Genomic DNA, 142054 nt, shown 5'->3' on the forward strand with positions numbered 1-142054 from the left:
GGAACATTCGGTGGACATCCTGTACTGGAAGTTTGCTTCCTTTCCCTGTGAACAAAGTTCTGAATTTAGCAAAGCAGATATCGAAAATGAAAGATAAGTTTTAGCAAAAGAGAGCTGTCTTTTGTTCACTAGTTTAGAGAAGGAGATCTATTGGATATGTTTGATGTGCAGGATAGGTATACTGGAGGAGGACCTTTGTGAATTTGTTCAGTTAAAATCATCAAACAAGAGGATGTCTTATAAAAAGTAAATCAAAGAAGGAAGGCTATCTATCTTATTCTAATGGTAGCATGAAGCATCATGACTGGTGTCATAGTTATAGATTAGATGAGTTCATACAATGCTTACGTAGTACAATGTTTGAAGGTCCACGGCAATTATTTCATCGCTAACGATAGAGAAGTCGCCGCAGTTAAAGCAAGGCAAAAAGGACGAGGGGAAGGGGCGATAGAGAAGAGCGCGGCTGTAGCGTCGATGGCGAGCTGCTCCGACTATGATGAGGTTGACGGAGCGACTGCGAGCCGGCGCCAATAATCCTCCCTCTGCCTCCAAAGCCGCCTTTCTTCGAGTACTTACTCGATTTCACAGTATCGAACTGCATGTTTTCCCTTCCGGAATCACCATCACCAGACAGCCTCACAGTCGCATTCAGGCCTGCAAATAAGTCACGGTATGAAGAACCCAGGTTGCGCGGGTAAGAGGGATTCTAACACATGCTTACCTCGAACTGGTTGGTGTCGTCGGAGTTGTGGCGGCTGCTGAACTCGGTCCTCTGCAGCATGGCTGGCACTGGTGGCTAAGCTCCACTTGGCTCGGAGGAAACAAAGGAGGAGAAAATATAAGAGGAGATTAGGCTTCATCGCGGTAGTTGATCGGACGGAAACGATCATGTGGGAAGATGAAGGGGAAGCTGAGGGGAATTTAAGGACTAACCTCTGAGAACCAAGTTACGTGCTCGCAGGCTGCTTGCCAACCCAATCCGAGGACCAGCACTCACAAAAGAAGGGAATTGGGTTCATTGCGTCAGACCAAGCATGTAGATGGCATGGCCCTCATGGCGTAAAAAAAGGGCTCGGTATAAAGTGGGGGCAAACAATGCACAAGCTAAACATTTTGATTTATGCCTGCTTCATTCATAGTAAGAAAGAACGTACCAATCTTGTAATGGATATTCTAAAACTCGTTCACAAGCAACAGCGTCAGAATTGATCTCTTTCCCTGGGAGTCAAAAAAAGAGTCGGTGAAGCATGAACTCTGAAACAGAAATAAGTTGGTCGGCAGCTCAATTGCGTCAACAGAAAGGAAAGAACACCGGAAAATGAAAGCCTGTCGCTGGTCCTTCTGCATGTCGGTGGACAGTCAATCGGCCATCACGGTTAGAATTCTTCACATGGGTGCCACGTTGTAGACTTGATTTGTGTTGATTCGAGCGGTTGGTGCAATCACATAACACTAGACTTGATTTGTATGTCTCGACTTCCTCGGATCGATACTTATCTGGACACATGCATCAAAGTATCCTTTTTATTCTCTGTTTAATATAACCCCTTACAATCAACATAATGCAAAATATTCATCATCATAGTGGTCCTTGTGACTCGGACAAAACCAACAAACCTTACTGCCGAAATTTGCCTAAAGGTTCCTTGGAATTGTTCGATCACACCGAAAGGTATGGCATTGCTCTTACATCTTAGCTGCAATAGTAGGTACTGGTTCATAGCCACACGCTGCATGAAAAGTAGGTTCCACCATGTGATGGATGACTACAGGATAAAACAAGTAAGATGGAAAGAAATTTCATTACTATAAGGAAGAGATACGTATTAAGCATAAATTTATCATCACATTAGAAAAAATGATCTTTTGAGAACAGATCCAGCTATTAGAAAATGATGATAACAGAAACAATTCAGTAAGATTGTATGATCTGTCCAAAGTAATGACTAGTTATCAGGTAAGAGTTATCAAAATCCAGGTCAGGGTAAGTAAGCTAATAATAGTACTTTAATGCTAAGGTTGATGATTAAAGGCTCTTGGTACCATCTAAAACATAAGCTCCTCACAAAGAATCAGGCATTTGATTACAACTACTAAGAAAACACTAAAGAAGCAATGACTAATTGTGGATATTAGAAAGGAAGTTATGTCAAGCATAGATTTCCTCGCCGAGTCATCATTGTCTGGCTTGTACCGGTCTGAGCGAGGACCATGCTGCATCTGACTGCTATGTACCAGTTATTCTCAAGTATCTCCCAAGCAACCAGTATACAGTTATCCTTGATCTCGAGATGCCATAGCACAAATTAAATCCTCCACAAGGTGACAGATAAAAGATAATTGACAGAACAACAAATGTTTATCTGATCGTAATGCAGGTTATATAGAGCAAACAAGAAATCAGGACTGATGATGAGCAAAGAAATCACAGGCAAATTTCCTTCTGGTAGTTTCCCTGAAATTAATACTGCAGACTTGTAGGAAAAGCACCAATGCCAAAAAGAACTAATGCACCTTATCCATGCTTTAAAAAGTTGTGATCACCATTCTGCTTTCAAATGCAAAGATCTTTAGTAACTAAATTTGGAATCAACAGTACAACCAATTTGTCAGCCGCACATGTAAGATAGGATGTCCACATCCAGCTTCCCTTGGCTGGCAAGTGGAGAGAGTATCTTTGCCAGTTCCCCAACAACACGTTCCATATAAAGCGTGTATAACCCATTCCTAGACTCCAAGAGTTCTGAAACCTTGCGCGCTTGTATAACCGATCTCACCCACTCTTCGAGAAGCCCTGCATAACATAATCATCATGACTTTTAAAATATGAAGTACAAACTACATGGACCATTTTTAGCTCAAAAAAGGATATTATTAACCAACCACAATTAAAGGCACTTATCAACTAAGGATGTTCTCATGATAGTCATAAAACATGACAGAATGAGTGGAACAATTATTATACTGGTCTTGCTCAACATATAAGGTGTGCATTCTAGTGCATCCTAGATCCTGATCCACCTGGCAACTAAATTACTAAGCAATACTCACACTTAGAGAATAGAGTGGCCTTCTTCCCAAGCAAAACATGTATCATCTTCTTGACCAATTTTGAATATCAAATATTTAAAAAGGACAGAAAAATGAATGCATATCGAATGGGACTAGTGGGCGCAATTAATGATATAAAGATTGTGACCAAAATGGTGCAATATATAATAAAGATTTAGAATTAGCGTAATATGAACCAAGCACAATATGAGATAAGAATTTGCATAAGCAATCGTATGAAAGAGAGAGACAAACCCAGTGCATGAGGTCCTCAACAAAAATTTGCATAAGCAATTTCTGCTGGAAAAGAAAATTACAAGCTTACTGAATGTCTTATTCGATATTCCACATGTAGTACCAAAATATTTAGACAAAGTAATTGATCTAAAAAAATTATACTAGAAAAATGATGTCATGTGTCTAATCAGCCAATATTTTATCGAAATCACCTACTTGCGTCAAAATCTTCAATGCTTATCCAGCTTCTGACATAATCTGATATCAGAAACTCCATAAGTTCAATCCTGATGTTGTGAGGAAAAAAACATGTTAGAAATATTATCACCCAAATCTCAAAGCACAATGGAGAGATGCGTAGGAGAGATGCATATATGTATTCCACTCATTTGAAACCTCAAGATTTTCAAATAGAAATGATACATATCCCAAAAAAATAGAAAACAGGTGAAGCCAGTGTAGCATACAAGAACATTCAATTGTTCGTGACCTGTAATACTTTCAAAAATGTGCACCCAAAAGTGAAACAAGTATGATTTCACCATAACTGAATGATCATAAATGGTAAAAGAAAGAGGACATTATACTCAATGGAAGATGAAAAGCTATTGTAAGTGCCGTCTTTCATCATCTAATATCTTGTAAAGTTGCATTAAGAATCACTAGGTTAAAACATACATCATAAACATGTTTCCATGAAGGCAAGGAAATGAATCATCAAACGGATCCATGAGAAGTAAGCTATCAATCACTACTGAAGTCTTCTGGGAGACTGAAAGGAGAATTCTTTGACCAACAAATGGCTCATTTCCTAGCTTGCGAATTAGGTGTTGAACACAAAATTGAGGATCTGAATCAGAATTCACTGAGCCTGATACTGCAGAAAAAAAAGGAAATTATGAAATTAACCAAGAACAAGGAAAAACTAACAAAGCCAAAGGCAATGTAAATGGTTACATATTTAAGGCAAAAGGCCAGACAATCTTGAGGTCCAAATGAGTTGATATATGCTGAGATTATCTACATATTTCTAATCAAGAGATAAACAAGGAAAAATATAGAAGTACTTTAGCATACATGAGATTAACTCATCCCAAAATGTAGAAGTAATGCCACAAACGATCCCTCCAGCATAACCATATAGTCAAAATGGTCCTCTGTAAAATTTTTGATAAACCTGAACATTATGTTTTGTGCCACCATTAGTCCCTCTCCTATTAGGGTTGTTGATGTGGCTAACAATTCGGTTTGTGGCATTAAAAAATCATTATCACTTTGCTTTTGCCTTAACAACAATGAGGAAACGCCGTATTTGCCATGTCAATCATCATCTAAAATATTCAGCCTCCTATCAACTCCCCAATCCCCAACACCTCTTCCTCTTCCTCCTACTCAGCCTCCAACTCCTAAACTCCCCAAAGTGGAGGAAAAGGACACAAATTGTTAGGTAGTGCAGGAAGAGGAAGAAAGGTTTGAGGTTTTTAATTTATAATGTAATCTTTACTTAGATATCATATTCTTATGTTAAATTTTTAATATGAATAGCATGAGTAAAGATGATATTATTCTAAAAACTAATGTAATCACTTCTAAGCATTCAACAGAACCCTGTGAAAAAATAAGCAAAAGGTGGCTAGGATTTCCAAGTTATAGGAGTTAACTTGAGCTGTGAGAATATCAAGGAAAAAATATAAAATAATTTGACATTATAGACATTAATGTTTCATTTACAAAAGACCAAAACCGAAAAGGACAAATATCATAAGCAGATGCTACAAAGAAAGAAAAAATACCATCATTTTCAGGGATGGCACACATTCTTCTGATTAGACGCATAATCAACCCATTGACAATATCTTCAATGAGCTCGATATCCTTTTGTGATGATAGTAAATTCTTTAATGAGGCTTCAAAGAAAGATCATTGAGCAATTGCCAACACCATTAAACACTTCTTGCAAACAAATTAATAGAGACAAAAAAACAATGTCATGCAAAGGATTACAAGTATTGGCAGGATAAGTGTCTTCCTGTACAAGCTAGCACATGCACATGCAATCAATGGTCACCTTCATATTTATAAACAGAGAGCAGAGAAAAAGAAAGAGAACCCTAATTTCAGTAGGTTAGATAGTTACACAATCAAAATCAATCCCATAAAAATAAAATAGTTATGGACAATTAAGTTCCCTGAGCATTGTTTAGATAATCTTGCGACTTACATGACAAAAAATTATAGTCTTCCTTATCTCACTTTGGTTTTAAAAAGTAATAGAAGATTTAATAATATTATTTAATTCATTCTCAATTTCTTGCCTGATGGCAAGTAGATCAACAGTATCATTATGAAACGTCTTTTTCTAGTTTTCTTTTCTTTGTAATGTTGTATTTATAACAACACAAAATTAATAAACAACAAGTACATGTTCCTTGTGCAAAATTTCTTAAACCTCCATTTTATTTAGAATATTCCTAGTTCATGTATGCTTATAGGGAGAGAACGGAAAAGGTGATTTCACTATATTTTTGACTGGGAACAGGACCTAATGGTGGACACTACAGATTTATATTTGTGCATGCATCCTTTTCATTGTCACAGCATATAAATGTAACAGGTTGACATAGGTACAATATCTGAAATGGAATGCATAATACTCATGCACCACAGGTTGTATGACAGCATCAGAAGTTTAGTGCCATCAGTGGCTAGACAGTAGTATCCGAGTATTGGTGGAAACGAAAGTCATTCCTAGAAGGTGAGCATGACATTACATGCATAAAAAATAAGAATAATACTTGAGAAGATTTGTACCCAAATGTCATCTATCATAGGGTTGTGATTGCAGAGATGAGTTATAAACAGCAAAAGAACGGGTGTCAAAATACAAAACAAAAGAGGTTTAGTAGTAGTTCTCACCTAAAATGAAATCTATAGCTTGATGAGAAAAAGTAGCAAAAGAAGGGCCAATTTCCCCCTACACAGACGATGAGGAACTTAAAACAACTGAAATACAAAAGGCAAGGAATAATAATGTAACTAAATAAGTATATCCAAGTAGAATCGTCTTGCTTTCACTAGGATATTATCTGTAAACTCCACCAAGAAATCTACTGATGTACCCAGCTGCTCTATCTCATTTTCACTGCCAAATGCTGCATTTAGAAAGAGCAACATAGAATTATGAGGGTAACTCTTGAGGAAAATAAAGTGCTATTAGTAAACAAATCCTTGAGATTTGGTACTGTTCATATCCTTGAACTTTCATCCTACACAAATTCAGAGCAAAAATGGAAGTACAGATAATATGTAGATTTTACAGAAATAAACAACTGCTTATCTTGCAAACTACCAAACTGGTCATAATGAAGAAAATGTCTACTACACTCAGGTAGATCTTTGGAGGTTCCATTGAAGCTACATTGTGTTCTTACACCACTAACATTCAAATGAGCCACCAAATACCACCTACATAGGAAATGCTTTTGATTCAGAGGTCGGTCCACTTTCTTCCTCCTTTCCTTCCAGCGAACTGTCACATGGGCAAGATTTCAGCCTCAAACATTTCCACTCACGGACCAGAAAGAAACTGAAAGCAGAATCAATCAACTCCATTAAAATTTCACAGGAAAGCATCGTTTACCCAGCCTCAGGAATCTCCTCCTCAGGACCTCATCGATCCAATGACCTCCATCACCGCGTCCCGAACCATCTCCTCCCAACTCACCGATCCCATCAAAGAAATGGCACCGGCATGATGCAATTGGTAGATCGGCTTCACACGTTCTCCCATCTTACACATCCAGACTTCTTTTACAGACAACTCATCCAAGAAACCAGAAACAAAGAGATCATCAGAGGGAAGCGGTAAAGTGAGGATACCCTCAAGTTGCTTGAGCTCTTCCCGGAGCCCAAGGATCTCGAGCTTCCTGTCCTTGGCCTGAAGCAATCGTGGGGTGGTATAGCCGAAGATTAGTTTAGGGTTCCAGATCGCCTCTCTTTAAGAGAAGGAGGGTGGGAGAGCGGATTCATACCTTCCGCTTCCAGCGCTGGGCGTCGGAGGAGGAGGAGGGAGAAGGACGGTGAATCTTGTTGAAGCGGATGAGAGCGAGGGCAAGGCCAATCTTGAAGGAAGGGGAGTCGCAGCGAACGCTCGGAGTCGGAGGCATGGCGAGAAGAAGGCGGAGGTAGTGACGGTAGAACAGAGTGCGAGAACTATCAAGAAGAGGAACGTGGGGAAGGCGCCCGCTTCCTTTTATATGGCAATCGAAGGGTCAGGACGCCTTCTAATGGGAATCCGCTCCTGATCCAACGGTCCATAGTGCAAGACCTGCGCATCGATGGATAACGTTCATCCTCTCATAGGCCAAAGGTCGCGACTTGTGACACGAAACCAAATGAAAACATACTGTAAACGAGTAAGTGTCATCAATAATAAAATTTTAAATTTCAATTATCTAAGATCAATTATATGAATCTTTTACCATTATTAAAATTTATAATATATATATTTAATTACATTCAAAATATTTAAATTTTTATTTACAATTTTATATTAAGATATCTTCTCTTTTTGTTTTTCGTACTATTTCCTTATTTTTTTCTTTATTCATGAAAAAAAATATTTTTATTATCTTTCTTAAAAATATCACGACAATACAAGTTTTTCATCTCAATATGCTCATCATTGATCTCCCGACTGTCAAATAGTTAGCCCAACAGTCGGAAGTGCTATTACATGTGATACTCTCACAACTTAAAACAAAATTACACATCATTTGTCCTTTACTAAAGATTTAACATAATCCAGCAACAATGCACAAGTCAGGCTTAATTTTGCTGCTCACAAATCCCCTTAGAACAATTGTATTATATGTTCCTCATCTCATACAAAAGAACATGGAACAGAATTAAAAGTGGGAAAGGGAAAAGAAAGGTACCAAACAACTTATTCTATTAGAGGTACAGAATGTGAAAGAAAATAACCTTAGCAGAAGCCATTATGACATCCTCAATTTACCAGCTTCTCACAGGCCTTGATTTCTGCTGCTTGTGTTCCCAACACTGCCTCACCATTTGGACCTGATTTGATGACTCTCATCACAGCATCAAATACTGCTGACTGGAAACTGGCTTCCTCTACCTTCTTGAGGATTTCCTCCACCACCTTGAAATCAACACCGCCGATGAGAACCAGTTTGCCAACCACTTCACCGAAGTAAGTCGGTGCTTTCGGCAAATCGATGCTGATGTCATCCAGCATGGCCCCATAAAGCAAACAACCTGTCCCCAAATCCCTTGGAGTGAAAACCTTCTTGACCAGCAAATACTCCAAAAGATTCACTAGAGGTTCCAGGCATGAGACACCCTTGTCGAGAGCTATATTGATGGCTTCCTTGACCACCTCAGGATGATACTCAGGGCTCTTCAGTTCTTCTACACATTGAAGTGCTTCATCTAGAATGCGGATGTGAAAATACTCCTCCAGAAGAGCGACAGTCTTCTTGTGTAGCTCATTAGGATTAAATTTGGGTTTTGCCACTAACTTCTCTGGAATTGCTGGTGGTGGCATTTGAGCAGCAGGCCTCAGGGGCACGAGGTTTTGAGATGGGGAGTCTCCCATGCCTGTAGCAAGAGTCGAACGAGATGGCGGACCACTGCCTTGCAGCAATGCACTAGTTCTGCCAGCAATAAGGCTACCACTACCTTGAGGTAAAAGCTTTGGATTAATGGCTGGTGACTTGGCAACCAAAGAACTATGAGCACGATTAGCTTCACCCCTGGGCATAGATTTGCTCCGTGGAACTTCCCAGAAGTCTCCATCTAATCCCGACATTCCAGGCATTTTCCTTGCCCCGGGCATTCCAGGCATCATACCACCAGTTCCAGGCCTGTTGTTAGGAAATCCAGTAGGGCTAAGTCCCCCTAAAGAACCACCATCACGGCTATTTCTCATGCTTGCAGTTGCACCAGGGCGCAGCCCAAGATTCTTTTCTGCCTCGCTATGGATTTCACTAATGGTTTTGGCTTTTACCTGCCAAAGAAGAAACCATCAATTCTTGAGAAAATTATATCAAGTTTTCTCAGTTTCTTTAGCAGAACTCAGTCTAGTTAATCTATCAACTTAATTTAAATTTCAAAAGAATAAAGTCTGAAATCCATGATAGGAACCAGGTTACAGCTTACTTCTTCACGACGAGGGACCCAGTTGTTTGAACGCAGGTCAAGCACATTACGAACCATAAATCTTAGACGTGGTGCAAGTTGAGGATTGGAAGTTAGTTCCTTCAGCCGGCTAAAATAGACATCATTAAAACGACGAGACTTGGGGCTCTCATCCAACTGCTTTCCTATGGTGTTGAATAATTGGCAGATGGCCTCAACATTTTCCTCAGCAGGACAAGTTTTGCCATCATGCCCCAACAACTTCTGCTCAGAGCAATTATGTCAGTAAGATTCTTAAAAGAAAATAAACGTATCGAAGAAACCTCTGTTAACAGCAACTATATCAGAAAGTCGCTTAAAAGAGAACATCTCATAAAAGATAGAAAGACTACGATTAGCATAAAAAATGGTTACCTGAGCGATATGATGAACTATTTTCTCTGGCACCATTTTCTGCTTCAAAAGCTCACCTATGAGGCGAATGTTGCCAAGGGTACGGAGTTTCACCATTCTCTCTTTATCCCTACGTTCCATTTCTTGGTCTGGAGCAGTCAGCTTTCGCACTTCAGCCTCCAGGTTGTCAGCACCTTCAAATGCCTCCTGGCAATTATTCAAGAGCACACGCTTGAAAGTAATCTCCTTCTCGCCTTCTTGTTCAGGGGGAAATACAGGAAGTTTTTCATTGAGATCAGAACACAGTTGAGCATACATGGGACAGAATGTTGGCTCAAAGACAGCTTTGTCGAATATGAGAGTAATGACATCCTGCAGCATTGGTGTATTTTTCAAATTAATTTTTTATAAATTAGAGGTTAACATCTCAAAAAACAATATAGTATAAATCCATGAAAATATCAAAACCTTTAGAATATCAGGCGTTGTGATCCCAGCATCGATTAGTTGGCCTTTGAGAATATCAAATTTTTCTGGCGTCAACTTGTTCAATATACTGCAATGAAAAACATCACCAAAAACTGAGAACATTTTCCAGAGAATCCCAACTGATACACCTTATGTCTTTTTCAAGGAGAATGGATTGATTCCAAGGATCAGGATGAGAACATGTAGTGTAAAACTAGAACCATAAATCCCAAACCAGACTAACCAGTAAGTGGTGTGTAACTACCATAACATGCATGCAGGCTCACTTAACAGCTAGAACAACAGTGGCTATGCAAATTGTTAACTTTTTTTCTGCTAGACTATCAAGAGTCAGTTAATTACCCTTTTACTGTTTTCAGAACTCTATCCTTGTCAGTGAGATTGCCTCTTCGAGCAGACCATGGCACTTCAGCCTTGATTAGAGCAGGAGTAGGTCCTACCTAATATATTGCAGTCAAAGTTAATTAATGTCAAAACACAGCCAAGAAATGATATCTAAATGCAAAGAAAAAGGAAGAATATCTAAACGTCAAAAGAACAACAGGGATAAATGTTCCACAAAGAACCAATCAAAGAATAACTAGAAGGTGACAAAGATGGACATCAATTTTAAGTATGTCGGGTAATAATGAAAGAAAGATCCCTTTGCAAATCAAAGAATACCTAGAAAGATTCTTTATCTCTCCTCCCATCACTAATACAACTCTAAACCTATTTCCAGAATACAGCTCAAGAACAACACATTTGGAGCAAGTTAATGTTAGTAGAGGACTCTTGGGGCAATCATTTTATCAATGTTAGTAGAGGTCAGCAGATAAGAAGACTGTAAGTGATGTACATTAAAAGTAAGATGAAGGGTACATAAAATATAAGATTAGGGCAAAAATGAGCGGGATCAACTTAACTGCATACACATATATAAGACTATGTATTCCATAATCTGTATGTGGGGAATGTGTGGTGCAGAAAATAGCACCTCGACAAGAAGCAAATTTATGATATGTATAAATGTAATAAGCATATTAATTACTGAATAATCTGGAAGTGTGAGCACATAGAAATATAGGTGAAAATATTGGCAACTGTAAAAGATGTAAACAGAAGTAATATGATTCTAACATACTAGAAAAGGGTGTTGATCAATTTGAGGGAATAAAGCCTCCAAACCTAAGAGAAACCCAATAGGATGGAAAGAAGCAATAGGCAAAAATAAAAAACAGTCTATAAGACCAGTCGCAAAGGAAACAAACTTACTCGCTCAATAATGAATACTTGTTGCTCTTAGAAGGATCTGAACTATATTTTTGCTACCGGAGCAACACATTCCTAAGATGAGAAAACTGACACTGGCATACAATTTGGAATTGGACCAATCTACTACTGCAACGCAATAAAATGGATAAAGCTGCAGATACTGCAACGCAATAAAATGGAATTCAATAAACTTTTAAAAGTCAAGAAGATGCCATAAAATCTGTATACAGGACATTTGTGAAGGAACACCAAAAAGACCATGGCTTTAGATGCTAAGTTGAATGATAAAGTCTCATATACAACAAAAAGAAAGAATATAATCACCAAGATAGTGACAAGACTTACGAAACTTAAGTTAACAAGAAAAGAAGCAGGTGAACAAATGGCTTGAAATACACAAAGAAACTGAAAAATAACACTCCTTAGTTCATCTAATAAATGACCACCTGGGTTGAAGAAACTTGAGTACTTGAAGGAAACTGGGACCCCTGCTTATTTGACTGCTTTATTTCTTGATAACCTGAGATCGAGATATTTGATTCTTTATTATCATGGATTGAATCCCAAGACCTCTCATTTCCAAATGAGGTAGGTTGTCCTGACCGGCCACGCCAATCACGACCGTCTGGTTCAAAATAACGACTCTGTGACTGACTTGCCAACTGAAAAACACACAAACATCATTTGGTAATTCCAGAAAACTTGAATCAATTAACGCATATAGACAACTGAACCATGAAAAAAGAGTAACAAGAAAAAAAGAAGCCTGACCAAACTACTATGCAATTTAAGCTTGTGACACTTAGCAATAAATTAAGACCAGACTTAGTCCATAATCCCAGTGGTGGAACAAGAACTTTGCATGGAAATTTAATTTCACTTCTTCCCCTCTAACTCTTTGATGTAGATCTTAACTGGTCTCCCTGTATACTGTTTATATAAGACACACAATGAGAAAATAAACAACAGAGGAAGAGGAGACGTTCTCTCTCAATTACCAACAAGAACGACAAAATTTTCTTGGTATTCTTTATATGGGATCTTATATTCATGACACAAATGGAGGAAAGTATACCATATATTGGGATAGCAAATTTGGGGAAGCCCCACATATTGGAGAATTCAGGTAATTTGGAAAGGTTGGGGATTGTGGCCCCCCAGGCAGTTCCCCTTGGTTCCACCACTGCATACTTCCACATTATAAACTGGAATTTGTGGTTTGGTAAGTGGGGGAAGACCCACATGATTTAGAAAATAGTTCAAGACACCAACACTTAGTAACCTCTTTCACATGTAGAAGCAGGAGAACATACATTAGAGTCACTCCGACCCCAAGTTTGATCTTCAGGAAATAATTCGGCCTCAATCTCCTGTTTAATTTTCACAATGTCTTCTGGTGTCTGAACAGCCTGCCAAGAAAAAAAAAAAGTAGATCAACAGTTATGGAGGATCTGATTACAAAGTTTAATAGATTAAACAAGTATATCTACTGAATTACCGATCACTGATATAGTTTTTAAGAATCTGTAGTGATGATAAATATATCACTTCAATTTCCACAAGCAAAAGAAATAAAAGGGGTCACCTAGCGCCTCTTTACCAGAATAAAATAGCATTTACTAATATCTTGAGAATACAAAATGTCAGATGGGGGAACATTTACTTACAATGTAACAAATTCATAAAAAAATGATGAACCCATACAAGACTCCCACCAATGGAGGTCGAGGTAAAGTCAAATTTAAGCACCGGATGATTTTTGTGACTTGAACCTTGGTCACTTACATCGTAAAGAGCAACCTTACCATTGTACCAAGGCTTGGTATGAAAAAGAATAGGAAAAACTACAAATAAAGAATATTTAAAAGAAGAATTCCACAAAACAATAAGTTGGATCAATTCTCATCAAAGAATGATAAACTAGTGCAGAACACCCGCTGAAAACAATTAGATGTGTTAACATCATCATCAGAGTGATAAACTGTAGTGTATTACTCATAAAAACAATGACTTCAATCAACTCTCATCGAAGATCGACAAACTTTAGTGTATTAATCAACTAGATTTGGACATGTTTAACAAAAACACACTTGTCTTAACAAAGCTAAAATCTAATAAAATCAAATCAAGATTTAACTAAACCCTGTAAGACACTGATAAGGCATCAAAATAATAATCAATCCCACCATATTTAACAGCAACAACAAGAATCATAATGTGATGATAAAATGAATTTTTTCAGCAAATGAAAATTATAACATACCTCACGAACTTGAAGAAGTTGGTCCCTTGTGTAACGGATATGTTCACGACTCTCAAACCTTGAGTCTCCAATCTGACAAAATATTCATACAATGCCTTTCAATACTCAAATTGCTAATCTCACAGGTATTTGAAAGGAAATACATAAAGTAAGTATGCATATTCAAAAATTAACATTTACAAAGACTTGAACAAATGGCACAATGAAAACAAGTGCCAAAGTGTATATGACATTGGGAATTAAAATAAACACAGATGTTGGTTGGTATATGGTCAGTCTCGGGCACTCAAGAAACTGGTGCTTTCATCTGTCCATAAGCATGTTAAAAGTTTGTTACCAGGAAAATAGAGTGTACAAGATATTAGCCATATCAAGGAAATTTGGACAAGGAGATCGACCAATAAATACCAGCATTAAGGCAGCATCAATCAAAAAATGTCGTGAAGAAAACAAATCTGAAGACCAATTTTTCTTGCTTTCAACTACAAATCATGAACTTAGAAGACAAGTTATAATCAGAAACAATCGAGATTCAATCTAATTATGACCACCATCAGCAATGAAACAACGACAATATCAGGACCACATTTTAGAACAAGCAATTTGAAAATCTGTCAGAAATCTAAAGCTAATTTCCAACATAAAATTAATAAGAAAACACGATTCCAGGATTAGGCAATATTAGATTCCACCAAGACCACGACTCTTCCATCAAGCTCCCTATGCTTTAGGAAAAGGAGAGCAGATCAAACATAAGCGGATCTCAAAAAACAACCAATCAATCGACCAAAAAAATAAAAAAAAATCCATCTTGAACATCAGATCGGACCGTTTAAAGACACATACTTTGATCAAACAAAGAAAGCAATAGATCGATTCAAAGCGTTTGCACCAACCTTGAAAGGGAGGGCGGTGCCGGCGCCGCCATGGGGACGGAGGGCGGGGAGATCAGAAGCGCCGCCGGCAGAAGCTGCGGAGTCGAACCGGGGGCCAAGGATTCTGCCGCCTCGGTTTCCGCCACCAGGCCTCAAACTGATTTCCGTCCGATCTGACTGCATAACTCGATGGATCCCCCTCACTTTCTCAAGCTCTCTCTGGTCGGTGGTGCGACGACGCCGGATACGCGATCGGCAGCGCGGCAGGAAAAGGAGGAGGAGGGAGGAGGCGATAGAAGAGCCCTTGGCGAAGCCCTCTTCGCTCTTGGGGTAGCGAAGAGAAGGGCGACAGAAAAGGAGGCGAGACGTGGTGGCGGAAGCCCTTATAATGTCCGAAGCTATAAAGCTATGCCCTGGTAATTTCGTAATTAAAGACTCTCCCCAAGGGCGAAGTTTCGGATCGTAAAGGTTCGTAACGTTGTCGTAGTCGTATATTAGGTTTCCCATATTACAATATCTTTTCTCTACCCACCATTCATAACTCTAAATTTCTACCAGCTATGCTATTGGGAAAACGAGTGGGGATCAAGTAATTTTCGTAGCCCACACAAGAGAGGTAAAAGTGTGAGTGCGAACTGATTGGCTTACAAGTAAAACTGTAGTTTAAACATTGTTGTAATCCTTTTAGGAGATGGTTTGTGTCCAAAATAGACCAAATTAACCTCATGGTTTCGCAGAATGTCGGATGGGTGCCATTGTCACGTGCTGCGCTCGTGACTCGTTTCATAATCATAGAGTTCAAATTATAATCCAAGTCAATTAATTATAATGACCGCATGAGCCGAGCCGAGCCGAGTCGAGTCGAGTCTAATAAATAGGTCAAGTTAAATTCGATTTCAATATAGTTTTAACCTAATATTTGATTCCAATTTGACACATATATATGCATATATTGTTTATAAGATTTGAACGCAATACAATAAAAAAAAAAACTTCAATATGTTTAATGTAATTATTTATTGATTTGGGTTAACTCGGATCGACTCGATTAAACTCCTAAACTCAAACATAACTCTAATCCAAACCCATTAATCTCACGTCAAAATTAACACCATTATCCATTGTAGGAAAATCATAGATTTATAATATAGGATTCAATAATTGCAACCAAGTTCAGTTTTAATAGTCATAGTTTTTTTTTCTTATTTTTATAATTTTATTTTGACTTTTATATTGAGTCATTAAAAATCTTTGACAAGTAGAAGTACTTTTGATTGAAAATTTTTGTTTTTGCATATGCAACAATCTATATTGTAATGTATTCAATCAAAGTCAAATGTTAACCCCAAATGTTCATATGTGTACATGTAATCTTTCATTTTAGTCTTATTGGTAGTTTTAAGCTTCTCAGTCCAAATAAATCATTATTCTCCCTCATAACTTTACACCCATGAATAAAAGTTTTGTCATGGTCAGCTGCATTATATTAATAAGCTAAGAACATAGAAAAGTACAAGTTGATTATGACATCAAAATCTTCATTGGTTTTCATTTGCTAAGGTTCTAAAACACATAAGTGTAGGATGATTGGCAGTCTTTTTCGTCACAAAGTTTAAGCCAAATCATCAATTAGAGTCCTTTTCTAAGTGATCTATCAGTTTTTTTTGTATGCTTTTTTTTTAACCTCTCTCTTGTTGATTCTACTTGAACAAAGTTTATATGATTTAATCATTTTAATATGTAGGGACTTTTATAGTGAATGTGTCATCCACCACCAAATATCTAGTGGAAGAAAGCTAATTTATTTATAATCAATTTCTTCCTTTTTTATATTTTGTCCTTTAATATTTTATTATTCAATAATGATGTCTATGTCCCAATATATTATATACAAGATATAATTGTTTTTTGGCTAATGTGCCTATGACTAAGCATGAAGATGACAAAGTATGACTTCACCAAGCTAAAAACACACTTCAAATGAAGACACACTATACATCTCCAAAACAAAATGGAATACACAACCAACCAATGGAGACTTCTATTGCATTCTTTAAAGACATGATATACTTTTGATTTCAGAAAAAAAAAATATATTAATATTCGAGACCAAGCAGATTAGAGTTATAAAGGAGGGTTTTATCTGTCTCTCTTTGTTCGAGATTTCTAACATCAGATTCAACAATAATCCTTCAAATGTCTTCCATCCAAACAGCTTCAAGACCCTCCCTGGTAACATGCAGTCATCATCAACATTGCTTGTTCTGATGATAAAACCATCACCTTTTTTTACTGTTCTAGCTTACACCATCTCTCTTCAGGCTTCTTTCGGTACTAGAATAACATATCTCCTTTTTATTTCCTTCTGACAAGTTCAAACCTGCTATTTATGATCCAGTAGTCTTCATTTCCGTTCCCATTGTAATCATCATAGTTGACTTATGCAAAATTTTATCTTCAAATGCTCCATGCCCTTCACCATCATCCGTAGCACCTGCGTCAACTATGTGATTCTCAATGTTGTCGGTAAGGTCACAAGGATCACCAGCATCTGATTTGATTTTTTGCTTGTTACCATTATCTTGGACAGACTGTTGAAACACATGATCAGTAAGGCAGAATAAAAATCTAAAACAACATCAAGAGATACATTTCTTTCATAGCAATGCTAAGTGCATGGCATTTAGTATACTATTTTGCATTTACCATGTGAAATATCATAAGCTGCAGAAAAAGATAAACCACAGATAGGGCAAAAATTTGTACCTACACATGTGAAGTCAAAACCCATATATTACATCTCTCTTCCTTCTTGTCGGAGATCATTCATATGGACACAGGTATATATACATTGGAAAATCCCTATTACAAATTGTGTACCTAAGATATGGAATGGAGTGTCTGGAGGAGTCGTCCTCATATATATATAGTGTACCTTGGCGTCTATTAGCTTCCAAGTCTCAATGGTCAGTGTTGGAGGTTAATGGATCCTCAAGCATCACTGATTTGATTTAACCACCATCTGGATGAGCATCTTTGATATTATATTACCTTTTGCACTATAATGATAACCTAGAGTTCATTATGTGCACACTGTTTTTCGTGAGATCTTGTTGACATAAGTACTGAGTTCATCATTTAGATGATTGCCTATTGTTAATTTGTTGTCATGTTGCAACTATTCCACACATTTGAAAGTGTGGGCCTAAAATCATAAAATTTTTAAAATAGAAATCCATCTCCATATTCCTTCTGCAAAACCTAAATGGTCCCCAACCATGTTACTAGAAGGCATAATAGTGGTGGTCATCTCTTGATGGACTGAGGGTAACCACATCTTTGACACAAATATGACCAAAATGTGTTAGCAGAGACAGATCATTCATATGTAGCCATATTAATGCAGCCCAAAATGCCTAACACTAAATTGTTTGTACTATATCAATCCAGTTTTACACTATTTTACTTTATTAACTGTGATTAAGGTGCATTACTTCTAGAAAGCTATATTGCAAAACCCCTATCATTAGGCATTTAAATCATGATGCGCACTCCAAGAATGATCAACAGATTTCATATCAGAATCAATATCGGCCAAGTATGGTTGGAATTGATAAGGACTGGTTGAAGATTGATGGGTTCAAACTTGGTCGAGAAATTAATCTAATGATAAAAATACAAAAGTCATATAGAATTAATAAAACACTAGTAAAAACATAAAAACCAATGATATTATGCTAAAATGTTATTGCCCTTAACTCTTTCTGAAATTCTCCATTTGCCAGATTTGCTACTTAGTTTATTTATATCATAGGTGCTAATCCTTGCTTGACCTTGAAAAGGTCTATATTTGGAATGGGTATTAAAACATGAGAGGAACAGAGCAACAAAATGAATTGAAAATATGCAACTAGCATTAAAAGCAAATTAAACCAAGCATTCCAAGAACGAAGATCAGCATTTGTTTTCCGTAACATCAATGAGAGAGCCGATAGAAAACCATTATACGCTCCTACCTCCCAGTGTGTTAAAAGAAAAGGTGGAACGGGTTCGATACAGCTCCTGGTCATGTAGTTTAAAACAAAAAGATTCTAAAGAATAATGTCAGTTATTTCTTGAAATACAACTGGCTATTTGCAATCGCCAGTACATTGAAGACACTGAACTGGATGCTGATACAAATAAGAGAAAGTCATCGGTGTATTGATCATATGAGGTCATGTCCATTTTCTTGTTAAGAGTGATAAGTTTCATCCGTGCCTGGCTCCACGCAATGAAACTTTCATTCGTGATTGTAGGATGTATCTTGTGATCTTAATTAAGTTGTCCAAAGATTTCAACATCCAGAACCTTCGGACAATTATTTTTTGGCTTTTTTCTATACATATAAATAAGTTAATATGCTCTTTCTTTATGTATGCTAGACTGTTCTTATTGTTGCAACTTTGACACTGTGTTGATTACTTTGTTTAATTTAATGAAAAATGTGTGTTCTAGACCTGAAGTCTATTACAAAATTATTCGATTAGTGCTGATGCCTCTTTGTCAATGCAGAACGTTCGTTCTAGACATTTGACACTTAAAAGTCTCAACAATTTATGGAGTGGTTGGGACTATAAAGTTGCTTGCAGGTACTTCTTGTTATCAATTACTTAATCCAGGTGTGTTATCAAGTTTAGCAGCAATATCCAATTTCATGTTGCATCGAGGTTTGATATTACCCACATATATCGGTGAAAGTATAAGATAGCAGCTTTTTTAGTGTCCATTAGATTTAAAGGAATAGGGGTTAACGGTGCTCGATATTTTCAGCAAACTATGGGAATCAACAAGTTACAGAATGCGGCAACAAAAAATGATCTTCGAAAGGGAAATAGAATCAAACTATAATGGGAATCAACAAGTTGCAGAATGCGGCTATCAAACTATAATGTCAAATGATACGCGCCCATTATTTGAGCGAAATCACATAATAACTAACACAAATACATAGATGGATAAATGGAAGGATTATTCTCACATAATCGAAGAAATACAGAAGTCGAGAGACAAACCCCGGGATGCGCGTTGGAGCCATACTAAGCAAGGGGCTGGTAGTAGCCCCGACGGTAGGGCTCGGGATCGACGGCCACGAGCACGTAGATGGCGTAGATGATCCCCGGGACGTACCCCAAAACCGTCAGCAGCAAACAGATGCAGAATTCCAGCTTCGGATCAAAGAAACAAACAAAGAGCATCGACATCAGCTGAACAATAAGAAGGGTAAACAGGGAACAAAGCCGAGAGATTGTGATCGGAATTTGTACGCTGCAGCAGCCGTAGTGGAGGAAGACGCCCACGGGAGGCAGCGCGATCGAGATGAGGATCTCGAGGAACAAGCAGCACCGATCCAACGCCATTCCTCCCTCTCTCAATTCTCCTCTTATCGTGGCAATCAAGAACGCGGCGGAAACATGCAACCCGAGCCCCACCCGAACAACCTACCTGTCTGGGTTTAGCTCAGTCCCACCAATTATACCAATAGCAATCGCGGTAGGCAAGTAGGTAAAAAATTGCTCAGCTAAAAATAGCGATAGCGTGCACTAGATCCGGATCGTGTGTCGGTAAAGACACGAAGCAGAGAAAGGAGTATCTTCATAGGTTGTCACTGGTGGGCCCCAAATAATAATTTATCCACAGCTGTGATAAAGAGGTATAATAATAATAATAATGTCAATATCTGAACTAATCACACTTTTTTTCAATTGAAATAAATTTTTATATTAATTGACAGACACATATGACATTCGATTGTATAAATATGCTCCTTTTGCAAGACTGTGTGAGCCTTCGATAACTCAAATATATTTTAATAAATTAATATTATAAAAAATTAACATGTTGTAAAATATAATCATGTCGAAACAAAAGAACATAAATTAATATTGAGATTATAAACTCTTAATAGATCAATTTAATTTATGTGGTTAGACATGACTTAATCGAACGATTAACAAAACTAAAATAAATGTTAATTACTATTAATTTTTTATATTTTTCAGGTCAATCAAGATAGATTTGGAAGGCACCAAAGAAGGATGACTCAGTTGTTGTGTTGATCCTCTGAAATGAGAAAATAATAATAATAAATAAATAAATCCATCAATGATTTGATTAAGCCAACTATTCCATGGTAATTAAACTAATCCCAAGTGTCACACATGTGAGAGTGCCAAGTTTGTACTTTAAATATTCTTTTGATCATTCAACCAATGTCACATAGATTAAGGGGCATTGTTATTTCCCATACTTTAATCTCCTCACATGCAAAGTTTGAATTGCTATGAATAAGAAAGAATTGGGATATAATAATTTTAATTTTTAGCATATAAAGTGGGTGAAGGCAAAATTATGTCTGTATATATTATATATATAATTAGGTATAAGTTATATAATGGTGACTAATATTGGATAGATGTTAATATTAAATTTCATGGGGATAAATACATCATTTTTTAAACTGTGAAAAGGATAGATATGTGAAGACCCTAACAAATAAATAACATATTTATTCTTTGACTAAGAATGGCCATCCTTTGGCTAAGTTGTGCATCCACCACCAAGCATTGGTGATTTATTTCAACATAGCTTTTGATTACTCCATGGCATGTCCCACTCCAAAGCAGACAATTTGATGGAGATCCACAACAATCAAGAAGGAAGAGATAAAAGAAGTACTATTACAAACAAATAAAGACAAACCAAAAGGTGAGGCTAGAAAAAGGATTTATTGCACATTTGTAATTATTGTAGACAAGTTTTAAGTTGCATATGAGTTAAAGAAAACATGTGTCATGCATTGAAAACATTTTAAAAAATATATAAGTATTGAATGAAGTAAAAAAAATAAAATAAAAATGATATTGTAAATTATTTTTTTAAATCAGTTATTTAATATGATTTAATATTTCAAATAATAGATTATTATTATTATTATTAAGAAGAGTTCTATATATGTATATAAAATATAAATAATAAAAAATATCTGAAAGATATTTGATTTAATTAAATAATGGAAAAAAGATGCGAGTAGATATAATTTTCAAATATTAAATCCATATCCAATCTTTTTTTCACTTTTATAAATAGTTCAAAATAGTAACAAAGCAACAATAATGTTAAAGGAATGACTCAAATTGTCTCACACACACACACACACATTTAATAAGCAATCTTTGGATTTTTGCTTTTTTTTTAATGTATTTAGTTTAATTATACATAAAACAAATACAATGAGTTGGAGGAGTAATATTTAAAAACCCCTCAACTTCTATAGTATCCAAAGTTTGGAAATAGCATATTTGCCCCTATAAATATAAATATCACATATATGTACCATTAAAGCTAATAATGATTAATGATAATAAATATAACATGGATATAAAGTAAAGCATTATAATGGTTAAGAATTAATTATATATTATCCTATATATTTGGACTCTATTATTTACTTATGATTTTATCAATACTAGGACAAATGATGTTATTTATTTTACTTTTATAACTATAAAAAATTTTAATATAAATTTTTTAAATATAAAAATTATAATGCTGATAGGGTAATTAGTTTAATGATTAAGTATAAATATAATATAGATTTTCTAAGTATAAGGGATAATAGGTAATTAGTTTAATGATTAATTAACGATTATATTTATAGGGGTACATATGTAAATAAATAATTGTAAGGGGATATATTTATTTATGTGATTTTTTTGGTTAAAAATAAGCACACAAAAAAATAGAAAGGAAAAAGAAGCGATCAGTGGGATCTTTTCAGAGAGCCAAAGGACGCCGGCTCTGCAATCCATTCTACCAGGGGTCTCTTCCCGACCTCCGCCTGCCTCCATCTCGATCCCGTCGACTCTTCCTGCCGAGAGGTTTTCTGGTTCCCTGATTTATTGCTGAAATCTTTTGATTCGGCGCTTGTTTTCGCTCGAACCCTTGAATCTTTTTTCAAGATTGGATCTTTGGATACAAGTTTCCGTCTTTTTACTGCAAACGCCGTTCAGTGTGCCTGTTCTTGCTTGAATCGGCTTGAACTTGTTAGGAATTTCATGTACGAACGTTTCCATGTCCTTGTTCAGATTTCTTTTTTCTCTTGAATTTGGTCGTGCAGTTGTTCTTTCTTGTAGGAATGAGATGGACTTGTTTCCCAGGGTTGTTTTGTGAGCGGAGAATAAACGAGGATTATCCGGATATGGGAAATTTTGGTTCTTGGTGTGGCATGACTCCCAGCTGATTGTTTCCCTGTATTATTGTTTCTTTAATGTCACTGTTTTGTTGCTGAATTTTGTGAATGAAGACATATTAGATCGAACATAGGATCCTTACGTAGTAAATCATGCTTTGACGACACCTTGGTTGTGATAGATTTTTGAAGTCCCTTGATGTGACAGTTTGTAAGTCCCTTGGTCTGCGCCTATGGTCATGTACTATGTTCTCTGTAGATTGTTCTGTTGGAGGAGAATTATGAATGTATTATTCTCTTTGAACTTCAGAGGACATTATTTAGGGTTGGCGGCTTCAGGACCAGTGGTGTGGGATATGAAGAGTAAATGAACGGGTTGTTTCTGGACTAATGTAATGTAATGGTGAGACTGATCATTAATTTTAGAAATTATTAGCTGTTCTCTATCGACAACTATAAAATGAGGAACGGTCGATGGTCTTAGGGATGAGCTGTCTCTCAACTCCATGCTAAAAATGTGGATCCTTCATGGTATTGCGTCTAGCAGATCTGAACTTGCACTTTCTTTTGGCCAGGAGATCATTGTAGTCCACCTTTTCTTTTCTAAATGTTATGAGTATACATTTTTCCTTATCAGAAGAAGGGAAATTGCAATTCACTGAATATGATCTGTTGTCATGGGTTTGACAGGACTTAGTATTAATTTTTTCTAATCTTGTACAACATTATCTGTAGTACTGATAATAAAATATGGTTACTGAATTGGTGTATGCTCTTCTGTGTCTTTTCAGTCATTTTTTCAAAATCAAACCTCTTTCCTGAAACATGAACTTCATGCCGTTGCTTCATTTATGTTACTTTAACAAATGTTTATTGGTTTCTTTCTTGCCTCTTCATATAACCTACTTTATCTTTTACCTCAAAAAATACACTAGAATTATACCTGAGCCAGATAATTAGTAGAAGATGGCTCTACAGTTGTGAGGGCTATCTTACTCAGTGTAGCACATAAATGAATAGTGGTGAATATTAAAATCTTCATGTCTTAAAATTGCAACCGGATTTTTCTTTTAGCTGGCTTGAATTTCTCGATGATCGACTTCTCAAGATATGAAGTTAGGAACCCATAGCTTCTTGGGTATGATAGAATAAAGATTTTCAAACTAAATACAGTAGTTGCATCGACCAAATGTAATGTCTACTATACTTATATGTATAAGCACATATGTGCATACATAATTAAGCATGTGTACATAGATACAAACTCAAAAGTCGTTTGAAGTAATATCAGCTTACTTATGTCTGATCATGTCTAAGTATATATCGGCTATGTTTATATGTAGGGAGTGAATGGATGTTCATGAATATGTGTATGTTTGTAGCTAGGTAGGTAAATGTATACGCATTAGTAGATGTGTAATATGTGTGCTTACGCATGAACATCTATGGATTGACAATAGGTCTTTCATTCCCTTTCAACAAAGTGTCACCTTGTAGAAAGGCTACCTTATTTATTATCATTCATTTGTTAGTATGAATGTGCCAGTGTGTGTTAACACTTAATATGATATTATTGCATTTTTTATGGATAAATAGATACATATAATTTCATATTTGTAAAATGTCATCTTGTGGAAAGGCCATTTCATAAATGTCATATATGCATTAGCCATCATTTGTTCATGGTGCAGGCTGGAAGATGTTCAACTTTTGTGCCTGAAGAAATAAGAGAGATTGGTACATGCTGGCTTGCACTATCAGTAGCTACTTTGCTGAGCTAAATCTCAGGTTGGTAGAATCTGCTAATGACCAACTTTGTATTGTTCTCTTTCTCTGTGAAACAAAACAAATGTCAACACTACCATTCATATGTTTCCTTTATTGGATTAGATGATCTACTCATTCGCTTTTTCTAATTGCATTGTCTAGAACCATATGCACTGGACTACCTTTAGTACTAGGATAAGAAATAAGGATATCTGTCGATTATGAATGAGCAATTTGTGATGTTACTAAAATGTTTTTCATGGCCTTTTGCAAGTTCAATATGATATTCATGCTAACAAAGTGTCCTTGTTACTATGTAACTGCATTTGAGTGTCTTATATGTAACTGAAGCTTTTGAAGGGTAGTGAGAGCAAAAATAGAAGACATTCTTTAAATTATAAGTTAGCTTTGAAGTTATCTATGGTAGCATTAAGCCATTAAGCCACTAAGAACGGATGTTGTCTATATTAGGCTGATGATTAATTTTGTAGGGATGCTTAGCAGTTAGCTCATTGATGATGGCTGAGAATTTCATTTATAACAAAATTGATATGGTAGTCTCTGAGACTAGATGTGTCATTCATATGAATAACAGAATAAGTCAATATGAAATATGGCCAAGCTTTGTAGTCAGTGACCTCAGACGAAATGTTCTGTGGTAGGTGGAATTCATACACTAATTTTTTATGCTAAACCTTGACCAGATATATATTTGGAAGTTTGATCATTCTGTAATAATACCTTTTTGCCCCAGTGAACTCATTGTTAATTTCTTTAAAATGCATATATGTGATGAGGACTTCTTGTTTGTTTAAGTGAACTGTCTAAAGTCTATTGCATCATCCATGATCTAGAGATCTAGATTATTTTACTCGTGAACTTGTGTTAGCCGATGATAATTGTGTTGAGGCTGACCTGTTGGTATTCTTTTGAGATTGCAAATTTTGAATTCTTAGTCTTGACTGTTTTGCTTTGACTTACTTTACAATACATATTAATTTGACACTTCTGTGCTAGCAGAAATGTATAAAATGAGCTATTTTGTCTGTGGATGTAGTATAGTCAATAGAGATTTGTTGTGTCTAGGTGGCAAACATGCACAGTTGTATATCTGGCTATTGATTTCCTAAAATAAAGGTTTGTGAGGGATAATCTTTATGATTTAGTCAACAAGTAGTTTTACACTTTTCTTCCTTATCTCTATAAAGCTGCTAGACCTTTTGTAACTTTGTATATTTTCTTAGTGGAAAATGAATTTGCAGGTTTCTTTGGACCGCCTTATTTACCATATTTTGCAGTTAGAGAGTTCACCTCTCAGACTCGAGTAGTTTGTGTCGACTGTCAAGTGTATTTCCCTTGTTCTGAAGCAAAATTTAAAGGTGTTTTTTCTTTTGTGCAGCATTCATATTCTTTTGTCAATAATTTCCTTACTGTTAAATGAAGTTGGTTTTGTTTAAAATTTATCTCCTTGCATTTCCACCTCACAGAAATGGGGATATATCTCAGCACTCCCAAAACTGAGAAATTTTCCGAAGATGGTGAGAATGATAGACTAAGGTTTGGCCTTTCATCTATGCAAGGATGGCGTGCAACTATGGAAGATGCAGTAAGTTCTTTTTTTTTTTCTTCATCTATTCATGCTCTCATGATTCTAATTGATTGTAGATTCCAAAAGTGCTTCTAAAACCTTTAAGTACTTTTGTATTAGTTCACATTCTGGTTAATGGGTTAGACCAGAAACTATGTTTTTTTTTATATCTTTGGGTGCCTAATTGGAATTCTTAATGACAAATTAGATAATGTTGAACCAATGTGCTTGACTACGTCTTTACATTTTGAGATTCAAATACAATTGTTTATGGGTTTGCTTTCTTCTATCTTTGTTGGCAAGTATCTGGAAGTTATGATTAGGACTTGCAACAGGTGGTGGTTCCAGTGGGAAACCCCAATGAAGTCGCACGAGGTTGAGAATGACCAATTGTTGCCAATCTAATGCCAAACCAAATTTGTCTATCATGAGATATTATGCTTATCATATAATTTATCAAGATTATGTGATAAAATTAGTATAATATTTTGCTTTGATACTGTAAGATAATTTTGCTTTAAATTTATGATTTATTACTGAGATCTGCAAAGGTCCAAGAGAAACTCACAGTTGTTCTTGTAACAGCTCTATTGAGCTTTTGAACTTTTGGAATCAAGCAAAAACATTTTTAAGAAATAAACCAACAGATGGTTGTTGTCTGATCATGTCAAGAAACTCAGGCAGCGCTTTTGTCATTTGTTGATATGGATTTAAATTTTGGTTGGACTACTATGTACCTACCAATATTTATTGGTTCAACGAAGTACTGGTATTGGACCGTATAGCCCCATACTGGTATATTTTCTTTTTTGTTTTAGTCAACCAGGCTGTGCAGATTGGTACACCGCCTGGTATACTAGTACCTTACTGGTTTGGTACCTTACCAAACTGGTATATGGCAGGAATGTAAATCCTTGTCAATAGGTATATCGTTTTTTGGTTGGTTCTTACCATGGTTTGTCTTACCAGTTCGTACCGGTATATCGATCGGCTATCGATACGATACGTACCAAAGCATACTGATATATCGACACATGATACAATGAGGCATACCAACAAATCAGTATGTACCATCAGTATTAGTCATCTGTCGACCAGTATTTATTGTCTATACTGGGCGGTATGCCGTGGTACGGTGAACCTTGGTTCTTATTATGTCATAGAAAAAAATGATTGATTGCTCAATACAAACAATTTTTTTTGTGCTATTTTAATCGAATTTCACTTTTTCTGTTTTATGATGGTTTTATTGGATCTATATTTTACTTGTCTGTTCATTTGCCTTGGCATACTCCTATACTGGTCAACTGGACAACATATATTCTGGAATGACTTGCTGATCTGTGCTATAGCAAGAATGCTGGTGACCGAAGGTTGCAACGATGGGGATTGAGTAAATAAGTACAGGGTACACAACTTCAGCTTTGGGATAAGTGTAGACTAATATCACACTTAAGAAAAAGATTGAAAAACAAAGAAAGCAATTAGGTGTTAGAATCCTTGCAGATTCTAAACTTGGGGTTGATCTCTTTAGGGGATCGGCCTCCTTGGAACTCTATAGGGGTTCCTCCCTCCAAGTTGCTGCTCAAAGGCTGCATAAAAGATTCATCTATTGCTTGAGAAAAGAGGAGGAATACATGGCTATTTATAGGGCTGCTAAACCCTAACTCCTAATAGGACTCCTACTTAAGACTCTTACTTCTAACCAACTCCTAATAGGACTCCTACTCAAGACTCCTATTCCCTTACAACTCCTAATTCTTCTCTAAGAAAAAACCTCCTACATGAATGTCCCTCTCAATTATGACTCTCCTAACTAGAGTCCTAACAGAATGTCCCTCTCAATTAGGACTCTCCTAGCTAGAGTCCTAACAGAATGTCCCTTTCAATTAGGACTCTCCTAGCTAAAGTCCTAACAGTTTTACATGAATGTCCCTCTCAATTAGGACTCTCCTAGCTAGAGTCCTAACAAACCCGCCCTCTTCAAATCAGCCTTGTCCTCGAGGCTGACGATTCATGAATTTTGGGAATTTGATCTTCAAGTCATCATAGTTCTCCAAAGTGGCATCTTCTGTTAGTTGGTTTGCCCACTGTATTAGCAATTCAGTAGTGGATCGTCGTCGTCGAGTCATAATCCGTCGATCAATAATGGCACTTGGCTGAGTCTGAAGTCCTCCTTGGGTAGTCATATTTGGTGGGTGGCTTTGGGCTATCTCCAAGCACCTATTTACAACTTCTGTCTGGCCGTCGGTTTGTGAGTGATATGCCATACTCCTTTTCAATTTAGTACTCTTATAGTGTAATTCTTTTGAGTCCCAATTGTAATGAGCTACGGAGCTTGGTGCTTCCTCTAATTTTTTTATAATCTTACTAGTCTCTGAATCTTCCTGCCATTCCATCTTAATATCCTCAAGGAAGTCGCTGGTCGGAAGTGAAATGGCCAAAACTTCAGCTTGCTCGGGTAGCTGCGAAAGCGCATCTGCAAGAACATTCTCTTTCCCCTTTTTGTAAGTTATTTCATAATCAAATCCAAGAAGTTTTGTTACCCAGTTTTGCTGCTCAGGGGATGATATCTTTCGCTCTAAAAAGTACTTGAGGCTTTTATGGTCGGTTTTAATTTGAAATCGTCGACCAATCAAGTAGGGTCTCCACCTCGTTGCTGCGCGCACAATGGCGAGCATCTCCTTATCATATGTTGACTTATTTTGATGGGAGGGAGATAATGCCTTGCTAGTGTATGCGAGTGGTCGACCATCTTGCATGAGAATTGCTCCAATTCCGACTCTAGATGCGTCGGCCTCAATAATGAAGGGTCGGTTGAAATCTGGTAGTGTTAGCACCGGCGTCGTCGTCATGGCTGCCTTAAGTTTGTCGAAGGCAACGGAGGCTCTGTCCGACCATTGGAAGACATCTTTTTTCAAAAAGGAAGTAAGTGGTGCACTGATCTCTCCATAGTTTTTCACGAACTTGCAGTAGTAGCCTGTTAAACCCAGAAAGCCATGTAGCAATTTTATGTTCCTCGGGGTCAGCCAATTTTGCATTGCTCCAATTTTGAAGGGGTCTACTGCCACACCTTCCTTTGATATGATATGCTCAAGATATTCCACCTTCTTTTGAAGAAAGCAAAAATTCATAGTGGTTATTGTGTGTTCAAAAGGTGGTTTTCGGTATGTCTTCTTCGCATACTCGTATTTGATGATACCCGGATCGAAGGTCCAGCTTTGTGAAGATTTGTGCTCCCTTTCATCTTGCAACTCATCTACTACTGGAATAGGGTATTTATCCTTGATGGTTATGCCATTGAGAGTTCGGTAATCAACACATAATCGCCATATTCCATCCTTCTTTCGTATGAGGAGCACCGGTGAAGAGTAGGGGCTACAACATGGCCGAATAACTCCTGTTTCAAGCATCTCTTTTATAATCCATTCTATTTCATCCTTCTGGAGATGTGGATACTGATATGGCTGAGCATTTGCTGGAGGTTTGCCTGGAAGAATCGTTATATAATAATCATGCCGGCGGGTAAGAGGTAGGTTGCGCGGTTCGTCAAATATATCTAAAAATTCAGCAAGCAAAGGAAGTAGATTTGGATCTTCAAATTCTGTTGACTCTCCCTTAGTTTGCTGCTCAAGTTGTACCAAAAATCCACTGCATGCTTTATGCAAAACCTTCTTCATTTGTTGTGTGCAAATCATCGTTACGTCGCCCCCACGTTTCCCGTGCAGTATCACCTGTTTCTCCTTACTGTAAAATTTCATAGTTAGTTTCATAAAATTCCAAGAAAAATCACCTAATGTTGTCAACCATTTAATTCTGAGCATGGCCTCATGATCATCAAGAGGAAGAAGGAAGAAATCTGCAATTATCTCTTGGCCCTGCAACAATAGTTTCTCCTGCGGGCGCCTACGATCACACTTCAAAATCTGTCTGTCGGTGACCTTAACATCAAACCTGCAGCGATTCTCGATAGGTAATGCCATTCGGATAGCAACCTTACTGTTTAGGATATTATTAGTGCTGCCCGTGTCGATGAAAACAGTGATCGGTTGTTGTTTGAGAAGGCCTCCAACTTTCATCGTTTGCGGGTTTGAGTAGCTGGCTAGTGCATGTACCGTAACTTCGGTCGGTTGTGGCTCTTCTTCTGTATCTTCATCTGCATCTTCTTCTTTATGTTCAATGCTCTCTTCTGGATATTCAATGACCTTTACTTCTACTGGTTCAATGATAAAAAGTATCCCTTTACTACAACGATGCTCATGACTCCACGGCTCGTCGCAATGCCAATATAACCCCTTCGCAGATCGCTCCTGAAGCTCTTCTCTTGTCAACCTTTTTGGTGCAAGGACTCGGTCAACAGTAGGGGGGGCTAAGGGCTTCAATATTGCTGGTTGAGGAGTGACCCTAGTCCTTCGAGCTTCATGGTTCAATTTCTCCTCTTGATGTCGTGCGAAAGAGATGGCTGCCATAAGCGTGTACGGTTGTCGCGCTTTAACTTCTCCTCGGATCTCCGGCTTCAAGCCCTCAATGAAGGTCCTTAATAGCTGTTTTTGAGACCAATCACAAGTTTGATTAGATAACCTTTCAAACCTGGTTTGGTACTCCTGAATGGTGGAGGTTTGTCGGATCTTTGCTAGTTGTTCGTCAATATTCTCGTAATCGGTTGGTCTGAAGCGAATCAGCAGTCCTTCTTTGAATTGTCGCCATGAAAGCACTCCATAAGTATGTTCAAACCAATCAAACCACTGTATAGCATCCCCTTCAAGATGTATAGCTGCAATTTTCACCATAGATGCATCCGCGGTTTTATGGTACCGAAAATATCGCTCCGCGCGCGAGATCCAACCAATCAGGTCTCCTTCTTCCCATCTAGGGAAATCCACTCTCATGCATGGATAGTTGGGGTTGGTCATAGAGATTCCCCTCTCTTGGAAGTCATATATTTGGGCTTGGTGTGATTGGGCAAAGCTCTCTCCTTGATATGATTTCTTCGGGCTTAGTGGTCGGCCCAATCTGAGTTCAGTAAAGAGCATCCGAATCTTATCCTCCATTCGTGCCTCCAAGGCTTCGAATTTAGCATTGATTGCCTCCTTAGATGCCATAGTATATGCCCCCAAATCTATGATGTTAAGATCTCTCTTTTGTTGTTGGGTTAAAGGCATGTATAGGTTGAGAGAAGTGATAGTTGAAAGGGTTGGTGGATTGGTGGATGTAGGCTGCGGTTTAGGCTTGTTTTGTGGCTGTTTTGGGTGCAGTTTGAGGGTGTGGTTTGGCAGAGTTTTAGGGTTATTGATGAAAGTTTTGGATCTGTGGTAGATGGTAGCAAAGGTTTGATAGAAATCAGTGGAAGTTGCAGCAAGTATGTGCTGTCTTGTAAGAGTAGAATTGTCATCGAAGAAACAACGGTTTCTCGATGTAATTTCCACCAAAAACTTGAGAGAATTGAGGAGGGAATTGATAGCAAAATCACAGTTTATATGACAGCAATGATATCTAATTTAATCAAGAAAATTTCGGCAGTATAACAGTAAGGAAATTGGTGCAAGTTGCGATTGCAGAATTCTCGTCCAAAAATTTCAGCGGGTTACGATGAAAATTTGCAGCAACATAAAATCATTTTTAGAGATGAATTTCTTAATATATCAATCTTAGATAGAAGCCAAGATGATCTATGAAGTGTATAAGAAATTTCATTCAAAAAAGATTGCAAATAGATGGGTTAAGGCAACAATATGGGGCTGAAATTTTCTACAGCACAGATTTTTAGGTATAGCAGATTGGACGTAAAAGATTAGTGGTTTATATTGAGAATTTTTTGATGAAACCAAAGGGAAATCCACTATTAGGAAGTGTCAAAGCTATCATAAAAATTTCGTAGAGATTTGGATAGAAACAACGTAGTAACAAGATAAAAAAACAGTGCTATGCGGCTGAAATTTTACAGTGCAGATTTTTAAGTATAGCAGATTAGACGTAAAAGATCAATGGTTTATATTGAGAATTTTTCGAAAAAACCAAAGGGAAATCTGCTGTTAGGAAGTGTCAAAGATGTCATAAAAATTTCATAGAAATTTGGATAGAAAAATCACAGTAGCAAGATCAAACAGATGGTGCTATGCGTCTAGAATTCTGCAATGTATCTTTCGTTGTAGAGATGAAAACTTTGTGACGAAAGGTTTATGCAGCAATATAGAAACAATTTTTTTTTTTGGATTTTCGAATCAGGATAACTAAATTGCAGCAGCAGTAAGGTAGGAAACCAGAACCTGTTGCAATTCACGGGGAGATTGAAGGATGATCCGCGGTGGTGGAGATGATGGCGGAATTCGGCGACGATCTTTTAAGCAATTGTGGGAATTGCTTTGGGCGATTGTGGAGGGTTGATGTATGGCTGTGGAAGGGCAGCGAGATGCCAAGAACGCTGCTCTGATACCAAGTGGTAGAACCCTTGCAGATTCTAAACTTGGGGTTGATCTCTTTAGGGGATCGGCCTCCTTGGAACTCTATAGGGGTTCCTCCCTCCAAGTTGCTGCTCAAAGGCTGCAGAAAAGATTCATCTATTGCTTGAGAAAAGAGGAGGAATACATGGCTATTTATAGGGCTGCTAAACCCTAACTCCTAATAGGACTCCTACTTAAGACTCTTACTTCTAACCAACTCCTAATAGGACTCCTACTCAAGACTCCTATTCCCTTACAACTCATAATTCTTCTCTAAGAAAAAACCTCCTACATGAATGTCCCTCTCAATTATGACTCTCCTAACTAGAGTCCTAACAGAATGTCCCTCTCAATTAGAACTCTCCTAGCTAGAGTCCTAACAGAATGTCCCTCTCAATTAGGACTCTCTTAGCTAAAGTCCTAACAGTTTTACATGAATGTCCCTCTCAATTAGGACTCTCCTAGCTAGAGTCCTAACATTAGGTCATGTCAGCTGTCGTATTAGCTGACATGACAGTGCATCGTCAATTTTACCGGAAAATTTAAAATATTGCATGCCCTTTATCTTGTTAAGCATATGAAATTATGAGGAAAAAAATAGAAGAGAAAAACTAACCAAAGGTTGTATGAAGAAAATGGATGTAGTTGCCAAGCCTTCCATTTCCTCCACCTTAAAGCTGCTTATGAGAAAAAGCTTCATGAGCTTTAGTCATATCCTTATCTCCAATGCAGTATGGAGACACAAAAAGGAGGTACAAGATTTCTTTCTTCTTTGATATACTATAACATGATACTTATTGTTGGGAGTTGGGACCAGATGATTACAAGTAGTCCCAAAAGACCCAAAAAGATCAATTTCTCTTTAATACTCAAAATCTATATGAATGATTGATAGGTATCTGTCATTCTGCCTTGTGCATTTGTTTTTATCACAACCATCACACAAGTCCATAACCTGGCCTCTCCTGGTTTATCTTTGTGCTTTTACTTGTGTTACCTTATGTACTCTTTTCCTGTTTTGTTCTGCATTATTCATAATTTTAGTAATTTCACGACTTACATTTACATTAAATTGTATCCTTACCCGATTTGTTCTTTAGCATGCTGCATTGCCAGATCTTGATGACTGCACATCATTCTTTGGCGTTTATGATGGCCATGGTGGTAAGTATAAATTATCTCTAAATTGCAACTAATGCCACTACAACTTGATTTTAAAGGTTTCTGTTGGCTTTGCCTTTTCTAGCTTGTCCCTTCTTTGAAACCTAGGTTCTTTCAGAAGATCATTCAAGTTGTATACTTGTTAGACCCTTGTTTTTGTCATTTGTTATTTGTTTTCTTCTCTTTTTTATTGTTTCTTGTATTAGTGTTCAACTTTCCTGGCTAACTATTTAGGTCTGGAAACTAAGGCTGCTTTTACATTTTTTAGTTTGTGTGATGTTGGATCTGCTGCTTGTGTTTTGTACTGTGATGGAACCATTTCTTAAATGTTCATAAGGTTGAAATGTATTTTGCTAACATATTGGTTATTAGAAGAGAACTCACTGTTTCTGGTCAAGTATATAATGATGCCATCCTCCAATTGAGTAGAATGCTAGTGTTTATGTGAAATGACCATAATATCTCCTGGGCTATCAAGATAACATAGAGAGGTAAGTTATTGTTGATTGCTATGTGATCTATGAGGAATTTTTTGACTTGATTTCTCAGGAACTTCTGAAGTCACAAAATGTTTTATTTTGTGCTCCTTTTGACTGGTGACACATATGCTGTCAGTTTGTGAGCAGTGCCAAAATTATCAAAATTGAATATATCAATCCATATAGGCGTCATCTTGATATAAGGTCAATATAAGCTTTGAAAAAGAAATTATTTGTCAATTCGATCATCTTGGCAGCTTGATGATTTTTGGATGTTTGATTTGTACTGAAAAATAATAGAAACCATCTTGTGCCTATGCCAACATTACTTGTTGATGACAATGGTACTGATTTGATATCATGAAACAGCTAGTTGCAATTACATTTAAACTCCCATGAACCAGCACAATTCATGACCTTGTTTTTACTTGATGTGATAAACAAGCTAGCTGAAATTGCACCATAAATCCCATGAGTCAGCACAATTCATGTCTTTGTTTTTATCTAAGAACTCCTGGCTGTAGAACAAATGACACTTTCATTAAATGAAACAAAGTCTACACTGCAAAAAGAATGTTCTCTTGTGAGAATAATTTCTGTGCCTGTATGACATTGAAATGCGATGCATTTTTGTTTATGATGCTTTGTGATGTATGTGTTTCTCTCAGTGTTCCTTTATGTCAAGAAATTCTTTTTACTAGTTTTAGTTTGATACTTGGTTGTTTCAGGAAAAGTAGTTGCTAAGTTTTGTGCAAAGTACCTCCACACTCAGGTTCTCAAGAATGAAGCTAGTTCGACAGGAGATTTAGGTACTTCTGTTCAAAGAGCTTTCTTGAGGTAACTTAATACCTTTCTTTTGTAGTAATATTACGAATTATCAATTACTTAATGAATCATGCAGCTGCATGAAGAGCATTATTTTTTATTTTGAAGATAAAGTAGTATTGCAATTTTGTTTCTTCAGAATGGATGAAATGATGCAAGGACAGAGAGGGTGGAGAGAACTAGCCGTACTTGGAGATAAGATAAACAAGTTCACTGGCATGATAGAAGGCTTGATTTGGTCTCCAAGGGGCAGTGACTCAAATAATCATGAAGATGATTGGGCCTTCGAGGAGGTAATATCTGAGTGGACTATGCTTATAGAAGCTACACCATGTTTTTTGGATTTCTATTTGACCCAATATAAAATATGATGAGCTAGATAATGGGAGAGCAACAGGCCTGAACTTATTGTAGTTTTGTTTCTGGAAATGGCTCGTGCCTACTTTTTTAAAATAGATCAATTCAGCAGTAACTTGGGTAGCACTAGGTGACTGTTTGGTGCATATATGTCTCTTAGTGACTATGAATAAGGATTATGTTTTGTGAAAGATGAATTAATTAATGGACCTAATCATTGAAACACATGATGAACAGCTCGACTAGGGTGTAACTTACAGGCGTAAATAGGATGACCCAAGTTGAGATTGCACTTTCTGTTTCATGAGCTTAGTTTGAGCTTCTGATGTGACATGGTTGATGGTATTGAAACAACATTAACACAACAAAGATGAAATTATAAGTTTCCCACTTTATTAAATTTACAAATATCACTTGGGAATCTAGACTAGGTAATTATCAGATAGGTCTTGATGCAGGATAGTGAAAATTATTGACAATGGAATTTGGTTAATTCACGAGTATGGGTTGCCATTCTCAGCATGCTGTCCCGTGACAGTCCATTGGACCCTGGTCCCATATAAATGTGGCCATGTGACCAGCACTCGGCTACCACGAGCCTAGGCAAATGCTCGTGCCGTAGCGTGTTGGATGGTTGTCACCTGTTGACAAGTTGTCACAATAAGGTGATCATTACCAAGGTTTCAAATACCTGTCAAACATGTGTGTATTAGGCACATATACAAGTGTAGTAACTCTATGAATTGGTTAATTGACCTGAGCATGTATTAGGTGGCTTACCACATGGTTAGATGCATTTCACTCTATATATTTTGGTATTTTTTGTGATGGATGATAATTCTTTCCTTTCCCTTTTCAGAGGGTGGATGGGTGGTAAAGTAGATTATCAAGATCCTTGGGTTTAATACAATTTGTTCTGCCCATTTCAGATAAGATTTTATGTTTGTTTTGAAAAGTATATCTTAGGCTGGAATATTATCTACTCCCAGACCTTATCTGATCTCCTGTTAATGCTCTGTGGCTCTCCACTTCCAAGGAGGGCTGTAAAGGGAAAATGATTATGATGGCTAAACGTAACTCTTTTCTAATGTTAATCAAACTTTAAAACCTAAGATATCTCATAAGGTTGAATTTACCTTCACAATTTTGTGCAGCAAATTGGACTGGCTTGGGGTAGCATTTTGTTAATAAGTGCGTAAATGGTGGTCAGGCCCTTTCCAAGTCTAACTGCAGTCACTTTCTTGTTTAGTGAGGTTTCACTCCGAGTAAATTCTCAGCTGACAGATGTCTTTCATTTCTTCCATGTGAGTTAGTGTTACATCCTTAACTGCGGATGGAGCTTACTGAAGCAATCCTTCTTGGGTGTCATTGATGTGTGACTGTGTGGGTGTACCAACGCAATATGCTTTTGATATGTATGATAGCACGGCTATTGCAGCAACTGTTTTCTTCTATATTCATTACTTGTTCTGCCAATATACACTTTTTTTAACAGAAGCCATAGTCAAGACAAGATGCTTCATATTGCGCTTACATTTTAAATTTAACCATATTACTTGTATTTCCAGCAGTTATTTTGACTTCGATTTCAATATTTAGGGCCCCCACTCCGACTTCTCTGGACCAACATCTGGCAGCACAGCTTGTGTAGCAATCATGAGAGGTAACCAACTCGTTGTTGCAAATGCTGGAGATTCGCGCTGTGTGATCTCTAGGAAGGGACAGGTATAGTACCCAGGGTCATCTTTTTACATTTGGCTGGAACTTAGGCCCAATATTACTGGCAGATTATTTTTGCTTATGAGCTGATGTGTTTTAATTGTTTTTTCAATTTGCAGGCATACAATTTGTCAAGAGACCACAAACCAGAACTTGACGCTGAAAGAGAAAGAATACTAAAAGCAGGGGGTTTTATACATGGAGGGAGAGTGAATGGAAGCTTAAATCTTGCAAGAGCAATTGGTGCTTTTCATTTCTGTAGAACAAATTTGATGAGTCTTTTTATTTACATGTCTAATTATCTGTTATGCTCTAGGAGACATGGAATTCAAGCAGAACAAGTTCTTGCCTGTTGAAAAACAAATAGTAACTGCTAACCCCGACGTAAACAATGTAAGTTCTGTGTCCATGTGCTTGTGTTATATTGTATTCTTTTATTGAGAAAAAAAGGTAGTAGAATAATGCCCTTAAACTCTATTAACTAAATGGACTTTGTATTAGTTACTAAACATAAAACAAAGTTGTGATGACTTAGTGCAGCTTTCTTAAGCATTATGGTCAATTTTACAGGTGGAGCTTTGTGATGATGATGACTTCATTGTTCTTGCGTGCGATGGTATTTGGTAGGAGTTTCTGTTTTTCTTGCCATGCATGCATATTTTGTCATTATGGTTTTCTGATTCCAGGAACTTGTTAGGATGAGGAATATTGCCTCTCTTACATTTGAGAAAAATGCAAATGGGAAAATCTGTCATATCTGCCTCCCTTTAATCCATTTTTTAAAATTAGTGCCTTTATTGCTCTCTCTCTCTCTCTCTCTCTCTCTCAGGCTCTCTTGTTCATTTGTTCATTTCTTCAGCTCCTAGAACATACTAATATACCATCCATCTGCATATGGTAGTTTTGGAGGGGCATAATTATAGCTGTCCTCTATATCCTACAAATTGTAGTTTAGTCTCTTCTCCACCAAACATGCACCCTAAAAAATTATTTTTAACAATGGCAATTAAAATAGTCTCTGGAAACACCATTATGTTTGAATGTACACAACTGCATGACTCATTTTGCATATTCTTTATCGATCTTTCGAGTCCATCTTGTTCACAAATACGATAGATATGCCTGATCTGTCAAATACTTCTTTAATTGGATATCCATATTCACTTTCAATTTTTGTTTCTACAATTTCATTCTGGCTCTATTGTTTCCAGGGATTGCATGTCAAGCCAACAGCTGGTAAATTTCATCCATGAGCACATAAACAAGGTAATTGCAAAGTTCACTAGTGAAAATTGTCTTTTATCTTGTAATGTAACGAGGAGCCTCACTATTAAATGCCACGAATGCCTTTTAGTGTTCAAATGTCCTGATTTTGACACTGAAATGATAGCATCATGAACGTGTCGTTGATTATCAATATTCCTCTATATAACTTCAGGAAACATCTCTATCTGCTGTGTGCGAGAAAGTGCTCGACAGGTGTTTGGCACCTTCAACACTTGGTGGAGAAGGATGTGACAATATGACCATGATTTTGGTTCAGTTTAAGAAACCAATCAATTCCAATGCTGTCAGTGCCGAGCAGTCAACTCAGGCTACACCAGGGTCCGAGAGTTCATCCGCTGACTGAAGGTGAACAATTCTTGATGTTGATGGTACACTTGACACTGTCGGAACCAGATTATCCTTTATTATTACTATTAATCCCTTTCACTACTTTCCAACTTGACTTAGTTACATCGCTTTTTAGGATATCAACAAAATGCAGTAAAAGAGGTTCAAAGTGTATTTCTCATGTGCATTATTCTCAGAAGGAATTTATTTCATGTGATACACAATCGCTGATATCTGTTGCTTTATGGAGTTGTCCCTTCTTGCCTATAGATTGTACCACTTCAATGCATCAGTTCATAATTTCATGTTATCTTTCTGGTTTTTTTTCTCTATCGTGGCAATGAAACTAGAAAAGTTATACTGATAAACCTACATATTTTAGGAAGTTGATCTAGTATTTTGGAAATATCTTCTTGTAGTTATATTATCAATAGTTCCTTGGGCTCATACACTGGTTGTGGTTGTAACTTGACACAATTTCCATTGTGAAGTGTCACTTTCATGTTTGCTGATTACTTGCTCATTTAATCGGATGCCAGTGATTTGATTTCAGCTAAGTGCATGCTGGATTCCAGACACTCACATAATAAACCATGTGATAATGGTGCCCTTCCGATGCATTTAGGTATGGTATATCTCACTGCCAAATTATGCTTATGCAATTCCGAGATAAAAATAATAATAATTTCTAATTGATACACAGGTCCTACTTTTAGGTTTGAATTATTAATTTTTTTCCTCTGAACATAATGCATTTAGTGGATTGCGGATTTTGGTTGGCATATGATTGGATAATTATGATAGCGATAAGAAATGGTGGAAGAGTTGTAAAGAATATGGCAAGAAAAAGATATGACTTGTTCATTAAAATTTATTTTCTTAAAAATTCTTATCACTGCCTTCCTGAATCCATCAGTTATAAGATATCTGGCAGTGTCCTTACTGTTGATCCACTTTTTCTTTTTCCTTTAGATATCTTGAGCTGTTAAGAGTTTCTCAACATTGTTTTTTCTTTTTGTTATTTCAACTTTTTTTGTTTTACAAATGTGAAAAAGTAGATTATCATTCATTCAAGTAGAATGGGAATACAGAGGCATCCATGGACTACCCTAATGCAATCTCTGGTTACATGATCAACCTTGAAGTCCTCAAACATCCAGCCACATGAAGAACTTCAACTATATCTTCAACAGAAGTTAGAATCAAAGTACTGGATTAAGAAGAACACCTGATAGGATAAGTTATCTGATTCCAAACTCACATTCATCGACTCCATTTTAGCTGCAAAAGTGACTGTATTACTTACTGTCAACTGAGGCTTCTATAGTTTCAGAGATGATTGATTTCCTACTGCCTTCTAACTGAAACTGCCATCCAGCATATCTGATCCTTGGGATTCTGACAACAACACTTAAAAGTCTTGCTCCTTTGTTTCTGAGAAGTTGGTGGTTTAGTATTTTATCTTGATTCATCTCTTCTTTTTCCCCTGATACTGCAATGTGTTGGATTAGCACATTGATAGTGTTGCAGAGAAATAGAGCTCTTATAACTCCTCTTTCTTGAAGAGTCCATTGTTTCTATCCTGCCACAATACAGGAAATTATGCATTGATCCTTAGATCTTGTGAATAGATAACACCCAGACTCTGCATCTGGGTTGGCCAATCATCAAGTAGCCTTGATCTATTTCACCCATTGTATCTTACAAGATCATAGAAGACATGAATCTAAACCCTCAATGCTACTTGGTCTTGCCATGACATCTTCTTCTGCTTCTTCAACATCTGGTTCACTCCCTTTCCTGGCCTCAAATATCTTCTTCGACTTATCGATTTTCAGATGATCTGCAGCTCCTCCATTTCTTCAGCATGAATCTCATGAGAGTGCTGCTCGATGCAAGTAGTTTGCGCTATGATTGTAGCATTTGTTCTTGTCAGCAGACCTTGTTCAAATCTATTGCTGTCGAAGCACTTGGAACCAAGGTTTGTTCTACCGACTCTCTCGGTATAGTATGTTCGATAGGTGATCGAGATGCAGATTACTTGAGTTCCCATAGTGTCGGTATAGAGCGGTACATATCATCAGTCGATAAGAATCTTGAGTGTATGTTGGTATTCTTTGATAGGTTTGTGTGTTTCCTTTGCAAGAATCTACAGGAATGTTGATTTAGTTGAAGACCATACAAAAAGTATAGATTGGTTTTTATGAAATCTGCCCTTTTGATGCATGCCTAAGCATCAAAAGCTGAGACAGGCAAAACAATTGGTAAGATGTAGAATAAACAGATACTACGCAACAGAACGCAGAAACAAAATAGATTGAAATCTATTGCAATTGCTTCGATTCAGTTTTCTGATGAAATAAAATGTAGAAAAAAATCATGTCAAGAGAGAGATGAAAAGAGGAGATCGTTCGAGGCACAGTAATAGATCAAGAAAGTCCAGTACCGAATAAAATCTCATGTTTGGGAGGCTTTTTCCAATCATCAGAGAAAAAAAAAGATAAAGAGAAGACAACAGTGTACATTTGGAGCATTCTGAGCCACCACGAATAGCCATTCGTTTTGCTCTTTCGGTATGGACGTCAAAGGACACTTTTAGGAGATGAGAGTGATGTTTACTCTCCAACCTTCCAACCAACGTGAGATTGATTATATATGATCTTGTTAAAGAATTAGTAAACCAAAATGTTAAAAATGTACTTTTTAAAATGGATTTAAGAACGATATTTGGGTGCTAAATGACAGTAGAAAATATATTTCTTATTAAGTAAACAAGATGCATCATTTTGTAGGTGACTGAAAATTCCATACTACCATAAGCTAAAACCAAATCGACCACTATATATATCTGAAGAAAGCTCATGCTTCATAGAACAGCAAATTCTCTTAGATTGCTCAGTTTAAGCTTTGAAGTGTTTGTCAAATGAAAATTATTACATTAATAAAACTAATCCATCGAAAAACAAAAGTCCACCCATGTACATTTCGCAAAAGTACTAAAAAAAAATTGTCAACTAATCAGCAACTTGATTATCATCCATCGGTAGTGGTTTGCGCGATGCTCGAATCAATCCTAAATAATACTTTCCAACTCGGAAGGATTCTCTTTTCTTCAATATGACAGTCTGAGCCATATTTATAGAATCAGCTTGAATGATTAAATTTGAGATTTCATTTTGAATTTGCACATTGTAGGAGCTCATGCGCTTCGACACAACTCCTTCGGCACGTACCTGCAACAAGAAGGATTTTTTTTTTTTTTTGTAAGTCCTCTTGAGTACAAATTCAATCCATTAACCCCTGATGACCACCAAAAGATTCCACAGTCACCTCGGCAAATGATTCTACCACACCATAGCCTCAAATTTGGAAAACAAGCAAAAATATTCATCATATAGAAGTAAGAGCGTATCGAAAACCGAGTGTTAACTGGACAATGGTTTGTAAAAAATGTATTGCTTTTAAAGGATCCTAATAAAAAAAAAACCAAAGAGATTCAAAGATAAAAGCAGGCAGTTCAAAGTAAGGCTGTCTTTTGTTCTTTCTGGCGGGTTCGACCAAAAGAAGCTGCTTTCCATGGTTTGACATTGTACCAGTCAAGCATTTTCTTTTCTTTGTTCATGATGTATTAGTTGGATTGTTACTCATCACAAAAGCCTAAGTTAATAGGAAAAGGAATTAACATATATCCAAAGTAGATTAATGAGCTTGACACAGAGATCCAACTGCAAGATTATGGTGTAAGTCAAAATGGGTAGAATCAGATTTCAGACAAATGACCTGCTCTGATACTTGTATGCGCACTTCTACCAGTAGCTGCTCGATGCACACAGTGAGCCAAATTCAAGTATTCTAATCAAGCTGAATTGGTTGGACAACAAGTGTTCCATCTTCCACCATTCGTTGGATCAGTAATCTTTATTTTTTTATTCAGAATAGGAAACAACCAAAGATCTTTTAAAAATCAAGAAAAAAGTTCATTCCAAATCATTACCAATATACTTGCAGAAAGCACGCTTACAATTTTCAAGAGAACCAACAACAGCATATAGACACCAAGCAGCATTAAAGAACTTCTCTTCCAAGATGTAAGTCTTCTGTCATGTTATTTTTTCAGAGAACCTTTGGTGGCCATGTTAATATAATTACTGACATCTACAGGATGCAAATATAATAAATGGTGATGGAATAAAGAACTGCATTAACAAGCACTATTTCTGTGAAGGATTTTCTCAATCTTAACCATCCTCTTTCAAATTGTAACCACCAAGTTCTCAGTTCTACCAAGCATATCTGTCTCCATCTAACATCTCATTGCCTTACTCCTATAAACTTCCTCCAGCCTCTACCACAATAGGTCTGAAATAACTTGCTAATTTCTTGATCTCCATTGCGGCCGAAAGCTTAGTTCTTTGTTTACTTAATCATAAAGATGTTAAACTTGAGAAGGCTGGAGAACTACCATAATGTAATATTTATTTATTACACCATTGTTGACATAACATATTGCATAATCCTTTTGGCACCCTTTTATCATGTATCACAATCACTACTCTAAAGTTTTTACTTTCCTCCATGAGCTGGTGAACTTAGTTTCAGTTTTGGCTTACATATGTTGAGTAACCATGAATTTTGTTGTTACAAGACTCATATCAACCATCAGGAGTTCAGGACCATCTGTAGTTATTTTTGGTAGACTTGTTCCGATGTGATGGGACTAGTGTTTCCATTCTGTGTCCACTAGGCAATACAGGCACCAAGAAATTAAAGTATAATGCTCTTGTTAATTGACCATTTCTTCTTTCCTTCACATCATTATTCCTAGCCTTTATCCCACTTGCCGACAATTGCTACCTGTAATCCGCTCTTACAATTGATAGCCACATCTCATGTATAGCCATCCCCTTCCATTTTTTATGCTAAAACTTCATTAGATTTCAAAAAGTAGATTGCCAACCACGACCAAAGGTGAATGAAACGTTTAAATTCAAGCAAACTAAGACAAGTTCAGTATTGCCCCTTTACTATGTGGTTACCCAATCTGTAAGGGACAAGGAGCAGGGGACAGGATGAGAAATAAAGATACTCCAGGCAACGGCCCTTTCTATAGTCTCAGAAAATGGAAAAGAACGAGGGAGGCACAAGGAAAGAAGGGAGACCAAGGTCTGGCTACAAATATATATAGACTCGGAATTTTCAGCATCAAAATGACACTAAAATGTATAGCTATGTATAGGATTAAGCAAGGCACTATTCTGATAGATTATCATAGGTAATTGGAAAAAGGTCAAGAGTAAAGGAGAGGGAAAAAAAAGAACCTGAGACTAATCCATCAAACAACAGCGATTGTAACCTTTTCCTTTGGCTCCAAAAGTACCAATTCAGCTGCCATCTCATGTCTTTTTCATTTCTGAAACAGAAAATAAAATATAGAACAAACAAAATGCTTAAGTTAAACAGACAACTATTACAATTCTCAATATACAAGACACAGAAGATAAGTTAAACAGAGCCCATATATTCATTGTTGTAATTAGTATGACCTGTATAGACAGCAAATTTTCTAAGATATAGTGTCATGGATCTTGAAATTTATGCATGCATTAACTTGTTGAATTAACAATGAGTTCAAATATGACCATGATGTGGTTCTGATAACTGTCTTTATATGAGACAAAGATAATACTGAAAAAGGAATGCAATTTGTAAGCTTGAGACAATAATGTTTAAACAAAACAAACTCATTATGCATCCCAGGAAAGCAACCTATTAGTTGCAACTTAAATGAGGGAATTAATGGACCAAATAACAAATCTTTATCAAATTCTTTGATCTTTCCAGTTTTCATGGAATGGAAAAAGAATTAATTAAAATTGGTTGTCAAAGCACCTGAGGTGATTTTGCCAATAATAACTTCTTCTCAGAAATTCAAACTTGGAAACAGACACTTGAGGTGATTTCTAATCCGACCTTTAATGTGTTGTCGACTTCACTTCACGCCTTCAACTTCTGTGACAAAATATACATACAACTGACCAAAAGTTTCGACTCTCTTGTAGAATGCCTCTCTTGAGCACAATCATTTGCCAAACCAAGCCCTCATAGCTATTTGCTCTTTATTGAGAATACTAACTAGTTGTTGAACCTGGATTGATACTATCAATCAATATGACAAACCAAAAGACCTTGTGATGCATCTTTATAGACCACAGATATGCAGGATAACCTACTTCATATGCTGTCGGATTAAATATCAACTTCCAGAAGCTACATTTCACCTTAAACATGGATGTAGATGAAAGCCCTTGTATCACAGTAATTATTGGCTGCAAAATCATCCATCAACCAATCAAATGGTCAGGTCTTCAATTGCCCTCAACATGGTTTACAGCAGGCTTGTACCCTGAATGGATAAATATTTACTCATTAGTAGGCGATACAAACATAATAGTAAAATAATCAAATATAAAATTTTATATGGTTAAGTTGACAATTTATTTAGTGCTAGAGTAGTTGTTTTATATGATGATTAATGATAAGTGATAAATGATGTACATTCAACACATTTTACTGATCATCGATGCTTAATATAAGCAACATGTAAACAATTTATTTAATCTTTTGTTATAATCAAAAAGTAATTTCTAAGCAAAACAAGGTATTTTTAATATGTCTCCTTGAATTACCTTCCAAGTATTCTAAAAGTTTTCAATTCTTTTAATTACTTCTATAAAAATTGGATATTTTGATAGAGTATCCTTGAGATATCCAAGCAATATCCTACAAATACGTAATCGGCACATACCTGACACAGATGCAGCAAGCAATTTGAAGTGTTCATGCGTCACAGGGTCGCTGCCATGTCAAGTGGTGGTGGATTTTTCTAGTTCAACAGCAGCTTTCACACAAAGTGCATAGCAAAATGTGGAAGTAAACAGTTAGTCTTTTGGTCTAGGAGGGAATTGTGAGCACCAGAGGCACAAGGTGGGATGAGGTGACTAGTGCATGGCTATATGGAAGGAAATTTCTGTGATTTAGCTTATAGTGTAACACTTGGATTCTTTATACTTATATATGTTGGACATTTTTTTTACTTCACCTTGTGCAGGCATGACGTAATCCCAAGTCCTATATTTTCCAGTGCTACAAACAAAAATTTAAATTGAATAAGATGTAGTTCTGTTGCACCAGATTTAGGATCCAAGTAATAATTTTCCTTCACACATTGGCACAGGTAAAACAAGATTTGCCACCTTACTACCAAATGATCATCGAATCCACACACTTTTCTACCCTGTGGCATTCAGTTTGCTCTCTAGAAGGCTATTTTGACTGTCTAGTGACTCAAAAGATCAAAATACTGGTTTGCCACCAATAAGACTGTCAACCGAAGTCATCGAACAAATGCAATAGTCTGGAACCTGACCCAATCTGCACCCTCTGTAGTGTTGAAAATGAGTCCAAAGAGTCATCTTCTTTTCTGATAATTTCCTGTTTGTGGTGCAAGGCTGAGAAACAACTGCTAATAAGCATGGTTTACATGCTATAGCAGTGGATGATTCATTCTAATACTTCCAAACTGGAGTTACATGGACAAGGTCAGAGAACCAATGTGGGCTGTGGTGCCTGCTATAGTGTCAAATAATCTAGGTAGTCCTGAAAGATAAACCTCCCCATAACCTGAGCGATTAAATAGTAATATGGGTGATAGGTTTTATTAGTCAATTTATTTGATAACTAAAATAAGAGCATAATGCCAAATGAAATGTTTCAAAAGACAATCACTTTCATAAAGAACTGCTTGGAGCATTCGCAGTGAATCAATTTTCAGCAAAACATCCTTCCAATTGCTTTTATAACTAAATGCAAACTGTAAGATATAAAACAAAGAAATATTCCTTCATAACATTTGTCATAAGACATAAGAATGAGTACTAAAAATATCATGATTGATTTAACATCTTAGTAACTATTGAGAGCTAAAAACAGCATAATGCCAAATCAAATGCTAAGACAATCAACTAGAGGTTTGAGTCACACAAATAACTGCCTTTATTTATTTGGAAGTGAAATTATTTTGTACCAAGACAATTCGTTGATGGCTCTTATCCACTAACAATAAACTATAATCTAAAGAAAGAGAAAATTCCCCCACTAGAATTGCCTTAAGACATAAGAATGGGAACTCAAAATATCCCAATTGATTTGACAATAGTCATATACATTGATAAGAGCATAATGCCAAACCAAATGCAAGAAAAAGACCATCACTCATAGGTTTCATTCATAAAAATAACTGCTTGCATGATTTTGCCAGTGAAACTAATTCTGTGGCAAGACATTTTGTTGATTGCTATTATCACTATCAACAGATCATAAGCTATAAATAAGAATATTAGTCCATAAAAATAGCCTTAAGGCAGTTAATAATGGGAGGTTCAAATATCCTGATCGATTTAACAGTCACAGTAACCACTGAGAACTTGGCTCGTAGTTCTTTTTAGCTTGTCGAAGAACTAATATGTGGAAAACCAAAACTGAGCTGTCTACTCTCCCACATAAAGTTTCGAAGTTTGGAACTACATGTCCATGATTTCCTCGTGGTTGAAAAGGGCATCAAGTGTTTGACATATTAATATTACCCCCAAATCCAATTCTCCATAAAGATCAAGTTACCCATACCCTGACATCTAAAAAAAGACAAACCAAACTATCATGGTGTACAACAAAAGAGAGAACTTTCTTCAACAAACCAAGAGCTACTGAGAGTAAATGAGCAGGCAAGAATATTCAATGCAATGTTTGCAGACAAAAGGAAGAAAAAAATAAAAGTGGAAAGTTGGCCTAGCTGCACATCCGTGGTACCAAAATTCTACAAAGACCTGATTTTGGCCTTCCACAAGGCCATTCATTCATCATCATCTACAAGCAAAATAGAAACCAATGAATAGACAATAAAAGAAGGGGTAATTCAGGCAAAAGGAGTGATCTTGGGAAGCCTCAAATAGCCTCCGGGAATCAGTTCCTTCACAGATCGAAACAAAACAAAGAGAGAGAGAGAGAGAGAGAGAGAGAGAGCACTCAAGGTCCCTCGAAGTGTAAGTTCATAATTTCCACTGTCAAAAACACAAGAAACCTGAAGAAGGAAGGAGACAACTCCATGGAATAATAAGGGACTGCAGTAACAAAAACCACCACAAAACAAATTCGTGAAAGGGAAAAGAGAGATCCCAGCTTTCTTTTTGTCGGCTCCAAAAGCGTCTTCGCTTCTTGGAAAAGAAACCCTAGAAAAAAGAACCGGCTCAAGTTTCATTATTGTCGTCCACACCGGAAAGTAGGATTCGTTGAAGACCCAAAAAAATCTGAACTTTGGCGATAAGATGGCAAACGATGGAAGAAAAATGAAAGAAGACTCAAAAGTCACAAGGAAGAAAAAGAAAGAAAGGGAAAGGAAACACAGCTCTCAAGACTGCCATCAAAATCCCAGCTTTGCTCAAAGATGTATATCCAAAGAACAAGAACAAGAAACGAGAAAGAGAAAGAGAGAGAGTAAGAGAGAGAGAGAGAGAGAGAGAGAGAAGCCATGGTGAAACAGTAGATTCGTTGAAGCACTCAGTACGCAGTTAGAGAGTGAGAGGAGGAACGCAGCGTGAAGTACCTTCGAACTATCGCCTCAATGTGAATTGGTACTTGGCCTCTCAAAAGTCCCGCTTCCGCCTCCCAAATCCCATTTCTTTAAGCTCAAATCTGAGGCCTCCGATAGAAAACTACACGCGAAATCCTTGATCAAGCAGTTTCCAACGCAAAGCAAACGAAAACGAGAGGCAAAAAAAAAAAGAGCAGCAACAAAAGATCGATCTCGACTGGTACAGCGAGCAATCATATTAGGACTCCACTCTACTCTACTACCGAGGCCGAAGAGGAAGAAGAAGATAAGGCTGACAGGATGAGGAGTGAGCACGCAGCGGAAACAGCAGCGCCATCCCATCATTTTTTGTTCCCTCCCTGTGCTCACTCTCTTCTGTCAACCCCCCCCTCCTCTTCCCTCTCCAAATCTCTCTCCCCACTCCTCTCCGCCTGCTCGTATAAACCCACAAAAGAACAATCCATATGAATTCCCCAACACACAACAGGGAGAGGTGCAGTTGAGGTTTCATCCGACCTCGATTTAGCTCGATTCATGTGTAATAACCCTAATTATTATTACACATGAGAATTTAATATATATATATATATGTATAATAGCACTGAAAGAGATTAAATTCATGTTAAATGTGAATTATTATTCTTGAAACACCGAAAAATGGATTTAGAAAATATTTATCTTACGAAAACAAATAAAAATAAAGGAGTTTTTTCGATTTTTTGGAAAAAAAAGAAATATAAATGGAGTGGAGGAATTGAGTCTCCGAGTAAGGTAGAGGACGTGGTCTCTACTGCACCCGACGGCGACCGAGGAGGAGTCAGCAACCGAGGTGGGACCCACGGGGCCAAGTCGAGCACCGGCGACAGTAGGAGGGACGCTCGCTCCGTCCTTCCTGTACGAATTCGACTGCGACCACAACTCCCTCGCTTGGTAGACCCATATATAAATATATATATATATATATATATATATATATATATATACAAATCAGAATAATAAAAGGAATATGCGTAAAACTTTACATTATTTACATAAAAGGTATATCTGATTTATTGAGAGTATTTGAAAATAATTAATAACTTGTTTGTTCTTTAGGGTTCGAATTTAGATTATATATATTATGAATTGTGTCTTTGGTTATATATATTCTTGCTTGGAAAAAGAAAAAGGAAAATTGACCTTCTTTCTGTTCCCGGAGGGCGCCTGAAACGTCAATGTCGTGACACACAGAATGAGCGCAGCTGTTTGGGCTTACCAGTATGGATAAGTTCGAGCTGTGTCGTTAATGGTTTGTTCAGATATGTGTGAGGATAAGAAGTAGCTGTACTTGAGACGACAGCTTCTACATATTTTCCTGCAGTTGTTTTGTTTTGCTTCTGCAAAACATGTGAGTATACATTACAAGGAAAGAGAGTTTGAATTGATTGCATTATTACTTTTTTTTATTTTACAAAATTATAAACTCATAAACAATTTTCCCAGGATCACACAACATGTGATGTGGAAATCATTAATCTTTGTTATCGATTCGATGCCTTGAATTATTGTAATCTCAAATTTGTTTCAATTTTAGCGTGGAATATAATCTAATAATCTATGACTTCTTCCAAAAATTTAATGATATATACTTAATTAATGTAAAACTCATTATATAAAATAAAAAAAATGCAACCCTAATCACTACAAGTATAGAAAATTAAATACAAAATATATCAAATTTAAAACATGAAATGTCGATAATGAATGTATACATAATTTATATATTTGTCTATCAAACATAAAGGTAAAATAATAAATACAAAAATGAAGGATAGGATATTAAAATTATAAACTAACAACACATAATACGGACAATGTAAATACCATTCATTGGTTATTTTGATCAATCGAATCTTGATTCTAGTTTTGGGATTGACAAATCAAAGGCAGAACGATCGATCGTTCAGTTCGGTTGAAGTTTCGATCCCAGTATCCGCTCTTTCATAAACAACGAATGCATCATCATTACGTAGTTATAATTGAAATGCCATCTGATTGAGAAAACCATAAGACAACACTATCGAGCATTTACCTGGGATTGATATTTTTAGATAAATAACAATTAACAATTCTCTCCCTCTTTCTGTTCTCTATCAAGTAAAATTTAGAAGAAAAAAAAAACTAGTCTTTTTTACTTTCATTATTCTTAATCAAATGATGTCATTATAAGTTTAGCCCCCAAATGATCTACCAAACCAGCCAACTTAAATTCTTAAACACAACCTTAGCTTATATTTTGGAGCATTAATATACTCCTTTTGGTTTGGTAGGAACAAGAAAAAGAAAAAGATGGTGATTTTGATAGTCATGATGATATCGATGTTAATGATAGTGCCAGGAATTTGAAATTGTTTTTAATCTATTTCTGTTTCAGCATCATATACTTTTCCTACCATCTTGAATGTGCAGCTAACCAGTTAAGGAGTTGTGTCAACAGGCATTCTGATTTCTCATAGTGATAGATGTTGGGATGTGGTTGGGCCATGAACTGCAAGAAATAAAAAAATGATAATAATAATAATAAATAAATAAAGCCTATTCATCAGGTACAAGATATATTAATTCCTGTTGATTACCAAATCTCAGTTTGTAAAGAGAGAAGGAATAGAAAATACCTAATTATGTTGCATATCATGCAGAGTCATCAGCTATAATGGTGATATGAGTGCCTTTGAGCCCATCCTCCACTGTTGAAATTTTGCTGTCTGCACCTACTTCATTGCAGTGGATGGTATGCCACATTGGCTGCTCTTGTTGAAACATCCTGCAGTTTAAATGCAAGTTAGAATGGACTCTGAAGTGGAAATAATCTGCATGGCTCATGACTTCCAATTAGAGCTTGTTCCTTCAAGATTTCTGCAGATTTCTAACATGTAATCACATAGCAATTATAAAAATGCTATCTAAATTTTGTGGAAGATTGGGCGATGCATGGGAATCAGAACTTACGGATGCTTGCAAAGCAATGGGCACTGAACTGTGACAACATACTTGCAAGTAGAAGCCTCTTTGATCGAACTAATTAAAACAGATGGCTCCGAGCACACAAACCTAACCTGCCATCACATAAGCATGCACATTTCAGAAAAAACCTACAGGTACTTCGTATCTTCTGCGGCATTCTGACTATTCTGTACCTCTGTCTCCCGAGGTTGATTCGTCAAGTCACAAATAGTTCCATTTGTAAACTGATGAGCGTGATACCTGCAAAATTTCACAAGCAATCATTTACTAATAGTTGTGCTCCTATTCTTGATCAATTGGCTGAGTCAAATCCTAAAACTTTGTGTTGCCTATGGCTATGAAGAAACTATACCTTTGTGAGGCATCTTTAGAGCGAGGATCTTTTACTATGGAAAAATCAGACTGGTTCTGATTAAAATCAGCTGTTGCATCAGGGTCAAACATGCCCAAAATAAATTCTTGAATCACCTGCAATAATAATTCTTATTTCATTTTTGCAAATTGCAATTTAACAGAGCATCAAGGTGAAACTTTCTGATGAAAAAAATTACTGAAACACTGATGGTATATATATTGATATTATGGGGCGAAAAGTATAACAGGATCTCTTTGTTCATATAGCCTCCATGATAATCAAAACTTAAAAATATTCACTACATCAAATGAAATTGGTTCCAACAACAAAAGTATGACGTTATGGAGTTAATTTAAATCAGACGTGCCATATACTCCAGCCCTCTAAAAATTACCATAATGTTATCTTAAAATCAATCTATTTAAAAACCATGTTTGCTGGTTCAGCTGGATTTTTTTTCTGACACTGTTCCCTAATGTTGTATCCAATGCCTGCCACGAAAGCCCAATCAAGGACCACTAATACCATTTAAGTACATACCTCCTTGGGATCTTCATTATATATATATATATATATATATATATATATATATATATATATATAGATAGAGAGAGAGAGAGAGAGAGAGAGAGAGATGGATAGATAGAGAGACACTTCCAAAGCCTCAAAATTAACAATATATCCTAGCCATCAGGCTCAATTAGTTAACCCTTGCTAAACCATCATAAAATGAGAAGTACAACCAATGTTAAACTTTAAGAAATATTAATGGGTAAAAATAATCCTGTTGTCCACCTCCTCTCCCTCCCTCTTTGATTCCTCTATAACCCTTCTCCCACTTAAATTCTAATAATGACCATCTGGTTTATTCCCTTCATCTCCACTGCTCCCCCAATCCCCAAGTGGAGCCAACTCTAGTCCCTCCTTGGACTCTCCTTTTTCCCCTTCCAGTCCCCAAAACACCCAGGTAAAACTAATCTCTTCAATGCATCCATCTTCTCTGCTCCCTTCTCGTCATCTATCTTCTCTCTCTGCCAACTTATGCAAGTGAAAGCAAACATGTAACTGGATGCAAGGATGCCAACAAGAATCATAGGGATTGCTTTCAGTTCTAAGAGAAAAAGAAAGATGTACTGTCCTAGTGTCAACTTAAACTCAACAGATATGAGAATCACAAAAACCAAGTGACTTTTAAGCAATGCAACTGGCAGGTGCCTGCTTATGGTTTCCTAGCTATAACAGAACCCACGAGAGAGGAAGCCAGTTTTAGTAAATAATGATATTCGTTAGGATTATGATTAGAACTTGATGCATTTGACATTTTTACCATTTTCCACCTTGGCAGGAAGGTGGTGTTAAATGTCTCATAACCTCCTTAACAAAATGCAAAAACATACCTTCTCATCTTCCACATGAAGTTGTTTCACATGCTTCCGGAAACAAAATTCGTAAGTCCACCAACCTTCATGCTGAAAGACAGATAACTAAAGTGAGCAACACAGAAAAAAAAATTCCCATCTACATAGCAGTCAAATCTCTTGTAAAAGCATTACCCTGTAGAAGCATTTGTCATTTAGAATCTCAATCAACTCATCTGGAGTCTTAAACACGATTTTTCTCTCACTTTCTGTTATTATACTGCTTGAATTCTCTTGGGTGACCCTCAAATGTTTTGTTTCCTCGATTAAAGGTAAGAAACAATTGTAATTTCGACCCTCTTTATTTGACATCACAACTGCTTCCTGGCCATCTTTCTGCAGAACAATTCCATTGATTAAACTTTCATAACAAAATCTTATTTAAGCAAAGATTTTGAATATTCTCGTATAAATTTATGGAAAAAATTAATTTTTTAATTATATACATCAAAGTAATTTACAAAGACAAGCAGATGATATCTTATTTAAAAAAAAAAAGAAATCTATGGTCAGTAGATAATGAAAAAGAAAGGCCATAAACTACTCTTAAGCTGCAGAATTAGAAATTTTGATGAACCAATGACATAGGCTAATTACAATGAAGATTTACTTTACTAATCAGGATCCACAAGATACAAATAGCCTATAATAAAGATATTCGGACTTTTTTAGTTCTATTATTCATGAAAAAAGTGAACATGACAATAGACGGAATCTAATGGCCCAAAAGATTCCTCTCTATGATCTATAGTATAGAAGCATCCAAGCCTATCAAATATATATATTGACACCAAGCATGCATGTACAGACATATCCATCCAAATGCATCAATTAAATGGCATATCATACATTTTAACATATTACCAATATCAATTTTAGACTGATTGTCGGACCAATATGGTCATGGCATGCTGGGCAATATACCATAACGAACCACTTGGTCTCATAAAAAAAATAATAAAATATAAATACCAATTATTATTGAGCCATATGATCCGGTATTGGTCCTTGGATGAACCAGTAAAAAGCAGTCAATACATACAAGTCCTAATAGTAGTTGAAACCTTGCCATTATCATCACTACTTAAAAGCTCTCCATTTTATGCATGTAAAACTTGTCGGTAGAACGACATAAACTGTATGTGTATAAAAAAATGACTTGAAACCTTGCCATTATCATCACTACTATAATAGCTCTCCATTTTATGCATGTAAAACTTGTAGATAGAACAACATAAACTGTATGTGTTTATAAAAAAATGAATGTACGTGTTTCTTTAAGTACCTAGGAATATCATAATATCATTTGTATTACACCTTTATATATTCTGTGAAAGACCACAAATGCTTGTACGGTTACCAAACCTATCTGTATGCTTTACTAGCCATATGATAATTTATACAATTATATGCGGTAAATCTGAATTGATCTGCTATTCTCTACTTCAAAACTCACGCATTACTTCATCTGAACTTTGCTCAACATGAGTCTGGTAAATTCCTATGTGCCAGATTGGAATGTTCTGGGAGGAATAGATATAACTTAAATCCATATAACATGCTTACCGGATGAAAAGGAGAATGTTCTGGGTGGAACTCGACCTTGTACTTTGGTTCACGAGAACTCCTACTGAATCTCCCACCTATAGGCAACAGAAGAAAGAACAATAATTTAACAACAAAAACACGCCCATTATTGGTTAAACCATTAGTGTTTACCATAAAATTCATGAATACACAAGTTATAGGCAAAAATTCATCCCAAAATGTAAAGATAGTCTGTTTTAAAAGAATTATGGTTATGACAAGAATATTATACAATTATCTGACAGTTTGAGATGTGATATAGTGGAGGCATACAATCAAAACCATTATGACATAGCATGACTACTCAACCACTTGGCTGTTTGTTTAACTGGAACACTAAAATGCAACTTGATTAATATCTCAGAGGCTCTATGGAATATGTTTGGGCAACTAAAAAACATATATCTGTAACACAAACATCTCAACATGAGAAATTCTGCAAAAACACGATGAGTTATTTGCAACCGATCCTACCAGATGATCCCAGAATTTAAGGTTGCAGGTATGTTGCCTACAATGGAGAAGAATATTGGATGTAACCAACTCTTTACAGTCGTATTCTTCTCCAAAAATCCATTTACATATGGACTGAGAATGAAGGATAACATGATTATGTAATAAAAGAAAGGGTTTAAACACCAGTTTAGTAGTGGTTTTTGTAACCAACCAAACCACTATATCAGGGAGTATGATCGAAAATAATTTTAATAAAATAGATATTGACCAGTAGCAACCTATATGGTTCCATTATTAATCCTTGATCATCAGCCAACCAGTATCTGAGTCTACATAAGAATACCATAGTTCCAATTAAATGATTGTTAACACTTGGTAAAATAGAACATTATAACTCAAATTAAAAGCATCAATTTAGTCCAACAGAATTTTGTCGAAGAGTTTGATTAGCACTTTGATTAGTTAAAGATAGTGAGTTAAGCATCAAAAGGACTGTTGGATTGAGGCACATATGCATCTGATGCTTCTACACCTAAACTAGGTTGTACTGTAGTGGTTTCATACTTTCACATGCAATAACTAAAGCCTAAGATACTATGCTCTTTCTAGTGGACAATAAAAGATAGCAGAAAATACATTGAAAAAACCAAAAAAAGAGTTAGATGGGATAGAACTGACAAATAAATGTCATTGTTACCATGTCAACATCAGGAATCTAGAAACATGTTGGGAAATGAGATCCTCAAACAATGATCACAAGAAAAAGAACAAGAAAGAAGTGGGTATGTACCTTAAGCTCTGCACGTTATGAGTCTAGAGATCTGAGGCTCTTTCTCTCTCTACTACTATTAAAGCTTAATCCTGTTAGTGCATCTAATTGTTACAATTTCGCATGTGAGTATTATCAAGCCTAATCATCTGATATAACACGGACTCATGGAAAATAGGGCACACAAAGACAAGGTGCTTGCTGACTCTTCATAGACCGATATCAGAAGTGCGTGAGTGTTCTATTGGTTCTATTTGGTGCTCGAAACATCATAAAAAAGCTCTTATGTGCTGCGCTACTCAACTTATTGATCATGTACTTGTTTATTTTCTGGTAGAAAGACTACCCATACATCTTATTGTACTTCCATTAACTGCACTTAACAGGGCATGAGCTTTTATAACATCACCAACAGGAAAATCACACAGTTATTTCATTGTGATGGTGATCGCTGGATATCACGCCCAAGCAATTCCCACACAAATTGCAAGACTCGTTTATTGACATTGAAATGGAAAAACTGCTCCTTCAATGAAATCTTCTTGCATAATTCTTCCAAATTTAGGACAAAAAGCGACGCGTTTACAGATTCACTGCAAGAAACAACTTCTCTAGAGTAAATTTGGGTAGTCTTCTTAGGAGATGAAAAGATAATATTAATGACATTACATAATTATAATGCTCATTAGATCCGACACAACGTTACGATTCAGTGTCTAATCAACGATTCGCTTTTTTCCGTTAATTTATGAGAGAAGCAATTTAGGAAGTATGCAGCTAACAGGTAAGACAATAGAAGTAGATTTGCTAACATCTTCTTCCGGTATACGATTGCATCTGAACTTAGACCTCTCAATTAAAGAAAAAGGGGGCCAGTATCGGACCGAGAACCCTTGCACAACCGAAATAGATCTCTTTAAGAAAGCCAGATCGATTCCTCCACAGATAGAGACGTTGACGATCGAATCGAGATCAGTAGTGCAAGAAATAGATCTTAGACGACTGAAGAAGAAAAGTGGACAGAAAAGAGAATACCAACCGGAATTCGCGAAGATTTGGTCGGCCAAAACGGAGCTGCGGAAGCTACCATCGAACAAATGGAGAAGAAGGCACAGGCCGCACAGGAATCTCACGAATCCCATCGATGAGAAAGCAAGCGACTCCGATCGCCGTCGCTGCGTTCGATCGTTTGTTTCCTCGATGGCCTCTCCGATGGTGAACTCTTCCGGGGTGGACCGGAAGTCGGTGACCACATCCGGGCTTAATGATAGTTCTAATTGGGCCCGGCTCGACACAAAACTCCGAACCGTCTTTGGGCCGGAATTTGGCGGTCTATTTTGTGATTGGATTCTGACTCGAATTTACGCAATGGAGGATTATATCTTCACTCAATAAAAAAAGAAAAAAAAAGTCAAATTTAAAAGAAAAAAACATAGTTAATTTGAATTTCTCAAGTTTTGAGATACTTTTTCAACATAAGAATATTAAGAAATTACAAACAATAATTTTAGAGGAAAAGCCTCTACTACAAGATTGCTCCTCTGTGATTTGAATAATCAAGATTTGCATAGTAAAGATAAATTTTTTTTATAAAAAAAAAATTATTATATATTGTCTTAATAGTTCTTTCTTGATCATTGATTTAGGTAGAATTGATAAACCAAGTTTGACATATGACATTAAGTCAAACCATGAGCACCCAATTAAGGCTTGAAGTGACACATCTCCTAAAGGAATATATTTACCATAATTTTAGACTATAAAGTGATCTAAACAAGTTTTAGTGTTCTCGTTAGTAGTCGTTATTTAATTTTTTATAAAATGCACACAAAAAATTATTAAAAAAAAAAGGATAAGTTAAATACATCTCCTAAAAGAATTTTTTATATATAAATATGTAAGTTATTTTCATGACTTTGAACTTATCCTGCAAATTACAACACAATAATATTTGGGTGATGCCAAAGTTCACCGATGTATATAAAATACTTTTTGTACTGATTAACTCATAAATATTTCTTTTGTTTAGTCTTGCTGAATCCTGGGCGACATATTCTTATAATGTAAAACACTTATTATTGAGAATTGATTTATAGTAGTTATCTATGTAGTTATCATGTTCTAAGTAGTTATAGATATGTTTTAAAAAGTGATCCATGATTTAATAGTTATTGGATAATTCTTACATCTAACTCAATCATTGGTAACATGATGGAGTGAGGTAGTTACCACTATGTCCTATAAATATGATCATAGTTCATGAAGTAAGATAAGTAGTATATACTTGGGAATATCTTGTAAGTGTTTTATGTTAATTCTCTTATTTAAATACTACATCGAATTTCTTGATCGAAAAGATTCTTTTTAATTGCATCATAGAATCCTATTTTCATCGTTTTCTTGCTCTTCTCTCCGACACTTATTTCTTTTCACCTCGATATTGAGATTGGATTGAGATAGTTAAAATATACAACAAAAACTCATCTGAATACAGTAGACGACTAACTTTTCATGTTGTTTGCAGAACCACTGAATTCAACAGGACTTGCCTATGCATGCAGAGGACTCATGCTGCCATTATACTCTCTCTCTCTCTCCCCTCCTGCGGTCGTGGCCGTATCTATCTTCGTTCGTCGTCACGCCAGCGTTCTATCTCTATATATTCTCCCGACTGGTCTCTCTCACAGTCTGCTTCTAAATCGTTTTCCCATGACTGCTGCTGACTTCTCACGTACAGCAACAGTACATGGCCATGAATGATTGAATCTTTATTCGGCAGGAGGAAGAGAAAGGGGCGCGAGTCCATTGATTGGCTGTCCCGGTCTGGGCCCCACAACGTCAAAGTGAATCGCCTTAAACTCTGATGTGCACGTCTATTACTACAGGCGACTATACCCTCGCAAGCTTGATCTCACTTCTCCCCGTGGGCCCCGCGTGCGCGGCAGAAATTTAGGTGGGTATCGGTGATGAGTATGAGATTCGTATGTGCGTTGTGCTTTTGAGGCCGGGTCCCGCCCCTTTCGACACGACTAACTAACCTCCATCTGGGGAGGGGCCCTGCGGGACCCGCGCCTGCTAACCCCGGGCCCCGGCTCCGATTGAGCTAAGCGTCCACGCAATACATGCGTTGGTGGGGCCCTTCCCTCTTTTTCAGTCAAACACGAAGCAGCGAGGTGACAAGGGCCGACGTGAGAGGCGACAACTCGCGTTCGGTGTTTGTGCTGTGCAGGTGATCTGCCGGGACCGCACCAGGTTAGGGTACGAGCTCCCGAAGAACACCGTAACCGATGCGGCTCTCGCTCGCGGCGGGAGGGAATATCCCACGGCCAAGATTCCTTCTTTGATGCGAATCAAACGGATATCATCCCACCACTGGCGAAGGGAAAGCATCATTCCAGGATCTAATCAAAGGGACGCTCGGCAAATCATTGTTTTGTGCCTTTATGATTCGTACCCGCAACCTAGTCGCCGGGAGTCGTATATGGTTCGCTTACGCCCTCTATATTACTCACGACTCGGGTTGTCGTCCTCCGCCGGCGGCCTGTGACACATGCTCTCTGGTCGCCTTTGATATTACCGCGCCTACCTTTCGCCAACTATGGTGATGTCGGTGGTGTCGCCGCGGCGGTCGATACGGGAGGCGGTGCTGCACGGGGTGCTCGCCTACTACGGGGGCGGCGGCGGAGGAGGCGGAGGCCACCACCGCCCGCGGCGGTGCTCGTTCTACGCGGGCGTACCGGAAGGGGACGAGGCGGCGGCTACGGCCTGGGGGAAGGAGAACGAGGAGGAGGAGGGCGCCGTGGAGCTGGTCCAGCTCGGGGCGGACCGGCCCAAGAACGTGCTCGTGCTCATGAGCGACACCGGCGGGGGCCACCGCGCCTCCGCCGAGGCCATCCGCGACGCCTTCAGCCTCGAGTTTGGGGATGAGTACCGGGTCCGTGTTCCTTTAGTCCTAACGCATGCAACTCTCGCCTCTGCTGTCTTCTCGGACTCGTTCTCGTGCTCTCATCAACCCATCGACTTTGCTGGTCTCCGTCCCACTGCGATCTGAGCTTTTAGCACCACCATCATCAAAATTCTGATTTCTAATTGTTGAATTCCCTTCTGTGGTTCCAATTCGAACGAGTATATACTGCTCGAACATTGTTGAATCCGATGCATCACAAAGGCAGGATTTTTCTGGTTCAGTAAACAATTTGGCCAGAACAGAGAGTTCCTTCGTTTTGTTTTAGGATTAACTCCACCTTGTTTGAAATGCCAGGTTTTTGTGAAGGATTTGGGGAAAGAGCATGCCGGTTGGCCGCTAAACAACATGGAGAGGACCTACAAGTTCTTGGTCAAGCATGTCCAGCTCTGGAAGGTGGCCTTCCATGGCACCTCCCCTCGCTGGGTCCATTGCTTGTATCTTGCAGCCCTTGCTTCCTTCTATGCCAAGTATATTCTTTCTCCCTCATCTTCTTCTTCCTCTTAATTTTTGTCTGAATTCACTACATCAGTGGTGTCTTTGTGCTGTGGTCTGATACCGTATTCTGTCCTTTAGTTGGATTTTGATTGCTTCAGTTCTTATGTGGATTTGCTATTATTTCCATCTAAATTGTTGTCGATCCTACTACCAAATTGTTTACCAATTTGAAGGATAAATTACTCTACCAAAGTTTTGATTTCCAAACAATATATGTTGGGAAGAGTAGAAATTACTCTAGTTCTTACCACAAGTTCAAAAATTGGAGTGCAGGGAAGTTGAGGCTGGTCTAATGAAGTACAAGCCTGACATAATTATAAGTGTTCATCCCCTCATGCAGCACATACCTCTATGGGTGCTCAAATGGCAGAAGCTCCAAAAGAGAGTGGTTTTTGTTACTGTGATCACAGACCTCAATACCTGCCACCCCACATGGTGAATTCAGATCTTACTCCTTTGGATCTCAGCTTGCCATTCTTATTTTGCTTTTTGTGTCAATTGTATCGGATGGTGCTAACTCTTGCATTTCGATCAATATGTGATAAATTAGTCTATGAATTTTCTTCTAGGTTCCATGATCATGTGACCAGATGCTATTGCCCCTCAGAGGAGGTGTCCAAGAGAGCCATGCTGAAAGGATTAGAGCCTTCTCAGATCCGTGTCTTTGGTTTGCCTATTCGGCCATCCTTCTGTCGTGCAGTTCTAAATAAGGTTTGTCTCTTTGAGGGAATTTTAGATCTTTGGATTTACCACTTCTGAAGAGAAAAATACATGCATACAGGGTGATCTGAGAGAAGAGCTGGAAATGGACCTTCAATTACCTGCTGTGCTATTAATGGGAGGTGGAGAGGGAATGGGTCCAGTCAAGGAGACTGCAATTGCTCTTGAAGAAGCTCTCTTTGATGCAAGTGTCGGCAAACCTATTGGACAGATTGTCATCATATGTGGGCGTAATCACTTTCTACACTCCACATTGCAGTCGATCGAGTGGAAGGTTCCTGTGAAGGTATCACTTTTCTTGCATCAAACACTGTTTCCACTTGCATTAGTACGCAACCAATGATGGTTAGCTATGATTGCAGATACAAGGATTTGTGACACAGATGGAGAAATGGATGGGGGCTTGTGATTGCATAATAACAAAAGTATGCGGCTTTACTAAACTCTGATTCGGTCTGCTTTTGATCTTTAGCTTATACATGTTATTGTTTTCAGGCTGGACCAGGCACAATAGCAGAGGCTCTAATAAGGGCACTTCCAATTATCCTAAATGATTTCATTCCTGGGCAGGTGAGGGCAGACTTCTTATGATCTTGAAGATGTGTTTTGCCTTTGACATTCTTGAACTAATGACAAACCTACGACGATACAAGAAGCCTAAATGTATCTGATTCATGACTATCAATCAGGTCATGTGTATCTGAGAAGTTCTGATCAAATAACCTAATGGCAATGAATTAGGTAGAAGAAAAAGCTATTGAAGAAGACCAAGACACAAACACTAGCAAGTTAATGTGATTGGTGTTGATATAACTGTGATGATAGCATAGACATCCAGTCTCTACACTGATGCTTGGCTGAGTTGCCATGTTCTGCATGTCTTACAAGTCTTATGATGCTTGCATCTGGATTTGCCCTTGCAGGAAGTTGGAAACATACCTTATGTTGTAGACAATGGAGCAGGAGTGTTCTCTGACAACCCAAAGGAGACAGCCAGCCTTGTTGCTCGATGGTTTAGCTCCGACCGGGAGGAACTGAAGGAGTTATCTCAGAATGCACTCAAACTAGCACAACCAAATGCAGTGTTCGATATCGTGAGAGACATCCATGAGCTGGTGCAGCAGCAGGGACCGATGGCTCGTATCACCTATTCTTTGAATTCATCAGTCTCTTATCCGATATAGAATGTAACTGGCACATTTGGTAGACTAGCTGTATTCCATGGAAGCTTCACTGGTGTGATGATGTACAGGTAGAACTGATTCTTTGGCCTGGAGTGGCTCCCCTATATCAAATCCATCATGTAGATGATTGTAATTTCTTTCAGTTCTTAATTGAAATTTCTTGGTCCTTGTAATGATCTTGTTAGATTTGAGCAGTCTTTTCCTTTTTATTTTGCCTCTTTAATCTATGATTTTTTTTGTTTTTGGGTATGTTTTTGAGTTTGTTATTAACGGGACTGGATTGGTTTTGAGAGGATCCTATCCAACTAATACTTATACCACCCCATGTCTCAACCGTTGGATGATGCCTATAAGCCATGATCTTTTGATAACGATGGTCCGATCAGAATCAGATGTGTGGAATCATTGGAAAGGATCCTAACCAGAGGCATGCTTTGGCCCACGGTACGGCCAATGAGGCACTTCCACGTCATCACTATTTTTCGTGGTTTTGTCCTGGGATCTGCTTCGGCCGAGACGGGCGTATAAAGCCCGTGGAAGACGGGCAGAAATCGAGCTGCATCGCTTTCCTCTCGCCATGGAGGAAGAAGAAAGAGTGGAGCAGGTGATGAGCGAGGTGCACCTCGGATGCCCGCCACACTTCTCCGGCCCCTACGTCTCCCACTTCACCGTCTCCCTACCCCCAACACCTAACCGTAACCAACGAGTCCCTTGTACATTTTTTTATGACAGATTACAATTCTATCACGCATTTCGTCATACAGTTTGTTGGCATGGCTTCCACTGTTGCATAAAATCCTATTGATTCTTCGTAGTTCTTTTCTTTCTTCTTGCGCACCTCCATATGATACTTTTATTGTACTCTGCCGTTCTTTTCTTTATATATAATTGTGATCGACAAGTTTGGTTAGGCAGACCGACCACAGAAACTTCTTGGAAAACAGTGGAGTGGAAAAGTGATCTTTTTTTTGTTCCAATTTGTTAACATACTCTGTATGGAGCAAGTGCAATTGTTGAACTTTATATGCAATCAAAAGCATAGAGTTCTTTTGACGAAGTTTGTAGGGTTTCAAGAAACTACGTTTTCTTCTATCCATCCAAATTTATGATGCAATAGTCTTATAGATATCCAGATGTTGTATCTACGACTTTGTACTATCTTACAATTGGTAATAATCTATTATTGGAGTCACATGACTCGTCTGAAACCTGAAGTTTTCAATGAATTAGTAGTCAATTTTGAAGTTCACTTTGTGATATTAACTCAAAATCCACGAAACTCTTATTCTGTCACTTCTAAGAATGTGAAGGGAGTTGGCGCAGGCGCTCGAAAGATGGAGGACTTGGTGTTCATTGCTTTGATGCGAGGTATCTTCTACAAAACAGGGGTTGCGTGGGTAGCGATATCTTATCTTCTAGCTGTAGTTTCATCTCTGAAACAAGAGTCCTCTTTCAGTGGTATAGAAATTTTTAGATCTAACAGAGATTGACTTGGAGGTCAACTCAATAAGATGTTAGGAGGATAAAGTCCAAAAGCATCACCTTGGGGATAAGATGAGGCTGAGGAGAGGTGAGATGATCCACTGTGAAATCCAGGCAACACAAAGAAACCTTTCTCAAACCAGACAATATCTTCTTTTTCGTAGATATAAAAATGGAAATGCACGTCTATGGACAGTTGTAAGTGCATAAGTAGGTGAAAACAAGTTGTAGCATTGAATCAAGAGAAATGGAGAAAGGACACATTATTTGAGATCCTCCTTTCTGGGAGTGAAAGAAATGTTCATTTGTACTCACAGCAATAACTTTGGCCTGTTAACTGATCTTTGATTTTCTTTAAGTCAGTGTTGTGGCCCAGTCTTTGATTTTTTTGTCCATTGCTGCTAACATTGTTGACATCAAAGGGCAATCTATGGTTTGCAAGGATAATCAAATCGATGTTTCAAATTGCTCAAGGAACAAGAAACTGAAAATGGATTGCACCATATCAAACAAGTTTATTTTGTGCAAAGTTCTATGCAATAAGGATAGCAGAAAATCAAGGAGAATGTATCTTTCTTGTGTGGATTCCCATATACAGGTTGAAAAGAGTAGTGATAACAAAGAGTTGGAAATAATCAAATTTCTAACTTGAAAGAGACAATTTGGGTAAGTGATGTCTCTTATGTTTTCCTTTTGCAAGCATTCTTTAATAGTAGAATGAGTAAGACATATGTGACTGTTTGTGGATCCCCCTCACAGAACCCTTTGTAAAATATGCTTCACTTATATAATGCATAGTGTTACAAATGATCAAAAAATTAACATGAACTTGATCGGAGGAAATATGGAACTGTATATCATTGTTGGTTCATCTTTAAAAGCATGCGTTAACTTAAGCATAAAGATTTTCATGCTACATTTTGTTGGCTTAATCACAAAATAGACATCCTTTGGTTTCTAACACTTCCCAAGTTTTCGCTTATCAAATGATACATTCTGGGTAAAGGTTCTGGTGATCGATTCCAAGTGGAAGCATCTTCTAAAGAAATGGTTAGCTTGGAGACTCATGATGATCATTCTCCAAAGAGAAAAATCAGATGTTCCTGTAAGTGTTAGCACATTAACTTTGATTTACATGGACATGTCTTGCATGTGATGATGAATCTGATTCTGATGCTTGGTTGAACATAAAGATTCCCAATCTAGCGCTCAGTTCCCTCAGGAAGATACTTCAGATGAATCTCTTAGTTTGGATAAGGATGGTGATCTTGTTCTAACTCGGCGAAAGAGTCATATTAGTAAGTATGAGCTGCTTTTGTTATAAGGGTTCTGCATGTTTAAAATGCTTTCACAAATTCCATGGGAGTGCATAGAGTTATTTTTTTGCTTACAATTTAATTATTCATACAACTGACAAAGAGAAATGCAATTTAATGGTGTGAAAATTAACTGGACTTATAATAAGAAACAAAATGTTTATTTATATTCACATGTTTTGGTTTTCGTCATAATATTTTTGTTGCTTCCTTCAAAAAATGTTTACATGTAGCTACAGATCTCTTGCTACCCCCATCCTTTCGTTCAGTATCGCCAAAATGTAACCATTGCTTGTCTGTTTTTTTTTTCTTTAAACATAATCTTCTTTCAGATATTTTTATCTTATTTATGATATTCCACCCCCCACATGAATGCACGCAAGAAAATAAAAATCATCCGACCCAACTTCCAGCTATTCTTCCTTTATGGTTAACACAAGCCAATAAAACTGCAGTGCCAGGAAGGCAGAGTTTCTGTGGCTAAAATATGCTTTTACTCGTGTCGAAATGAAACTCAGGAACATTTTCTCTATATTGTTGGCTGAAAATTCTTTTCTGGAAAATCATTATTTAATTATGAAATAATTGGCTTATTTCTTGGTCACTTTCTTCACATAATTTGGGATTTTTACTTGTTTGCAGATGGATGTCTGAGTTTTGGTTTGACCATCCAACATACTATTACGTCATCACTACTTGAAGTTGGATTGCAAGTAATGTCTAATTTAGCCTTTTCTTTCATTATTGCCTTTGTGTTTTCTTAATTGTTATATTTTCCTATGGTTTTCAGGTATGGAAGGCAGCACTTGTATTAACCGATTTTATCATGCATAAAAGTTTCACCTCATCTGACTTGAATGATGTCACCGCAATAGAGCTTGGTGCCGGAACAGGTTGCCCATAATTCTTGTAAAGTCCAATTGGTTTTATGGAGTTTGAAAATTGTGCTTGTATACTTGAGACTTCATTCTATAACTTGAACTGAAAGATGAGTACTTTTATTGTTTTAATTTACTTCCAATGTTGACCAGGTTTGGTTGGTATAGCACTTGCAAGAGTTGCTAAGACAGTCTACATAACAGGTGCCTCATTTATTTGCACTGAAATCCTATGAAGTGTTGTTATCAGTTATCTACTAAAATATTTTAAATACCAAGATAAAAGTTTGTTCATGATTCCACACTGCACATACATTCACATATTTTTACATGTGCATTGAGGAGTTCACACTGCTTGCAGATAGAGGAGTTCACATCCTAGATAATTGTGACACAAACACTCATATCAACTCTAGCCTGCTTAAGTTTCGTGAAAACTCTGTTCGTGTAAGGGAGCTTGATTGGAAGGAATCCTGGCCCCCCCCCAGTATCCCTGCTGATTTGCCATCTCAACATAGGTGATTTCCAGCTTGTTTATGGAATTAATACCAATACATGATCGATCCATTCTGTTGAGTTTACCCTTTCAATTTTTACGGTCTTATGTTTTTCATTTTAAAGAAAATATTTCTTGTTTTCTTCATTGAGGATATCATTCTTATCCATCTTGCATAATGATTTGATGTCCTCAAGTTAGTAAGATCATTTCCCTGATGTTTTCTCAATTCTTTTTAGTGCATAATCAACTACTTTCCTGACAGCTTTATTCTTATAGTGAATCCCATTATCTGGCTATTATGCATTGCATCCTAGGTCATCCAAGTCGAGATACTTGTGGGCATCTTTGGAGATTGAGGAGGCCGAGAATACAACAGTCCTCTTAGCAGCTGATGTGATATATAGCGATGAACTGACTGACTCGTTCTTCAGCATGGTTGAGAAGTTAATGTCAAGAGGTTCTCAAAAGGTAATCTTAGCATAAGATAATGATCTTATAGCAAGATAACACTTCAAAAATATTATAAACAGAAAAGTGGGGAGAAACTTGCATTTGTTGAGTCAGATTTTCTTATGATCGACATTAGGTCTTGTACTTGGCCTTGGAGAAGCGATATAACTTCAGCATGGATGAACTTGATGTTGTTGCTAATGGTTATTCACATTTTCGGAGCTTTTTCGTTGAGGACGAAGGTCCAATCCACAACAGAAGATTCGTTGTTTGTGGCAATACTATCTCACATTCTCATTTCTGTTTTTTTGTTCTTTTTGATCCTGGGTGGCAGATCATGCAGAACATATCGATGGACTGCGGCCTGGTTTTCTTGGCAAGCAGATTGATCTTGCAGAGATTCCCCAGTACATAAGAGAGTATGAAAGAGGAAAAGATCTTGAGCTGTGGAAGATTACATACTGTAGAAATTGATGCAGATAGTCTATCTTCCTCATGAAACATTGTCATGCACTTTGTTCTTCAACACTGTAATGCACATTGGTGGTGAAGTTTGTTCTTCATATTCATGCGTGTTCTACTTTTGACAGCTGAAAGTATTTAGACGTATCTTCTGATAGTATTTGCACAAACATTGAGCCAAATGAGTGGCATGGCATTTGCCTAAGTTTAGGTGATGATATGGGGACATGACATGGAGGCAGTCTGACATGTGATAACTACTTAGTCAACATATTAGTTGGATCTCAAAAGTCGATCTCAGTTGCCTTCAAACTCAATCCACACATCGAACATCTAGAATTTGACTACTCCTTGCGACTCCCAACATAGTAGATGAGAGAACCTTCATCTACTTATATCAAAAGAGAAACAAAATAAAATCAAAAAGTGAAAAGATATCAAACTGAAAATTAAAGATAAAACAATCTTGATTATAGACACTTAAATAATGATTCAACATAAAGGGTAAAAAAATTAAATTTATATCATTTAAATATTAAAAATATAAAAAATATATTTTAAGGGCTTAAAATATTTAAAAAAAGCCATTTAAGTATTTGTAAATTATTCTAAAGGTTTTAAAAATTTTAATTTTTTTAAAATAGAATATGTGGTGTATTGTTTAAACTTCCAAAACCGTTATAATCTAATTAAAAAATAATGTTACTCTAAGTCTAAAAATTTTAATTAAAACTTTAAAATACATTTTTTTTATAATATTCAAGTATATTTTGATAGAAAGTGGTTTAAAACTTATCTTAATTGGATAAAATTTTGAAAAACACAAATTCAATTTTTAAAGATTGAAAATTAGTAAAAGTATTCACTTTAAAGGTTTAAAAATAATGAAAAAGATCATTTTAGGTAAGTCATTTTCAAGGTTAATTTAAAATTTTAGAAACTTTAAAAAAAAAGATGAATTTCACTATCAAAGTTTTTTTGGATATAATATTCAATTTTTTTTTATAGAATTGTAAAAATATAATCCTTTAACTAATTTTCAGTCCTTAAAAATTGAATATGTGCTTTTTTAATTTTATGCAATTTAAGATAATCATTATAACCATTTTTTATATATAGAAAAAGCTCGAAAATACCCATATTTTTGAATTTTTCAATCTTATAATTTTTTTGACTTGTTATAGTGTTTTGGCGGTTTGATCACCATAACACAAACAATGTAAAACCAACTTGAAAACATTGTATAAAAGTTAAATGGAATCAAATAATTGTATATTGAAAGCCACTTGACATATTATACTATGATTCAAATAATTATTTATAATAGTTTATAAATAAAAAAATTGACTTACTATGATGCTATAGTCATCATAATAAAAATAATATAAAATAAATAAATTAATTAAATAGACTCGTAGCCTTTATAAACGTAACCACAATATGGTGTCATTTATTTATTATGTTTTTATCGAAGAACTCAAAACATTATGAACAAAATAAGTGAGACAGATAAAAATATTATAATAATTTAAAATTGATAAAAAAAACGAATACAAAAATTTGACAAATTTTTTTTGAGATATATTTTAAATATTTTTAAAGTTAAAAATATTATTTCGGAAAAAAATAAAATGAGGGGTATATATATATATATGAATCGCTGTGGGTCCGTCAGATTGCGATAGGGTTTAGTTCGAATTGGAAGCGGAGTGAGCCAGAGAGCGACGGGAGCGGCGACGATGGCGGTCGAGAACGGCGACGGAGGGATGGGAAATGCCACTTCGGAGGCGGCGGACGCGGAAGTGGAGAGGCAGGAAGCGGAGGACGAGGAAATTGTGGGGGATTCCCCACCTTCGGGGATGGAGCAGCGGAGGGCAGGGAGGGAGGACGAGGAGGGCGCCGGCGACGGAGTAGATGGCGGCGGTGAACGGCGGAAGCAGATGGCGATCCACCCGTTGGAACACTCTTGGACTTTCTGGTTCGACAATCCCTCAGGCAAATCCAAACATGTCGCTTGGGGCAGTTCCATCCGACCCGTCCACACCTTCTCTACTGTCGAAGATTTCTGGGGGTAATCTGTCTTTCCTCGTTAGAAATGTGCATCATTGTATTGTATCAGAAGCTGTCCTTTATGTTCTGTTTAACCAGATAATATGTTGCTACGGTTTGTAAGGAAGGTTCCTGTTGTCGTCTTCAAGCCATCGTGGTTGTTCTTGGGATGTTTGGTTTCAAACTAGAAATGGGGAAGCACAAGATTTCTTGGATCACCAATTAGATAAAAGATAGCTGAGAATTGCTTTGTTGACAAATTATTTCTAGAGAGCATCTTGCCTATTTGTTGAGAAAAATATTCAAAAACATATGCTATTCTGATTGATTGATGGCATACATTTTCACTTGAAGAATCTTCTTTAGTTTTTTAAATCTTTAGGGTGTTCCTTAAGTGAAGTAATTTTGGTGAAGGTGGGCTGTTTAAATTTTCCTTCGTGTCCTTCTTTGTTGGGTTTTGACCACAGAATGTGCCAAAAAGGTTCGTCCACTGGGGCTGGCATGAGCAAGTCTACATTAGTGTTTGGGATTTTGATCTCTCTTAGAAAATGTAGTTGAATGGGATACCCTTTTTGGTTTATATGTTATTTAGCCTCCTATGTCTCTAGCCATGGATTCTTCTGTAAATCTGACCTTAATTTGTAAAGAAAAATCTAAACAGGTCTTGAAAAGAAAGTTTAGGTTCTTTCTTTCCATGTTTGCTAGAGCAGTATCTATATTAATACAATTTAGAGTCTGTCTCCATATTTGAGTTAAAGAAAATATTTGTGGGCTTTTAACTTATAGAAAATGAGAAGTGGACATTAAAGAAACAACTTCGAATTAGATGTTTATTTTAGAGATATCCTAAAAAAAGGCCTTTTTTGTTGATAAGCAAGCATTATAGATGTAATTGCCAAATAAAACATTGAGAAAATAAAGGTATTTGGAAAAACAAAGAGCTAATAGAATGCAGTGAAGAAATGTTGTGAAATTTGTCTAGGCTTAATGATGTCCTTGAGTTCATGGAGCCAAAGTCACTGTCATATGCTTGGCCATATCAATTATGTCTTCATGTATCTGTACAAACTTCACACCACAGAGATTTATTTTCTTCATAGAAGATAATAGAGGAATGTGTGCCTGCCAAATGACATCTTCCAAGAGCAAATTATTTTAATGCATCCTTTTCTAAAATTATGGTAACTGGAGTAAGAAACAATTTTCTCCACTGGTAAGGTTGGCTTATATACTGAGTCTTTGTTTGTAGACTGTCATAATGAAACAGGATTGCAGCTCAGAGTTTATAATTTATTTAGATACTCTTTTTTGGGGGGGAACTTTCACTTGTCTGGTACATGGAGGACAACATTTTCTATACCATATTGTGTGTACAGGCTTCTTCTGTAGTTCTGTTTGAAATTGCATATATGGACAAGATTATTATTAGTTTATGGTACATTATGTCAAGTACTATGATTTGTTGTTCTTTTTAATGTTTGAGTAATCTTTTGGATTTATATTTAATAGTTGACTCAGCCACATATAATATAGTCAAACAACTCATGTGAATGATGATCAGACAGTTTTGGAGCCATTGATTAGCTACATAATCGACTTGGTTTAGTTAGGCTTAAAACATTAATTTTTAAATTGCAGCAAAACTTTGATGCATTAATTGGCTGCTTGATTCTACGGTCCACATCTTTTTGAAATTTCAAAATTTCAGTCTTCTTTTGTTGGTTTTTATTGGAACTAAAATCTAGGACAATTATAATAGGATTGGAATTAAAGTTTCTTTTTCTTTTTTATGATGTTTCAGGATGGAAAATGTTCTTTCATATTTCAGTAGGTTCATTAATTATAGTTAATTGACAAGCATTTTTAAGGTTCAGGATTTGTAAACAGTGATCCTATGGTGTTTCTGTGCGTTTAACTGATTAATGCATCTTTATTTTCCATATTTGATGAGTAACACTCTAAAAGATGTTATTCAAATGGCTGATCTTCTGATTTACTCAATTATGACCTTCAAATTTCACCTAAAACTAGAATGATGGTTAAGATGGAAATGCAGGGTATGGTAGTTTCAAGTGGTGAGGTTATGTCGTATCCGACTTGTTCTCGTGCTTTTGTTTTGAGAGTGTTGAAAATAATTTAATCTCTAAGAGCTTGCTTGGGATACTCATATTTAATGCTTTGTATCTATAGAAACTAAATACATTCACAAACGCTAACATATCCTCACATGGCTTGAGGATGAAATTTGTTTAGTATAACATTCTCATTATTATCTCCAAATTGTTTGGATCAATGTTGGATTTCTACATAGAATTTTTATTTATATGAGTCTTGAGGAAAAATATAGCTGACTGCATGATTGTAGTTCATTGTCTGACCCAGGAACATAGACAGCTGAAAATTAATCATCCAAGCGGCACGTTCTTCTGCTTTACCATAAATGCATAACATAAGGTTCAAATGGGGGTTGCACATGTCTCTGAATTTCTGTGTAGTGTGCTTTTTTTTTCTTGCTTGCTTCTTCCTTTCTCATTGAATTTGGATTCAATGCATGTTATGGAGATATATAGCATATTGTTATGTGAAATAATGTCTTTGGTTGACTTTATATTAATTTTTTAAGGGTTTTAGTTGTTTCCATACCTTGTTATGGGGAATTATTAACTCATTAGATCTTGTTACCTGGCTGAGCAAAAACCTCATGAGCAATTTTGGCTATAGCATTTTATAATATTTTAGTGGTTTTCTATTTCAGACGTTCCCTTTTCTTGTTTTCTCTACTTTGTTGTATAGAGTACTTCGTTGCATATTTTAGATAAACTGAGAGAAGTGAAGATTTTGAATGAAGTCCTGGGTTACTTTGTTGTCTTTTATATGTTATAGGTCTTTATGCAGGATATATAAATCAAACATGTTATCTATAAGATTCATGCATATATTGTTCCAACTTTGGTTCATATTCTGAGAGGAGAGTCGTTGCTCTTTTTCATAAAATTCTATGCCAAAGAATGATTTATAAGCTACACTTTCCTTTTCTGGATCCCTTTGCCTTCGCATGCTGATGTGTTGAAGGTCTTTCTGTTGTCCTTTTGATTTAGTTTTTGCCTCCAAATGCTCTATTACGCTATTGGAACTTGATGGTTTATTTTTGGGCTTGTTCTCTTCAGTCTCTACAATAATATAAATCGTCCCAGCAAGTTGGCTATTGGAGCAGACTTCCATTGCTTCAAATATGGAATAGAGCCCAAGTGGGAGGACCCTGTATGTGCCAATGGAGGAAAATGGACACTGAGCTGCTCTAGAGGAAAAGTTGATAATTTATGGTTACACACTGTATGCCTCTCTTTATGGTTGTCTATTATGGTCTAGACTACTTAGTGGCCTTATTCAAATTTCAACCATCTTTTCCTGTATTTTCTAGTTGTTGGCTATGATTGGCGAGCAATTTGACCATGGTGATTATATTTGTGGGGCAGTTGTGAATGTACGAGCTAAGCAGGAAAAAATTTCCATCTGGACTAGAAATGGTCTAGATGCAGCTGCTCAGGTAAACACTCAATCACCTATAGGTATTGCAATCTCATTTCGTGGGTTTTCTATCATATCATTGTGTAAATTTTAATCATTAGGAAACATAGCTATTTTCTTTAGTCTCGTGATTGATTGCTTAGACCAGCTCAACAATATGTATATCAGTTACTTTACAAGTGTCATCATACCCCAGAGTGGCAGGTCTGTCGGTGTGGCTGCTTAACCTAAGATGGCACAAACTATAACAAAGTTTCCACGTACTACATGATCAACATAAAAAATAGAGGTGTTAGTGTATCCATCTTGTCAAGAAGTTGTTTTGCCATCTCTCTGACATAGAAACAGTTTCAAAGCCAGTAAAACTTTATTATTCACATGGTGTTTGTGAAATAATGTTTGTATCTTGTGGTTAATCGTGTTACAGCTCCTCTTAGATTTATATTGTTATTTTTTGAACATAGGTAGACTTAATTGTTTTACACCAGTATGTTTTGAATCGTATCTAATTTGAAAATGACCTGTTCCAGAATCTGGTGGCTCCAAGTTAAACTTTGTCACTCACTATGTCACGAATCTCTTTCTGCCTCATTTAGTGTTTCTGAATCCATGTTGTGCACCGTTTTTGTAGACAAGCATTGGGAGGCAATGGAAGGAGCATTTGGATTACAACGAGACCATTGGCTTTATTCTTCATGTGAGTGCATTGATCTATGCCGAGTTTGTTTCACTTTATCCTCGAAAGAGGATATCAAATATTCACATCAGATGACCATGTTCCTTATTTTTTACAGGATGACGCAAAAAAACACGATAGATTTGCCAAGAGTACATATCAAGTATGATTATCATGACATGGAACCATGGCTGACAGTTCCTACAGATGATAGAGGGTGCTTCTGGATCGAAGAATTCATTTTGCTGAAAGACATCACAGATTTTTACACTGTTCAGCTTCTATTACTAATTTCGAGTGAACTAATAGTGCTTTTGGAACTGCTGATCATGTTTTTAATCGGGTGATGCATCGACGACATTGTGATGCATGACAACCGTGATATGTTGCATCATATCATTCCGCTTACATCCATTCCATTTTCATTTGTGAAGCTTGGCCACCTTTGTGTTTGTTGTAGAAGAAACTTATCCTTGTCTGCACTCTTTAACACCTTTGTGTTCGGATACAAAAAATAATCAGAGTCCCAAGCAAGGTCCGTCATATCATATCGTACCGGAGTTTCGACTCGGGCTCGGTACGGTATGGTACGTGTCCGATCAGTATATCCAGGTGTACCGAGCGGTACACCTAATTTTATCGATTTATCCCTTCAAAATATCTGAAAATTAGAAAAAAAAAAAGTTAGGATAGAAAACGAATATATATCTCTTGATTAGAAAACGAATACATCTTCCTCTTAATTATTTCAAATTAGTCTAATTCACAAATCGGAGAGAAGAATGATTTAAATAAGAGGAGAAAAAACCCCAACGGTCAAATTGACCGTTGGAAGACTGTAACACTGCTACAATGTGGTAACGGTCGAAATGTACCGGGCCGATTTTGCCCCGTATCAAATACGAATAAAATAATTATTTTATAGAAATCAAAACCGAATTTTGGTTCAAAAACATGCTTTATAGATCCAAAATAAGATTTTAGAATATTTTCATAAAACTTATTAAATCCACTATAATATGCATAAAATCCTATAATAATTAATAAATATATTAACGCGGAAGCATACATGATGAATCTATTAGAATATTTTCTGAATTAATCGGTGATTTGGTCTTCCAAAGTATCCTTAAGAACTTTAGATTTCTTCTTGATGTTGATGGGTAAAGAGAAACTTCATTATATACTGCAATTGGGGACCATAACCTTATTTATAATCGAATATATAATTATGATTATATTCATAATTGATGAATCTATAATTATGTCAACTTATCTCGTCAATAAATTAGAAATATGACTGATGATATCCACACAATTAATTTTTATAACAATTATATTCTTTAGCCAAATAACTTTACTTTAATTAGATCACTTTAATTTTGACTAATCAAAATAATAGCTTAACACATTTAATTATACATGTGTGACTCTTAAAATTCTAATATAACGCTCGACGAGTTCATCAAAGTGTCCGCTCGAGCTTCAACGGTCCGCAGCCATCATTTACATCTCCGCTAGCGGGTGTAACGCTCGACGAGTTGACCGACGACCTACACCTTTGCTCGCTCCTATAAAGGGAGCTTCGAGGAACCATGTAGAATGGGTTGAAAAAGACGTGAGAAGATTCCTCCAACCCAAATTCGGCCAAAGCCCTGCCTCATTTTCGTCTCTGACATCCGTTGCCGATCTTCGTCGTCAATCGGCCGTTGTGCTCGTAGCAGCAACCGTAGAGAAGGGGAAGTTTAGTAGTTGACTACGGTCAACTCCGGTAACAGTACTCAACATTGGTCAACAGCGGTAATTCTAAAATTTTATTATTTTCTTTCATTTTTGTATTTAGATTTTTTTGGATTTTTTAAGGAGATGATCAAGAACCATGTTAAATTGTTTGTATTCGTTTTGTGTTTTTTTGTTATCCAATTTTTTTTAGACTCAATCAATATATCATGACAACGATTACTATTAATTCTTTCCTATAAATGGTCTTAGAGTCAAATAGCTAATTCAAATCATGTTAACTCATTTATCTTTATTTTGTGTTTTTATCGTCTAATTTTTTCATAGACTCAATCAATATATTATTTCATGTTACCAAGTTTTTCATGTTTTCAAGTTTCAACGACGAGCATAAGGTATGAGATCGAAAAATTAGGTTAAAGAATCAATTATTTTTCGTGGACAATTAAGATGAAGATTATCTTAACAAAGGAGAAACTTCGCAATATCATTATTGGGAAATAGAAAATAACAAGCATCGATAAACAAAAAATAGAAGCCAATCATAATATCATTGTAACCTTGTTCATATGTATATCCGATTGTCATAGAACATATGACAATAGAGTCTGAATCAAACTGACAATCTCGTATTAGGACAAAATCCTCACAATGAAGATAGCTCTCAAGCAGATGTTATACCTATTATAAATGACAGAATGAATCTCAATGAACAAACACATTGAGGTCTTTCGAACTATATTATTATGGATTTAGAAAACATGGTTATATCACGAAGAAGATAAGACCCTATTATTTTAATATTCTCTTCCTATTTTACATAAAATTTTTTGTGAAATAATTTTATATGGGAAGAACATCATTTCTCTATACTATGTGTTTTCAGCCTTATTGTTGAAAGAAGTTAAAGACTCATAACCTTCAATAAATGTCAAGCTTTGAACTCTAAGGGGAGAAGTGAGTCCAGGAAAGGAGGGTTAAAACCTCATAAATAAATAAAGAAGTTGAGATGGAGGTACTTATGAGCTCTACATGTCATACATACTATGTCACAAGATGAGTGACATCATATCAGGTTAGTTCTTCACTTATGAACTCATATAAGATGTAAGAGATTTGCTTATGGGGAACAACTCATTGTGCAAGGTTGTCGGAACATGATCAATTAAATTCAAGATGTACGACGAGATTGTAAGAACTCTAGCAAATGTATGACATATTCCTAAGTTAAAAGAAAAAAATTTAACTTAATTGTCTGCTTTAGATGTTTTAGGCTATGACTATTCTAGTCAAAATGGGGCTCTTGGAGTGATGAAGGTTGAAAAGGAAAACTAATTCTATATCTAAAGCTAAACAATAGTAGGATATATGATAAAGACTACACAAAGATGTGGCACTATATTTTTGAAAAGCAAGTTAAGAGTTTTTTTTTTCATTAATCAATATCACATGAAGGAAATTCTCGATTACATCATTTAGATTTATATAGTATCTCATCGGTAGCGTCTTAAGGAGGAGCTTGTTATATGACTATCTTTATTGATGACTTTTCAAGAAAGATAAGCTTGTAGTTTGTTGAATACAAGAGTGATATTTTTTTTAAAAAAATAAATATGAAAAAAATATGATGGAGAAATGAATTGGGAGGCATGTTCGAACACTCCATACCAATAATGAAATCATTCTAGGTTGAGGTAGCATCGATTGCATGCTATTTCATAAACATAAATTGAGTTCAAAATACTAGAAAAAAATAGAGTAGAACCCCTACCTCTCATTTACATTTAAGAATCTTTAGTTGTAAACTATACATGATATTATGGAAGGACAAGGAAAAGTTGCAAAAGATGCATAATTGACTATACAAGAAGATTTGATTCTAAAATCATCCTTTACATCTCTAAAATATGAAGAAGAGGAGCCATAATTGAACGATAAAGAGCACCCTTACTGCATTGCCCTTGACTAGCCATATCCCAGACCACATCAAAACTCAAAAAACTCAAAATATGCAAATATCATCATCTACACACTTACTACTGTTGAAGAGTTGCAGAGTGTAGGAGAGTCAACTTTATATAACGAGACTCTTAGTAGTCCACACTAAAAAAAATAAGTATTAGGTAATGACAAAAGAGTTCCATTCACCGTTGAAGAATCATACTTGCGACTTTATGAAGCTTCTTATTGGGTGTAAGTGGATCATTATGATCAAGGAAGTGGTGACTACAAAGTTCACTTGGAAGCTAAGGGATATAGCTAGATAGCATGTATCGATTATAAAAAATATATATTTTCATTATTAAACATACTTCTATTCGGGTAGCCTTGCTAATAATATTCGATCTGAAGTTAGAACAACCAGATATGAAGACACCATTTCTTCATGAAAAGTTAAAAAAAAAGATTTATATGAAACAACCAAAAGAGTTCGAGGAAAAAAGAAAAGAGAATTATGTCTATTTATAGGAGAAGTTCCTGACCTCAAACAGTCTCCAAGATAATTAGTATAAATAATTTGACAAATTTATGTTCAATTCTAAATTCAGTAGATTCCTTTATGATATTGGTATATATATGAAAAAAAATAATTTTACAGTATATTTACTATTATATGTTAATGATATGCTTGTTGTAGTAAAAGACAAGTCTAAAATAAACAAACTTAAAGATACTTATGGGAAAGTTTGAAAAAAAAAACCCCTAAAATGAGAAAGAAATACAAGAAATGAAAAAGATTCCTTATACAAGTGTCAATATTAATCCCGACGAAAAAGGTGGAGAGTTATGTTGATTTTAATATAAAGCTAGATAATCACTCAAAAGTAATGCAAGGTACCTTCACCACCTAAGCGTATCAAATTGCATATAGTAAGCTATGAGGTCACTTGGAAGCAATCGCGGTCTTATGGATGCCCAAATGTGGTATCAATTAGATAAGGGTTTTCTTATTATTTTAGATTAAGGAGAGTAAAAAAGTTAGTCAACAACTTAGAATATATAGATAGTTTGAGAGAACCAATTAGAATTGATAGACACTATGATTAAAAAAAATGTTATTTGCTTACAATAGAATAAGTTGGTAGGGAAAAAAATATAGAGAGATTAATAGTACTAGATTTAAAATTTGGTATATTCTAAATAGTGTAAGAAATATTATTGATAATAATCTTAAAAAAAATATTGTATATATAAAAAGATTTGGAGATAGAATTATAATTTTAAAATTTATAAAAAGATAAATATGTTTTGAATGTAATTAGTCCTTATGCCCCTTAAGTCAGATTTAATGATCATATCAAAAGAGAAATTTTAGAAAAGCTTAGATGATATCAATCGATAAATACCTATAACCAAAAACCTTATAAGATGATGGTAATGATATCAGTCAATAAATACCTATAACCAAAAACCTTTTAAGATGTTGGTATGATTTCAGATTTTATAATTTTGTATAATGTTATAATTTATCAATACTCACTTTAAAAAAAGAGATGTCACAATTGTAGTCAAATAAATATTTTTCACTAGAAAGATAAATAAAATTATTTGTAATAATTGTAAAATAATATTTGACAAAAGTTTGAGAAACTAACATAGGTTGATGGCATTAGATGTTTATCATAAAAATAAATAAAAAATAATATAAAAAATTACTAGGACATAGTAATATTTGACAAAATTACTAGATGTTTATATTTTATTATAATATAAAATATAATAAAATTTTAAAGATGATAATGTGAACACTTTTAAAAATAAAATAGAAAGAGAAACTAACTTAGAACTTAGATGATAATAATATCAATATTATTTGAACTATGATTATTAATAAAAGAGTTGAGGTCCATTTTAGTCTTTATTGTTTTAGCTATGGATTACTTAAGTCCTTATGATTTATTTATATCTAAAATAGCTTCTAATTTTAAAAAACGTAGCATATAAGTCCTTCCGGTCAAGTCTGAGTTAATAGACATTATAGTATGCTTACGTAGTTTTGGTCATAGACCACTCATAATAAACTATTAATATAATAATATATATAATTTATTTTTAAAAAAAGTTCAATTTAGCTCTTGTGGTTTTGGTCATGGACCACTTAAGCCCTTATGGTTTTGCTTATGTCTAAAATAACACTATATTTTAAAAAAAAATATAGTATATAAGCTCCTCTTGTGAAGCCTGAGTTAACAAACATTAGACTCTAACATTCTTACTTACACTAAATCATTAATATAATAATATATATAATTTAAAATTAAAAAAATAAGACCACCATCAATGGTGGGAGGAGGCGTCATCATGGAAGCGATCACCAACAATAGTACCGAGCTGCTGTTGCTTAGTAGAGCGTCGTACATACGTAGTCTCTCCCACGCTGACAACAAGCTCAGGAGTTTCCGGTCCAACCTCAAGTAGATGTGCGTCAACCAATTCGACGTTAAGTATGCAATAGTCTCCTAGTCCCTCTTCCTCCTCTTGAGTATTTTTATAACATGGTGGTTTAGCTCTCCCTCACCTCTGCCTTCGGTCTCATTTACCTCTATCTCTTTGCCTTCATTCGTCGCTACGACCTCCGTTACTTCGTCTTCCTTAACAAGATTGATATTTTTTTAATTTAAATTATATATCATTATATTAATAATTTATTGTAAATCAAAATACCATGTAAGTAGACTTTGACATCTCTCAACTTAGACTCGAAGGGAGGGGCCTATATTAGATATAAACAAAACCATAACGTTTGCTAACTTAGCTACGTTTTTTTAAATACAAGGATTATATTAGATAAACAAAACAATAAGAGTTTAAATGGGCCATTGGTTAAAATAGATTCTTTTTTTTTTAACTTAAATTATATGTGTCATTATATTAATAGTTTATTATAAGTCAACATGCTACGTAAGTAGACTCTAACATATATTAACTCAGACTTGACGGAGGGGCTTATATGTGTTAGGATCAAGAGCACTAAGAGGGGGGGTGAATTAGTGCAGTGGATAACTTTCGATGATTTAAAACGACGTTCGTACGATAAAAACACTTTTATGAAAAACCATTTCGGAAAGTTCTTCAACTTAAGATTAAGCGAAGTACAGTTGAAGAAAAGCAATGGAGGTAGTTTGCAGTTAAGATAGAGAGCAGAATATAAATGCAAACTGAGATTTAGAGTGGTTCGGTCAATCTTAACCTACATCCACTTTTGACTTCCTCCTCCGATGAGGTCACCAACGTCCAGTAGAGGCCTTCCTTCAATAGACGAAGGCCAACCACCCTTTTACAGCTTTACTCCTTTTGAGGGGTTTAGGAGACAATCCTTACAGATTTTTACTCATCTCTTGAATGATCAAAACTTAGATGAAAAGAGGAAGGAGAACTTTTGACCTTTTACAACACTTTTGAGCTCTCAAATTCTCAGAATTAGATTAAAATTTTGGTGTCCTTTCATATAGGAAAGGGTGGGGTTTATATAGGCCCTAATTGGTTTGAATTTGGAGCTCAAAAATATCATCTCCCGGATTTCCAAGGTCCTGGTGGTACTACCACCTGGCATTGCTCGGAGATCGAGCTCAGGCTGTACCACCGCTTGATAGGGGCGGTACCACCGCTCAGCTTCGCTCGAAGACTGAGCTCAGGCGGTACCACCGCCCAGCATTCCTGGGAGACTGAGCTCCTAGGCAGTGCCATCGCCGGTTAGGAATTCTGGGACCGAATGGGATGATCCATTCGCCCCAATTTGGGTCTCTTAAGGGCCCAATTGCCCCAGATTAAGTTGATCACCTCCCATTTCTAACTTAATCTATATGCTAACTACGATATTTAAGACATTAATACTGCACCTTGCTCTAGTGCGTCAATCGCTTCTTCTGGCGAGCTTCCGACGAACTTCCGGCGAACATCCGATGAACCCTCGGCGATGCTCCGGCGGACTTCCGGCAAACTCCTGGACTTGCGACGATCCACTTAGTGAGTTCCGACGAGCTTCTTTGGCAAGCGTCTGGACTTCTTGGATTTGTTTTCGCAGAACCTCCGACAACCGTCCAGACTTTCGTCGAACTATCGAACCCCCAACGTGATCATGGTCTTGGCTCCGGCGTAACTCCTGTTGCATGTCTTACTTCCATCGTAGTTACTCCTGCACACTTATCTCAACATATGGATTAGATAACAAATGACAATTGACTTTATCGTCAAAATCCGAGATTCAATAATATGCTATGTTTTTAAAAATATCAGGATTATTTTAGATACGAGTAAACCATAAAAATTTAAGAGTTAAAATGTACCTTAACTTTTAACAAGATTACGAGCTTAACAAAAAAAGATTCTTAGTAAAACTGAGGTGTAAGAGTTGGTAGTGATCGAACGAAGTTCAAAAAGTAATTTTTAACATGTTTTAAAGATTAATAAAATTTTAAAATAAAAATAAAAGATATAAAAATTAAAAAAAAGCTAAAAAAATGATTTGTATGGTAAGATATAAAACTTATGATATTTTTTATAATAAATTAGATATATGGTGATATATATATATATATATATATATATATATATATATAATTGCTAAGACTATGAAAAGAAAATATAAGGATTTGCATAATATTAGATACATGAAAGACTAAGTAATACTTGTTATTGATAATGAGATTAAAAAAGATAAAAAAATTATTTTTATAAATTATTTAATGAATATTTCATATAGAACTCATATTTAATGATAAATAGTAGTGGTAGATTTAATAATCATAAAATTATTCATAAAATTAGAGGAAAAAATATAATAAAAAAGATGAAAATAACTAAAAGTGTGAGATATGCTAATATCCCTGTTGAGATATGAAAAAATTTAGGGGATAAGATAGTAAATTGGTTAACCAACTTATTTAATAAGATTATGAAATTCAAAAGGATGTATGGTGAATAAATTCTTTTAATACTAATTTATAAATATAAAAAATATAAAATTATTTAAATTTTAAAAAATTAAAATCATGAGTTAATAATAATTTTTAAATATTACTGTAAATAGGATAAATAGGATAAGATTAAAACAAATATATAAATTCAAAAAGGTTTCTAAAAAGCACTTGGGGAAAGAGAGAGAAGCCCGGTTCGGATTCGGGTCCGAGTCGCCCGATCCGTCTCGTGATAAGACGAGGCACTGCACGGATATAGATGACGGATCCGGCTCGCTTTCTCCGGTCTCTTTCATTGGCGATAAGGAGAGAGGGGCACAGCGATGCACGCGGTGGCAGCGCCGCGGCCGGCGCTCGTTGCCCTTCCGCCTCGACCGGCGGCGGTGATTCGTTCCCTCGAGCAGATGCGGTGGAGGTCACTGTCCATGCTCCTCCTACCCACGAGGAGAGCGAAGAGGGGTATGGCAGTGCGCATGGCACCCGAAGAGGAGAAGATGACCCGCCGCTCTCCGCTCGATTTCCCCATCGTATGTTGAGATATCTCGGACTTCCAATTCTTTCTTGTGTTATCTTCGTCTTTTCATTACTTTTCCCCTCAAATTTTATGCTGTTGTTGCCTTGTGTTGTGTTGTGTGTTCATGTCGGTTTATGGATGCTATGCGTCATAAGAAAGGTTTGGCTTTTTCACAGTATAACGATTGTGGTAGGCTAGATACTTAGTGATAGATGCTCTCTGTACCTCGACACTTTCTGCAAATATAGCTTCGTGGTGAAGATCCTGAGTCTCTTTTGTTGGAATTATTTAGCTTGTAGTTTCCTTCTGGTCCCAGATTTGTTGTCTGAAGGTAGTTTGTTATTCATGTTACATTAAATCAATCGAAGATTCATTTTCCAAAGAGAAATACTACAGTGTCTAAGTATTCCCTTTCGCAAGACCATTAAGCATACTGATACCCGAGGTGCCTTAATGTAGTGATTCTTAATGTTATGTAACAATATGTGATTCTTTTTATCTTTTAATTATTGAAGATACATATGTCTTTATCTGTGACTCTGAATACCCTGGTGAGGCTTTCATGACAGTGTTGTTAATATCATGGACTAATTTTAGGTTTTCATTACCTCTCAGCTTTTATCAAGATTGAAATTCTAATTTTATAGTTCTAGAGACCAAAAGTACTGGAATCCCCTGCTACGCAAAAACTAGTGACCGCGTTATTATTTCAATTACATTCTAGGCAACTATGCGTATGCTAGCTACATTGTTGGTATTATATTCAAGGTTTCAGAGCTGTTCAAATTTGAAATCTAGAAGTCTGGTGAGTAGGTGATTGTGGTATCATGAGCTATTCTTGATGAACTATTGGGGAACTGGTTAGAGTTCTTTAATACATTAATGCAAAATTGATGTTAGCAATCAGTGATTTTTTTTTTTTTTATATATATTGGAACATAGAGAGGTCTGCGAGCTTGATGCATCTGATCATTGTGAAATTTGAACCCAGTAAAGATCATTCCATTATTTCCATACTTGTCCGTGGAATATGGATGCTTTAATGATGTGCAGATTTCAGATTTGGCACCTCTAGCACCTGTGATTTTCTTCAGATCTGAACTCTGAAGCAGCTTGAAGCTTGCTAAAGACCATCATACGTACATTCCCTTGGTTTCTATGATTTGGAATCTCATAGGTCTTGCTTTGTGAGAGACTGAGAGTTATTAGTTACAAGTTTATAACTGAAAGGATATTTTTCTTCAAATCCTTTACTGATAGTAAGTCCTTTAAGCTTTATTAGTGGATCATTTGGGTAGCTGCATAATCTAGTTTTAGAATGGAACTTAGGGGAGTTCAATGGGACCATATGATAGGGGTAGTGAATGAAGCTGTCCATGGTGGCCCATGTCTTTCTTGAACATTTGCTTGTTTATTAACTTATTTATTAGAAATAACTTAGTCTTTTCTCATAAACTTGTTTTAGAATAACCAAATCTATGGGGTTCCCATGATGTTCTAAATCAGACCAAATTTGCTATAATTTTTTAAATAGCTGGAATCGGCTTAAGATTGTAAGGAATTGACCCAAATCCACTGATATTGACTGGGATCACCAGGGGTGTTAGTGTTGATAGATTGACTTAGATAAATAAGATGGGCTACTTTATCCCAAGCCAGATCTGGTTGCCCAATCTATGATTTAAAATTTCAGATCAATAGATATTGATTGAGCTTGAACCAGTACAGTGATGGTATTGTACCATACCATGTGTCAGTATGATCTGCTACTAAATGATACTTGCTGTGTTGACCGATATTAGTTTCTGATACTCAACTTTTACTGAACATGTTTTTATGTTTTATTGGCCTCAATAGCAAAGGTATACTATGTGTTGCCTGGTATACTGGTACCACATTGATCTTGTATGTTTGTAAATCTAGGTCCAAGATCCAAATCCTTGATCACCACAATGGTTAGTAGATTGACCAGTTCTAAAAAGATATGAAGCTGTCTATCTGAATATTTAGTGTGATTAAATTTGCTTGAGAGGTTATTTCACTAGGTTTGGTGATCTAGATCAGACTATCAGTGTTGTATCTAGACGACCTTTTTTTTTCCTATTATATTTGTTCGAGCATTTCTTTCTATGTTCTTTTAACTTTTTTTTTCCTATTATATTTCTTTCTATGTTTCTTTTCTCACCATGTGCTGTTTTTATATTCAAAGTTCAAACCATCTGCCATTGATAACTGTTGTAGGAGTGGGAAAGACCGAAGCCTGGACGAAGGCCTGATATATTTCCGAAATTTAGCCCGATGAAAACACCGCTGCCCACTCCATTGCCGACAGACCCTCCTGAAGAAGACGAGGAAGAGAATGAAGAAGAAGAAAAAGAAGAGGATCCCGACAAGGAAGAGCCCGAGGAACCAGAGGTAAGTACTTAGATGTAAAAGAACCATTCACGTGAAGGAGTTACTTAGTGTTATATTAGATTCCGATATTTTGCAACATAAGTAGCCTTTAACTTGTTTCCTCTTCTGAGAGTATGTTATATCGCTAGATCTTTTCTCAAAATAAAATGTCATATTAGCGGATTGCATTTTGTCATAGCTTTACTATATCTTTGAGACCTTTGATATACTTTATTGATCCAAGATCCACTGCACATGAACACAAGTCAATGCACTTGGGGACAAAGGAATCAATTTAGGCATCTATTCAACCTGTTTAATTCGGCTTTGGACACCTTTTAATCAGATTTGAGATGGTATCCAAATTGGCTTCAGATTCAAATAACTAGATAATTAGTAGAGTTCTAGTTTGAGTATGATGCTCTCTATATAGCAATTCTACTGTTAAATAACAATGGTAGCAGACCAATTTTTCATTTTGGATATTTGCATCCCATCCATCCGTTTAGATTAATTTTGAGTCTCCTATAATCGGATTTGAGAAAGATTGGGATAATTGGATTTAAATATTTAAATAATTAGTTGGTCTTTGGTATGGTATGATCAATATTTTCGATCAATCGGACTTTGACATGCGAAGCTCATATAATCTGAACATTATAAATTTACCACTCATATCTTCTATTTAAATTTACCAAACTAATATCGAATGGCTCGAACTCTGTAAAGACTTTTTTTTAACCATCTGCAACAAACAAACACTAAGAAATTTTACTGGATGCATCATATGATTTTTTTTTTTTGTTGATTTCGAGAGAAGCTCTCCTTTGATCTAGTCGTGACTCTCATATCGTGTTTCTGATCATTCCTTTAGAAATTTTTTAAGATCGGATAGACGATCAAAATTGACGAATCATATTTAAATGAACTAAATGAGAAACTTGATTCTAAGACATTCCTCAATAATCCCATATGTAAATTGGCTCACACAAAATGAGGACTTTGTGAACCACTCATGTTCTTGCTCCTAAAGTGACAATTGTAGTTTGTGATGTCAACATACATCTACTTCAGCCAACCTTCCTACCAAACCTTTTCTATGGCCTTGAAGTTGTTTAGTACACCAAACCAATAACTAAGCTTCCTCATGCACTGAATCTGTCCAACTGATATTTCTGTAAGGGAATATTTGTTAACATCATGACATTGCAGAAGATTACTCTTTTTTGACATCAGCAATAGATTTGGCAAGCATCCATCCATCTTTGTTTGACCAAGAAGAAATATACCACCAAATTAGGACTTCCTTATCATATCATGGTCATAATCTTTTAAGTATCTAACTTCCATATCTTAGTTGTTATATATATTCCCCCAAAGTTAGTTATTTTTGTATATATTGGCATCATCCTTCCAATTACTAATTTTGCAGGATAATAAGTGGATTCTCCTCAGGATGGGGAGAATGCATGTAATGGTACTGTCAACAACATATTGGAAACAGATATATTTTTTAGGACTAGAATATGTACAAAAGAGGGTGAAACAGAGTGAGGTTTATTGGGGATCTCCACTCAACTAATACACAAACTAACTTAAAAGAGTTCAGTGGTATCTTAAAAGAATTATTGCCAAGGATTACTTGTTAAGAGAGATTGACTGCTCTGACCCTATTCTTGGTTGAGATTCCACTTCTTTTTATCAATTAATTTACATCTATAGAGATATTGATATGGTCAATATTTTTGATAATTCTAGCATTTTGGAGCTTAGTCAGCTAAGGAGTGATGGCGCATTAGCTAGGCTTGCCACATCAGCATAAATACGGATAATATTTTAAATTTAAGAAATATTTTCCTAATCACTCATTTCAGAGGAGCTTCGTTGGATATACCTGCGACGCTAGTCATACTTGTATCATTATAAATTTACCATGATGAATCAATTTAGATTGTTCGTCGTTGAAATTTATCTCAAAAGCACAACTCTTACGAGTGAAAAATTTCAAAATTGACTCTAAAACTTAGAGTCATACTTTTGAGATGAATTTGAAGATGAAAAATCTAAATTGATATGCAACATAGGTGCTAAAATTTATGGAAATGTAGATCACTAAAGAGATTGTTTCCACTATCCAAATTCCAATCACCAATTTTTATGCAACTATAAAAAAAGTAATATCCTTGGGATTTTGGCAACAAAGATGGTAAGTATCTCTCCATGGTTTCTACGAGCATGGGAGCAAATAAAACAAATCCACCAAAAGTTTGTGTTGGCTTTCAAGACAGAGAGGCAAAAATATGAGCAGGAAGATGAACCTAAATCTAAAGGAACAAGTACGAAAATTAATACCTTCGGAGGTATAGAATATTGAAGCATATATCAATCCAATTCATTACCTTTGTTTCCGAAAACACGGGTTAGATCGGAGACTAGTCACTGATCCTTTGATAACGTTGTAGAATCCGATCTAATATTTTTATTTGCCAAACACATACAAACCAACGATTAAATATATAAACATTGTCATATCTTAGTTTCCTTTTATTCTTTTGGAGATTTTATCCTTACATAATTACTATTATCACTCAAATTTAGGCTGATTAAGTAGTTAGCTACATTTATATTTTAAAAAGTTACGGTCACATCTATATAGTTACAAAAGTGAAATATCTAAGTCTGTTTATTTTAACATCATCGATTTTACTAACGAAAATATGAAAATAAAAGATAAAAAAATAATTTTAATATTTTATTTGGCGATGACGAATGACGTCGGTGTCACTAGGGGTTGTGGGTGGCTGTTGTGGAGTAGAAGAGCGACAGTGAGACGTGATAGATGCAGACATAGTGACTGAGCGATCATTTTCTTTGCTCGGCAACTATATCGACGCTAACGTAGATGTAGAGCAACGTCACTCTACATCTGCATGATGACCCTTTTGCTACTCGATAACTATATTGATGTCGTTCTGCATTTGTGTCGGTGCTGATGCAGATGCTGAGTGGCTCTCACCTCTCGCCATTGCTCTTCTCATCCGTAATAGTCACCCGCGGCCCTTAGTGACACCGTCATTCGTCACCATCAATTCAAATGTTAAAATTATATTTTTATCTTTTATTTTTATATTTTTATTTATAAAACTGATGATATTAAAATAAATAGACAAATATCAATGTAACTTTTTAAAGTGTAAAGATAGCCCATCAAATTATTAGTTAGTAAATCATCTGACACTGCGAGAGAATAGTTAGGCACACAAGTTAAGTCACGACTTCTGACATGGCACAGCTGAGGTGCAGGAGGGGAGAGGTCGGCTCGGTGCGTCGCAACGAAAGTGCTGATCTAAGTCGGTGGCTTTTAGCAAATCGACTCGGAGTTCATAAAAAATGAATTATTTTATCGTGCAAACAAACATAATGTTTCTAATAGAACTTAATTTATCTCGCTAGCTCAGCTGATCTATCATATCATCGTTGCATCAAGACAAAAGATATCGTATCAAAATAGTAAATATCACATCAATTTTCTTCGATCATTTGAAGTGTAGGGTCTCTATATTTAACATGTTTTTTCTTCGTCTCATCTTTTTTTACTTCTTTTCGTTGTCTTCTAATTTAATTTACATTACTGTCATTTCTCAATATCTAATTAAATATTTTCTACTTTGGTACGTTCCATATGCGCTCCTAAACTCTATGACATAGAATGAATATAGACCCGACTCGAGTCATCCACCTCAAATGGACAATCATAATCTGATCTTATCAATATCCTCTATTTGCATAATTTCTGTTAATATATATCCATTCGTTAATTTAAATAAATTATTCAAATTACCTAAATATCAATTAGTATTCAAAATAATATCTACTCAATAATATATATATATATATAATTTGAATTTTTATATTTTAGAAAAATATATATATATATATATACTTTTTTCTATATATATATATATATATATATATATATATATATATATATATATATATATATATATATATATATATATATGGAAATAAAAGCAATATCTACGTCGCGGCTATCATCACTATGTCGTCCTTATATTTTAACTCCGGAAAATAAGTAGTGGGTTCAAAGCATTGGAAGGAGGGGCAGTCAAGAGAGAGAGAGAGAGAGAGAGAGAGAGAGAGACAGAGAGAAAGAGAAAGAGAAAGAAAAGCCATCTAATTCTCCCCCAAATCCCTCTTCCGCTCTTGCGTTCGGATCCCCACCGCCTTCCCCCTCTTCGCCAATCCAATTCGGACTTCTCTCGGCTTTCCTGACTCGTTCAGGAACAGCTTGCCCCTCTCCTTTTTCTTTCTCCGCTTGCTCCAAGACGGCGCGAAAACCGGCGATCGCGGAGTTCATTTCGTGCCTTATTGGCGGCAGGTGGAGTCGGAGATAAGAGGGGAGCCGCAAAGGAGGCTTCTTTCCGGCCGATCCTTGAGGTTTCTTGATTTGTTGGCGCGTCAAAGGTGAGGCCTTTAGGATCCGATCGTTCGGAATCCTTCCAAAAAATTCTGTTTTTGGGAGATTTTGTCGTTGATCTTTTGGGGAAGGCTGATTCTGAGTTTTGATGAGTCGGTGATCGTTCTTGGATTTTGTTGTGGGTTCCTTCTTGTTGGAGGTTTAAGAATCTGGGGCCGCAGATTGTTTGTTGTTTCTCCTTTTCTGAGGTGATTAGATCATATCTAATGTTGGGGAACCTCGTTTTCACCCAAATACTTTCTTTTCTTTAAATTACTTTGTTTTCTGGAGGATGAAACGATGACCGTAGAAGACCAGCATATGTTTTAGATAATATTCGATCTTTTTGTTCCTCTTTGAACCTTATCTTTTTAACACTTTTCGATGAGACTACAAGACTCTCTCTCTCTCTCTCTCTCTCTCTCTCTCTCTCTCTCACACACACACACACACACACACACACACACACACACCTACTGTTTCTTTCTTGCGATTGGGTTTTCATCGTCTCCTTTCATTTAGCAAAGAGCTGCTGCAATAAAATTTTCTAGTTGAATCGCTTGCGTGACCTTATCCTCTGGGGTTTCCGATCGTAGCTTTTCAGTCTCATCGGTATAATGCACAGTAGCTCGGGTAAGATATTGCGTGAGAGTTCATGCTATATGAAATGAAACACTCACTGGAGAGCAGTTGCAATGCTAATCCAAAGATTAACAAGAAGCTTGATCTTCAACTATGATAGTGTCTGGTTCATGTAGATAAATGTAGAATTTTCGGGTGGTAAGCCAATAATATATATGGGCAATATATTCGAGGGAAGTGATTGAAGAGGCAGCAGGTGAATTGCATGTGACAGTGGTAAATCTTAAGCAAGCTGTAAATGGGATCTCAAGAGAATTATGATTACTCAATGGACATTTATGTAAAATTTTAGATGCAATTGGCAGGTGTTATGGAATTAATTATGGTTGACTATGTCTCTATAATCAAAATCATTCTCGGCTTGCTGTGCTTAGTTGAGCATTTTATACTCCTTCCCTTACTGCTAAGGGCGAGCATTATTTTTATTAATTCGTTTTAAATAATTCAGAAGAATCTTATTTAGATCAGCATGAAATGCATAGATTATATGCTTTTATATTAAAAGTTATATGAAGAGTTTAATTTTTGAATCATACTAATCCATGTCATTATTAGCCATATTCTGTTTCTGAGAAGGCATATCTCAGAAAGTTGTGCTTATTGTCAAATGTCATCTGTTCCAAGAGTTCTAAAATTGATAATTATGGTAAGTAACCTATATACCTAGCTTGGTCAGCGGTCATAACTTGCAACTTTCAGTGGAAATGGCTGTAAAAATTTACTTTATTAAACTTTGTATAGTTGTTCTTTTTGTGCTTTAATTTGTACATGCAATGATCAAGCTGGCAATGCAGTGAAGCATGGAACAAACTAGGGGAATTTGCATAGTATGAACTTGACTTCTCAAAGATTACAAAACTACTGCATTGATTGATTGATGCACTGCTAAAGTGAATTTACTACTACATGAACTATTATCAACTTTTCTTGTCATTTTCTGCAACAACAGATATCAGTATACAGTATTATAAATAATCATTAATCTATTAAATAAAAATTATGTTGTTTAATCTAACTACTTAGCTTTTATACCGTTCACGAGAATCATGTCTAATTCAAGTTTCTTAGTCATCGAAGCTCCAGCTTTTCAATATGGATTCAGCCTCAAATGAACTCTAGGAAGGCTCCATGACATATTTGACAAAATTTAGTACCTTAAACTCTTGTTTATCTAGAACATCTTGTTTCTGCAATCATCGCACAGACTAATATATGGACTTCACTAGCATTTCAATAATGATTCACTATCATTGTTGTCTTTCTGCCACTCCTTTGAAGTTGATGTTCTGTCAATGCGGCCTAATGCCCTGTATGCAGGATAACCATTTTGGATTAAAAAATTTAACATTTTGTGGCATATCAGTCTAAGATTTCAAATCTCGTTGTCTTGTTGTATGTGTGACTCCTAAGGAAGGTCATAGTTAGTTCTAAGTTAAATGATTCCACTTTTTCATCCTTTTGAATGTTGATGAAGTATGGGGTTGGGTGATATTTGAACATATAGAGAACTGGCTTTGAAATTCAGTATTACCTAGAGTCAAGAACAGTGATTGTGTCAGTGGAACAATAGAAGCTTGATACGAGTATATATACTTTCGAGAATGGTCCTAGAAGTACAACAGATATCTAATGAAACTGCTTCCTTTTTTTTTTTTTGGAGGATGGGCCATATTTTGAGATTTTTTTTACTTAGGACTTTGTTCTTTGAAGATTTTTTTTAACTTCATTTAAGTTGTTTGGCTAAACTCAGATTACTTTAAGATGTGGGTTACACATGACCAGAGTCTTGTGATTTGTCCTCCATGATAGACATGAAATTTACTGAGTGCCTATTTACAGATATTTGTTGTGAAATCATTATTTTGTTATTGACAAAACAGTCCTATTTTCAAAGATATTAAGTCTAAGATAGAATACCCAAAGTCTGACTCTTGGAACATTTGTTAACTAATTTTCGAATTTGTTGACTGTTAAAAAGCATGATTTCTAACTTAATACCACAAATTATATTAACGGTGTTGTTGTTGATCATATTTATTGATTATGTTAGATGTCTTCGTTGAAGAAGAAATAGGAAAGAAGCATGGATTCAGTGCATAACCTTGAATTTGTACTTACAGCACAGTATATATCATCAGAAAAATTGTCGTAAGGAGATAATAATCCCATTTATTTAAGTCTTTGTTAAGATGTAAACAATACTGTTTCTTGTCAGGTTTCAGTATATATGGGAAATCACTTATCCCTTAATGAAATTGAAAAATGTTTACTGAATTTCAGCATGATTCCACTTCAAACTCTTTGCATGTTTTTGCTTCATTCATAATTTTCCTCTGATAGACTGTAAGTTATACATCTTCCGAGTTATTAATCTTTCTTGCACCTATCAGAGATTAACTTTTGATTATTTAGTTTACTGATAAGTTTAAAGATTGCTCTATTAAAACAGTTGCTTTCTGCTTATGTCCACTTGTGCAGCTTACACTGTTCAGGCAGTGGCTGAGTTGTAGTGAGGTAAGCAAGTGGAGAATATACAATCCCAGACGCAGGGTGAAGGAACAATTTTGAATTTGATCGAGGATCTAGTTCAAGCAACTCGCTCATGGATCAAGATTTGTTGTGGAATAACTTCCTCCATAGTTCTGTAGAGAACCAGGACTTGCCTAATGATTCATTATCTCCTAATATTACTAATATCTCCTGTGGCGATGTAGCTGGTCAAGAAAGTGCTAGCTTTAATATCTGGGATCCAGTTGGCCCTAGCTCTAGCGCGCCTCCGTTACAGCAAGGCAATCATGATGAACTAAAACTAGAAAGCAGTTGGACATCTTCTCCTATAGGTAATAGAGCAGGTGGACCAAGGATAACAGGCAGTAGATCTGAAGCAGTGAACACTCTTTCTTTTGAAAATGAGAATACTGATCTTAGCAGAAATCATGTCAACAATGGAGAAGCATTATCACAATTTCTTAACTTGCAAGGCCTCCGACATAACGTAGGCTACAATCCAGAGCATGTTAGTATGAGCCGTCAGGTTCTTGAGTCAGCGCATCATCCAGGAGTGTATAATCCAGGTCTAGTGCAACATCAGCATGTTTCCTTCACTGCGAGTTCTTCCGGGGCCATTGATTTTTTTTCCAACAATAATGGAGGCAAACGAGAAGTTGCACAATGTTCTTCACACAAGAGAAAGAACATTGAAGGGATGCATGGGGAGTGTTCAGCAAGTGGAAGTTCTAATAACTTCAATGAAGGTGAGACAAATTATTTTCTATTGTTTTTCCCTCTTTGTTTCCTATTATTTCTGGAAAATAATATATCTGGTTATCTATGTGCTTATTAGGTGTAAATCATGCAGAAGAAGAAATAAATGCAAGAATCAGCACAATCACAAGAGTTCCAGCTTCTGATCCTCATCCTTTTGGTAGTGTAGCGGGAAATGATGAGAGCTTTCAGAGGAACACTCGAATGCGAATCAACCATGCAGATCCAGCTAATACTTCTACACCTAATCTATGGCCCCAAGAGAATATTATTACTCGTCATAATCTTTGGTCTGCCCATCAATTATCATCCCCAGATGTCCCATTAAATCCATCATCAGAGTTAAGGTTGGTGGGTGGCAATCTAGGGTCACGCAGGCAACATTATGTACATACAACTCCTGGCTTGTTTCCAGATCTGTACCCTATCCCACAGAGTGAAGCTTCAACAGCAGAAGTAGGGAGTTCTTCAGGCTCTCCAGCAATTGCAGTTGATGGAGCAGCTGGAGTACAAAACTCATCGAGTGTTTCAAATAATATCTCAGAGCAAATTTATGTTCTCCCAGCTAACACCAGGCGTTCAGTCCGAGATCAGACGAATTGGGGCTTGACCAATGGAAGCACAGTTTTTTCTGGAAATGCATTGCCTACTTCACAGGTTGGTACCAATTTGGGCATTCATCAATCACAAGGAGCAAACTGGTTACCTCACCAACATCGTCGCCGCCGCGTATCAGAAGCTCCACGTAGGTCCGTTTCATCACATACTGAAACTAGAGGTCGGAGCATAAGCCTTCTACCACATCACGATCATTCATCCATAGTACAAGATGTTGGACATCATCAGTCTGGAGCTGTTTCCCGAGGCCATCAGCAAACATACATAAGATCAAATATGTTGCATAGACAAAATGATGGTGCTTTAGGTATTCCTTTGTCCATGCGAACTCTTGTTGCTGCAAGAGAAGCAAGAAGCAGGATATCAGAGGTATGTGTTGAAGCTTCCCATCTTTTAAATATTTTTGAGGTTTTTGTTTAACATTTTTTTTATTGTTTCATAATTAATGCATCTGTTAGCAACATTTTGTACTATTTGATGTTTGACACTTAGTAATTAACCTCTTGTTTGACATATTGATTGTACTTGTAACTGTATCTTTACTCATTAAAATATATGCAAGTCACATCTGGACTATGATGACCTACAATAGAATGATCTAAAAGTTCGAACCAATTCGACATAGTGTAATGAGAGCTTCTTGCTGGAAAAATTATTGAACTATTATATTGTTAATTTGTTATTAACTATCCAGTTTTGAAGATCAGGAATTACTTTTACAATCAAAGGCCACCATTGTTCACTTCCGAATCAGTTCCGGTTTCACAACTTATAATTACATGTATTGTTGAATATTATGTATCAGCATTCTTTATATGTGAATGTGACATATGTATGTATGTATACAGACACACACACACACACACACACACACATATATATATATATATATATATATATATATATATATATATGTATATATATATATGTATATATATTCTAATAGTCTGATTTTTTAGAGCTTGTATACACTTGGCAAAATATTAACAATTTCATATCTCTTCACTTTGTTTCAGTTCATCCCAATTTGTTCTTATTCCACTTTGGAATCATGAGTTTAAATATTGCATTATCTCTTGCTCCTTTCCTTTACTGTAAAATTTGGAACTCTCTTATTATTTGAACATGTTATTCTGATTTTTGAAATATAGTTTTTCATGATATTTTTAAAAATAATGTGCCATATGTGACCAATATGATTTAGCAGATATTGTTTTGTAGGCACGTTAATCCATGTTTTGAGTTGTCCTTGATCTTCATCTCACTTTGATATACAGAGCTAAATTCAAGCAGTTATGGTGGTTCACGTTGATGTGATGATAATGTTGATCATTCTGGTCTTTCTATGGATTCATTGGAATTATGGTTAGAAAACTAGTTTGATTGTCAAGTGGTTTTTACATAATTGACCCGAATGACTGGTTGATGTTTGACAGGCCATTGATGTGGTGAAAAGAAGAGATGTTGTATGAATGTAGTAATGTAGCATGCCTTTGTGATAGTAAGTTAGAGAATGATGCTGATACTTGTAAGTCATAATACTGATGCCATTGTTCTGAATAGTTTCTTTGCTAGCCACCATTACAGGCTCCTTGGTGGTTATAAGTCATCGGCACTATACAATGTGCATGGAGATGGTGGATGATGGAACAAGTGATGCAGGTGCATCAGATGACCTAATTTAGGGGCTATGAATCGATTTAAGGTTGGCATATATTAGAAAACCCTTTTAAAGCTGGCCCCACTTTTATAATTCCAGATAAATGTATATTTATCCCTTTTTTTGTGGCAGTGAATCTGATCCTCAGATGTGTCTGAATCCGATTCTCCTGTTTGTCTCTAGTCGAACACTGGTCATGGCACTCACTGTGCAGGCAGTCACACCATCACAATGTGCCTAGCATTCTTTATATAACAGCGATGCTTATGTAATCTACAACCATTGGCAATATAGTTGACCATACTGTACCCTACAACCAGATTATTAAAGTTGTATCCTTCATCCTTTGCCACGAGTTCAGCTAGGAACTGGATCCTTACCTCATATATTCTAGTGATAGTAAACGAAAAAAAAAATGTAACCTTCCTGAACATATACCATAATTAAAATGTCTATGATCTCCGTGTCATGAATCTGAATTACATAGTTTTATGGTGGAGTGGTGGCAGTAGCAGTGGGCAGCACGAGCAGCCAATGGCACAAGGGAGGTGAGCACGATAGGAGAAATCATGAGATAGGGTTTTTTATTATCGGGTTAGAAGGAAATAGTAAAAGAGAAACGGGTGCTTAGTTCGGTTCACAAGGCTTATCCAGCAGTATCCATATGTAGTCTTTGGAAAACTACCAATTGCAAGAGGACCATAAAGGATTTATTTTATGTATATGTAAAAGGTTTACTTTATTTGGTCCTGGTCCTTGTAGGAAGATACTAGGGCTTTCTATATCCTGCATGAGATTGATCACTTCACAGATATTTTATTGATGTGAAATGGTTTATTTATACCCAGTATATAATTATGTAGATGATTTTGAATGAGAACTCATTCAGTTTATTATTTTTTAGTTTCCTTAACATTGATTGGAATGATTCTCTCTGTAACAGATTCGTAATGTTTTTGATCTCATCCGTCGGGGGGATAGTTTACTGCTTGAGGTTAGCTTTCATTCCTTAGCCTGGACCTTAAGTTTCTCTTCCTTCCCTCCGCTTTTAGCAGTATGATGATAATTGTTTTGTGTGTGATTGACATAGAGAATAGATATCATTAAATGGTGAAGGTTCTTTTCTGCTTCCTTCTTATAGCTTTGCTCTTGTCTAACGTGAGTGGCTTGTAGGTGGGCTGGTGAAAGACAAACTGAAGCCTTTGATACAGTAGTAGTTTACTTATAGCCTCTCGGGATACTTGATTATTTCCATATTCTCATACTATTTAATATAGTTGTTCTGAAATTCACCAGCCCTAGACTTTTAACTTTAATGCTGGGAGAAAAAGGCGCAAAATATATTCTTAAAATTTGCAAATACTTCCTATCTAAACAGCTTTTGACTTCTAGTCATTATGGTTTTTCATTTGATTATGCGGGTTGTTTTATTTAATCAAACATCTGGTCCATGTCTATCATAACTAAATATCCATCCATTATTCACGAAAGGTGAGTTAGGGAAAAATTTGTGAACTTTCAGCAATGTTAGGTGAGTAAGAGTTGCTCATTTATGTAGATTGTTCATGTGTGAAGTAAGCAGATATTTCCTTCCATTTTCGGTTGAGAAGAGATTGGCTGAGGGTTTACTTCTGACTATCTGAGTTAGCTTCACTCTATGTTTTTCTACTCTCGTTATGAAACAAACATATTGCTATATAAATCACTTATCTTTTCTTATCATTGGTCTGAGAATTCATTTTTAGCAAGGTCCTCTCTCAAGTGTCACCTCTTTCTACTTTGGTCTGGGAGTCTGTCTTGAATCTTAAACTTATGTTGCATTCGACCAACCAGATTCCTGATTCATTTGGGCTTAAAATTTATTGTGGAACTTCTAACACTGGATTCTCATCTTTTGTGAAATCCTCCCAGTCTTTGTGTTTGAAAATCAAGACATCCTTTAAGAAGAGAGGAGTTTCCTGTGAATCTCAATAGGGAAACTGGTTGTAGGATGACCTACATTTGTATTTGTGTAATCCTACATCAAGCAACCATGCTGCAATCCTATAATTTTCCCTACAGATGTAAATAGGCTAAGATAATCGGAAGCCAGTGTTTCATATGATGCCAGCAATGATCTATAATATTAACATCATTGTAGACTGGTTCTATTATGAAGTGACTTGACTTATGCTGGTGATATTTGAACAGGACGTACTATTATTTGAGCAGTCAGTATTCCCTCGTGGTGCCAATTTGCATGACAGGCATAGAGATATGCGGATGGATGTGGATAACATGTCCTATGAGGTAATAAACTTTCCTTCGGCCTTCTTTCGAGTAGGATCCTTTAAGATTACGACAAAACTGTATTGTACTTGCAGGAACTATTGGCATTGGGAGAAAGAATAGGTACTGTTAACACTGGACTCACTGAGGAAAAGATTCTTAGCAGCCTACGGCAATGGAAGTATGTATCTATTGCTGCAGAACCATCAGAAGAGGAGGTTGAACCATGCTGCATATGTCGGGTGAGCCATTTTCGGGTCCTTAGGGTTGCTTTTTTTTGTAGTGGCTGAACCAGGGATCTGTTAGCTGAGGAATTTTTTTTGGTTTCCACCGGTGGCAGGAAGATTACCTCGAAGGGGAGGAGCTGGGCCGGCTGGATTGCGGCCATGATTTCCACACAGCCTGCATCAAACAATGGCTACTGATAAAGAATTTGTGTCCCATCTGTAAAACAACTGCTCTGAGTACCTGAAAGAGGAGCGGGACTCAGTCCATCCATCTCCAACTACGAGGAAGGAGTGAGCATGAAAAGTAAGATGGGTCTTTCTCCATACTAAATTACTACAATGATGGATAACATTTTTCCTCATTCTTTCATGAAATCTTTTCAAAGTTGATTATTCTTAAGCTTTGTGAACCATCTCAGTACTGGATCGTATCGATATATTATTTTTTTAATGATATTCAATGGTACTGGTCGGTATATCGTCTGTTATCGCATTGACTTATCTAAATAATTGTTGAAATAGGAGCATGTCCCCTCTATCCAGGTGAAGGAGTGCTTTGCTCAAATGAATCCAAGGATTTGGATGAGATGAATGTATCTTGTTTAAAATTCTTAGGGAAGGCTATCCTGTGCAATGCATTTCATGTTCTTTTACAATGGTGTGTCTCTAATATCACACATTGCAAAATGTTATTACATATACTAATTTTAAAACTACTCTTGATAGGGAGGGAGGTATGTACATCTTATCGTATCGCATAAAGATGTGAAATAATCATTATTAATAATACAAGAAATATAAATATTTTATGAAAAATTATAAATATTAAGATATGATTTTTTTTACACAACTCAATGATGATTCTATGATTTTATTATTATTGCGATGAAGTGTTTGACACCTTAAAATTATACTAAATTTAATAAAGATTATAAGAGTGTCAAAAAAAATAGATAGACTTAGCCGGAATACAACTGAATCAATTATACAATATGTAATGTAACCCAAAAAATAATAATTTGATGATAAAAGGTATAATATATGTCTGTCATTGATCCAAGAAATGTTTCAGAATACTATAAATACCAACATACGGTGTTTGACCCAACTCATGCCATCGTCCCTATTGAGATATCGAATCGCGAATTAGGTTTGGACATGTGAGGGTGCTCCTCCAACCAAACAGACGGACTATAACATTCCGAAGAAGAAGCAAAACTCGTGGTACCATTCGTGGGGGTGGGTTGGTCGTCCCTTTTGAGGTATTAAATTAAGTAGGCTAATTACACAATATTATTCAGTATAGTTATATTTTTTAATATTTTGTTCCAATTAAAAAATTAACATTAGAATCCCTATAATTATGAAAATAAAACATCGAATTCTATATCCCATAATATCGATTTTACTTATAAAAGTATAAAAACGATGGGTAAAAAGATAATTTCATCATCATAATTATGTTTTCGGTGGTGATAGATGACAACATCGCTAGAAGCCGCGGGTGGTTATTGCGGATGAGGAGGGAGAGTGATGGTGATATTTAAGGCAAAAGGAGAGGAGGAAGAGGACAACGCATATGTCAATGTTCTACATCTGGATCGACATCACTCAATAATTGTGTCGGCTTCTCGGGCTTCGCGCTCGGCAACTCGGGTGATTCGCAATGTGACGGTGATGATTAGCCTCGCAGGTACTTTGGAGTATGCCTTTAGTCATCGGAGCATCGCTCAACTACCCCTTTCCGTTGCTGCATCCTACTCTTGGAGCTTGATAGTGAACCACAACACAATTGCGAGGGCCATGATCATTTCCTAGTGTAGGCCAACCACATGGGCCATCGCTTTCATGCATCGTCATTTGCTCCGCAACCCCATCCTTTGGCAACAACTTAGCATGATGGCTTCCACCCTCTCCTCATCTATCCTATGCCACTACTTCATGGTCGTTCGTTAAGGATCTGCATGCTTCTTTGCCCGAGGCATTATTGTGAACTCAAAGCTGAAGAGGCAAGAGCTAGAGGACAATGAAGCCACAAAGTACGAAGGAAAGGCATCAAATCAAAATCACAAGAAGTGCAGAGGAGGCAAACTCATCACGGACCTACATCGGAGACACGATAGCTAGCATCGAGGAAGTGGCAAGCGACATAAGTGACCTAGTGAATGTGGCAAGCCACGAGGAAGTTGGCACCTTAGATGGACGCCTCGTAAGCCTAATAAAGGAAGGTCGCATCCGACTCGTAGTAGACTACCAACCTTTCGTTGCTCTACATCTGGGTCAACACTAATGCATATATTGAGTGGCCCTTTCGTTATTCTACATCTGTGTCGGTGTGGCTCGACAATTGTATTGATGTCGATGCTGATGTAGAGCGACGAAAGGAGCGCTTTGCATTTGTGCATCAATCTACACCTGCGTCGGCGTCACTCAACAACTGCGTTGGTGTCGTCACAAATGCAGAACGATGAAAGAACTGTTTGACATCTACGTCAGCACTGCTCTAAATCTGCATCAACACGTAAGCAATTGTCATGACCTCCAGTGACGCTATTGTCCGTCACCACTGAAAACATAACTGAGATATTGAAAATATCATTTTTGTCTTTCATTTTCGTACTTTCATCGGTCAAATTTATAGCCTTAGAATAAATAAAATTAGATGTTTTATTTTTATAACTATATGATTTGAATATAAATTTTTTAACTGAAATTGGGATACTAAATAAGTCTACGATGTAATTAATCCGAATTAAGCGGGGAGGACTCTAACTCAGAGCCGCCTTCCCGTTGATGAACCCAAAGCGCGAATTAAGCTGCGACATGTGAGCGGCGCGCCTCCAACCAAACCGGACGGACCATAACGATTCAAAGAAGAAGCACAAATGGTGGTGGAAGTCGTGGGAGGTTCTGTCGCTCCCTTCCGTCACATTCGTCATCTCTCTCTCTCTCTCTCTCTCTCTCTCTCTCGGGCGTGCGAAAACCACGATACAAGACGCGGGTTTGCATATGATTGATGTACTTGAGCTGAGCTCAAGAAGGACCAGCATACTCCAAGAAGAAGCTGTTGAGTGGTCTAAAAAGGACCAGCATACTTCAAGAAGGAGACGTTGTTGTTCTATAAGAAGCAGCCACAGTAGGATTTTAGCTGAGCTCGACTTCACTTCTGACCCCATCAACTCCGCTTCGCCAAACAAGCCCGAATAGTTGTGTCTCGCATCGTTACACTGACATGACACCAACAATTATGAGTGCAGCTCTCTCTCTCTCTCTCTCTCTCTCTCTCTCTCTCTTCTCTGCCTCGCTATATTATAAAGGTGTTACGTAAAGGACATGTCAGCCTTATTGCATCAATGTACGTGCATATGATGTGATCTTTCCTGTGTCACAATTATAATGATCATCTGTGTGATGGTAGCAGAAGTTTTGGGTAGTATTGTGCTGCGTATGACGATCAAACTGGTTAGATATTATTTCACTTATTTATTGTCGATATATATATATATATATAACACCAGTCACTTACTATATCTCATGGTTTTGAGGATATAAAAGAAGAATATGCCTCATATATGGGCTTAAACTAAGATAAATTCATGATGATCAAAACTCTAAGATGTCTTTTGTTCATGTCCTCTACTCAAATTATTTTGAAATTAATATATTTGAAAAACATTCTCCAATGTACTAAAAAAATTCACTATTTAGTCTAAAAGATTAAATTGTTACAAAAGAACATGATACATATATATATATATATATATATATATATATATATATATATATATATATATATATATATATATATATATATATATATATATATATCAACATCCTCTCATGCATAAATTGAAATCTGAGTGTATAATATAAACCTAAACGAAGAATGAATACTATACAAATATTTTTAATTAAATATAAAAAAAGAAAGAGATATAGGATTCAAACTCATGACTTACTCTAGTATAATTTTAAAGATTAAATTATATTAACATTAATCCGAAAGGTTTAAGCTGTTAGGAATGAATCAAATTATATACTTAGCATTCACTCAAAGTTCCATGCAAGTAAACTTTTTATAGTTAAATAAATTGAATAATGAATCAAGAGAATGAAGATTCTCTACTTTTTAAAAATGGATGCCATGAGATAAAGGCCTCACCACAGTGCTGTTCTTGTGAGATCCATCTTCATGGCTTGGACAATGACATCCAAGATGCCAAACACATCTCTTTCCAGGAATTCCTGCACAAAATGATCCATACACTTACAACAAAGGGGTGATTATGGTTGAGTGCAATTTGTCATCAAATGTAAGGAGGTCAAACTCATCATCATGGCCAGGCAATGATTGCATTGGATATGGTTAGATCCATTCTAATGATGTAAATACATTAGTTTATTCCTATTAATTTGCACTCATAATTGTTTGTTTGAATGGAAACACATGATGAGTATGAATTTGAATTGGACTTTAGGTTTGTATGGATGAGAATGAATTAAGAATATAAGATGATAATAATACTATGAAATAGTTAACACTAATTCAGTATATATCAATCATGTTTTTTCATGGTAGGTAAAAGGCAAGTATGAAACATTTAAAACAAAAGCAGCAAAGTTCTTTATGATCATATTGGCAAATATAACTTTTTAACTTGTATCCAAGGTCAAGTTTTTGCAGGTAGATATATTGAACATTACATATATGCTAGTATGTATGACTCTCTAATTTCTTTAGTAGACAAGTTAGGTTGAGCCATCCTCTTCATGCAATTAGAACTACCCAATCAATAAAATTATATAATTAGATTAAAAATTAAAATATTTATTTTTTAATATTTGGCTACCCAACAAAAGTTATTAGATTTTTCAAATCATCCACTTCATTAGTTACTATAATGCTACAACAACAACAACAAAAAAAGGCTTCAAGCATATACTCCAAATCATGATTCATTATTTTGGTTATTTGACCCATATTTTTCTCGTTTGTGCCAATATTATTTACTAAGGATAAAAAGAAGAGGAGATAAAAAAAAAAAGAAAGAAAAATGCAAGGAACTATTGGATGAGTAGACCGATGACAATAAGCGACACAAAGAAAGTCAGTACATATGGGATAATATGATTTTTATTAAGATTATAGATATAAAAAAAAAAGTTTAAGTCATAAATAAGATTCACATGATTTATCAAAGTGATATACTAGTTATTTATCTCGACCATTCTAAAAGAAAGATGTGGTTGATGTTCGAACTAGTAAATATCTATGGGCATACATCCATCCGAATTAAATAAACCAAATAATGAGATAAAAAGGTAATTAATTATCAATGGACAAGCTTGAATCATCCAAATGTCCATATCAATTGTGAATTTATGTGAAAAGATTTTATCTATGTAAATTTTAGTTGGATAAAACTTGTATCTTCAATTATTTTATGAGACAGGAAAACCTATCAATTAAGATTAACATGATTGACATTCATCTCAACATTCTTGAAACTATACAATTTGCTTAGGGAAAATAAGCTCCAAAATCATATATAGCTCCTGTTGTAGATAATTGGATATGAGAAATGCTATGTGGATGTATGGAATCTTATGTGTACCAAAGTTTTTAGGATTTATCTCTGTGAGAATCTCAATGATGAATACTAGGGTTTTTTTTTGGGAATCTCAAGGCACATCTCACACAAAGAAAGGACCTCTTGATCTCAGAGAAAACAAAGAAAAAATAATAATAATAATAACATTTGAATTTCTTCATTCAGAAGAAACAATGGGCTCCACAATTTAGCTCATAAGGTTTGATAAACATGAATCAACATCCATTAGATCAATTCAAGTATACAGCACAAAAAGATATTAAGTTAATGATGAAAAGAATAAAAATACTTATATATATTGTTTGCATAAAATAGGGGTTGAATTCCATATGTTTTGCTGAAAAAAAGAGATTAGTTGCTCCATCATCCAAGACAAGAGACAGTATGACTCCACATGAGGATGCTTCCTTTGAAATTAATTTTGGAACTTGGACAACACAACCATTGACACCTTATGATGGACAAAAGTTCTATGGATGCATTATACATACATACATATATATATATATATATATATATATATATATACACCTCATCTCATGGTAAAATTAGTCCATGGATGGGAAAGTTACAATGTGACTCAACCTGTTTCACATACATCATACACACCTAAATCATGTGGTAAATGGATCCCAGTGCATCCCCACTTATATTGCAAGATGTTGATCTTCTTGTCTTGGTCTCAAAAGACCAACTCCCCACCTACTCAATCACATTGACAACTAAAAAAGTTGGTTCAATGAGTGTGTGCATGACAGAGAGAGAAAGATATATATATATATATATATATATATATATATATATATATATATATATATATATATATATATATATATATATATATATATATATTGTTGAAGTTATCTTAAACTACAATTGGACACCATCATTTTGTCATCTTGTGGATCCATTGTCCCTCTTATTTGGGAAAAGAAGCATGACCTTTCATTAACCAAGCATTAAGTGTGTCATACAATAATAAACAAGCAAAACATGGTGTCATAAATTATTAGGCTCTTTGGTTGCATTTGTCCACCCAACATGTCGCTCATGTGTTCATCTATTAGGCATCTTGTACTTTCATTGTGTGCTCTCCAACTTGGCAATGTCATCAACACATTATGTTAATGTATATATATATATATATATATATATATATATATATATATATATATATATATATATATATATATATATACATATACAGAAGAAATCCTGTTAAATGATGTGGCTGGTGAATTGGACAGCATAAAGTAATCATTCACAGTATGATCTATTTATTATTTCGTGTTGGAATCACTTGTACATGTTTAAAGAATTGAATCACTATTCATCAGCACTTGGAAAACATTGATTGGTGGTACGATCCAACACAGATATTTGTTGAGAGCAGAGAAGACTTTGGGTTGACAAAATCTCGGAGGAGAGAGAGAGGTAGGTGTCTCCCTGTCGTGTACTTTCTCTCACATGCATTTTGTATGTTGGTGTAGCTTAGTAATCGTTCACAGTGCTTTGTAAGCGGGAGAATGACAACACATAAATTCCAACTATTCTGCCATCCAAACTTATCCTGCCTGAATCGAATCTTTATAAGAGTATCTCAGCAATAGGAATCCGCTTAGATAATCTTATCAACAGTTTGATCATCACCTTCTAAGAGAATAGATTTTGCATTCTCAAAAGAATTTATTCTCGAACGAGTCTGAATTGTGTGTGTCTCGAAAATCTATGTTTTTTCGAAAAGAAAATTAGATAGTACAGAAAATACTAGCGAGAAAACAAAACATGAGGAAGAAGATCCACTGGGATTCCGTGGCACAGCCATGGCCGGCCACTGTGCCACCGTCTCCAGGGGGGAATGCTTCGAGGGCAATGGCACCAAACACAAGAAGACACGCTACAGTGGCGTGGCTCCACACTGTGAGAGCCTTTGTCCCGTTGCCTCCTTCCTTCCTTTCTCTCTCTTCTCATCATCCTCCTCCTCCTCCTCCTCCTCCTCTGTTTTGCATCCTCATGTCTTTTCGTCCTCTGTTTCTGGGTGGGCAATTGAATACGAGGTACTACTGCAGCAGCAGCGGTGGCTCCTCTCTACCTCCTGCTGCTGGTGGGCTGAGGACACGGTGAGTGGCCCTCTTGACATTGCCAAAAGGAGGAAACGTGGGCCTCCGTCGTACGCCTGAATTGGATTTTTGTGGAAGCAAACACCCCCTTCTTCTCCTCCCTCCCTCTCTTCCTCTTTTCATCTCCATCCGTTGTTCCTCTTCGATTCTTATGTGTCTCGTTTTGTGAAGCCTACAACTCTCTTTTATTTATTTATTTATTTATTTATTATTATTATTATTATTATTATTATCATTATTATTAACAATAATAATAATATTGATGATCTATTGTCATCATGCTTTCATCTACAAAATATAAAACGCCATGTATGGGTATGAGAGTTTCAAAATATTTATATAAAAAAATTAAGAAGAAAGAAAAGCAATCTTTACCCACAAGATCATAGTTATAAAACTCCAAACGAAACAAAAAAAAATCAAGCTCTCGATTTGTTCAATTCACTAATTAAATTAATTGAGTTTTTTAAAATATTACAATATTTTTATTTATCTTATTAAATATATTTATTTTTTTACGATACCTAAAATAAAATGGAAAGCTTGCTATTGGTAACCCCTTATTATAGGCAAACATTTTTAAAAATAATAAAATATAATTTTACTAAACTCAACCTCTCAATTATCGATCATTTTGTTATTTCCTATAACCTCTTATTTCATCTACCGGTCAATCATTTCGATCAGTTGAAACCCTAACTGCATTGATGTCACTTTACCATCTGATGCCACTCGATGCTCGATCAAGAGGAAGGTACCGCTTGATGTTGATGTCACTCGATCGCTCATACTCACACTTCTTGTTGTTTATCTTGCTCAACACTACTCATTGTTGCTTGGTTACTTACCACTACTTGCTCGATCGCTCGATGCCTGACATCACTCATCAGACGTCGCTTGTTGCCAAAGGTCACTTGCCACTTGATGTCACGTTTCAAAAAGAGGGTATTTACATTCATCCATCCGTAGGTACAGGGATATTTTCAAAATATTAAAAATTTATAAAATAAAATTATAATTAGTAAAAAAGGTTACCAATATAAATATCTTAAAATCCTCTTATATTTATTATTCTCTCATCCTCTCCACCTACCCCTCCTCTATCAGTCTCTCTCAATATAATTATGTTATATATATTTATAAAAAAATATTAAACCTATGATCCATGTCACAATAAGCATACAAATAGGGAAATAAAGAATCAATATCTTTGACCAGATTCATTAGGCTATATATACTGAAAGTTGTGATGTTGTGATCATGTATTTAATATGCTTCTTCTAAAAAAGAATAGTATGAGTTATATGATGTTGCTAATGCACCATCACAACCTATGTTTATTGTGGCACCTCTAACTTAGTTTTCAAGCATTACTTTCCACAAAACATAGGACAATATAGTGGAAATGCTAATACAGATCAAACATAGCTCAAACTCGTAATCTTGAATTAAAATATCGTACTGATAAAGATCAATATCAGCAGTTAGAATCTTTCTTTCGATGGAATTAAATGTGGTATTGCTTTTTGAAGCTCATCAGATGAGATCAAAAACAAAGAATATTAGGGGGGGAGTGATGAGACACTCTTAACAGTAGTATTTTTAACCTGTTTTTGGTGTGGGAAATCAGACTGTATGCTTTCTTTTTCGATTTGGTTAACGTGGGGGAGCAGAGTAAGGAAGGAAGGGATTGTTTCCTGTTTTCTACACCTGCAGCAATAAAAGAAGGTGGTGTTGGAGTGAATGGGAGCAGCAGCTCCAACATGACATGAGTGAGTGAGTGGACTGGGACAAACAGAGAGACACGAGAGAGGAGAGAGGAGAGAGGAGAGAGGAGAGAGGAGAGAGGAAAGAGGAGAGAGGGTGAGTGGTAGGCACAGACGGGGGATATCATTCGCCAAGATTGCCTCCAAGAAAAGGCAAAAGAAATAGTAGGATAAATCTCTTCCTGTCAATTCATACAACACGGACTGGTGAAAGCTCCTTGTTTTTATGCAGTATCTTTCAGCTGATGCCTACCTTTGGGGCTGTAAGCTCTGTCAAGCTGTTGCCTTTTGGGCATCAATCTTCCCCTCCTCTGCGGCTTTTTACTCACATCAGTCTCCCCTGACCTTTGTTTCGTAGTTAGGAGAGGTAGCAAGCAGCGGGGAGAGGGGATGTGTGGATCGTTGATATAGACTTGTTCAGGTAGCGAGGTGTTGGCTCCAAAAAGAACATAGTGTGGCGTCGACAGGAGGAGGAGAAAGGAAAGATTGGATCTTCGTGAGTGGAAAAGGTGCGATTTTACCGAGCCAGAGAGCTAAAGTTCGCTGTTTTGGATGGAAGGCGCGTGGGATCTCAACGATGCGGCGTCGGACGAGGAGGACGAGAAGGGGAAGGCCGCCGGAGCCACCTTGGCTGAGGCGGAGAACGACGACTCCGGCTCCTCCGTCGTCGTCATCGAGGCGTCGGAGGAGCGGGAGGACGACAGCGGCGCCGGGAGAATCTTCGGGTTCTCCATCTCCGGCCGCCGCGGCGAGCAAACCTCCGCGGAGAGCGCGCCCGCCGTCGTGACTCACCAGTTCTTTCCTTTCGACGACGTGGAGGAGGCTCGGGCCGGCAAAAGCTCGGGGGCTGCGCCGGCTACTCGCGCCCGCTGGGCAGGGGTCAGGGTCTGCCACTCCTCGGAGCCGATGGTGGCCGGAATGGTGACGGACGCGCCTCCGCCGGTGAAGAAGAGCCGGCGAGGTCCGAGGTCGAGGAGTTCCCAGTACCGGGGCGTGACCTTCTACCGGAGGACCGGCCGGTGGGAATCCCATATCTGGTCAGCTTCACTTCTTCTTCCTCCTCTCTCTTCAAAGCTTAAAAGTACATAGAAAAGAACTCTGGATTTGTGAGTTTCTTGTCAAAATCTCTCCCTTCTTATTTGCAGGGACTGCGGAAAGCAAGTTTATCTGGGTATGTATGAGCCAAGATTTCGTCAAAATTCCGAAGCTATTGAAAGATTTGATTTTGTTCTTGATCGAGTTAGAAATGAACTTTTGTTGATTGCTTGCCATGTAAATGTGTTTGTAGGTGGATTTGACACTGCATATGCCGCAGCAAGGTCTGTCCATCACTATGTCTTACAGTTGACTTCATTCAATTTTCGATTAATTCTTTGTGCAACAAGAACTCTAAGTTTCAAGAGATTCTCCAAGCAGAGCTTATGACCGAGCTGCAATCAAGTTTCGGGGATTGGATGCCGATATTAATTTTAGCTTGGATGACTACGAAGAGGACATAAAGCAGGTAATGGTAGGGAAGATGGCAAATCATGCATCTATTCTTTGTTTGTTGTTTGGATCCCGTTTTGCTTTGTGTCGGTGCGCAAGGATGAATTATAATTAGACAAAGCGGGTTGATGGCTTGTAGCAGATGGGCAATGTCACGAAGGAGGAGTTCGTTCAAGTGCTTCGACGCCAAAGTACCGGGTATCCCAGAGGGAGCTCCAAGTACAGGGGAGTCACTTTGCACAAGTGCGGGAGGTGGGAGGCCAGAATGGGGCAGTTTTTTAGTAAAAAGTATACCTTTTCTTGAATTCTATGATTTCTACCGTGTTTTCCGAATCATTATAAGGATTTGGGTTGTAGCACGGTCGTTCCGGTTGTCTAATGTGTGCCGCCTTTACGTCTTAACAGATACGTGTACCTGGGACTCTTCGAAACTGAAATTGAAGCTGCTCAGTATGTTAAGCCATCGATATTTCAGATTGTACTCGTTAAGTATCTCGAGAATATATTGATCTCAGTTAATTCCATATTGGAGTTTTCAGAGCTTATGACAAGGCTGCAATCAAGTTCAATGGGAAGGACGCGATAACAAACTTCGATCCCAAGATATATAAGAAAGAACTTGATATTCAAAGTGAGAAAGTATTCGCTTCGTAGTCTCCTTTAATCTACGATGTCGTTCATCTAACCGTGTGAGAAAAACGTCTTTCAGCTGAGCCTCCTGAACATAATCTCGACCTAAGCTTGGGCGGATCAGGCTCCAAAAGGAATTACATCGAAACAATCGATGATGAAGGCACAAACATTGTTGATCAACTACAGCACATGGCCTCTGATTCGGAGTGGAACCGCAACATGATACCCAAGGTATAATTCTTGAGCCAAATCTTTTACTGCTGCTCCCAGAAAACATCGAATCAAATAGGTTTTGCAAGTTTGGTCTCCGCAACTCATGTCTGTTTCTCACTAGTTTGATGGCAAGCATAAGCTGCCTGATGGAAAAGACAGCAGAAGTGGCTTTCACCATGTTAATGGCTTCGTTCAGTCTCCAAGCCTTTTTAAGACGAACGAGGTGTTCAACTGTGCACCAGTCCAAATGAACATCAACACGTCCCCGATGTTCCAGATCATTCCACAACAATTGAATCCATCTAGTTTTTACCAAGTTTGTAGCCTCCCCATCAAATTGAGTTCATCTACCATCTTCTTCCTTGATTCACTATAAACTGATCTTAGGGTTCTCCTGCTTGTTTCCTGGTACAGTGTCCTGGCAGCAGCGATGGGGAAAGATCCGGAAAATGGCTTTCATTATCTAGTGGTGGTGAGCAACATCTGCGGCACCCGTGCTGGGGACAAGGCATGGAGATTAGCTATGGTTCGCAATGCCATCACCTCAATCGTTTGTCACCACTAATTTTGCAGCATCATCAGGATTCCCACCACAGATAGCAAACTCACCCTCCCAATGTGCAAAACAAGAAATGGCATCTAGATTTCCATCCAACCTGGTCGAAACACGGAACAGCATTCAATGATGCTATCAATTGTCTTTGGCACAGAAGGACCCACCCTGTCTTTGTTTTGTTTCAGCTCTCACCTCAGAAAACCACAGCACCTCATCAAACCTTTGCGACTCCTTTTGTGTGTAATCGGCACGGGATCGAGGAGCTTAGAGTGTGTGTGGGATGGATGGATGGATCAAATTGGCTTCTTTTGGCTCACCGATCAAAATGTCGAAAGCTTTGGGTCTTCATTTATCTGTTTGTTGCTGTATTTTGTTCTAGTTGACCAATAAGTTGAATTCTGGAGAGTGAACTATGGCTTTGTAAAGGAGTTAAGAGGATTATTAATGTTAAGCAAAATGGTGGTCATATGTGAGAGCTCCAATGGAAACAGTATGTGGTCCTCTGGATCAGTAAAAGAGATTGTGTTGCATCTTCTAAGTTTGGTCATCTGCTTCTTTCTTTCTGAGTTGAATGTGAGCATGATGTTTCATGTAAACTTCAAGAGGACTCGAAGAAGCAAAAGAGATTACTCTTTCAACAGAGTCAATACTTCATATTTAGAATATAGACAAGCAATGATAGAGAGGGAAGAAAATAAAACCAAAAATATGCTCAATATTGTACAATTAAGTGTGTGTAATCTGATCAAGATGTAAGCTGACCAGAGTTAGTTAGTTACCTTATGGGTTTGCATAAGCTCTGCTCTCTCTCTCTCTCTCTCTCAAAGTCTGTGGCATGAATGGGGTGCACTGGGTTTCAGCTCCCATACCAAGTTCGGGTTCCTGCTCTTGACCTGTAGTAGTTGGCACTCAGCTGTTTCATCTCTCTCTCTCTCTCTCTCTCTCACACACACACACACACACACACCCCTACAAAACCAATAGCAAAGGAAGGAGATGGTGTTGCAGCAATCTGAGTTGGAGTTGCTTGTTTTGACATGTAGTGGTTGGCATTCAGCTGTTGCAGTGGTCCTACTGCGGGTTAGATGGGCATTTGCAGTGGCAGCGAGGGAGATGCTTTCTTTCTCCCCCCTCAGTTAAAACTCCTCCGGTACTTCATCTTCCAACCCTATAATAATTCACTAGATATTATTGCTCCCATGCAATCTACAGTGGTCTTCAGCTTTTCATGTGAATCTTGTACTTGTCTGCTGCTCTCCCTGGCTTTCCTTTTCAGTGCATCATGGTAGTAACTTGACCCAGACATAGAGATGAAAGAGAAAGGTTGATTCCACACACACACATTTATATGTCTATCTTTCTTTCTTCTTGCCTTTTGCTGTGCACTTTCTCTGTTCAGACTTGAGAGAGAGAGAGAGAGAGAGAGAGGTGTTGTGGAATCATCGAACTTAATTTAGAATTTTGTTGTATTGGGATGTTGAAATGAAAATATTTATATTGAATAGAGAGTGAGTCTGATAAGCATCGAGTGGAGTTAAACAATGACAAGGATCATCAATGTGATGTATAAAAAGGCGAGATTTGATATCATGATGATAATAATATTAATATGGGGTTCCTTTGCGAGTTGAATGAATGATCATGATTTTAGTTGTTGGTCGAAGTCCTCGTGCATACACCAACTTTATCACATGTGGAGGTTGTACCAATCTCTCTCTCTCTCTCTTAGAGGCTGATGTATGTGTGTCTGCTGCATACACATGACTCACAGACGCACACACACACACACTCTCTCTCTCTCTCTTTCTCTCTCTCTCTTAGAGGCTGATGTATGTGTGTCTGCTGCATACACATGACTCACAGACGCACACACACACTCTCTCTCTCTCTTAGAGGCTGATGTATGTGTGTCTGCTGCATACACATGACTCACAGACGCGCACACACACACACACTCTCTCTCTCTCTTAGAGGCTGATGTATGTGTGTCTGCTGCATACACATGACTCACAGACGCACACACACACACACACTCTCTCTCTCTAGGACAGGAGGAGGATGCTTGGCCACTTGAAACCAAAGAAATGGCCAAGATCAAGTGACATGACAAGATCTTTTTGCTCAATCCCCTTCTCTATATGCCAGCCTTCCATTTTGGCCTGATGAGGATCCCCAAACACATTAGCCGTCTGATGTCCAACGTTCGAGTCCTTGTCATGGTGGTTCACCTCACCCTTTATTATTATTATTATTATTTCATTTACTCTCGCAAAGTATTCTTTATTTTTTAATTCATGAAAATTTTAGATTCTTCCCTGTTTCTTTGTTTGTTGCCTCGGTCGCTTACCTCGTTCTCTTGGTATCTCTTCTTCTTTCGTACGTCCTTTTTTTATTGGAACCACTAGCTCTCTATCGAGTTCATAATTGTAGATGGAAAGAGGAGAAGAGGTGAGGGCGACGACGATTGCACCGATAAAAAAGAAAAGATGAACGATGGTGAAAGAATATAATGACCAAGATGATAGAGAAAAAAGGATTAAAGAAAAAAATAAAAGGAGACGAGAGTGACGAGACCTTACGATAGAACAAAGACGACTATGGAGGTGGAGGCAACAATCCACAGATAAAGGCTAAGGATAGTTTTATCTTTTAGAAAATATAAGAAGCTCTTAACAAATAAATGAAAAAAATATGCTCACGAGAAAAAAAAAATCAAAATAATAAATTCGTTTAGAATTTACCTAAGGTTTACCATGGTTTGATTCGAATCAAAACCATATCAAGCCAAAACTGAAACAACTCAATGATTCGTCGGTTCCAAACCAAATCGGAACTAGTCCTAGATGGTTTGTCGGTTTCAGACTGAATCGGAATTAGCCTCGAGTGATTCGGTTTTGATTCTTAGGTTTGAAATTTCGAATCACATAAATTTAACTTATTTTTAATTAAAAAATAATTATATATATATTAAAAATTTTAATTAAAAATAAAGAAAAAAAAAAGAATGTTTAAACCAGAAACGCATGAACCGAAACCAGAATCGTCGATTTCGATTTTGATTCCGGACTTTTATCGGTTCGATTCTAATTCTTGATTTTGGGAATCGATCGATACATGATTCAGATTTCATAACTGACCCTTATGGATTCAATTTTAATTCCAGGCTAAATTTACCTTTTCTTTCCACATTTCAGGTTTGGCACTGCCACTCCTATGGGAGAGAAGAAGAATAGTAGAGAGAGAGAGTGTGTGTGTGTGTGTGTGTTTGGCCTATGGCAGAGGAGACGGTACGTAGAGAGAGAGAGAGAGAGAGAGAGGGGAATCCATGCATGTGACCGTCCCTGCATGCACACAATCGTTGGCTTCCTCGCACTCCACGCTCATGACGACTCCTTCAATAGCAGCAACACTTGGCCAGTGATGGAGGCCGTCCAACCCCTTGCGTTCATCGAGGCCGCTGTTGGTCTTCCTCGTTATGAGATCCCACGTAAAGAACTGTGTGCTTAGGTCTGGGAAGATGTGCTGCATCTCCTTTTATTTTCTTCTTTTGTTGCAAGGAAAGCATCACCTTAAAAATGGAGTATCTGTAGCTGATACTAACATGTCTTGTGGGACAGCAACTTCTTCTCATTCATGCTAAAGATTATGAGTTAGTACTACAAAATGGAATTGTTGTCTTGCAATCAAATATGACAGTGAGAATTAACTTCCAATTTCATGGAAAACTAGGCAACAGTTCCATCATGTCTTCTTGGTCTTTACATCATCTCTCAACCTACATAAACTATTGACTCATGCTAACACCATGTTACTAATTCAAATGCCTGCCTGGTCTAATTGAAGTGTCAGATTCATCAAGCTTACATGCAAAACACCTCTTACAATTTAGAACAATATATTGCCCGATCAAAATCGATCGAGACCGATATTTAAAACAACAATCTTTCTGCTCTAACTCCTTTCGTGGTTTATACAGATGAAAGACATTCAAGCTTCTGTAATAATAGATGTGTGCCACACAACATCTTCTGTTGTACCCTTTACAGACAAAAAAATATTTCAGCTTCATTTGTGTTGTGGGAAGAAACAAGATCTCTCTTTTACATATCACTGGACAGTGAAAAGAAACTTCAATCACAGATTGTTACCTCACAATAACAATAGAGAAGCATGGGGAAAAGTTTTCATCACACTGTGAATGAATTAATACATGGGACCTGGAAATATCTCTCCACCACTATAAACAAAATACAAAAAATTACAACAAGATTATGCCAGGCTAAATGGCCAAAACCTTCTCAGATCTCCACTTTTAGTAGTAACACACTTAGGTAAAGAACAAACAATACAACTACCAAGTAGCAATGTCCAGCTTCATTCTCCATCCCAGTTCATAAGCAGCATTTTCTCTTGAAGGGTTGTCACACTTTACAAGTGACTTCGGAGGCTCCACGAGGATGCACTTATCTTACCAACAAAGAGAAGATCTTTACATTCCAGACCAACTATTTGGCGTCTCATTATTGGTGAAGGCAAACATGAGCATGCGGCTGATAGTATTTTTCTTATAATATGCTTACCTATATATGTATGTGGTTTACTTACGAAGAAACATCATCCTGTAAACATATACAAAGTTAATTTCTCCATCAACTAAAAAACCAAAGAAGGGGTTGTCAAGGCTTACTTGCATTTTGATTTGCTGTAAACAGTTTCTATGCAACTAACAACCTGTTTGGGAACAGGTTGAGTTGCACTAGTATACTTTGTATCACAAAATGTCCCGAAGAGGCAGGGTCCTACGTTTTGCCCGCTTGAATGTTTCATCACTATGCCGGATTGACTCAGAGAGTTTCCATGGTTTCTGCCATTTCCATTTGAACTGTAGTAACCACTGATGGTGGCTTCTTTTCCATCTCCAGAGCTTGCCTCCCTGGCCTACTATTGCTAGTTTCTTTGCCAAGGGCAGTTGTGTGATCGGCACCATCTGCAGTCAGAGAAGACCTCTTCGGTAACCAAATTGAGAAAAGACTTGGAGTTTATCTTTGTTAAGTGCATGGAGCGAACCTTCAGGGGCCGATGGTCAAAAGCTGCAGTCCCTTTGCTTGGGCTATTAACAATACCAGCAGTGTACTTCAGTTGTTTCTGTGCTGGTACTGCTACCAGAGACAATGGGTCACTGGTTTCATCAGCACAGTGCTTCTGAGAACCATTTGAGCTCACCTGGAATTTATGACATGAAGAGTTTCAGAGGATATATTGCAGGCCTAATCAGTAGTACATTGGCTATCATGTCCATGACAACAAATCCATTCATATGTTTATGCAAGTAGGCATATACTTAGTGTGTCTCATGTACCAACTTCCTAGAAAAGATATAAAAGCCAATGAATGGCTGGGCTCTTCCAACATGGCTTTTACTTATGATTTATTTCTTGTATCTTCTTTCTGGCTTTGTATTGGACTGAATCCAATTCTCTTATCGGCCCATCCATGACTTCTCCTAGTACTCTCTTGATCTAAACTGGATCTCAGGATCCATGGTAACAACCATCTTTTCACACACAGACTAGGCAATGTGCCATAAATAAACAGGCCTTGTGGTTTATAACTTCACAGAAGATATTGCAAGTGTGACCTCAACCTGGTACATGTTTGCACATGATTTTTGTTGCATAAATTTTCATCTCAAATGTATCATTAGGAGTTGTCGGGCAAGTTTAGACATTCAGTTTGAAGAATTCACTGACGTATTCCTGTGCACACTAGATTATTGCTGGTGGATACATTCTTTTCTGTGTCATAAGGACATGGAAAAACCATGTGTACCAGAAGGACTTCAATCTATTCTTAGACAAACCTCTATAACCCATATCATTTCTAAGTCCTACCCTTATCACTGTTCTATTTTACTGATATCTTGTTGCTTGTTTTTCTGCATAACCCAGACCATTTTTGAATCCTTCTCTTGTATTATTATTATTTTTTGAGATCCTATTGCTTGTATTGTTATTTTGCTTTACATACATGGCAAATAAATCCGAAAATTCTTTATCTTTTTATAGTTATTAACTTTCTACTATTAAGCTTACAAATTTCAAGGTTACAGTACCTTTTCAGTGCCTAAGTGCTCTGCATTCTCTACTAAGTATTGGGCCTTAGTTCAGATTCTAATTTATACTTGACTGCAAATTTAAAATTTGCAAGAACTTAATCTTCATGGTTTACAACAAGATACAAGAACTTTATCTATGGTATTTATTACCATAAAGACTGAATATTAGCTCACCGAATGAGATGTGGCTAATGCTGTTGCAACAGCTTGCTCTTCAAACATTTTTTGCTTCTCCATTTCTTTCCTCCTTGCTTCACTGAGTCGAAGAAGACTCACAAGTTCATTCAGTTGCTCCTTTAGTTCCTTAATATCAATTTCCTTCTCCCTCAACTTGCACCTGTTCCATATATATATAATGTTTAGTGCATGTGGATCAAGCAAAAATGTAATGAAGTCAAATAAAATGGGACATAGTTCAGAATTTGGCCCTAGAGACTAAAAGGCCTTCTAACATGTAAGTTTTATGCATTGACATTGCAATTTGCAATTATCAGCAGTCTTGAACTGACTACTAAATCACCTTTATATATAAAAAAAGCTGAGAATATAATCTGCCTTCCTTATTTTTACTGCTATATAATCAGTATAAAAATTATAATCAATTCAAGCAATATAAGATATGATATTTCCTCTTTTCCATTTTCTAGTCCTTGCAAATTATAAAAAACTCAGAATAGAGCATGGTAGTGACAATGAATAGACCTGTTAAAACAGTTAAGTGAACATTTTGTTAGAATAAACCAGCAAATCTTATGACGATATTGTTCATGAAAGCAAATATTTCAAAAATAGTTGGAGTAGAACCTCGCATCTGCAGCAACATTAAACACATAGTGAAGCAAGCTCTTTGCTTCTCCCATGGACCGCAGCTGATTCCACCTTCCATGTCCTGCGAATGCACGCTCACGTTCCTCTGCCTCTGAAAGCTGGGAAGCCATTGCCACAAGCATGTTTGATGATATGCTCACCATGTTTTCCAATGATGCAATTCTTGCTAATCGTGCATTTGGGGACAAAGGGGATACTCTGCACAAGGTTTGAAAAATAAACTGGACCTTTGAAATAACCTTTGCTTGATTTCCACAAATTTAAAATGATAATAATTTTGTCATTGATATCTACAAATAAGACTTTCTGAAACACATAGAATCATAATAAGATAATTAATGTTGAGAAGTATTAGCTACCTGGAGTGTCCATTCTTTACTCTTGGTGGATTACCGCTGATTGATAAAGCCTCCTCATGTTTCAGAATGGCAAGCTCCTCAGCCAAGGCAGCACGTCTAAATGAAAAGGATAGACAATTAGGACAATAAACAAACAATTTCCTGTATCCTGGATTAGAAGAAAGAAATAAATTTAAGTAATTTACATTTGACTTTGTTTCTCATATTCCTTCCGAACTTCATGCACATGCACCATAACTTCAAGCTCATGGTCCAGCCAACATTGCAGAGACTTTTCATTGAACTGAAGGTTTTGTTTAGAGTTATTATTTTGACTGCTGTTTTGACCAAGATCATACTAAGAAAATAGAAAATAACATATAGATCTTTACCTGAACACCTGATAAATGGCCATTTGTAATAACTGGAGAAGGGAAAAAATATTCAGAAAAGGACAACTGAAGACTAAAGTGTATTTTGTATTTTCAAATGCAACAAACCAAAATTCCCACCTGCTGAGGATTTTCGAGTTTCTAGCAACTCTTTCAACTTCTTTGTAGCCATTGCAGCCTCCTCTGACTTCCTCTGAAGAACCTGTAAATGTAAGGTTTCATACCCAGATGAAGTTTTGTACCAAATGCTCCAATCTAGACATATTCTGAACTCTGAAGACCGTTTTTCATATACCGATATGCATCAAATGAAGTAATTCCTTACTGAACAAAGAAAAGCCTGACCACCTTCCCCAAGACTGTCCATTCTATGAACCAGACACAATTTAATGACCCATCATTCTAACAGGGAAACACAGGTATTGGTATATGTTTTCATGTTTTCATTCTAACAGGGAATACCATCAGACAGCACACTTGTGTGCCTACTTTCATGTTTTCCAGAGCATCTAATACAATTTAAGGAAAAAAAGAGTGGCACAGTATATAAGGATGCTACAAATGGGGTCCTCGTACATATATATTGCCATTTGAGATGCAAATAACATGAACAATAGAATATAAGCTTCCTATATATCCATATAAGCTAACAAACCATCTCCATCAAAAATATTACATAAAAGATTTAATTAAATATAGCAGAATAATAACTATTAGTATAACATAAAATACATACATACACACAAACATATATATATATATATATATATATATATATATATGTTTGTGTGTTTGTAACTATGTATATATACATACATACACAAACACCTAGTTGGAAGCAACCAAAGAAACATTATTCAATGATAAAACTTAAGAAAAAGAAATACACACACTAAGAAATTTTTTAAGAGAAAGTTTCAATTAAATACCAATTTCTGTCGTTGATTCAATGCCTGAAGTTTGTGACGCTCATACTCATTTCTTCTCCCCTCCTTCCTCAACTGAGAGGGCAGATACATGAAATCAAATTAAAATTTATGGGACATCAGGAATCTAACTTTTTACATATTTTTCTACACAAATGTCTAATGATGTATAGAGTAGAAACCACCATATCATGTACAGAATAAAAACCATTTATGTACAGAATAGAAACTGTCATATTTCATAATAGCAACAACAAAAGTACTAAGAGGCAAGAGCAATGACAAAACATACATGATGCCATCCTACACTATGACATAGGCCAAAACACAGCTACACAACTGGATGGAAAAATAGTTATGGGCTAAAGCCAAATAGACATATACTGAGGCAAAATGAGATCAAGGACTACTATAACAGAATCAGAAAAATAAAAAAAAAAGAAGTGGAAACAAGTTTACATTTCAAGCCAATGTAAAACCTTGCATTAGAACATGTAACAGGCGTTGCCAATCAAGAAGTAGCATTTACCCTGCCAACCTAGGAATGACATATGCCTAACAAGCAGCTCAGTAATCCTCAAGAAATATTGTTGATGGACCGTATGATGGGGCGTGATGATATTGAATATCATATATAAATAAGTCACTGGTGTCGTACAGAAGCTTTATGAGAAAACAATTATCCATAGAAGAAATTAAACTCCAACTTGTTAAAATTTATTATATTGCAATTAATAAAACTTCGTGAGCCAATTCATGGTTTTTTTATGGATCCTTCACAAGATAATCCATGACAGATGATGCACCTGAAGTAATTCCTTCTCACGAGAAGCCTTCCACTGGCGGAACTGCTCTGCCTCTTGCTTAATCTTGTGTTGCAATTGAACCTGGAGAATAGAGACGATGAAAAAGATTCAGACAGACAGGAAAGTAGAAGATGAGAGTGACAGTGGAAGCATATATTCAGCAGAAGCAACAACCTTTTGTGCCTTAATATATTGTATTTCTTCTTGCAGCTTCTTTGCTGCTTCCTCGCTCCTTTGTTTTTGCTTTAACAATTGAACCTGGCTCTCTTGTTTCTTTTTAAGATCCAAAATCTGAAAACATCAACTTTAGTAATAATCATCTGAAAGTTGTATTGTTGCTACTAAGCCATAGAAGAATTAAAGGCATAAGTACTTAACCTGTGCTTCAAGATCTTTCAATTTCTGCAAGTGGTTGTCTGGCAACTTCTGCACTTGCCCATCCGAGGCGGCAGCAAGGTTTTCCACTTCAGCCAACAATCTATCTCTCTCTTGCTGCAATATTATTTCACAGAAGGACATGAGTTAAAGGAAATTCAGAGAAATGAAAGAAAGGTCAAATAACTACTAACCAACCTGCACTGCTCTTTTCTCATCCTCAAGCTCCATGAGTTTCTTTTTGAAGTGTTGCTTAAGAGCAAGTGTGTCAAATCCGCCAAATGTTTTCATCTCGGACTGCAGATTGAGAAATCATGGTTATCAACTAGCTAAAATATTGGCTTGTTGGCATCATTGCTATGCTGCATTTTATTGAAAATCTTCAAAGTATAATGAATTAGGAAGTACATGTTTGATAGGGAGAAAAATATCAAGTGAGAAACCAAAGGCTTACTGGAAAACAATGAATACTTGAAAGAAGACGACTTTGTGCAGATTCAATGAATCATATCCAAGCTCTTAGACTAAAAGGATGGCCCAGTGCACAAAAACTCCCACAAAGGCAGGTTCTAGGGAAGGACAATGTATACAGTTTTACCCTTCTATGCATGTACATACTGTTTACAGTTATGGACCTTAGTGTCCAGATCAAGGAGAAACCTTACTATGGTACCAAGGATAGCCCTCTAATTAGTCAATTTTAACAACCTACATATTGCCGATAATGAAGACTAATGAAAAACATAAACATAATACTATAATCAATACTGTATGCACAAAATAGAAATTCTAAAAGTTAGATGAACAAATGAATTTTACAATATCCTAATTTAACATCTAATGATACACAATATGCCTCTATTCTATAATCATGAATTACGAAATGAATAAGTATGATGACATCCAATTAAACGAGAATATCTTTTTTTCTAGGTGAAAAAGTAGCCACATTCGGATTTTTCAAGAATCACTATATTTTTGCAGAAAAGTTGGCAGAGAAATGTGAAAACTTGAATAATTTGATAGATGAAAGAAATGACATGGACCAAAGCTAGAATCTGTGGATTTCTCAGAATGAGAAACACTAAGACCAGATAAAGCTAGAATCTGTCAAGCGCTCATTATATGCATATATTCAAGCTCAAACAAGAATGCATATAGGATGGGGGTAATATGGTAATATTCCAGATGAAGTTCAGTTACACAATCTTATCAGATTTTACATGTTGAATACCTGGAAAAGAAATATTTAGTTAGCTTAGTTAATTAGTTCATCAAGCAAGCAATTACCGTAAGGAATATTTAGTTAGCTGTAATATGGTAATATTCCAGATGAAGTTCAGTTACACATTCTTATCATATTTTACATGTTGAATACCTGGAAAAGAAATATTTAGTTAACCTAGTTAATTAGTTCATAAAGCAAGCAATTACCATAAGGAATTTAATAAAATTATTTATTCACCTCTTTCTGCTCCAATCGCCTATTTAACTCATTCAACTCCTTGCCCATAGAATCTTGCAAGACTGTGTGTTCCCACTCTTTGGCTACTTCTTCATCTATTTCCCTAGAATTACCTGCTCATGCGGTGTTACATTAGGAAGCAAACTGAAAAGTTGTGAGGGATTACCAGAGAATACAGTATGACAGAAGTTTTAGTGGTTACATGCTTAAGAAATTAAGAAAAAAAAAAGAGAAAATTGTTTGATTGATCAAGTGTGACAAGGGAAATGCCTCTTAGTGTCTCAGTCATCTGATAATCAAATCCTTCTGTGGTGTGGAGGCTTCTCTTTAGACCTTCTGCTTTCAGAAAAAACATTCCAGATTTCTGCAATTTCAAGTATAAAACAGTGAGATTTTCTTATTTATCCAACTGATGAATCTATAAAACACAAACTACTAGTTGATGCAGAAGCACAAATAAAAGATACCAATGCATCAGAAATTCAAAAGATTGGTGGTTTCTGGTGTCTACTCCCGTTCAAACTTTAAAGGTTGAAACGTGATCAACAGATGTGGATGGTTGGAGGGAAGAGTGCCGCTGAAATTCAGGTGCCATGCTAGCACAACATGATCCAAGCTAAAATGGTTTATTACAGAAAGTGTGCTCTAGGCTTGGTTCAGATGTATGTTCAAAAATTCCAAACGAACCCAAAATTTGGATGGGGCTTTGTTGTGGGATCAAGCACTCATCTTGAGCTAAATATGTGTACATATGGAGTGGACTTCAATATCAGATTTCTTTGTTAATTATATTTTTTCTTAATTTCTGCTTCAAGTAGGGATATTCAACTCTTAATCAGCATATTATTGACTACCTTTTTTCTTATTGTTTCCTCTTGATTTCCAGCAAAGAACAACAAACATTTTAAACCCCAACTAGAGTTCCTAAAATATATCCACATTCCAAATTATAGCCAAGTGTTCTATTGTTGATTTTATGCAAAATTTCATTCGTATGAAGTTAGCATTAAATTCTAAGCTGCACATGAGATCCTACTACCATTGATATGATAGATTACATGCAGACCTAAAATTCAGCCCCCCAGTCTATCAGTGCTTGGTTCATTTATTAAACTTTCTTTTTACATTGAAATCTTTGTCAGTTTGTCTACTGGCAACCTCTTATTGAAGTTTTGACACACCCTTATTCTTCTTAGAAGCCCCTTACTTGTCGTGTGCTATGCCATTTAGTATACTGATATTTGTGTAATCGACTAAGTTGAACCATAACCACAAAACTTAAAACAATAAGGAAACAGAAGGTGCTGATTAATATACTTGAGAATCAATGTCAAAATGTTCATTCTGAGAGGATTGACTCCGGTATTCATAGAGTTCTCTACAAAGATCTTCGTTGGTAGCTTCTAGCCAAGAGACTTTCTCCTTGAGTGCCTGTATACGAAGACATACACAGATACAAATATTACAAAACAAAGTACTTAATAGCTAGTAGATATCGACCCAAAAACATATACAGAAGTATCAGCTGTTGATTAATAGAGTTAAGTCTGCTAATTGGTTTAACCATGTGAAATGCAAATGTCTACCTTGCCAATTGGTTTAATCATCATTATTGCCACAAAAGTGGAGCTAAATTTTAAAGACTGGCAGATACTTTGATTTCTAGTAAATATTACAATCTCACTTGCATAGCATTTTCAATTTAGGCTATGGTCCACAGAAAATCTAATTTAAGTAGGTAAAAGGAAATGAAAATCATGAAAGCTTTTGTGCAAACTTGCATGTGCATAAGCACATGCAAACTGGGAGGGAGGTAGGGAACACACAGTTACAACAGATCAGATAAGGAAACTATTACCTGAATTTCATCAGATGCTCCTTCTCCACGATAACAAGCTAGTTGAGCCTGCAAGTATTCAATATGTTGGCGCATTCTCTGAATCTCTTCTGATATTGGATTTCTGTTAACCTGGAAAGATTCCAAGAAATGAGAAAAAATTCAGTTCATAAGCAGAGAATAAAAACAATATTTCTGCTGAATGATGGCCATTAATTCACAAAAATATCAACAAAGCCATGAACTCACAATGGGTTTATTCTGGATGTTGCGAGCTCGATTAGCATACTTTAGTGTGTTAAGAGTTTCCTCTGCATTAATATCAGCAGGGCTGATACAGGCTGGAAGAAGGCAAGAAAATAGAAGTTAGACAAATAATTCTAGGATTTCGAAAGAATATGTTCATGTTCCGTATTGCGAATACAGCATCCTCACCATTTGTACTATGAAAAAAATTATAATTTCATATTCATCCACATCAGAACCATCGATACTATGTAAAAACTACGATTGAATACAATTTTGTTAATTTAAATAAATACGGGAACTCCCAACCTCATTGGTGGTCAAGGAGGATATAAGCCTCCACAACATCCAATACGTTTGACAGCTCTTCCTGCAAGTGCAGGAAGTTTATTACCTATTTCAGTAATAGCAGTAACTTTGTTTCTCCTTCCTGAATTTCAAAACTGGACAAACCACAATACCACAGAAGTAATTGCAGCTTGCAATAGTGAGATCTTGGTTATTGCACTTCTACTGCATTTATGCAAGGAGATTCCAGTAATCTTGAAAAAATCCGTATGAATCAAGTATCTAGTATTTTTATTTGTTGTTGAGGCAAGCAAATCATGCAAGAGACGACATCCAATTCAAAGCAAGATATTGCAGAAAAATATCAAAATCATTCAATTGTTAGGCACTAAGACAGGATACCTGTGTTTCCACTAATATCTGTGCTAGAACATATAATAAAATCATCAGAGAACAGTTCTTGATTCTGGAGTCTCTTTAACAGAGAGATGTATCAAATAACGTAACATTTATTTGAGAGCCCCAAGTTACCAATCTGCAGCTGAGCTTAAAATAGTGAACACAACATTGAGGACAATAGTTAATTTTACCTATCATTACAGTCCTGCTATTCCCGCCAAGTGAATCCTGCACAAAATTAAAGAGAATCAAAAGAAATTTCTTTACCATGGTCATTCAGACTACAAAGAACCTTTCAAATTCAGAAGGATGAGATACTTATGCACTTCAAATCCAAACACACTACTTGAAACTTTTGTCAAGGCTTGATTATGAATCGACGAAAATGAGACAAACAACATTTAATGAAATAGTACCAGGAACTAACTTGGAATACGTACCAATGAACATACTATAATTTTACTTTCTAATAAATATTGTAATAGTCCATCATAACCACAATAATTTAAAAAATTAAGATCATAATTCAGACCAAGTAATTTAAAATCTCAGTTGGGTACTGATGTCGATCGGCTACCAGACCTGTATGGTACCAGTACCATACAGTCATACACTGTACCATGTATGGTACAGATCAGTAGGAGCCAAATGAGAGAGAGAGAGAGAGAGAGAGCACTATGCACTGGGGAGCAATAAGGCTGAGCAGTGGAGCGATGACAGCAGTAAGGAAGAGGCAGTCACTCGGTGACACAAATGATGATGAGACAAGGAGGAAAAGGAAGAGGACGACAAGGAGGAGCAGCAGAGGAAGAGAGGAGGAGTAGGATGATGTGGTGCAGACAAGAAGAAGAAGAGGAGGAAGGAGAAAGAAGACAAGGAGCAGCAGTGGAGTAACAGAATAGGAGAAGAAGAAGAAAAGAAAAATAAAAGGGTTAAAAGAATGTACAGCAGGTATTGATACTAGGTGATAGACTTACCGCCTAGTACAACTTGGTATCATTTAGCTTACTATCCAGCAAGCCTGGTACAGTGGTCATACTGCATAGTAAGCTTGGTTTTTATTGGACCAGGTGAAATTACCCTGTTCGTATATTGGCCATCTGTTGGACCTGTAAAAATTGATTCTACCAGTATAGTGGAAACTTTATTCCTTGTCTCGAACAACTACACAAACTTCAAATTTTCAATTTCATAACCACAGTAAGAACCAAGTGGAAGATCTTATGAACATGTTTGATTGTGCAGTTATTTTCAATTTCATAAAAGGGTGAAATGCATTGACTATTACAAATGTCAATAGAGAGACTGCCAGCAAACCTGTAAGAGCCGAGTAAGTTTGCTATCACGGTATGGAACATGGGCACCTTCCTTACGCTTTTTCTCATCTCCAAGAGCACTTATGACATTTCCAAGAGCTAAAAGCCCCTTGTTAATATGAACCCCTTAAACAAGCAAGCAGTTGAACTTAAGAAACCTTATTTAATTCAAAAGGTGGTCATATCCATTAAGGGACCAGGTGAAATACCTTCCTTGAAGCGGAGACCATCTGAACCTGTTCTCTTAGCTCGTTCTGATCCAGCAAGATCAACTAGGTGGAACTTTGCACATAGATAATCCTCATTTACATCCTCAATTTGGACACCTTCAGTACTGACAATTGGACCATGTTTGCGCATCTGCTCCAACATGATTGTGAAGATAGCATGGGAACGGCTATTACATAAGGAAAATAATAAAAGAACGTAATTAAGAACAGTGTGGAGGATTACAACACAAGAATAATATATCAATTTCAAGATTGGTTCAATAAAGTGAAAAAAAGCACTTCCATTGAACAAAAAGAAACGTTTCATTCCACCACAGGATTCAACTATCTTTATCTCGTCTTTTGTATTTCTTCTATTGATGGTAACTTTTGCTTTTAGATGCTGTTGTTTACTAAAGAATTCTCATGATTCATAGTTTTCTTGCCAGTTTATGCATGAGCAAATATTGAATCAATGAATGAACGTAAAACTGACATCAGAGTCAAAACTTGAACTACCATACCCGATAAAGAAAGTTAAATTTCAGAAATGGCAGGCGATATCAATGGAGAGAAAAATAATTAGTCTTAAGTGGCATATGATGATCCACAGTCTCAATAGATTCAGTGGCTGTGAAAATTTTGCCAATTTACTGAATGATGATAGTCAGAAGATTAAAAAAGAGATCACCAAGAGTACCATGAGAGTAAGAAAACAATATTCTTGCCTGAAAATGGTAACTAAAAAAGTCTGCAGAAGTTGATGAACAAAGATTTGGCATGTTATTTTTCAGTAAGTAAATTTGCAGGAAGTATAAAGTATAAACAATTATACATTAATGTTATGTTTCGATGGTTTGTACAATTACAATAAAGCTATAATGTCCCAAGATTGATTACATGGATCTTTTGTTACCATTGAACTCTACAGAAAACCATATCCTCAATTAAATTAAGAATATTCAAATCTTTATTTATAGTTTCTAGTAAGGTTTGTTTAGGTCTTCTTCTAGCTCTCCTTGTACCACTAATAATATTTTTTTGTATTTCACACAAAAGGCAGCATTGCGAAAGCAAGTGTTTACCGTATTCAAGTATAGTTGCAGCTTTTTGCCAATAAACAAGTTAGAGCATAAAGTGATCGTATGAAGCAAGCATAAGTGGTTATAAGTTATTTCTCTTTGCTAATCTAATAATGCAGACAAGAAGAACAAATCATGCCTCGTTACAGAGGATGAACAAATAACAGCAGGAGTTGCTAATTTCTGTATTCTTAACGATAGATGCAAGAAAAGGAGTGCAACAAGGACACCACAAGTATGACATTCAAAAACTAGATCCTATTAAAATTAGTAATTTTACATTTTCAGAAAGAAAAAGGGGGATAGTGAGAGAATAAAATGTCATCTTAACCTGGACTGGTTGTTCATGTTTGTACTTCCAGTTGCACGATTCAGTGAACCTTGCTCTAGACATGCAGCCATCTCCTTTTGAATGCTAACAGAAACCTCAGTTGATCCAGCAAGCGTTATTACCCCATTTGATGCCTCACGTATCTGTACTGGAGGTTTCCCAGGGACTGTCATCTTCCCAACTTGGCCACTGGTAATGTCCAATTTGCTAACAGATGAACTATCCAACAGATCTCTCACTTCTTCCTTCAAAATCTTCATAATCCAAGACAAATTCTCAGTATCAGATTACAACAGAGGTTTATGACAAGATTGTGGCAGATTAAAAATGGTCCAATTCAATATTGATGCTCTCAAATTGCAGTTTTAGAATTTAACTAAAGGTAGTGGATGTTCCTGCCACCAAGATTGCAATTTTAAAATTTAGCTAAAGATAATGGATACTATTGCCGAAAGGAAGGAATTCAAATTCTGACACGCATAAGTGTATTTTAAATTTTATATGTTGGCAGTTAAATGTCTAGAGATATTGGCTCAGATACTCCATTTCTTAACAACAGTGCCTCAATCAAGAGCAGTGCCGACAAAAATATTCGCAAGTGGCAGTCAGTCCAATAAATACCCTGTAACTAATTATGTACTATTTTAAGTTACAAGGGTTTTCTTTGTAAGTCCTATGCATACATAAAGCACCATTTATGAAAACTTAACTAAGCAAGCTTGAATTTGCGAAGAACCGGAGGAAATTACATCGTGTTAGCTTCTACTAGTACCCAATTTAGCCTTACATAAGATTGTATACAGAAGAATGATGCATCACTGATATTTTTCGAATGGAAATCTTTCCATCATACTAAAATGAGCATAGGCTTTCAATTTTGCATGCCATGGCAATGAAGTTCACTAAGAATTACCAGCAAAGGGCCTTAAAATATATAGCTGCCATACAAGAAGCATTTGTATCTAATGAACTAAGGAATCAGGCATAATTGAACAATCAATTAAGTATATGTGAAAGCATCCACTATATGTATGGCTTAACCCATTTTATCATGTGATCATGCTGTTATCAAAGAGAAGCACACAAAATAAATATGAATACTTTTGTATGTAACATTATAATATAAAGGTAAACCACGAAAGAAATTGTATATAAAGTATAAACCACATGTGGTTCTTCCAGAGTGACTAGCGAACCAAATCAGGTGGAATAATTTGGTCTGCATCTTATATAAATTAGTAACCTAGCAAGTTTAGCACTTGGTTCTTTTATTACTGCAATAATCCATAGAATGTTAAACATATAGCCTGGACAAGTAAGATTGTTCTTGTAGCTTCAAGTTTGAGTGTTATAACTTACAAATGAATACAACTAGTTGATTTTGTTCTTTTTGTATCTTTCATCTTAGTGAAGGTGGAGGGAGGAAGGGGGAAACAAAAAGCGAGTGTGTCGAAAATTCTGCTCTCAAGATTCATGAAGGACTATAAAACACTATCTAAAATTGTTATTAATGGGCATGTAAAATAGAAATTAAAGCTAGTTGATTGCTTCAATGCACTTAAAGATGTTGGCCACTGCAAAAATAGCTCAAGCAGACAAGTACTACATCTAGCTCTGGGTCATCTTTAACGTGATCACCAAGACAGTGGATTAGCACAGCATTACTAAAGATGAATTATAACAATGGGCATGTAAATTAGAAATTAAAGCTAGTTGATTGCTTCAATGCACTTAAAGATGTTGGCCACAGCAAAAATAGCTCGAGCAGACAAGTACTACATCTAGCTCTGGGCCATCTTTAACGTGATCACCAAGACAGTGGATTAGCACAGCATTACTAAAGGTGAATGATGCATCTCACTAATGCCAAAAAAATATCTTTAGAAAACTTGGGAAAGAAACTGAAAACTTTAGAAATTAATTCCAAAACAAGGTAGCAAAGATATAGTCAACAGTAATTTTTTAATACCTCGATGAATGAGACACGCAGCTGGAATTCAGCTTGATTTCTCAGAGTCTCAATCTTGCTAAATAAGGCATTCATAACCTGAGGGATAAGCCCAGTTTGAGAATCATCCTTACATCCAGTTCCCATGGTGTATGTCTTTCCTGAACCCGTCTGTGCACATCAAGTTGTCAGATGCTTTAAAAATTTCATGATATATTGCACAAAGATTTCATTGATATTTAGCATTGGATTGTGCTACTTAACCTGACCATATGCAAGAACAGTGGCATTGTATCCTTGGAACAAACCATCAACAAGTGGAGCAACACATTCATCAAACATGAGAGATGATGGAGAAGCTGTACTCCCATACACATGATCGAAAGTAAATGAGTGGGTGCCAATTTGCACCTGCACATCAAAAACATTGCATGCATATTTATGATTTATGAAGTCAAGAAAATTAGTTGAAGGCTGCAATTAGTTTGGCCTTTCCTGGATAACATAAAAAAGGTGAATTTGTTTTCTACAAACTACAGCAGTCATAAAACATCCAACATCTTTAAGTCTCCACAACAGTAGAAAAGATTATCAAAATGTACCACTCCTCCATGTTTAGTCCAGCAACAGGCCAGTTTATACAGTTAAGCATGATACCGAATAATGATTGCAGTCTTGTCTAGCACAATCCAAACTGCAATCTCTCCCAATTACAACACACACACATGAAAAGAAGCGCATATACAAGTATTATAATTAGCAAACCTTGGTGTTGCTTATGTGAATTACTTTGGGTGACAGTGGTACTTACCAAACAGATTTAAGAAGTGGATTTTTACATGGTTACACATGATATATGATGGAGTTAGACTAATTTAAACACTTTAAAAGTGCTAGGAGACAATCAGAATATAAGCATGATTTTGAGACAATGAACAAACATGCTGAGTAGAAGCACCAAAATGTTTTGGACAACTTGTCACCACAATAAAGCTAGAGACCAAATATTTTCCCAAGGAAACATAGGACCACGGGAACTATGAAAATTTTAAATATTAGCTTTTCCTATAAAAAATTATAAAAACACTCAAAAGACAAATATTAACAAATTTAGGCTCTACAGTGTGGAACATGACAAATAATTGCTTCCTTAACCAAGAAATAGATGCTTCAAACATGTTACTAAGATATAGACTCTGTCCAAAAACAGATCCATGGAATATGTTCAACGAGCAAGTGACGTTCAGGAAGTTTTTTGGGAATTAAAAATTTTATCATGTCTTCGGGATTATGAATAAATCATCATTCTCAAGCACTTCATCTTTCCTAAAATAAGTATAATCATATCATCAGAATTAGCTAAAAAATTTTATGGATGCTTATATTGGAGTGCCTGAGCTGAGACGATATACAGAGTACTCTTCAACCAATACCTGTTTCCTCTTTTTGTTTAATATCATTCAATTTTTCAATGTCTATCACTTTGTTATTATTAGCACAATCTTCAAAATATTGATGAAGTTTTTGGGATATCAGTAGCCTCTCCAAAATGAACCAGAACACTAACATAAACTAAAACAGAAAAAAATTTCAGTTTTTTTTTCAATTTAAGTAGTATTATGAAGCTAAATCTAAGGTCTGAGAGCAAGTAATAAGTCCCAGGTGAATTAGGGAAAAGGATACATCTAGTAGAAAAAGAGAATTGCTTGACAGCAATAAAGAGATGTTTTCTCTTTGAATTTCATAACTTCTTTGAAGGACTGCTACAGACTAAAAATAGTCTAAATCAAGGTATTCAACCTACTGTACCAGCAAATCACAGTGCAATCCCTCCAAATATACCTAAAAGTATGAAAACTTTATTGAAACTCAAGCAAAACCTAATTTGACTCCATCAAAGACCTAAGAAGACTTAACTTCTCTTGGATCACATCAGTGAGTAAAGAGAAAAGAGAGTTTCAAATTAACCTTCTGTGAATGTACATTAAAAGAAAAAAATTCAGTCATGTTCCTTAAAAATGAGAATAGTTAATGAAAATTATGGAGAACACAGATCATACTATGACTTCAGCATAGTCAAATGCTGTTTTCATCTAAAAGAAATGTTATGAAAGGGAAACAGCATAGACTTTAATTCAGAACAGGAGTAAAACAATTTAAGCAGAGATAAAAAATTTCTAAATTGCTTTACTTTTTACATTATCAAACCAACAAATAGTTAATAAGTGGTACTTAAAAAGTCATAAGGAACGTTTCAGTGATGCCGCCACTATATCAAGATATTGATCAATTATAAACCCAAGAAAAAAGAACGGAGCAGTCAATTGACATGCATCGCACTTGATCCTCACATAACAGAAACAAAGATATGGGGAGGAAAGTTAAGTACTGTTTTACCAACACAAGAAAAATAGAAGAGTTAGATCTCTGCCCCAGTTCACTCGATAACAATGAGCAATTGATGACGAAGCACAAAAAAGATCATCTTTTTTTTCTCTTTGTTTAATCGATAGTCGACCGACAACATCATAAACCTCATCTAATGTCAGAATTCAGTAGGAAAGTAAGGAAAACAAGAACCTGTGGCTTGCGGGGGACGACGGTGACGCAATCCTTGCAGCCCTGCAGCCGCTCGTCGCCGATGAGCGGCCTGATGTGGACGGCCACCTTCACGCAGCAATCCTCCCCGTTCTCCATGGTCATCCCTCGTCAAGAAGCCGGCACACGATCACGCACCCGAGATCATGTATCAGAGGCCAATGCGAACGGGCGACGACCAGATCGCCTGCAATCGGGAAGATTTCAAGTAGAACCTACAGGGAAGGGGCAGAAACGCAAGAAAAAGGCCAAATTGGGTAGGAGCAAGAGCGACACACAGTGTGCGGACGTGGGTAATGTGTGGATGCAGCTGCTACGGGTATGAAAGAGATGGAGAGACAGCAACAGCAGCCGCTGCAGCAGCAGCAACAACAACCGCTATCATACTTTCGTGAGCTTCACTGCAAAGCCCTCTCAAAAGCGAAATCGAGTGCTGCGCGCAGAGAGGCAGGGAGCCTTCCGTCGGAAGTGGTGGTGGTGGTGGTGGTGGGTGTGCGCGAAGGTGGTGGTTGAAGGTGACAAATCTTGAGGCGCGGCTGCTTCCCAAATTGCCCTTCTCAGGTCGCTTGCTTTCCTCCTCCTCCCCTTTCTGACGTGGGAATGCTCACCGAAGGGGTGTCTGTGATGGCTATCGTTAACAGGAAAGGACCGCTGCTTCCCAAAATGCCCCTCTCTCTTGCGCCATTCCTCCGATGTGATGGTCATGGCTACACTCCATGGAAAATTGAAGTGTTATTTCTCAAATTCTCCTCATAGCCACCTCTAACATTTTTGGATCAGTGAATTTGACTGATCAAATTAATTAGTCAGACATCTATCTCAAGCAATCGAGTTGTGATTAATGGTATCAACATCTATCAAATTATACAAAAATTCAAGTAAAAAAAATTTACTTATACCAATGTGACGACAGATCGTGTGAAAAAAAAAATTCATGAACAAATGATAATTTAGATAGAGGATATCAAGTCTTTTTTATTATCATCGAGGTTTATAATATCACTCAATATAATATGAACAAATGATAATTCACGATCAAATGATTTATCAATATACGATCGATACATACGTAAGCTCGCCCTATATACAAAGTATACTTATGAAATTCTGAATTATTCTGAGTCAATCAATACTTTACGAAAAGTTTAATATTTTTTATTTAAAAAAGAGGGTGAGAATTTAAATCACAAAAATAATTTGTGGGGGGTAAAGAATGAGATCATCCTTTTGGTGTTTATCACAACTGTTATGTTACAGGGACATGGCATCTACCTTGGTGATATTATTGTGTACTTACCAACCCTGTGACAAGTGTTTGATGACATTGAAAGAGGTGACATTAATTTAGTTTAGCATGGTAAGTTAATGACAGTGGTGATTGTTAGGTGAGGAAGTGGCCCCAGGCATTTAATTTGTTCTATGGTGTGGAGACACAAAAGTGCAGTCTTATTTTTATTTGGGTGTAATTTTGAATCCTAATTTATTTATCTAATAAGTGAATCTTCATATTGATATTTTGGTTCCAAGAACATAATAAATCAATAAACTGGATATAAAAGCAATTCCAAATAACTGGATGAATGTATGACCATGACAAGATTCAATATAAATGATGATATAGAAACAATGTGGTGCAGATCTTGAGTTTTCTTTATTCGTTTGCCCTCTCTTTGAAATGTTACAACTAAAGATGCAAATTAAGGATTCATGTTTGCTTTCAATGAGTGTTCCACCCATCTGATCCATGCATTCTGAGAAAAAGTCATGAGCAGTGGCACTAGGCATTCTCCTTGTCCTCCTCCTTTCTTTATTGCATGGGGCAGCTACACCCATTCAGAACACCTTGAAGTGATCATTATTCTACTCTGGTAGAGAGCTGGGATAGCTTTGTCAAGTGAAGAAAGGCACCTTCCTCTCACTCCAAATAACATACCTGTTGGTAGTCCTCTGTGGGTTCCTCCACATCACATGCAAGATAAAAGCAAGCACGCAGTAAGGGGGAGGAGCAGTACTGACCACTGACTGCTTCATGAGGACATGTTTGAAGGAAAAGCTACGAAAGCCAACATACTTAAACATCTCCCTCGTGAGGATCGGATGCCTCCCTTTCTTCAACAAGAAACCAGGGAGCAAGTTGTTGTAGGTGCAAGGCATGCATGGTGGGTACATGGAGTGATCATATCCTTAGCAAAGAGTTCTGAAGGGTTCAGCTTTTCATGGTGATCATATCCATGTGTTCTCTTTTGGCTTTGGGTAATTACTATTATTCCGAATCCTTCTTAGCTCATGTAGTCATTAGGGATTCACCAAGGAATGAAAAGGTGTATGAGCATATGGCTGGCTTGGCTTGGCTTGGCTTGGCTTGGTTGTGAAAGAAATGAATCAGAGAGCACAGACATCATCAATTAATCAAGATATTATATAGCACTAATCAAAGGTTTTGCTACCTTTCATACATCAACAAACTCAAGCTATATAGTGATAGGAGTTGTGGTTAGTTCTGAGGTTCTAATCAATCCTTATAGAGGTGATGCTCAAGCTTTTGACCAAGATAATATTTTATAGTCAAGTAGGTTGGTGAGTAGAGATGAGTTGTTGACTTGGGAAACACAAGATTGCATCATTTGTTCAAGCTAATATGAACAATTCAGTTCATATATTCCTGGTTATACAAGTTATGAACTTGAAGATTCAGTGAACTAATGTTGGCTTAATTCCTTGGTAGAATATTCCTACTTCATGTTTCATGTTATATTCTGCCACAGTCTTGATGTTATCAATGGCCTAACACAACATCAACTTGACACCTTACAAATGTAGGTAAGAGAGAGAGAGAGAGAGAGAGAGAGGATCCAAGATCTAACAAGGTGTGGGCTACTCAAAGCTTTCTGAGCTATACATCCTCCATGGAAGAAGCAACACAAGTGATACAAGGAATAGAAATCTCTCTGGTACGCCCGTGATTCTTCCTCGCTCTTTTGTCGTAATGTCTTTCCTTGTTGTTGTCACAGCAAGTGAATCATCGACATGTGAGTGTGCAGATTCCTCGAGGACTTTTGTCATGTAACCCTTTTTGTTGCTGTCTCGACAACGTCTAAAGCTTAGAGAACGACAACGGTTGGTAGATTTCAGGATGTGGGCGTGAGTTAGGTGGATGATTCGGATTCACCATGGATCCGAATTCAAATCCAATAAGAAGAATCTTGTCTTCACAAAATCCTGCTGATATCAAAGATAGATTTGCTTAGTAAGAAGTAACGGTAAGCGTTCAACCAGGAGGAGGACCGATCGATGTCCTGTGAAGACACCACCTTCTCCTCTCTTACGTTTCCGAGCCACAGGAGAAGCGAAGAGGCCAAAAGGGCAGGAGGAGATGGGTGGGGTCGGTGGGGTCAGCCGACAGCGAGGGTGGCCCCACCCTCACGTGGCTTCGTTGTTGTGGGCTTCTCTACGTTGTCCTCCCACCTTTGACATACATTATTATAACGTGAACACTCTTTTACTGCATGTGATGATGCGAGGACTCTCTCTCTCTCTCTCTCTCTCTCTCTCTCTCTCTGACTGCCAATCATAATGTCACTTTGTACGTGCAAGAGATGATGATACGTTGGATGGTCTCGTATAGTATGTATCGAGATAAGTTGTCTTCGTTTCTGGACAAAGCTTGGTTACAGAAACCATCTTCTCGGGCATTGATCATGTTTCCCTCGAAACTGTGAAGGGCTTTATCAACTCAAACCTCATGAGTTCATTTGTCAGTTATATATTAGGACAGATTTTTATTGTTTGATGTGATGAGTGAATCAAAATCACTACTTTCAAGTTTATCTCACCATGTTGAGATGTTAGGAATATGAATAATCTGTAAAACTACATCAAAGTATACCTAACAAAGGTCTCTCTGATACTTAAATTAATATAAATTTAAAAATATAATTAGGTCTTTGTAAAATGTGATAAATGATTGTTAAATTTAAAATGAATATGCGAACCACCTAATCGTGGAGTCGTACTACGAATCTCGTTGAGTTGAATCGATCTCCTTATCGGTGTTAAGATCGTAGTGTCTACCAACTCCGATTGAGGTGTATGTGTTATATTCTCCCTATGCAAGGAATAATGTGATTAATATCCTGAAAATTTACAGTGGTTTCTTCTTTTCAGTGGAGCTTCTCTATCAGGATTAGCATCAGAGGAGCCACTTGAAACTGTGAAATATAGGAAGCAAAGTCTGATCAGTGGTTGATTCCTCCTCACTCATGTATGGATGGAAATATGTGTTTCTGCTACTGTGCAGTGCTTTCCTCCTTGCAAAGTCTGATCAGTGGTTAAGCTCAACTTGTGGACGACAAATGGCATCGTCGGCGCACCAAAATCCTCGATTAAGTTATTAGATGGTTGCTGTTTCATGAGAAAGATTGAGAGAGAATCAACTTATTTTAGTTGTTAGGATCAATACTTTATTATAAGTTCAATTAGAGTAATCAGCAATCAGTACCAAAACATAACAATGTCCTCTTAATTCGATCATGTTTTCTAGATAACAGTAGATGGATAACATTCATTCATTCATTTTGCTGCAGATACCTCTGATTGCCATGCTCATGATGGGCTTTGTGAGTGATGGTTCAGCTGTCATAGATAGGGTTTGACTGAAGGAAAACCAATGCAGCAAGTATAATGCGCCTTTAATGAGATCAAGGAATAAAAGGAGGCAGCCTCTTTCAGTCTTTTTCTGAGATGCAAGCCTTCCAACAAACATAGAGAATCAATCACATTGCTGCTTGAAGACCAGTCTTTAGGATTAAGACCTTTAAAGCTATGAAAAGAAAAAGATTTCTTGAGATGCAATCTTCAAGCCTTGATCTGCTTTTGTCACAGTGAAAACTGTTCGATCCAGTGGAATTTGCCAGCCTCAGAAGTAATCACAGTTGCTGAAGGAACACTTCAATGGACTGACAATTACAGGATATGATCTTGATTATGAAGGATTTAGGCATGGCTTTCGAATGAAGTCTCATGGTATCATAGCCATGCATGTGCTAACTCCTAAGATGCACACTCTCCACCTCAATTAGTTCATAGTTAGTACCTGGATCTGCTGGTGACAAGAACTTCTAGTTAGCATGGGTGTGTAGTGCTGTTCGATGACTCCAACATTTCAACCATTCAGCATCACACTCGATCTAATGACGACCGCCATTGTTGGGGCATAAAACACCACCATTTGTCTTGCCCTGCATGAATAATATACTTCCTGTCTCAGATTATAGGTACTTCGACCCTCTTTCTGTGTCAAGCTGAGGTCTTCTGGCCATAACAAATATGGATCAATGCCTAATCTACAGTATGGAAATGTTTCTAGATTCTTGCTTCATGAAGAAAACATTTGTAGGAAAAACACAAGCATGTTCTTAGCATTTCAGCATGTTTGCTTAACACAAGTGTATTCTCTAAATCCTGACAATGTTGCCATCATTGTTAACACTGAAAAGTTTATGCTAATCTATGCAATTTAGTGGGAGCTAAAAATGAATGGGGTTGATTCCAGCTATACTGCAACATTCAATCATCATTATGATCTTTTGTGTTCTCACAAGAATGACAAAGAGAGAAAGAAAAGGCTTACTTTTAGAATTGGGCCACAATCTGATTCTCCCTTGATAGATTGAAACAACTCAGCTCATCATAAGTTCTAATTTTGGTTTGCTTTTGAGAAAGTTGCTTGCAGATTGCAGAACCATTCTTCTCCATCGCTGTATCTGTTTTTTTTTTCAAATATTAATGTATACATTTGTGTGTTTGTCTGTATATATTTCTCAATGGAAGATCCCTTTCAGATATTGGTGGTGTCTCTCTGAAGGAACCATCAAGTAGTGCTAATGGCCTGAAGAATTCAAGGATCTCTTGCAACTTTCTCTTGAGCAGGCTGTAAGGATCCAACTCAAGATCACTTCATGTTGGGCCCAAATTATTTCCTTCTTCTTGGTCACCTCTGCATCACTGGTGCCTCCTACAATTTACATACTTCTTTTCTGCAAGAAGCTTCAACAAGGCAGTATTTTCCTGGAATTCATATTGATCATGTAAAGAAAAAAGCATTTTCAAACATCTTTTTTAGAAACAAACACTAAATGCAGATGAAGAATGAAAGAAAGATGAAAAAGGGAGACCAAAAAGAAAATCTCCAAAGGTACCTTCTTGAGCTGGACGATGCAATCTTTGGAGATCGGGCAAGAAATCACATTCGAGTTACCTTGATCGACATCGGCACCCATCATTCCGGCCGTCCCCGAACTCACCGTGTTGGTGATGTCGGACAATCTTTTTCCTCGCAGCGGCGCTTCGGACCAAGGGCAGCACATCATGCGATTTGATTCTACTATAAGGCAAGCAAACCCAGCATCAAACGCTAAACCTAACCCTAACTCGGATACTAGGGAAGAATCCGAGGATCAAACTCTATGAATCGAGAAGAGAGAAAAATTGGAGTTTTTGCAAGTTTTGTTGACTGGTTTTCTGCAATTCAAATTGGAGTTTTTGCAACTCGGTGCTACTCAGTTCTATGATTATAATGCCAAAACGAACAACAGATCAAACCATATCAATCGATAGCTGGTCCAAGAATTTCGACGGACTATTTTTTAGTCAAGAAGTAATTTTTTTTACAATTTACATACTTCTTTTCTGCAAGAAGCTTCAACAAGGCAGTATTTTCCTGGAATTCATATTGATCATGTAAAGAAAAAAGCATTTTCAAACATCTTTTTTAGAAACAAACACTAAATGCTGATGAAGAATGAAAGAAAGATGAAAAAGGGAGACCAAAAAGAAAATCTCCAAAGGTACCTTCATGAGCTGGACGATGCAATCTTTGGAGATCGGGCAAGAAATCACATTCGAGTTACCTTGATCGACATCGGCACCCATCATTCCGGCCGTCCCTGAACTCACCGTGTTGGTGATGTCGGACAATCTTTTTCCTCGCAGCAGCGCTTCGGACCAAGGGCAGCACATCATGCGATTTGATTCTACTATAAGGCAAGCAAACCCAGCATCAAACGCTAAACCTAACCCTAACTCGAATACTAGGGAAGAATCCGAGGATCAAACTCTATGAATCGAGAAGAGAGAAAAATTGGAGTTTTTGCAAGTTTTGTCGACTGGTTTTCTGCAATTCAAATTGGAGTTTTTGCAACTCGGTGCTACTCAGTTCTATGATTTTATTGCCAAAACGAACAACAGATCAAACCATATCAATCGATAGCTGGTCCAAGAATTTCGACGGACTATTTTTTAGTCAAGAAGTAATTTTTTTACAATTTACATACTTCTTTTCTGCAAGAAGCTTCAACAAGGCAGTATTTTCCTGGAATTCATATTGATCATGTAAAGAAAAAAGCATTTTCAAACATCTTTTTTAGAAACAAACACTAAATGCAGATGAAGAATGAAAGAAAGATGAAAAAGGGAGACCAAAAAGAAAATCTCCAAAGGTACCTTCATGAGCTGGACGATGCAATCTTTGGAGATCGGGCAAGAAATCACATTCGAGTTACCTTGATCGACATCGGCACCCATCATTCCGGCCGTCCCCGAACTCACCGTGTTGGTGATGTCGGACAATCTTTTTCCTCGCAGCGGCGCTTCGGACCAAGGGCAGCACATCATGCGATTTGATTCTACTATAAGGCAAGCAAACCCAGCATCAAACGCTAAACCTAACCCTAACTCGGATACTAGGGAAGAATCCGAGGATCAAACTCTATGAATCGAGAAGAGAGAAAAATTGGAGTTTTTGCAAGTTTTGTTGACTGGTTTTCTGCAATTCAAATTGGAGTTTTTGCAACTCGGTGCTACTCAGTTCTATGATTATAATGCCAAAACGAACAACAGATCAAACCATATCAATCGATAGCTGGTCCAAGAATTTCGACGGACTATTTTTTAGTCAAGAAGTAATTTTTTTTACAATTTACATACTTCTTTTCTGCAAGAAGCTTCAACAAGGCAGTATTTTCCTGGAATTCATATTGATCATGTAAAGAAAAAAGCATTTTCAAACATCTTTTTTAGAAACAAACACTAAATGCTGATGAAGAATGAAAGAAAGATGAAAAAGGGAGACCAAAAAGAAAATCTCCAAAGGTACCTTCATGAGCTGGACGATGCAATCTTTGGAGATCGGGCAAGAAATCACATTCGAGTTCCCTTGATCGACATCGGCACCCATCATTCCGGCCGTCCCTGAACTCACCGTGTTGGTGATGTCGGACAATCTTTTTCCTCGCAGCAGCGCTTCGGTCCAAGGGCAGCACATCATGCGATTTGATTCTACTTTAAGGCAAGCAAACCCAGCATCAAACGCTAAACCTAACCCTAACTCGGATACTAGGGAAGAATCCGAGGATCAAACTCTATGAATCGAGAAGAGAGAAAAATTGGAGTTTTTGCAAGTTTTGTTGACTGGTTTTCTGCAATTCAAATTGGAGTTTTTGCAACTCGGTGCTACTCAGTTCTATGATTTTGCTGCCAAAACGAACAACAGATCAAACCATATCAATCGATAGCTGGTCCAAGAATTTCGACGGACTATTTTTTAGTCAAGAAGTAATTTTTTTACAATTTACATACTTCTTTTCTGCAAGAAGCTTCAACAAGGCAGTATTTTCTTGGAATTCATATTGATCATGTAAAGAAAAAAGCATTTTCAAACATCTTTTTTAGAAACAAACACTAAATGCAGATGAAGAATGAAAGAAAGATGAAAAAGGGAGACCAAAAAGAAAATCTCCAAAGGTACCTTCATGTGCTGGACGATGCAATCTTTGGAGATCGGGCAAGAAATCACATTCGAGTTACCTTGATCGACATCGGCACGCATCATTCCGGCCGTCCCCGAACTCACCGTGTTGGTGATGTCGGACAATCTTTTTCCTCGCAGCGGCGCTTCGGACCAAGGGCAGCACATCATGCGATTTGATTCTACTATAAGGCAAGCAAACCCAGCATCAAACGCTAAACCTAACCCTAACTCGGATACTAGGGAAGAATCCGAGGATCAAACTCTATGAATCGAGAAGAGAGAAAAATGCACCGGAGGCGTCCGCATTGGTGTGGATCAGCGAGCGAGGAAGAGGACCAGCGTCCATGGACTGACCAACGAGGACAAGGAACACGACCGCACTCCGAAGAAGCAGCTTTCTTCCTCCCTGTGCCTTGATCAAGGAAATAACAAGGAAAAGAACGAGAAAAAGATGAAGATTTTGGGACAGAGAGAGCAGAAGAACACGAAGCAAGAAAGAACAAAAGAGCAGCCCGATCGCGATCGAACAAGGAAAGAATGCCGAGAGCGAAAAAAAATTTGGACCATTTCTCGATTTGTGCGTGTCATCCTTGCGCAGGGGCCATGCTAATCTTCTCTGTATCGTTCCAATTTTATCGGATGTCTCCGAAGAGACAACCTTGTCGCCAACTCTGCGGTATAAGAAGACGCGAATCAATCGCCTCATTATCGATATGGGATTAAAAATAAATATTCTTACCACGTGCCCAAATCTGAACCGTCGCTTTGTCGAACGAACGGCATCTGTTTAACTGAT

General features: G+C 36.7%; 10 protein-coding genes, 3 long non-coding RNA genes and 1 other non-coding gene across 32 annotated transcripts; 7 read left to right on the forward strand and 7 right to left on the reverse strand.

The window, feature by feature from the left end:
• Positions 1-247: 247 nt before the first annotated feature.
• Positions 248-7616, reverse strand: LOC135609916 (protein MULTIPOLAR SPINDLE 1-like). 2 transcript variants are annotated; one of them, XM_065103722.1, is made up of 12 exons: positions 7320-7616; positions 7168-7225; positions 6929-7078; positions 6758-6817; positions 6358-6440; positions 6205-6262; positions 5082-5195; positions 3967-4165; positions 3505-3575; positions 1618-2794; positions 722-1497; positions 248-654 (listed from the first exon to the last, which is right to left on the reverse strand). In XM_065103722.1, exons 1-10 carry the CDS (start codon positions 7452-7454, stop codon positions 2610-2612), a joined length of 1113 nt encoding a protein of 370 aa, XP_064959794.1. In that variant the 5' UTR covers positions 7455-7616; the 3' UTR covers positions 248-654; positions 722-1497; positions 1618-2609. The 2 variants fall into 2 exon arrangements, with proteins under 2 accessions (XP_064959794.1, XP_064959795.1); XM_065103723.1 differs by lacking the exons at positions 6758-6817; positions 6929-7078.
• A 425-nt stretch (positions 7617-8041) lies between these two features.
• LOC103981295 (eukaryotic translation initiation factor) lies at positions 8042-15075 on the reverse strand. Its single transcript, XM_009397974.3, has 9 exons — positions 14746-15075; positions 13850-13921; positions 12900-12995; positions 12033-12248; positions 10675-10772; positions 10312-10399; positions 9865-10215; positions 9472-9714; positions 8042-9319 (listed from the first exon to the last, which is right to left on the reverse strand). The coding sequence occupies exons 1-9, from the start codon at positions 14905-14907 to the stop codon at positions 8297-8299; spliced, it is 2349 nt and encodes a 782-aa protein (XP_009396249.1). The 5' UTR covers positions 14908-15075; the 3' UTR covers positions 8042-8296.
• A 7429-nt stretch (positions 15076-22504) lies between these two features.
• LOC135609917 (probable protein phosphatase 2C 11) lies at positions 22505-39214 on the forward strand. Of its 3 annotated transcripts, none has more exons than XM_065103725.1 (13): positions 22505-22643; positions 24646-24742; positions 25966-26100; positions 26209-26327; positions 33850-33913; positions 35118-35226; positions 35354-35507; positions 37171-37296; positions 37410-37533; positions 37607-37683; positions 37861-37913; positions 38502-38556; positions 38729-39214. In XM_065103725.1, the coding sequence occupies exons 4-13, from the start codon at positions 26211-26213 to the stop codon at positions 38918-38920; spliced, it is 1071 nt and encodes a 356-aa protein (XP_064959797.1). In that variant the 5' UTR covers positions 22505-22643; positions 24646-24742; positions 25966-26100; positions 26209-26210; the 3' UTR covers positions 38921-39214. The 3 variants fall into 3 exon arrangements, with proteins under 3 accessions (XP_064959797.1, XP_064959796.1, XP_064959798.1); XM_065103724.1 differs by having other exon boundaries at positions 25984-26100; XM_065103726.1 differs by lacking the exon at positions 22505-22643 and adding an exon at positions 22961-22983 and having other exon boundaries at positions 25984-26100.
• A 2555-nt stretch (positions 39215-41769) lies between these two features.
• Positions 41770-49062, reverse strand: LOC103981299 (uncharacterized). 7 transcript variants are annotated; one of them, XR_010485967.1, is made up of 4 exons: positions 45183-49062; positions 44794-45049; positions 44223-44314; positions 41770-42137 (listed from the first exon to the last, which is right to left on the reverse strand). It is a non-coding gene; the product is annotated as an uncharacterized LOC103981299 (long non-coding RNA). The 7 variants fall into 7 exon arrangements; XR_001977734.2 differs by having other exon boundaries at positions 44875-45049; positions 45135-49062; XR_010485966.1 differs by having other exon boundaries at positions 45135-49062.
• Positions 49063-50869: 1807 nt separating this feature from the next.
• On the reverse strand, positions 50870-57378 carry LOC135609920 (protein OS-9 homolog). Its single transcript, XM_065103730.1, has 9 exons — positions 57178-57378; positions 54893-54969; positions 53462-53662; positions 53306-53377; positions 51906-52021; positions 51727-51793; positions 51539-51645; positions 51205-51353; positions 50870-51077 (listed from the first exon to the last, which is right to left on the reverse strand). Exons 1-8 carry the CDS (start codon positions 57278-57280, stop codon positions 51221-51223), a joined length of 876 nt encoding a protein of 291 aa, XP_064959802.1. The 5' UTR covers positions 57281-57378; the 3' UTR covers positions 50870-51077; positions 51205-51220.
• Positions 57379-59544: 2166 nt separating this feature from the next.
• LOC135609918 (probable monogalactosyldiacylglycerol synthase 3, chloroplastic) lies at positions 59545-62713 on the forward strand. Its single transcript, XM_065103727.1, has 8 exons — positions 59545-60072; positions 60400-60572; positions 60874-61035; positions 61170-61311; positions 61382-61606; positions 61683-61745; positions 61816-61890; positions 62244-62713. The coding sequence occupies exons 1-8, from the start codon at positions 59737-59739 to the stop codon at positions 62502-62504; spliced, it is 1437 nt and encodes a 478-aa protein (XP_064959799.1). The 5' UTR covers positions 59545-59736; the 3' UTR covers positions 62505-62713.
• Positions 62714-63043: 330 nt separating this feature from the next.
• LOC135609919 (uncharacterized) lies at positions 63044-67692 on the forward strand. 2 transcript variants are annotated; one of them, XM_065103728.1, is made up of 10 exons: positions 63044-63199; positions 64993-65091; positions 65180-65284; positions 65945-66015; positions 66093-66195; positions 66334-66384; positions 66542-66698; positions 66994-67147; positions 67266-67371; positions 67464-67692. In XM_065103728.1, the coding sequence occupies exons 1-10, from the start codon at positions 63082-63084 to the stop codon at positions 67601-67603; spliced, it is 1104 nt and encodes a 367-aa protein (XP_064959800.1). In that variant the 5' UTR covers positions 63044-63081; the 3' UTR covers positions 67604-67692. The 2 variants fall into 2 exon arrangements, with proteins under 2 accessions (XP_064959800.1, XP_064959801.1); XM_065103729.1 differs by lacking the exon at positions 67266-67371.
• A 1581-nt stretch (positions 67693-69273) lies between these two features.
• Positions 69274-74320, forward strand: LOC103981303 (eukaryotic translation initiation factor 4E-1). Its single transcript, XM_009397982.3, has 5 exons — positions 69274-69662; positions 72808-72973; positions 73062-73187; positions 73800-73865; positions 73963-74320. Exons 1-5 carry the CDS (start codon positions 69331-69333, stop codon positions 74011-74013), a joined length of 741 nt encoding a protein of 246 aa, XP_009396257.1. The 5' UTR covers positions 69274-69330; the 3' UTR covers positions 74014-74320.
• Positions 74321-82762: 8442 nt separating this feature from the next.
• Positions 82763-85600, forward strand: LOC135609922 (uncharacterized). The gene is made up of 2 exons (XR_010485968.1): positions 82763-83028; positions 85257-85600. It is a non-coding gene; the product is annotated as an uncharacterized LOC135609922 (long non-coding RNA).
• A 3919-nt stretch (positions 85601-89519) lies between these two features.
• LOC135609923 (probable E3 ubiquitin-protein ligase HIP1) lies at positions 89520-99041 on the forward strand. 3 transcript variants are annotated; one of them, XM_065103731.1, is made up of 7 exons: positions 89520-89894; positions 93007-93782; positions 93872-94779; positions 97014-97064; positions 98261-98359; positions 98434-98580; positions 98679-99041. In XM_065103731.1, the coding sequence occupies exons 2-7, from the start codon at positions 93131-93133 to the stop codon at positions 98808-98810; spliced, it is 1989 nt and encodes a 662-aa protein (XP_064959803.1). In that variant the 5' UTR covers positions 89520-89894; positions 93007-93130; the 3' UTR covers positions 98811-99041. The 3 variants fall into 3 exon arrangements, with proteins under 3 accessions (XP_064959803.1, XP_064959804.1, XP_064959805.1); XM_065103732.1 differs by having other exon boundaries at positions 93887-94779; XM_065103733.1 differs by lacking the exon at positions 97014-97064.
• A 9139-nt stretch (positions 99042-108180) lies between these two features.
• LOC103981306 (AP2-like ethylene-responsive transcription factor TOE3) lies at positions 108181-111483 on the forward strand. Of its 5 annotated transcripts, none has more exons than XM_009397990.3 (10): positions 108181-109100; positions 109209-109234; positions 109352-109382; positions 109480-109567; positions 109694-109839; positions 109957-110001; positions 110091-110182; positions 110261-110415; positions 110519-110713; positions 110812-111483. In XM_009397990.3, exons 1-10 carry the CDS (start codon positions 108616-108618, stop codon positions 110995-110997), a joined length of 1449 nt encoding a protein of 482 aa, XP_009396265.2. In that variant the 5' UTR covers positions 108181-108615; the 3' UTR covers positions 110998-111483. The 5 variants fall into 5 exon arrangements, with proteins under 5 accessions (XP_009396265.2, XP_009396264.2, XP_018679984.2 ...); XM_009397989.3 differs by having other exon boundaries at positions 108187-109100; positions 109691-109839; XM_009397988.3 differs by having other exon boundaries at positions 108309-108326; positions 108422-109100; positions 109209-109382.
• Positions 111484-115124: 3641 nt separating this feature from the next.
• LOC103981307 (kinesin-like protein KIN-4A) lies at positions 115125-133040 on the reverse strand. 2 transcript variants are annotated; one of them, XM_009397992.3, is made up of 27 exons: positions 132731-133040; positions 132435-132639; positions 130119-130265; positions 129876-130025; positions 127907-128160; positions 126494-126681; positions 126286-126410; positions 125160-125196; positions 124285-124376; positions 124057-124167; positions 123516-123629; positions 122469-122562; positions 122199-122311; positions 120932-121030; positions 120737-120850; positions 120533-120649; positions 120359-120439; positions 119556-119627; positions 118747-118828; positions 118627-118658; positions 118441-118538; positions 118256-118351; positions 117873-118094; positions 117243-117405; positions 116021-116176; positions 115641-115940; positions 115125-115572 (listed from the first exon to the last, which is right to left on the reverse strand). In XM_009397992.3, the coding sequence occupies exons 2-26, from the start codon at positions 132555-132557 to the stop codon at positions 115725-115727; spliced, it is 3096 nt and encodes a 1031-aa protein (XP_009396267.2). In that variant the 5' UTR covers positions 132558-132639; positions 132731-133040; the 3' UTR covers positions 115125-115572; positions 115641-115724. The 2 variants fall into 2 exon arrangements, with proteins under 2 accessions (XP_009396267.2, XP_018681049.2); XM_018825504.2 differs by having other exon boundaries at positions 115433-115572; positions 115645-115940; positions 132731-132870.
• Positions 133041-137105: 4065 nt separating this feature from the next.
• Positions 137106-141910, reverse strand: LOC135609924 (uncharacterized). 2 transcript variants are annotated; one of them, XR_010485969.1, is made up of 4 exons: positions 141550-141910; positions 138650-141437; positions 138082-138518; positions 137106-137689 (listed from the first exon to the last, which is right to left on the reverse strand). It is a non-coding gene; the product is annotated as an uncharacterized LOC135609924 (long non-coding RNA). The 2 variants fall into 2 exon arrangements; XR_010485970.1 differs by having other exon boundaries at positions 138650-141440.
• Positions 141811-141913, reverse strand: LOC135611469 (U6 spliceosomal RNA). The gene has a single exon (XR_010486599.1). It is a non-coding gene; the product is annotated as a U6 spliceosomal RNA (small nuclear RNA).
• Between the last annotated feature and the right edge of the window lie 141 nt (positions 141914-142054).

The sequence above is a fragment of the Musa acuminata genome, chromosome BXJ2-4 (assembly GCF_036884655.1).
Source record: "Musa acuminata AAA Group cultivar baxijiao chromosome BXJ2-4, Cavendish_Baxijiao_AAA, whole genome shotgun sequence".
Classification (NCBI taxonomy): domain Eukaryota; kingdom Viridiplantae; phylum Streptophyta; class Magnoliopsida; order Zingiberales; family Musaceae; genus Musa; species Musa acuminata.

What these genes read in the sequence shown, in the direction of transcription:
- LOC135609919 (XM_065103728.1), top strand. Translation starts at nt 63,082, where the DNA reads ATGGAGGAAGAAGAAAGAGTGGAGCAGGTGATGAGCGAGGTGCACCTC. An exon ending in GATTTGCCATCTCAACATAG is followed by an intron (nt 66,699 to 66,993) that starts GTGATTTCCAGC and finishes ATTGCATCCTAG; the next exon opens with GTCATCCAAGTCGAGATACT. An exon ending in TGTCAAGAGGTTCTCAAAAG is followed by an intron (nt 67,148 to 67,265) that starts GTAATCTTAGCA and finishes GATCGACATTAG; the next exon opens with GTCTTGTACTTGGCCTTGGA.
- LOC135609917 (XM_065103725.1), top strand. Translation starts at nt 26,211, where the DNA reads ATGGGGATATATCTCAGCACTCCCAAAACTGAGAAATTTTCCGAAGAT. An exon ending in TGATCTCTAGGAAGGGACAG is followed by an intron (nt 37,297 to 37,409) that starts GTATAGTACCCA and finishes TTCAATTTGCAG; the next exon opens with GCATACAATTTGTCAAGAGA. An exon ending in TCCATGAGCACATAAACAAG is followed by an intron (nt 38,557 to 38,728) that starts GTAATTGCAAAG and finishes ATATAACTTCAG; the next exon opens with GAAACATCTCTATCTGCTGT.
- LOC135609918 (XM_065103727.1), top strand. Translation starts at nt 59,737, where the DNA reads ATGGTGATGTCGGTGGTGTCGCCGCGGCGGTCGATACGGGAGGCGGTG. An exon ending in AATACCTGCCACCCCACATG is followed by an intron (nt 61,036 to 61,169) that starts GTGAATTCAGAT and finishes ATTTTCTTCTAG; the next exon opens with GTTCCATGATCATGTGACCA. An exon ending in AGTGGAAGGTTCCTGTGAAG is followed by an intron (nt 61,607 to 61,682) that starts GTATCACTTTTC and finishes CTATGATTGCAG; the next exon opens with ATACAAGGATTTGTGACACA.
- LOC135609916 (XM_065103722.1), bottom strand. Translation starts at nt 7,454, where the DNA reads ATGCCTCCGACTCCGAGCGTTCGCTGCGACTCCCCTTCCTTCAAGATT. An exon ending in GAATCAAAAGCATTTCCTAT is followed by an intron (nt 6,441 to 6,757) that starts GTAGGTGGTATT and finishes TTCTAAATGCAG; the next exon opens with CATTTGGCAGTGAAAATGAG. An exon ending in CAGATAATATCCTAGTGAAA is followed by an intron (nt 6,263 to 6,357) that starts GCAAGACGATTC and finishes TCGTCTGTGTAG; the next exon opens with GGGGAAATTGGCCCTTCTTT.
- LOC135609923 (XM_065103731.1), top strand. Translation starts at nt 93,131, where the DNA reads ATGGATCAAGATTTGTTGTGGAATAACTTCCTCCATAGTTCTGTAGAG. An exon ending in GGGATAGTTTACTGCTTGAG is followed by an intron (nt 97,065 to 98,260) that starts GTTAGCTTTCAT and finishes ATATTTGAACAG; the next exon opens with GACGTACTATTATTTGAGCA. An exon ending in TGGATAACATGTCCTATGAG is followed by an intron (nt 98,360 to 98,433) that starts GTAATAAACTTT and finishes TTGTACTTGCAG; the next exon opens with GAACTATTGGCATTGGGAGA.
- LOC103981303 (XM_009397982.3), top strand. Translation starts at nt 69,331, where the DNA reads ATGGCGGTCGAGAACGGCGACGGAGGGATGGGAAATGCCACTTCGGAG. An exon ending in ACTGTCGAAGATTTCTGGGG is followed by an intron (nt 69,663 to 72,807) that starts GTAATCTGTCTT and finishes TGTTCTCTTCAG; the next exon opens with TCTCTACAATAATATAAATC. An exon ending in GTCTAGATGCAGCTGCTCAG is followed by an intron (nt 73,188 to 73,799) that starts GTAAACACTCAA and finishes CCGTTTTTGTAG; the next exon opens with ACAAGCATTGGGAGGCAATG.
- LOC103981306 (XM_018824439.2), top strand. Translation starts at nt 108,616, where the DNA reads ATGGAAGGCGCGTGGGATCTCAACGATGCGGCGTCGGACGAGGAGGAC. An exon ending in ACTGAAATTGAAGCTGCTCA is followed by an intron (nt 110,002 to 110,090) that starts GTATGTTAAGCC and finishes TGGAGTTTTCAG; the next exon opens with AGCTTATGACAAGGCTGCAA. An exon ending in ACCGCAACATGATACCCAAG is followed by an intron (nt 110,416 to 110,518) that starts GTATAATTCTTG and finishes GTTTCTCACTAG; the next exon opens with TTTGATGGCAAGCATAAGCT.
- LOC103981295 (XM_009397974.3), bottom strand. Translation starts at nt 14,907, where the DNA reads ATGCAGTCAGATCGGACGGAAATCAGTTTGAGGCCTGGTGGCGGAAAC. An exon ending in AACTTCTTCAAGTTCGTGAG is followed by an intron (nt 12,996 to 13,849) that starts GTATGTTATAAT and finishes TTTTCTTGGCAG; the next exon opens with GCTGTTCAGACACCAGAAGA. An exon ending in CTCAAGTTTCTTCAACCCAG is followed by an intron (nt 10,773 to 12,032) that starts GTGGTCATTTAT and finishes GCAATATATTAG; the next exon opens with GTAGGACCTACTCCTGCTCT.
- LOC135609920 (XM_065103730.1), bottom strand. Translation starts at nt 57,280, where the DNA reads ATGGGATTCGTGAGATTCCTGTGCGGCCTGTGCCTTCTTCTCCATTTG. An exon ending in CCAAATCTTCGCGAATTCCG is followed by an intron (nt 54,970 to 57,177) that starts GTTGGTATTCTC and finishes TGTTGCCTATAG; the next exon opens with GTGGGAGATTCAGTAGGAGT. An exon ending in ATGACAAATGCTTCTACAGG is followed by an intron (nt 53,378 to 53,461) that starts GTAATGCTTTTA and finishes TCTGTCTTTCAG; the next exon opens with CATGAAGGTTGGTGGACTTA.
- LOC103981307 (XM_009397992.3), bottom strand. Translation starts at nt 132,557, where the DNA reads ATGACCATGGAGAACGGGGAGGATTGCTGCGTGAAGGTGGCCGTCCAC. An exon ending in GTGAGAAGGAATTACTTCAG is followed by an intron (nt 119,628 to 120,358) that starts GTGCATCATCTG and finishes CTGCCCTCTCAG; the next exon opens with TTGAGGAAGGAGGGGAGAAG. An exon ending in GTAAAGAATGGACACTCCAG is followed by an intron (nt 118,095 to 118,255) that starts GTAGCTAATACT and finishes AACCTTGTGCAG; the next exon opens with AGTATCCCCTTTGTCCCCAA.